Source organism: Rhamphochromis longiceps, linkage group LG1, assembly GCF_057381845.1.
Source record: "Rhamphochromis longiceps isolate RC_006_pf linkage group LG1, R_longiceps_female_GT1.1, whole genome shotgun sequence".
NCBI classification, from domain to species: Eukaryota; Metazoa; Chordata; class Actinopteri; order Cichliformes; family Cichlidae; genus Rhamphochromis; species Rhamphochromis longiceps.
In genome coordinates, this window is record NC_140557.1 from 24,351,408 (window position 1) to 24,473,303 (window position 121,896).

General features: G+C 43.3%; 4 protein-coding genes and 1 long non-coding RNA gene across 14 annotated transcripts; 3 read left to right on the forward strand and 2 right to left on the reverse strand.

Moving 5' to 3' along the window:
- Positions 1–22,591: 22,591 nt before the first annotated feature.
- Positions 22,592–32,271, reverse strand: LOC146678765 (uncharacterized). Its single transcript, XR_014911354.1, has 3 exons — positions 32,059–32,271; positions 23,153–23,377; positions 22,592–23,077 (listed from the first exon to the last, which is right to left on the reverse strand). It is a non-coding gene; the product is annotated as an uncharacterized LOC146678765 (long non-coding RNA).
- Positions 32,272–42,201: 9,930 nt separating this feature from the next.
- cbfa2t3 (CBFA2/RUNX1 partner transcriptional co-repressor 3) lies at positions 42,202–88,833 on the forward strand. 9 transcript variants are annotated; one of them, XM_085402786.1, is made up of 12 exons: positions 42,202–43,092; positions 65,474–65,629; positions 67,618–67,940; positions 68,205–68,294; positions 68,964–69,145; positions 71,347–71,630; positions 72,291–72,376; positions 76,759–77,038; positions 77,551–77,619; positions 78,331–78,384; positions 80,093–80,283; positions 80,428–81,843. In XM_085402786.1, the coding sequence occupies exons 1-12, from the start codon at positions 42,846–42,848 to the stop codon at positions 80,452–80,454; spliced, it is 1,989 nt and encodes a 662-aa protein (XP_085258912.1). In that variant the 5' UTR covers positions 42,202–42,845; the 3' UTR covers positions 80,455–81,843. The 9 variants fall into 9 exon arrangements, with proteins under 9 accessions (XP_085258912.1, XP_085258885.1, XP_085258883.1 ...); XM_085402759.1 differs by lacking the exon at positions 80,428–81,843 and adding an exon at positions 83,302–88,833 and having other exon boundaries at positions 42,206–43,092; positions 76,759–76,894; XM_085402755.1 differs by lacking the exon at positions 80,428–81,843 and adding an exon at positions 83,302–88,833 and having other exon boundaries at positions 42,207–43,092.
- A 4,702-nt stretch (positions 88,834–93,535) lies between these two features.
- Positions 93,536–96,835, forward strand: pabpn1l (PABPN1 like, cytoplasmic). 2 transcript variants are annotated; one of them, XM_085402819.1, is made up of 6 exons: positions 93,536–93,894; positions 94,636–94,756; positions 95,257–95,324; positions 95,405–95,511; positions 95,649–95,736; positions 96,160–96,835. In XM_085402819.1, the coding sequence occupies exons 2-6, from the start codon at positions 94,675–94,677 to the stop codon at positions 96,487–96,489; spliced, it is 675 nt and encodes a 224-aa protein (XP_085258945.1). In that variant the 5' UTR covers positions 93,536–93,894; positions 94,636–94,674; the 3' UTR covers positions 96,490–96,835. The 2 variants fall into 2 exon arrangements, with proteins under 2 accessions (XP_085258945.1, XP_085258937.1); XM_085402811.1 differs by having other exon boundaries at positions 93,538–93,851.
- Positions 96,836–96,847: 12 nt separating this feature from the next.
- trappc2l (trafficking protein particle complex subunit 2L) lies at positions 96,848–98,560 on the reverse strand. The gene is made up of 5 exons (XM_085402829.1): positions 98,420–98,560; positions 97,987–98,159; positions 97,373–97,460; positions 97,081–97,160; positions 96,848–97,003 (listed from the first exon to the last, which is right to left on the reverse strand). Exons 1-5 carry the CDS (start codon positions 98,462–98,464, stop codon positions 96,958–96,960), a joined length of 432 nt encoding a protein of 143 aa, XP_085258955.1. The 5' UTR covers positions 98,465–98,560; the 3' UTR covers positions 96,848–96,957.
- A 368-nt stretch (positions 98,561–98,928) lies between these two features.
- galns (galactosamine (N-acetyl)-6-sulfatase) lies at positions 98,929–121,643 on the forward strand. Its single transcript, XM_085402799.1, has 14 exons — positions 98,929–99,092; positions 99,358–99,481; positions 100,241–100,315; positions 102,924–103,026; positions 103,515–103,658; positions 104,394–104,460; positions 105,584–105,711; positions 105,819–105,958; positions 106,065–106,168; positions 109,694–109,836; positions 110,774–110,876; positions 115,912–116,033; positions 119,892–120,009; positions 120,996–121,643. Exons 1-14 carry the CDS (start codon positions 98,973–98,975, stop codon positions 121,080–121,082), a joined length of 1,578 nt encoding a protein of 525 aa, XP_085258925.1. The 5' UTR covers positions 98,929–98,972; the 3' UTR covers positions 121,083–121,643.
- Positions 121,644–121,896: the final 253 nt, after the last annotated feature.

Below are 121,896 nucleotides of genomic sequence, written 5' to 3' on the forward strand. Positions count from 1 at the left end.
GTTTATGTCAATGCTGAGTGCAAATCAAACAGTGATGGTAAAAAAAAAAAAAAAAAGAAATATTCAATTAATCTTTCTCTGGAGTTGAAGGCTACAGCACTTTTGGACTTATGTGGACACTTTCTAAGAATTGATGCAGGAAATCACAGATATCACCTGTTATAGCTTTTAAAATCATAATAATAATCAGAGATTGGCAGTAACGTGTTACTGTAATCTGATTACTTTTTCAAGTAACGAGTAAAGTAAGGGATTACTATTGCAAAAACGGTAATTAGATTACCGTTACTTTCCCGTAGGAACGCTGCATTACTGTAACTTCTGTCGGTGCTGTGCTTTTTTGGAAATCGAATTTCCCAGAGGAACCCACCCGAGGGATTAATAAAGTTCTATCTAATCTATCTAATCTAATCTAATCTAATCTAATCTAATCTAATCTACTAAAACCATGAGTTTTTTGCAGAATGTCTCATGACAGTGACGTAAGCGAGTGCGACATTCGTGACAACAGCTGTGTGCAGATCAACAATGGATAATATATCGAGTGCGGGAGAGAGTATGAGCGTGCAGCCTTTAAAGCGTGGAAGTACTGACCTTACTTTGAGTTTGATTCCATAAAAAGTGACAAAAACATTAGTGTCCGTTGTGCGTGGGAAGAAAACTTCTTTTTACAGGGAAAAAAAAACCCCTAAACTTCCAAGCAAGCACCGAGTGCGCAACGACGTAATGGGAAATTCACAGAGAAACTCGCGGATTCTTCAACTGACCGCGGCACACCTGCACCAGGGTAAACCTCCGCCTACCCTACTCCTGTTTTACAGGTGAAAATAGAGCAACAGGACCGCTAGTCTTTGACTTTATTTATTTTCTGCTGTGTTTTACTTGCATCTATTTGAAAGAGTGAGTGTAAACACAAAAAATATTTTATTTTATGTGCTGGAATGTGTAGAAAATAGGTTTAAATGTTAAACTAATTTATTCAAGTCAGAGAATGGTGCATATAATTTAATTTTTGCTTGATGCATAAAGTTAAAAGATTAAAACTAATAAAACAAGTTTTAAAAAGAGACTTTTCCATTGGATTACATTTTGTATGATGGGTTATGTAGAAAAAGTAGAATTGGGCTGAAAGATCTATCGCTTTATCACCTATTCAGGTTGTAAATCGTGTTTTTAAAAAGTAACTAAGTAACTAAGTAATTAATTACTTTTGAAAATAAGTAATCAGCAAAGCAACGGGATTACTTTTTGGGGGGAGTAATCAGTAATTAGTTACTGATTACTTTTTTCAAGTAACTTGACCAACACTGATAATAATACAAAAAACGAGAACCTCAACGCATGTCACGGTTTGACTTGACTGGATTTGGGTGTGGTAAGGTACAAGCAGCTAATGTAGCCTCACGACTACTCCAGAGATGACGGGAAGGCTACAAGAGGCTGAAAGATGAGACTGGCTCCAAAAGCCAATCCCCATAGATCCCCATTAATGTGACAGCTGCTTAGTTCTATTATGAGAGCAATAAATCACAAGAGCATGAAATATGAATTAAAAAATAAAAGAACCTGTCAAAAAATAGATGACCCTTTAGATATGCAGTGTGATGTTTCTGTCCTTTGATTTATCTGATTGTAAAACATCATATTCACAACGCTTTTGTCAAATCAAAGGTCTTCCCAGAGTATTTTTGTGAATGTTTTCCAACCATAAAAATGATCAACAGTTGTCATAACAGTTGTGAGGAATGCTTTTTTAATACTATCGTCTAAACAAGGATGATTTTGTTTGATGTGTGCAATGAGTCGGACCTGCTCAAGACGGCAGAGTCTGCGAGTTGGTGGGTGTTTCACTGCAGTCCTAGCAGATGTTAGCATAAAGTGCGTCTGCAGATGTTTTGAAAATATTTCAAAGACATTTGTTTATTAGACGTTTTTATTGGCATTTTATTGTCAATTAAATCAAACACTTAAAAATAAAGACCAGAGGGAACAACAAGAACTAAGAAACTTCTGAAATTAAACTTTCAGTTTTTGTGTAATTAACTATTAAAGATCTGCAGCATAGTTATTATTTTGTGTTGTACTCTTTGGATTATGGATAAATATCTGCACAAAGACAGCCAATTATTAAGCGAACGATAAATAATGACGACAGAGTCACCCGAAGGAGCAGAGCAAATATTAAATAACAACCCTGCAAAAACATCTCTGAGCAGCTAAACAAGACACAGATCATGAAAAGGGGATTTAATGTAATTACAAGTTGCCTTTTATTTGACAACTGTGAGTCATTCTTAACTGGATTCTAGTATATAAATACATCATTAATGAAAATGTAGCCTCACACAGCTTTATTAATACAAATAAAGTTATAACCATTGAAAATATTGTGTGTTAAAAAGGTCCGTATATCTGAGACTACTTGCTGCAGTATGGCTGTCAGATTTTTTCCTCTTGCTCAAGGTCTTCTTGTTTGTTCATGCATTTTGCATTCATGTCTGTATCTGATGGTTTTCTGATGGCTTGTATGAGCTGTTCCCAGTGGACGCACGTGAGCTCGAAGCACGCATATTTCCTTCGTACATGAATGGCGATTGCCGCAGCTCTTCCAATAACTATAATTTACATTAAATTTGAAATTAGTTTTGCAAATTTTTTTCCCTCTCTGTAATTATGACAGCAGTTGGTGCGAAGTCAAGCTGCACACATTAATTTTAAAAGCTTTTTACTTTTAAATCCGTCTGAACTTTATTGCAGTTTTTCTGTTGTTAAGCATACATGAATTTATTGCCCCAGAGGGGGAAAAAAGACACTGACCGTGATGTGCTACAGTGTCAAAAAGCAATGACTGGTCTCTCAACCCATCTGTTCATCCAACAGCAGTCTTTTTCATGCACTTAAAGATTTTTATGGCAGTGTGTTTTTGGCACCAATAGACATTTTGATGCATCTTCTACAATCCAGGTAAGAAAATCCCAGAAAGATCATTCAGTTCATTTAGATTCATCGTTTTCAGTGGAAGAAACGTTTCATCACTCATCCAAGTGACGACAAATCTACGCCATAGCTTATGGTGTGACCCCTTTTATGCCTTAGCCTTTCATGCCATTCAATCATTGCAGGCTGTATCGAACCGACGTGTAGAAACGTTTCATAGGAGGTGCACGTCAGGTTACGTGGAATTTTTTGGTTTAAAGTTAAAAGGTGTTTCCGGTTAAATCATAATTTAATAACGCCCAAGTCTAAATTAGGGATTAACCTGTGGCTTAACCTAACCTAACTTGCATCACCCTAGAAATGCAACTACATGTCACGTCCACATTACTACTGCAGCTGGGCTGGTCAATACCATCCACTCCCCTTGTTAATTTCAAGCAAATTTCAGTTTCAGTGACATAATACAAGGAATAATAATCAATGTAATGAACAATAATCATAGCATCAAGAACTGAAAAATGTCCTGGAAGGCGATTGCTGAAACTTTCGGAATAGAAATGAAGGAATGTGCTAAGAACCTGGAAAAACTAGAGGGACAAATTTGTTTGCCTCCCAAAAAACTGACCACAACCTATTAGGGAAACAATTTTCCAGCCTGTTACTTCTTTCTATTTTTGTGCAAAGCTACCTGAAGCTTGTGCTATATTAACATAGTGATAAAATAATATCAGTAGATATTATTCTCTACTACAAACTGTAGTTTAACGTTTTCTTGAAAAATAATTATACACAGCTTGAATCTGAAGAAAAAGAAGAAAAATTAAAAAAAAAAAATCTCTATTTTCTGTTGTCTACATTTTCGAGGGCGACTTTGCCTCCAAACAGGAAAATGTGTACAGTTGGGGGTTAAAGTGGATTCAGCAGGTGGGGAAACCCTTAAAATTGGTTGTAATGGCTCAGGGTGGGGAAAAGAATCATAAGTCAAAATAATTTCTATTGAGAGCTCCAATAGATTTTCTTAGCGTACAGGCTGTGATCAGCTGACCTGCTGCTCTTTGTGGATTTACACAACTTAATTAAACCAGATGGCAGCAGATGTTTCATGAATTGTCCTGGCCGATTTCCATCCTCTACACTGACAATACACTGTTTCTACTGTCTTTTTTCTAGTAGATAGTTAAAATTTACTGAATGGATCTCAGCATCATCAGCTACAATTCATGAGTCTCAGCTACACTTGATGTAATCTAATTCTGATCATGAAACCACAGCCACTCTGCATGAGTCACGCACACCGTTCTTTACTTTAAATCCATCACAGTACAGCAAACTAACCTGTTTATCTTGCACTAACATGCAACCTTTAAATAACAGTTGGCGTACCTCAGTTTGCTTTGGTGCTTATTTCACAATATGAAAAAACATAATGTTTTATGTACAGACCCAGTGTCTGATTTAAAAACATGAGGACTTACCTGTAAGCTTTAAAATTCCAGTTTATTAAATACCACTGAGCAGTTCTTACCTTTAAATCTAACCTGTCTTCTTCCTCTCCAATTCTGTGTTTCTTATCTTTCTCCATCTCTGAGTGAAGTTAGCTCTCTTTCTTTTCTCTCCCTGTGAAATACAGCAGCTGGACCTTTAGCTAGCAACACACTGTGAGACAAAACGCACACAAACAGTTTGTGTTTGCTGATGTTTGTTGAGCTCACAGAAACGCTGCATTTCAAATAATCTGCTACTTTAAAAAGTCACTCCCTTTATGCTCGCTCCTCTTCAGTAGGGCTAGCTAGATGCAGAAGTACCGCAGCTGCAACTTATGGAGACCTGCAGTCATTCCACTGTTGTGCCAAAAAAACAAAACAAAACCCCACTACTGTCCCACTTTTAACCCCTGACTTCGGCAAACGTCATCTCTATTTATGTGATATTCTCTGGTGATTAATACACGAACCGTGTTACTGTTTAGGCTCAAATCGGTTTGATGTTTGGAGGTGTAATAATACTTTCCTCAAATGCATTAGTGCAAAAGTAATGAGTAAGTAGTCAGAAAATAATACTCAAGTACAGATACCTGAAAACTCTAGTACAGTAACAAAGTATTGTACTTTGTTACTTCCCACCTCTGCACAAGGTCATACACATTTAAATACACATTTAAATACCGGCAACGATAACCACCACTTTTGTAGATTATGTCATAAGCTCTACAAAGATTCATTGCAGATGTTTATCAATCATAATGGTCATATGTACTACACACAGATAATACAATTACAAGATTTTTTTTGGGGGGGGGGGCATCTTCATCATTGAAGGAATGGCTGCAGGCCTGTAGGTGTAAATAGACTGCAGAGTCTGGGACTGATGAGGTAGCTCTTCTGTGTTGTGCCATCCATTTAGCCAGAGGTGCTTTGGTTTCCTCAATGTATAATTCATTGCAATCCTCTTGGCACTTAACATACGACATACACTATATTGCCCTGTTTCTGCCAGGGGACTCTGCTTGTGTTGGGAGGACCAATTTTTGGCATAGCCAATTTTTGTTGTTTGAAAGCCAAATGGGCATGGTGTTTTGAAAATATGCATCTCCGCTGTACTTACACTTAAGCAGCGGTTGTCCGTCCTCCCTTTTGGGTTTATTTGTGCCACTCCAAAAAAATAATTTGTGTCCACTATAAAGGAGAACATCACAGCCTGATACCTGCAGGTCTGACAGCAGCAGGTGTGTCACTCCTTTTGCTACCAGCAGTCACCTCACTGTTCTGACACACAACACAAAACTATCCACAACACTACACACTAACTACACAAGACAACACATTAACTACACACTCCAAACACGCTAAACGTCACAAATCTCTCACATCTCAAAACTTTCTCTCTCTCTTTTTCTGCTGTCTCCCTCTCTCTCTCTCCCCCTCTCTCTCTCTTTTTCTGCTGTCTCTCTCTCTCTCTCTCACTCCTAAGAGGGGGGGGGGGGTTGCTCATAAGCAGAGAGTGATTGCTGCGCTGTCCTTAGACAGTAAACGTGACAAAACGATTGAGGAAAAAACGCCGTGTATATATTGTTTATCATGACTCTGGTTTTACGTGGCCTATCAACACAATTTATAAACTATATCACCTTGTTGCTTTGTCTTTAAGTGGTCATGTGATTAGCTTACCACAACTACTTTATTCTTCCTCAGCCAAACAGCAGCACTCATGTTATTGTTTTGCCCCCTGAGCTCCAGGTGTTGTACCAAAAACAGCTTTAAGCGCGCAGCTGCTTAAAGTAGCGCCCAGATTACTTACAGCTACTTCCGTGCAACTGATATAAGATGCGGTAAGCTGAACACAGCTTCTGTTTGTTGAAAAATAGGACCGTATTTTCTTGTTAGTAACTGCAACGGCGTTGTAACGATAGGAATAGTAATTAGTTAGATTACTCGTTACTGAAAAAAGTAACGCCGTCAGTAACGCCGTTACTTGTAACGCTGTTATTCCCATCACTGCAGAGAACCCAGAATAACCTTTAAGCATGTTGTAACTTTAGTGGGAACTAGACTCTTGCATTTCCTCTGGAGCCTCTGGTAGAAGACGTAGTAGATTCAATCTTTCATAGAAAGCAGTGCAGAGCTGTCAGGTGGGAGATTGGAGTTTAGATCTTGCATGAAACTTGAGGTTAATGTAATCGTTTTGTTGTTTGCACAACCTTTGTGCTAGTTCATAGTTCATAAATGTATGATGTTATATTCATTAAAAGTGTATATATATATAAATTTGTTAGAAATAGAGGTTTAAATGTCAAATATGCCAGTTAAACCCTTTTCATCTCCCAAAATACACTTTTTTTAATAACACAAAGCCATTGGATCTTTCACAATATAATAATACAATACAACAATACAATAATAAACACAATAATATTTACTAATGGATGATCCCTATGCAGTCTGCTATCTGCTTTTCTCCTTATCCCAGTCTCACTGTTTTAAAGGCTTTAAAAATTGCACCTGGTAGGCCTCCAAACCCCTGTGCACTAACAAACCTCCCTGACCAGCAGCAGCCCTGCATGGGTTCATCTCCCTGCTGTGCTGAACATTTGACTATTTACCACAGACAGAAATGTATCTGTGTGGTCATTGTGCTTGTTTCACTGTGTTTATGTGTAAGAGAGACACGAGGAGAATGGCAGAGAGAAAGGGACGAATTAAGAGGCAAGAGCCAGAAAAAGCTGGGGAGCGATTGAAAAAGATGGAAAGAGAGGCGGGATCACGGGGTCAGGATTGAAGTAGTCAAGCTCTCATCTCCACACAGCAGGGGGTCCATGACCAGCAGCCCTGCAATTACATAGCCATTTAGGACAAACACAGAGGGGGGGGGGGGGGGGGCAGCCCCAACCTCTTAAAACTCTCAAACCAGAGGCTTCAGCTTTACAGCACATAGCTTAAAACCAAGAGCCCTCCTCAGAACACATGTTAGAGGACCAGAGAAGGGCTTACATCATGTTTACACTAATGCTTGTAAGTCTGAGAACTTTAGTTTTCACTAATGCAAATCTTTTCTATCACCTAAATCAGACACTGTTGACAGCCATCATAAAAATAGATCAGTTTTGACACACTGGTCTCACATTTTAGTGTGAATATGGAAAATTACTTTATATATAGTGGATGGATCCATTAATGTATTCAGTTTAAATGTATTAAAATTCCATTTTTAACCCCATGCCTGCCTGGTTGTATTAAATCACATCACATCTGCACACAGGTGCATTATCCATCCATCCATCCATCCTCATCGGCTTTGTCCGGGGCCGGGTCGCGGGGGCAGCAGCCTAAGCAAAGAGGCCCAGACCTCCCTCTCCCCAGCCACCTCCTCCAGCTTATCCGGGGGAATACCAAGGCGTTCCCAGGCCAGCCGAGAGATATAATCTCTCCAGCGTGTCCTGGGTCTGCCCCGGGGCCTCCTCCCGGTGGGACATGCCTGGAACACCTCACCCAGGAGGCGCCCAGGGGGCATCCTTGTCAGATGCCCGAACCACCTCAGCTGGCTCCTTTCGATGTGGAGCAGCAGCTGCTCTACTCTGAGCCCCTCCCGGATGGCCGAACTTCTCACCCTATCTCTAAGGGAGAGGCCAGCCACCCTTCGGAGGAAGCTCATTTCTGCCGCTTGTATCCGCGATCTCGTTCTTTCGGTCACTACCCACAGCTCGTGGCCATAGGTGAGGGTAGGGACGTAGATCGACCGGTAAATTGAGAGCTTCGCTTTTACACTCAGCTCCCTCTTCACCACGACGGACCGGTGCAGCGTCCGCATTACTGCAGCTGCAGCCCCAATCCGTCTGTCGATCTCCGGCTCCCTTCTCCCATCACTCGCGAACAAGACCCCGAGATACTTGAACTCCTCCACTTGGGGCAGGAACTCATCCCCGACCCGGAGTGGGCACTCCACCCTTTTCCGGCTGAGAACCATGGCCTCAGATTTGGAGGTGCTGATCCTCATTCCCGCTGCTTCACACTCGGCTGCGAACCGTTCCAGTGCGAGCTGGAGGCCCTCACCCAATGAAGCCAACAGAACCACATCATCTGCAAAAATCTGAGATGAGATTCTGAGGCCACCAAAGCGAAAGCCCTCCGCCACTTGGCTGCGCCTAGAAATCCTGTCCATAAAAATTATGAACAGAACCGGAGACAAAGGGCAGCCCTGGCGGAGCCCATCACCCACCGGGAACGAGTCCGACTTATTGCCGGCAATGCGAACCAAGCTCTTGCAACGGTTGTATAGGGATCGAATGGCCCGTAGCAATGGGCCAGACACCCCATATTCCCGCAACACCTCCCACAGGACACCCCGAGGGACACGGTCGAATGCCTTCTCCAAGTCCACAAAACACATGTAGACTGGTTGGGCAAACTCCCATGCACCCTCAAGTATCCTGGAGAGGATAAAGAGCTGGTCCAGTGTTCCGCGACCAGGACGAAAACCGCATTGTTCCTCCTGTATCCGAGGTTCGACTAACGGATGAACTCTCCTTTCCAGCACCCTGGCATAGACTTTCCCAGGGAGGCTGAGGAGTGTGATCCCCCTGTAGTTGGAACACACCCTCCGGTCCCCTTTCTTAAAGATGGGGACCACCACCCCGGTCTGCCAGTCCACAGGTACTGCCCCTGATCTCCACGCAACATTGCAGAGGCGTGTCAACCAGGACAGCCCTACAACGTCCAGAGCCTTCAGGAACTCGGGGCGGACCTCATCAACACCAGGGGCTCTGCCACCAAGGAGTTGTTTAACTGCCTCAGTGACCTCGCCCCCGGAAATTGGCGGGTCATTCCCCTCATCCCCAGACTCTGCTTCCTCCTCGGAAGACGTGTCAGTGGGATTAAGGAGGTCCTCGAAGTATTCCTTCCACCACCTGACAATTTTCTCAGTCGACGTCAGCAGCGCTCCGCCAGCACTATACACAGTGCAGGTAGAGCACCGCTTTCCCCTCCTGAGACGTCTGACGGTTTGCCAGAATCTCTTCGAGGCAGTCCGAAAGTCTTTTTCCATCGCCTCTCCGAACTCCTCCCACACCCGAGTTTTTGCTTCAGCCACTGCCCGAGCCGCATTCCGCTTGGCCTGTCGATACCTGTCGGCTGCCTCCGGAGTCCCACAGGCTAACCAAGCCCGATAGGACTCCTTCTTCAGCCTAGTGGCTCCCTTCACCTCTGGTGTCCACCATTTGGTTCGGGGATTACCACCACGGCAGGCACCAACCACCTTGTGGCCGCAGCTCAATGCAGCAGCTTCGGCAATGAACATGGTCCATTCGGACTCAATGTCCCCAGTCTCCCTCGGAATGCTGTTGAAGCTCTGCCGGAGGTGTGCGTTGAAGATCTCGCGGACTGGGGCATCTGCACACAGGTGCATTATGATCATATTATATTATGTATATTAAACAGGTGAAGCAGGTGGGCATGCCTTTCATTTACAAAGGAAGGGAACATTATCGGCTTTCTTGAGCCATCCAGGCAGCTTTTATACCTGATGACTGATATCAGTCATTGAAATTCGAAGTTGCCTACTGTTTTCCTTCCATCTGCTTCCATGTTGTGGGGTTTACAGCATGTGTCCCTAAGATCATCACTTCTTTCCTCATTTATTAAAAAAAAAATTTTCCTGTGTTTTTTCTTCCTTTGATACTTTCTGCATCTGTTTCTTCAACGTTTTCCCCTTTTGACCGTATTTTCTTAGCCTTTGTCTTCTGTTTGTCTGCATGTTCGTTATTTGTCACTATCACTTGTCTATTCTTGTTTTGGTTTGTTCAGTTCTTACATTGTGTGCCATTTAATCTTACTTCCAGTCTTTCTTTTTTCTCTTTTTGTCAGGAAAGAATTACTTAGTTTTGTATTCAATCACTCAGTGATCCCTCTGTGTATTCACAGTCCTCTCCTCCTTCTTGTCAGCTTGCTTTCTAACCTCTTTGGCCTATATTTGTGTTTCTTTCCATGATTCTCATCAGTTCCAATTGTGACATATAGTTTTTGCTCCCTTTACTTTATTATTATTATTTTTGGTGAACCTGTCTCTTAGTTGATCTTCTCATTGCACTTTGACTGACAGCTTTTTATTAAGGCCTCAGTCACACTGGCCTAGATACCAGTTGGGAACCCTCTGGAAACGCCTGGTTGATAGCGAAAAATGAATTTTCCCTGGTTGGGTGATGCAAACCAGAAATTAACTATAAGATATTCCTTCACTACTGAAACAAACACGTTTCAAAACAACGAAACAACTTTTAGTTTGAAGGTGAACAGTCTCCATTTTGTAGTTTCATTACAGCTTACCAAATTCTTGTAGTTGTCAAGTTTTTGCAAACATTATAGGTAATACAAACTGTAACTTGCTAGTGCAAAACAGGTTTTCAGTGCACCACTGTACCCCATTGGAATAAATTTCACCTAGCTAAAACAATCTCCTGAAACCACTCACCGAGTGACCAGTGGTCACCAGGTGGGTCACTAAAGCCATTTTTCCACCAGTACCTACTTGACTTGGTTTTTAGGGTTTTCCATTAGGTGGAGGAACCTGGTACCAGGTACATTTTTAGTACTTGCTCAGCCAGGTTTCCAAGCCATCTGAGGTACTCCGCAAGTATGACGTCAATAGACTGCATGCCACTCATTGACCAGTCAGCGGTAACTCCATCACGAAAATCAAAACCACCATTTTTGAAATGGCTGCACAGAAAAACAACACCATGGTCCCCAAGTTTGACTAAAAGACATAGACTGAGGAGAGGGGATACCATCGCCTCGACGTTCCCCATTGTTGTATTGTACAAATGATGTCATAGGACGCTTGCCGGCATTGCTGTAAGAACAATTGCTACTCAATTGTAATGGAAAACAACCAAAATCTGACTCAAATTGAGGCAAAACTGTTCTCTAAGCCTGCCTGACTGGGCCTTTAGGCAGGGATTATACTGTCCACACTATCTGTGCGGGCATCTGTGTGCCTGCCTGTTTTTTGTGACCAATACACCAATTATCAGGCAGCGGATTTGTCACACCAGGCCAGGAAATATTTTTCCTTATTACACATTTAGTTACTTTAGTTGTTATCTGTTGTCCTGCATTTGGGTCCTCATTTTCTTCATGCCCTTCTGGAAACATTTTAGTAATATATTATTTGTTGATGGTATAAAGTTTTACTTATGTGGGAATTTGATCGACCTGATTGAAGTTTGAAGTGTCCGGTTGGCGGTTTTATAGACTGTCTTCTGTGACATAGTCCAATTGTGGGGGCTTGTGCCTTTAGGGTTGCAGTGATGTTTGTTTCTTACACAGACTCATTTGGAGAATACACAGTACAGCCTGTATGACTGTCAAGTTCAGTTTTTGCTTCTCTTTCAAAAAGAGAGATTCAGAATCATCCAAATACTTTATTAATCCTTAAGGAAAGATGTTAAAGATTAACACACTGAATTTTATTTCATCTCAAAATATCTAAATCATCTTTTCTATTTTCCTTTTTTTCTGCTTCCTACTCTACTCATCATCCATTAGATCTTTGTGTGTTCATGTATATGAGAGTGCCACAGCGCAGGTTGATGAAGGAAGGCGATCCTCTACTTCTTCTTCACAGGTGACTGGTCAGAAGGCTCAGTCGTAACCACTCAAACTGAAGATCTATTGATTAAAAGGGTAAGAAAATGAGATTCTGATGGTGAGTAGTGTGGGGAGGGAAGTCTCACAGAAATAAAGCCCAGGTGATAATGTCTGTGGCCTTTTCTGCCCTCTCTGTTTGTCTTGTCTTCTTGATTCCATTGTCTCTAAGCATCTTCTCCAGGCCTCCTGCTGCTTTCACACTCTGTCTGTCTCAGATAAACACCCACTCATTCACACACCAGCCACCCTTTGCATGTCCCTCAAAATTACAGTTACTTTAACAGAAATAAAGCAGCAGGAAAAATGCTGTTCTTTTCTATTATCACCAGATTGCTGTATTTTCATATCATACAATGATTTTAACCTCAAATTCAGTCATTAAAATGAATGCAGAAATGAGCAACTGAAGCTAAATTTCACATATAAATCCTGTGTCATACATGCAGTGGGACTGCTGCATTAAACATTAACCCACATCCAGGAACATTATCAACATTTTGACATTTTGGCTTCTGTTCCTTACATCAGCCACATAACGGTCCTTTTGCAGGAAGAGCATTTCCTACAATCTGTCACTGCATAACACATGAGTTTGCATTAAAGAAAAAATAAAACAGGATGAACTGAAAAAACTGAACCTGTACTATTGCTCTACAATTCCTAAAATTCCTAATTACAGTGCCTCGTAAAAATATTATGAAATATTTAAAAACAATCTCTTCTACCTGATGGGAAAAAAACAACCCACCTATGCATGAAGTTTTGTGGAACAAAGGAAACGCTGACCAAAAAAGAAATTCATTTTTGATCAATTAGTTGGCCGTTTTTATTCTGCTGGAAAGTAGGATACAGTTTAATATTTGTCTTTTATGACATTAAGCACCAATTACTAATAAGAACAATATTCATAGACTTTATTTAATCTTTATTTATTTAACTTATTTAATAAATAAGAAAACTTGTCTACATATAAAGGCATTATGCTATAAAAGGTACAAACACTATATATTTTAAAACACACTGACTTTTTTATGTGTACATAAAGTGCAGTGTTTATTCTGTCAGGTTACTCTGACACAGGCTGTCTGGTATTACCATTCGGGACTCAAGACATGTCAGTTGAGTTGGTTTTTGCATTAAATCAGGACGTTTTGTTTCATTCTTGGTGCTGAGATGTTTTGAACCAACCATGTCCAACTTGGTGGAGACCCAGATGCTGAGGCAGAGAGCACTAGAAGGATTATCTTTGGCATGACATGTTTTGGATCCCAGAGAAGGATAGTGTGCTTATTAAGGGATGATACAGGCGTGGATAAGCCTTTTTTTTCTGGGACATCAGTTTGAAAAGAAGGCAGCAGTGCTCTGAATTATTTTCAGCTGAATCCTTTGGCCTTTTATCTCCTACCCTGTGTCAGTTTGTCTTGCTGAGACTACAGTCCTCAGGTGAAACGATACCTACACACTCCTGGAAACATTTCGTGCTGCGCCGTGCGTAACATGCATTGAAGTTTTTGTGTGTGTGCCTGTCTGTGCGTATGATTGTGTGTTTTGTTTTATGGTCTCCCAGATGATGCTCAGCACACCAATGGATCCTAAAGGAGTCAGCTCTTTGTTACAGACAATTAAACTCAGCACTGGTCTGTCTCCCTTGCCAAAGAAGCAAGCATAGTTGCAAAGACACACACAGACACACACATACAGACACATTGGATAGACATTGTAACCACAGAAGTGAGGTTCAAATACCACTCAACCTCACAGGGGAGACTGGTGACCTTTACCACAGCAGCACATAATGTCCCTTCCCTTCTGTCACTCTATAGCGCTTTCCTTCTCTCTTCTCATCCACATACACCTTATCAGGCTTCCTCATAGCTCCCTCTCCCCTGAGAGCTCTGCACCTCCCTCCATCCCATCACTGACATCCCTTCACCTTCACATCTCTCTTTTATACCTTGAACCTCCCTGACAGCGAGGGCACATTTTCCTTTAGCCATCCACCCATCGTACAGTATCTGTCACCATCATTTTACACCCTCTACACAACTGCTGAGAAAAGAGGCAGAAGCCAAGTGACTAACCATCTTGCTTGCAACAAAGTCAAGAGGACAACATGAGAGAGGAAAAATGAGTTAGCTTTGAAACAACATGATTGTGATGCAAATACATTTTTTGTTGTCTGATCCTTGAATGATAAAGACAACATGGATTACACAAAGTAAGACCTCTCAACACTTGTTATCATCCCTCCACAGCACCCCCATCATCCCAATTAATCTGTAGCTGATGCACAAGACAGCACTTTTGGGTAAACATAGCTGAGACAAGAATAAACAAGACACAGTATATTCAATCTGCTGGTTCACCTCAGTCAAGGAAGATTATGAATGTGGAAAAGGATTTTTGTACTGAAACGTCATTTTAAGATATCTGCTGCAAGAATCAAGATTTGTAGGAGTGACTGTGCCCTAAGACTGAGACACACTGCTTTTGTAGCCGTCACAAAGAGCAGTGTGTCAAAGTGTTGAAGACACGAGTGTGTGATCATGCTACCGTTTGTATGAGTGAGCTATCCAGGGTCCGCCTCAGCCTCAGCATCCCATAATCCCCTCTGTTTTCTTTCTAGGCAAGTTGACATTGACAATACCCAGACACTTATTATTAGCTTTAACCATTGCAAAAACCAAAACAAACAAACAAAAAACACACTTTTACTTAACTGTAAAGACAGAGCAGAAACAACAGTAAATCGGTGGTTATCTGATCCTGACAATTTTGACTTAAACTTTAAAGCAGAATTTGGTGCAATTTGAAGTACCATGGTACTAATACTTCATTACATACATACTTTTGTCCAGTGTATTAACCATTTTCCCACAGCCATCATTTCGGTGTTTACTCGACACTTATCTGTGGCCAAACAGAATATAATTACATTGGTGATTTCAGTGGGTCTTTGTGAGTTGGATGCACAGTACATGCTGCCTTCCATGGGCATCTGAGTTGAAGTTGGACGATACGTGTTAGCATTGGGCTGTTTGTCTTGACCTTCATGCATTAATGATGCTGCGTTTTCTGATGTATGGTGTTCAGGCTATGGAATAAACTACTTGTATGATTTGTCCTGGGTACCATATTTTTCCTTAAACTAGAAGTTTTTCCAAACAGTGGGTAATGATCACTTTGAGAGACAATCTCTTCACCTGCTGCTGTGCCAGACATTTGGCTTTTGTTGTACATCTGTCTTTTAACATAGTGTTACTCATCCAGACTAGTCCAGGAAACATCAAGCTGCGCGGTGCAGGGAACAGTTGTGATTGGCACATCAGGCGGTAATTTAGTGAGTGCTTGATTTGCTTTTGTTTTGGGTTCTGTTGTTGGAGGATGCATTTGCAATATCGCTTGATCTTGTTCATTTAATTGTGGGTAGCTGAAATCGTGATTGAGATTAAAACTCGATTACTTGTGCAGCCCTAGTTCGTACCACACCCTGCTCGTGAGAATCTGAGGAAAGGTGAGGACAGTCGAAGAGAGATGGAAGAGGCTATGAGCAAAACTGCAAAACAGGCTGGGAGAGGATGACAAGGACTCAGAGAGATGGGAAGAGAGACGGGGTGCAATGAGGAGGAAATGGTGGGGAGGAAGGAGGAGGAGTTGATAGTTTGAGGGGTCGAGCACCACCTGGTATTCCTTTACAACCAAGGAAAATGCCTAGAGAAATGATAATAAAATAGAGAGAAGTCGCAGAGCCTTCTGTTGCTGACAGGAGCTGTGTACGTGCCCTGTGAGAGGCATGTGTGAGTGTGTATGTGCATGTGTGTGTGATGAATAATTCATGGCTGTTCATTAAAGAGAGAAAGTGTGAGTGACTGATTGTGTACGGGTGTGTGCGTACATGTGCACCCTTCCTCGCTCTGTGCCACATCGCCTGCCTTGTGGCTGCCATCTGGCTTCACGCCATCAGAGTGCCACCCTCCAAAGCCCTCGCTCTTGCAAACATGGCAGGAGAGGAGGGGTGGAAGGAGGTGGAGGGGTGGAAGGAGGAGGTGGTGGTGGTGGTGGTGGGGGGCTGGTGCTGAAGAAACGAGGGGGTTTGGAGAAGCAGCGTATGTAAGGAGGAGGGATGGGGAAGGAGCCGCAAGTTAACTTCTCCATTTCACTGATATCATGTGACGTCCACAGTCTGGTAAGGAGAGCCGTGCAGTTGGATGTGAACCATAATGACAGTCCGTCACATATGATGCGAAGTGATGCACTGTCAAGTCAGTTAATGTAGACCTCTCCCTTTTCTCCCTTGCTTCATCTTACATAGGCTCCTTTGATAGAAATCTGCTGCTTTGTCTAGAGCTGGTGGAAACATTTATGCCGATTTCTCTTTTATGTGGTACTTTTTAATTACTGTGATAACAGATCATTATAGGGAACTAAACGTCCCCAGGTGGGCAAAAACTGATATTTTTGAGCCTCGGTGTCTCATTATTCTCATTCATGCATATTGATATACATGTTTCAGAAGCTGTATCTTGACACAAGGATTATTGAACTTGCTTTGTAGTCATGCTGACAATTACATCAGCACACACCTGTTTGCAATGTCTTCCTGTCCTAATTTGCTTATTCTATATATATTTTATAGATTTGATCTCTTAGCCACAGAGCTTACGATGTTGCTCAAAAATGTATTTGAAACATTAAAAAATAGTTTTAGACTTCAGGTTTGAGCTATATTACCTTTTTCTAGGTTTGATCATCCTTTCAATCAGCAATAACATTCACTTCCCTTGCTCCCTTGTTCCCTAGAAGCTACTTCCTGAGTGGCCATGATGGGTGATTGAGAATTTGTAAATGAGGTATACTCAGTTTGTGGAGTCAACACCACCACTTAAAGCTGTAAGAAGTATTCTACATGAAGATGGCAGGCGCTTTTGTAGGTGCGTGTGTAGATGTGTGTATTTGTGTGTGTGCACATCCATCTTGAGGGTTCCTTGGGGTCACAGTAATCTGGTACAGCAATCTTGCACTGTAATCATCTCAGTGGTCAGCAGGTGGTCCCGTAGAAGGATGGGGAGCAAGGTTTTTGTGCATTTTCTCTTCTCTTAGCCACCAAAGGCTATTCCGCTCCACACAACTCTATGATCGGTTAACACTGCGCATGCGGTGTACTGTAAGTATGCCATGTATGACTACTACCACAAAATTAAATTTGTGTGCAAAGATAGATAAAGTTCAATATTAACCAGGTTACACTGGACAGAATTATGCAAATCTAAATGTAGGGGAGTATTTTTCCTATCTCATTACTATCTGCAGCGGTCAGGCGGCTGTGTTGACAGTGCCGTCCCCCGTTATAGTGCACTTGACACTTTCCCATGGCGGGTGCACGTGTGGAAGTGCAAGGTGCCAGAAGTGGCACAGGAATGGTTCAGTCAGCTCAGGAAGTACAGCAGGAGGTCGATGTAAGCAGGAACAACAGCCATTGTTGTAGCACAAAGTACGAGAGTGTGTCCTGACTGCATCAGAAAACATATTTCCTGATAGCTGTTTGCCTCCGGGACAAAACCACCTTATTCTCCTGTAATGGAAAGGTGACAGATAACAGAGCAGAGAGGATAATGATATATATTCCACTCTGGGTTCCTTTTTTTTTTTCTATTCCACAGTGGAAGGTCTTAGCTCAATAGCAAAGCTATTTCAGGAGATCCGGGCCTTATCAAGCCACCACACACAGGGATAATGAACTTGTTCAACCCTGGTACATTAAATACATGTGAGTGTGTGGGTGCATATGTGTGTGTTCTGTTTTAACTCAAGAGGACAGAATGTGTGTGGTTACATAGTGATGAAGGGGGCTTGTTTATCTCTACCTGGTACTCTTATCACATCTGCACATGTGACACCTTTCAATAAGCCTCAGTCTGCACCTTTCACTGCGCCCTAAAATGGGGGCCGGAGAGATAAAGAGCGAGTGTATGTATGTGTGTGAAGTAGTTAGAAGAACAGAAATGAGGAAAAAAAGCATTATAGATACTTACATTATGTGGTTCTTAATACTTCTATTCCACTAAGAAAAAAACACTCTCCATTCATAAGACAGTCTCTTGGACAAAAGAGCTCTGGATGATACAGTTACACTTAAATGACTGGATGGTGTGTAGCAGCTAACATACTCACAAACTGCGTGACTTCATTAGAGTACAAGGAAAGTAATTTAAACTGCCTGTGTAACAACTAATGTCTGAACGGATGTTGATGGATGTTATAAGGAAGAAAAAACAATTCTGCTATTATTGTTATTTTGTTATTTGGCCTTTTTTCTTTCTTGCTGGATAACGTCACCTCTCTGGGTCTTGTTTTTTTTTTAATTGCACAGAATTGTTTAATTCAGTGCAATTAAAGCCATCTGGAAAAGGCCAAAACACTCCAGCAACTATTAGATATCTAAAGCACAGGTCAAAATGTGTACTTTATGGAGCTTTACTTAAATAATAGACATGACTGCTTGAGACAGGTGAATAGAGCAGAAGGGGATGGCAAAAAAAAAAAAAAGTAGAGCAGGAAGTTGGAGGCCTAGCTCTACAGAGTGTGAATGGGCAGAGTGTTTGGAGCAGAGAGCTAGGCCTGTTGGCCAGTTTCCAGTGGGGATAGTGGGTGTCCCTGTGCCAGCTGGCAGCCTGTCTCTCCCATCTGTGGAGCCTAGGAGAGTGTGCAGTAATCTCCTGGAGACAGCGGCTCAGCTCAGGCCAGATTTAAAGGGATATGGCCAGCTGGCCAGGCATGGACAGGTCTGTACCACAGAGAGAAAGGAAGGGCAGGAGAAGGCCACAGAGAAGGGGATGAGTAAATGAGCAGTGATGAAGCAGGTCAGGCGTAGTGGGGAGGATGATATGGGAGCTGAGGATTGGTGGTCAGGGAGCAATAAAGAGCACTGGTAAGAATGATTATAGTCCAGCTGCCAGCAAATTATGGAACTGTAATGTAATGTTCATGCCTGTAACCGTAAATACTACAGCGGGCCTGTGCCAGCTGCAGTAATGTGACATGTACCTGTGTCAATCCTGGCTTATGTACTTCACTGCTCTGCTTCCTTTTTCTCACCGCTCTGTGTCACAAAATTAATGACGCTAATTGAAGAGAGGCTTTGTGCTCAGTCCAGAAAAAGAAATAAAACAAGCTGTAGGCCAAGTAGCTCTGCTTAGCTCTTGGTTTACTCGTCTCTGTGATTGTTGCATATGGTAATCAGACCCCAGCTGGCTTGTTGGCTGCGGTTTGGGCCAGCGCTTCAAAATAAAATCAGACTTAGCAAGTGATTTAATCCAGTATTTAACCTTATTTTTGGTGGGAAAATTTCCAGTGGTATGAGATCATTTCACTTAAGAATTTCCATCGTTTTTCTTTTCTCTCTCTAGAAATTCTTAGTGAGCATTCTTTCAAAGTAAAGCTCTACAAGAACTAGTTGAACATTTGTGATTGATCCTGTGTTTTAGGAAAATGCAGGTTTCGTGACTGAACACGAGGCTTGACAACCTGTCAGAGTGGCTTTTTTTTTTACGCCAGTACAGGTGCCAGGTGAGGAAATGCGAAGGATAAGATGAAGACACTGAGTGATTCAAGCATACAGCTGTGGTCTGACTCCGTACACACAAAATCACTGCAGGCAAACATGTCTCAAAACATAAAGACACTCTCACGCACCTATTGCAGCAATCAGAAACTGGTCATACAGGTACATATCAGAACTATATCTGAAAAGGATGTTGTGTACACATGCAAGCACAGGTGTCATCAGCTCGTACACACAGAGACCTGCACACAGGCGTGCGCGCGCACAAACACACACACACACACACACACACACACATGCCTGAGGCAATCTGAGAAGAATAAGCGAAGCCATGCAAATCCCCAGATGTGCAGGAAGACGGGGGGAAGACAGGGAAGAGAGGATTGGGAGAAGTGGAGTGCCTGGAAGGAGGGGAGAGAGAGGGATTCTGATGGTGAGAAGGGAGCGAGGGGGAGAGAGGGAGGGGACGAGGCGAGGAGGGCTGGGTGTTTACTGCTATTTAAAAGGCAGTGGGTGCTGTGTGCAGATTAATAAACAGGAGGTAATAGCAGAAGGACTCTATATTTATTTTTTATCTTAAATGTTGCTTGTTTGTCGGGCTGGATGAATATTGACTGTGAAATTGGGATCAGGGGCGACACATGCCAGCGCTCGGCCTTATCTCTGGGATGCAGGCAGGCCTGGGGCCGTTATCGCTGTGCCACAGTGGTGTGCCGGCACTCCAGCGCTCTCAAAGCCGCCACATTCCCTTTGTATCTGCCTGGAGAAGCCTGTTTACCTTTCACTGGCTTGATATTCCTATTAGAGCCGCTGACTATTTACTCACTGCCTCCTCCTCTCCCTCCACCGGGCATCGCGCTGTCTCTCATCTCCTCCTCTTTCTTTTTCGCTCTCTCTGTTTGGCTATGCCTATCTTTCTCTTTTTTTTTACTGTTTGTCTCTTTGCAGTATACCTTTTTGTCCTGCCTCTTCTTATGACCTTCACCATGACATAAAGTTCTGGACATGGCTTTGCCTGCTAATAAGCAAGCGGCTATGAACTACAGGGACCACTTTTATAAAGATAATATAGACAAAATGAGGCACATTACATGACAACATGCACAACTGGCCCAAACACTTTAAACCATGAAAACATCAGAGTCCAAAGTTGACGTTTGTTTCGTTTAACGGTGACGTTCAAACTGTCTTTGCTGCCATGGTACTCAAGAAAATATGAATAGTCTCATTCTTCCCTTCTACACAAACAGCAGTGATTTGTGTCGCTGTCTGAGCACTGCCATAATGCAAGGGAAAACACCTTCTATAGAGGCACAAGGGACTAAAGCTGCTGCTGCTTTTCTGTTCCTTTTTCTATCTGGCTCGTGCAGACATGCTATTAGTAGAGCTAACAACAATATTAATAAACGTAATAATAATAGGAGGAGCTGTAGATATAAGTGTAGTCCTTTTCTTCTTATCCTCTTCATCCCATAGTGGGACATAATACCACAGCAACTTCCTTTCATTTAACCCTCTTTCCACATAGCCTATCTCCTTTTGCTCTGCCATGACACTTCTCCTCCAGGTAGTGCAGGGTGTGTCTGGCTTTCTTACGCATGTTGTAGTCATAAAAAAATGCCACTTTATATGCCTATCGTGAATTAATATAACTGGATGCTGTGATAGATTTGAACTGCTGCTGATGTAAGAATGAAGCATCTCGTGCACGCAGGATTTCAGAGTTATCTGACCTTGTTATCATTTAAATGAATTAATAGCGTCATTTTGGTTGTCTTTATCCACGCACACACAAAAGTACAAATAACTCAAATTTATTTGTACACCACAAATGGTCCTGCGACAAGTAGAGCAGTTTATCAGTTAAAGGATTGCATCTTTGAGGAGAAGTGTTTTAACAATAAAATCCAACATAAGGCACGGAAGAATTTAAGAGACATCCGAGTTTTAAAAAATGTGTCTGCCAAGAGGCACCAGATGTGGTGAAAGCCCCAAAGGGATGATTCCTTTAAAGAACTCGCCCTACTATCACCAGGCAGCTGTGTGCACCAGCTTTCATTGCATCACAACCTGCAGGCAAGTACAAGTAAAGCTGAGAGGAATTGAGTTTGGCAGCCAATCAGTTACTTAAAGCTCTCAGAGATTTAACTGGCACACCCACCGATGAGTGAAAAATTAAAGAAACTGCAGTGAGGTGATCTGCCGCTGCTGTTTTGATGTGGGGGACATGTTTGGTTTTGGGTCTCAGAAGAAAGGGTCACAGAAATCAGAGCAAAGTTGTTTCATGCTTTAGCCTGTGATAAAACATTCAAATTCTGATGGGAACAACACCCCAATCCATAAAAGATGAGAGGTCACTAACTCGTTTGATGACTATTAAAGTTTTGTGACTCGTGTACTGTTCTCTTTGTGGTCACCAGATCTTCATCCAACTAAACACCAATGGGAGATTTTTGTCACAGTCATCTTCAAAACACAGACTAAGTGAATATTTGTTTCAAGAGGCTTTTTCAATGAATGCAAAGGTGCTCTATAGCTGTTCTTGCAGCACATGATGGACCAGCACCTCACTAATACCTTTTAATGTCCTTTAATCTGTCACTTATCCGTACGTCAAGAACATCGACGAAAGGCTTGAATTAAGTGACATTGAAATATCCACCATTCTCCTCTCTTCTGCTCTGTTATTCTCTCTTCTCCTCTCCAAAGGGAAGGACATTAAGATTATCAGAGTGATGACTGCCTCTTCTACAACTGCAATCTTCATGGCAGTTTTTTGTTTTATCTCTCGCCCGCATGCAGGATATGCTGAGGGGCTTGAGGCGCACTATGCCGCTTGCCATGCCACGAGGTGGGATAAGGAGCAAACAAACACATGGGCAGCACAGAGCAACCCTGATCAGAGTGTCTGCCAGGGTCCTGATAAGCTGACGGGCAGGAGAGTGTCAGGCGCAGTGGCCCGTGGAAATGGAAGGGACTCAAGTGCAGATTCAAAACCGGAGGCCAGGGGTGAGGTGTAACGAAAAGAGATATTTATTTTACAATGCTCAAAGGCTAACAGAAAGTGCAGACTAGAATCAATGAACATAAACTAGATGTCTGAGGCGAGAGAAGATACTGTGATGATAACTAGACGGCAGGGATAACTGAGTGCAGGTACTGGGCAGGGGAAACTGTGGCGGGCCAGGGCACTGAAATAGAGGAGAGAGCAGTCAGGGGAATCCCACAGAGAGCTGCGAGTGAATCTAAGGATAGTACACTGAGCTGTCTTACAAACTTGCAGGTGAGGGTTGCGTGGAGGGGGGAGGCAGGAGAGGTCCAGGTGGGTACTGCATGCAATGCAGGGAGGCAGGCAGGAAAGAATGGCAGCTCCGACACGGAGAGGGATTACCGGCGGCAGCAAACTGGTTTCCAGGAGAGCTTGGTAAGTGGGTTTTCGCGGCTGACGAGAAAAACAGAGATACGGTTAATACATCTGATGAGTCACCAAGGAATGGACGTGAGGCCGAGAACTGACTAAAGTTGGCAGATAATCTGGCGAAGACCAGTTGAGTGCGCCGGTCATAAATACTGCTGGTCCGATTGCCATCAGGTGAGGAACAACAAAGACTCCACCCAGTGGGGAGGAGCTGATGCTGTGGAAAACCACCCAGACCACGACAGAGAGGACAGCAAGAGGTGGAAGGATTGGGTTGTGTTGTGGGGACGTAAGGCTGTTGACAATGGAGAGTACTTTCGGTGTCTGAGTGTAACATATGTGTTAAACACTTGTGAATTTCACCCAAAATACTTTCTTTTTTGGAATAAATATGTCATTTTTTTGCATCTCACTCTCCTATCTGTGTGTTCGGTCTGTGTGCGTTCATGTGCGTGTGTGCGCTGCGTGGTGACGTAGGCGCGTGCATGTGTGCCCCGGTCACAGCCCTTTCAGCATGGCCGGAGGTAAGTCACTGCCACGTTGCTCTCAGTTAATCAAAGTTTGTTCGGATCCCAAGCTTCAGTGTGAATACGACCGTACCGCCGCGTTTTTGTTTATCGTTAAGAGACTCATTTGGGATAAGTTTTGTGGAGGACGAGTTCATTAATACACAATTATAATGAGTTATAGTCGAGAACTCGGCTAATATGCTAGCATGCTAAGCTAGTCCGTATCGCTAGCGGCTTGAGAGTTTACTCGCGTCAGTCTCTCCTTTTGTGTAACAGCATGCACCTTTTCTTTCTTCGTCAGGAGAGGGTTACGGGCAGTCGCGTGACACGCACGGATCGAACATGTATCTCTGTGTTGCAGGTATGGAGATGTTTTTATGTTTTGGAGATGCAGTCTTTCATTTATTGTTCTTATAAGTTGTTTTGATGTTTTTTAGTGACATATTGTTTATTTTGTGCTTTTTGTTTTTTGAGAGTTTAAGTCAATGTTTTGAAATAATTTGTTGTATTTGGTTCGTTACATTAATGTACATTAAGGACACAGCCCTTTCAGCATGGCCGGAGGAGAGGGTTACGGGCAGTCGCGTGACACGCACGGATCGAACATGTATCTCTGTGTTGCAGATGTGCAGTAAAGAGCCAAAGATTCGACACTGTCTCCTGCCTCTTGCTTCAACACCAAAACACAACGCAGAACAGCAGGCGTAACAATTACACGGGTTACATTGGTGCCGTGACCCTTTGGATTCATCAAGCATCGGCGTCGTCTCGATCACCGTGGGGAGCTCTTCGCGATTGCCCTCGTTCCAAGTTGGTTGCTTTTCCTAACTTGTGCGGGACTTTTTGAATGAGCTTGGACATTTAATCTGCTCAATTCTCATCCTGAATAACATTAAGTGCTAGTTAAGAATACTGTGTTTGCTTTTGTTCAGTTGCACTATTTGGAATTTTGTTTCTTGTGATTGTGCTTTATTCATCATTATGGAGCCAGCATCTGGTTCGGAGGCAACTGGTGTTCCTGATGAGGAGGTTTCCTCTAATGTTGGTTTGGGGCGAGGGTGGTTTCTTGGGGATGGGGCTCAGACACCTAAAGTTGGTGTGTCATTTGCTCCCAAGTTTTGTTCCACTCGTCTCCAGGTTCCCCCCTGTGACATTCAGATCCCGCAGACAGCTGGCAGCGCTGAGTTGAGTACACTCATCTCAGACTTGGCCAATCAGATTGGTCAGTCCATCGTAGCCCAGCTGCAAGGTGATAAGGGGAGCAGTATGCCTACTGAAAGCTCTAAGGCTGAGCAGGGACCCCCTGAGCTAAATTTGTCTGGGGTGAAACTGGTCTTGCAATCAGACGTCAAGGAGCCACCAGTTTTCAGGGGTGATGGCAGTGATAAATTTTCCATTCATGAATGGGTCGAGATGATGGAAATGTACTTTGTAAAACGCAACACACCAACAGACCAGCGATCACGTGACATATTGGCTAGGTTGATGGGGAAGGCTAAGGATGTAGTGAGGGTCACCCTACGTCACAACCCCTCTCTTGACCATGTCCAGGTTCCTGAATTGATATTTGACATTCTGAAACAGCACTTTAGCGTATTGACTTACTCCTCTATGCCTATGGCTGACTTCTATAACACCAAACCATTACAACATGAGGGAGTGATGGAATATTGGATAAGGCTAAACAATGCTATTGACGCTGCTGACGAGTGCTTGCGTAGGCAGGGGCGTAATGTTGAGGACCCAGGGCGTGAGGTCTCGATGATGTTCATCAAGTATTGCCCCGACCCCATCCTCTCGAACAGGCTCAGCATCAAAGCAGCTGAGGAGTGGACAACCACTGAGGTTCAAGAACGCATTGATAGCTTCCAGCGTGAACTCAGGGCACGCAGTCAGGGCAGTTCCCACACCTCACAGAGGAGAGAGGTTAGCCACAACTGCTCTGTTGTGCCTCAAGAAGCGATGGCGCCACAGCCTGGTCAGGCCAGTGTCGCCTTGCAGTCTCAGCCTACAGCAGCAGCCTCAAACCTCGCTTGTCAGCTTTCGCCCACAGCAACTTGCTTCACTCCTGTTCTAGCTGATGTTTCGACGACCTATCCTTCTGGGACATCAGTGTCTTCTTGTCCGGTGCCTACGCCTACTCCTCAGTTCCAACAGTCACCAACATACACTGTGACCACTCAACCTAGTCAGCAGTCAGTTGGTTGCGAGCTTGGTTCGACTGACACCCAAGCTTTTGATGTGACTGGCATGCGCGCTCTGATCAGCCTCTTGGATCGCGTGATTGCATGTCAGAATGTGCAGACTGCAGCCCCTGCATCTACACCTTCGCAGCGTCTTACCCGCGGGCCCTTTCTTAAGAAGAATTGTCAGGTCTGTGGCAACACTGGTCATTCCACTCACATGCACTGCAGGAGAGAGAATCTCTGTCTTGCATGTTTTGCTCCTGGTCATTGGAAAAAGGACTGTCACAGTCGTCGTGAGGGACGGGAGGCCGGGGCTGTCGCGAGGCAGGGTTGGCCTTCGGAAAACTGAATCACCCACATTTGGAGAGGGGCAGTGTGGGGGAAGAACCTAATACCCTCAATCATGATGAATCGGATCTCGAAATTCTTTATGTCAACACCTGTTCAACAATGCCAGAGGGGTACCGTGTCGTGGTTCAGGGACCAGCAGTAGTGCCCACATTTAGTGAATTGTTCTACACCCAAGTTGCAGTGAATGACAAGGTTAACTTGAGGGGCATGATGGATTCCGGGTCTATGGCTTGCACTATGAGTGAAGAGGCCGAGAAGTCACTTAGAGAGGCTGGGGCTCTTGTGAGTGGACCGCAGTCGGCCGAACGGATTGTGCTGGTTGGCTGTGGTGGGAAGCAGACCCACCCAAAGTGCGTTTATGACTTGACACTTACTGTCCACGGTGTGAAATGCATTGTACCAGTTTTGGTAGTGTCGGGCCAGCGTGATGAGCTCATCATTGGCTCCAACGTTCTCAAGTACCTGATGCGAGTTATGAAACATTCTGATGACTATTGGAAGCTTGTGTCTGTGGGAAGCAAGCACTCGCTTCTTGACTATGAGCACTTCTTGGACATGATGTCGTGCACCACCAGATGGAGGGGTGAGGAGGTTCCTGACAAAATTGGCACTGTGAAACTGCCTCGTGCTGTGACACTGCTCCCACGGTGTGAACATCTGGTATGGGGCAGGCTACCCAGCAATGTGCCAGTCTCTCCAGGCAGCACGATCATCGTGGAACCGTGCACCTCTGGGTCTGGGCCGAGAGACGTTCTTGTTGGCCGGGTGATCACATCCATGTGGGGTGATCGGTGGGTGCCATTGAAGATGACCAATCTCTCCTCAAAACCACTGACCTTGAAACGCAACTCGAGGGTTGCTGTTGTTTCATCTTGCCTTGCGGTGGAGGACCTTGATTTCCAGCAGGACTCCTGCAAGATGGCGAGTATGGCCCAGGTACCAGCCAGTGGGCCAGCTGCTACTGAGGCCGACTTGAATGACAGGTTGTGCTCCCTAGGTTTGGGTGATCTTGACATTGACTCATGCCATGCCAGCTTACAATCAAAGAGAGAGCTCGTTGAGCTAATTGAGCAGTATGAGGACATCTTCTCTAGACACCCGCTTGACTGTGGCGAAGCTAGACGCTTTGTACATCGGATCCACCTGACTGATGAACGCCCATTCCGTATGCCTTACAGAAGAGTACCCCCTGCTCATTACCAACAACTAAGGCAGGTACTCACTGACATGGAGGAGAAAGGGATTATTCGCAAATCCATCAGCGAGTATGCATCCCCCCTCGTCATGGTCTGGAAAAAGGATGGCGGATTGCGGATTTGTACGGACTTCAGGTGGTTGAATGCGCGGACTCTTAAGGATGCGCATCCACTCCCTCACCAAGCGGATTGCCTTGCCGCGCTTGGGGGCAATGCCTTCTTCAGCACGATGGACTTAACCTCTGGGTTTTACAACATCCCAATGTGTGAGGAGGATAAGAAGTACACCGCTTTCACGACGCCTGTTGGCCTCTACGAATACAACCGGATGCCACAAGGGCTTTGCAATAGCCCAGCTTCATTCATGCGCATGATGCTGAACATCTTTGGTGACCTCAACTTCACCAGTCTGCTCTGCTACTTGGATGACCTCCTGGTCTTTGCTCCCACTGAAGAGGAAGCCCTGTGCCGGCTCCGAGCTGTTTTTCAAAGGTTGAGAGACAACAATCTCAAGTTGGGTCCAAAGAAGTGTCATCTGCTGCGGAAGTCAGTCAGGTTTCTGGGCCATGTCATCGACCAGACCGGAGTGGCTGTGGACCCAGCTAAGGTGGAAGTGGTTTCCAAGATGCCAAGGGAGGCTCTAATGGAGAAGGATGGTTGCACTCCTTCTGTGAAGAGGATTAAGTCCTTTCTAGGAATGGTCTTTTTCTATCAGTGCTTCATCCCTGGTTGCTCAGCCATTGCCAAGCCTCTGTTTGCTCTGACGGCTGGTCAGAAGAGGAAGGGACAGACTAGTCACGCTGGGAGGGGTGCTGGCATGTTCAGAAAGTTGACTGCTGCAGATTGGAGCCCTGCATGTGACAAGGCCTTTCATAAACTGAAGGACGACCTCCTTAACTGTGCCGTGTTGGCTCATCCTGACTTTTCACGACCGTTCATTTTGTCTGTGGATGCTTCTCTGGATGGACTGGGAGCGGTTCTGTCACAATTGCCTATCGACGGGGATAAGGCACGCCCTATTGCTTTCGCGAGCAAGGCGCTAAGCAGGTCACAGCAGAGATACCCAGCCCATCGCCTTGAGTTCATGGCCCTAAAGTGGAGCATCTCTGAAAAGTTCAGCCACTGGTTGATGGGGCACAAGTTCACAGTGTGGACTGACAACAACCCGCTCGTTCATGTATTGACCAAACCCAAGCTGGACGCTTATGAACAAAGGTGGGTGGCCAAGCTGTCATCCTACAACTTTGATTTGAGGTACATCCCAGGTCGAAAGAATGTTGTAGCAGATGCACTTAGTCGTGACCCCTTCACCTATCAACCTATCGGTGGGCGCTTGCTTCAAGAGCCCTACGAGCACTTGGTGCGGAATGCAGAAGGTGCGGCGGCTCATGAGGTGCAGGACGCTTTCAGGTTTGGTGTCCAAAATATTCGGGTTGTCCAACAACCTGTTCCAGCTCTGGCCTCAGAAGATTTCTACAGTTCGTCGGAAGTCACGGCTACCTTGGCTCACCATGATTACTGGGAAACCGCTGCGGAGAATAGAGCTGCCTCCATTCTCCACCTTGTTCAGCAGTTGCAGCCAGTTGGCAATGATGTACTGCCATCACTTACCTTATATGAGCTGGAGGACCACCAACTTCAGGATCCCATCATCTCCGCTGTCCTGCCGCTTGTAGCCCGCAGGAGGCGCCCTTCCAGGCGTGAGAGACATGATATGGATTCCAGGGCACTGGCCCTATTGAAGCACTGGGAGAGGCTCAAGGTTCGAGATGGCATTCTCTACAGGGAGACGAGAGACCCTGTGAGCAAAACAAAGAGACTCCAGTTGGTGTTGCCAGTGAATTTACGGGTGCAGGCCTTGAAAGGTGTCCATGATTTGGCAGGGCACCAGGGTCAAGTTCGCACCCTCCACCTAGCAAGGCAACGTTTTTTCTGGCCCAATATGGAGAGGGATGTGAAGGAGCATGTTCGGTGCTGTGGAAGGTGCATACTTGCCAAGACTCCAGAGCCTGCAGCACGAGCCCCATTAGAGAGCATTAAGACCTCTGTTCCCATGGAGCTCATCTGCATTGACTTTTGGTCAGCAGAGGACAAAAAGAAGCGCTCTGTGGATGTGCTTGTGGCAACTGACCACTTCACGAAAATGGCCTTTGCTTTCCCGTGCAGGAATCAGACTGCCAAGCAGGTTGCCAGAAAGTTGTGGGACTGTGTTTTTTGTGTATATGGTTTCCCTGAGCGTATTCACTCAGACCAAGGTCCCAGCTTTGAGAGTGAACTATTTTCTGAGCTTCTGCAGATTTCGGGCGTTGCCAAGTCTCACACTACAGCTTATCACCCTATGGGGAATGGGGGCACGGAGCGGTTCAACCGCACACTTGGCAACATGCTGCGAGCTCTCCCTCTCAGAGCCAAACAGGAATGGCCGCAGCAGATTCAGACATTGACCTTTGCTTATAATGCAACTGTTCACGAGACTACTGGATATGCCCCATTCTATTTGATGTTCGGCCGTGTCCCACGACTACCGGTTGACGTTATGTTCAAGTCTGTTTTGCATGATCCCATTGTGGTGGACTTTAACGGCTACTCCAAGCTTCTTCTGTCGTACTTGTCTGAGGCTGCCAGGATCGCCCAGGAGCACACCAGCAATGAGCAGGAGCATCAGGCTCGTCAATACAATAAGAAAATCAAAGGTGTGTCTCTGAACGTTGGGGATCGCGTCCTGCTTGCCAATAAAGGCGAGCGGGGCAGGAAGAAACTTGCAGACAAGTGGGAGCCTCAGGTTTACACTGTTGTGGAGAGGCACCCCAGGACCCACATTTACAGGATCAGTGACTCTTCAGGCCAGAGTAAGGTTGTACACAGAAACCTTCTGTTGGACGTGAGTTTCCTTCCTGTCCAGGATTCGTTGGGAAGTCAGTCCTTAGACGTTTTCTCCAGTGAGGGGGATCTCAGTGCTGATGGGGATCTGGAGGACCCTGGCAGTCTAGGGACAGAGTCTACCGCAGCAAGGACTTCTTTGTGGGTCCTTTCGGATTTGAGCCATGGAGTGGATGTGGATTCCGCGGCAGGAGAGCATGCCTCACAGTCCACGGATCGTCAGCATGGTTCATGTGATGGTGCGGATGTGGACAATGCCCCACCTGATTCTCAGACTTGCACAACGGACATTCCAGCAAGCCCTGCTGGTCAGGCCCAGCACTTTGCTCTTCCTACTCCGGTTGACTGTTCCGCTACCTCTGATTCGACACAGTCTGGCACAGATTCTGTTCCAGGTGCCTGTCATGGGGACGCTGTTGTTCCGCAGACTGTTCCTGTTTCTGGTTCAGACATCAATCAGACCTCTGGTCAGCCGTATACTGGGCAGCCATCCAACTTGCCAAGACATGACTCTGACCATGCCAATGTTCGAAGCAGAGTGGTTACCAGAGCAGGTCGGGTGGTAAAGTCAGTCAACAGGCTGATAGAAAACATGGTCCAGAAGCCTATTACATGGGGCCTGTTACCGCCACGGGAGGCTCGGCCTCTGACATAGACTGTTTTTTTTTTGGGTCATCCCATTGTGTATTATGAATGTGTTGTACTTGCTTGAGGCATCATGACACCCACCCTGGGCGTTTTTATGGGACCACGTTTGATGAGGTGTAGGCTGCACCTTTGTGTTCTGAAAGGGTTGGAGGCCTGATCAACCTATCCAACTTCTTTTAATCCATTTATGGATAGTTTTTAACTGAACTATGGGATAAGATCCTTGGGTTACCTGTTCCGGAGGTGATGGTAGTTCAGCGTCGTTGTGCCTCTTGGTACTGCAGTACCATTCAGATGTGTGGTGATTTTGGTGAAATTCAGGGGGGGTGAATGTAACATATGTGTTAAACACTTGTGAATTTCACCCAAAATACTTTCTTTTTTGGAATAAATATGTCATTTTTTTGCATCTCACTCTCCTATCTGTGTGTTCGGTCTGTGTGCGTTCATGTGCGTGTGTGCGCTGCGTGGTGACGTAGGCGCGTGCATGTGTGCCCCGGTCACAGCCCTTTCAGCATGGCCGGAGGTAAGTCACTGCCACGTTGCTCTCAGTTAATCAAAGTTTGTTCGGATCCCAAGCTTCAGTGTGAATACGACCGTACCGCCGCGTTTTTGTTTATCGTTAAGAGACTCATTTGGGATAAGTTTTGTGGAGGACGAGTTCATTAATACACAATTATAATGAGTTATAGTCGAGAACTCGGCTAATATGCTAGCATGCTAAGCTAGTCCGTATCGCTAGCGGCTTGAGAGTTTACTCGCGTCAGTCTCTCCTTTTGTGTAACAGCATGCACCTTTTCTTTCTTCGTCAGGAGAGGGTTACGGGCAGTCGCGTGACACGCACGGATCGAACATGTATCTCTGTGTTGCAGGTATGGAGATGTTTTTATGTTTTGGAGATGCAGTCTTTCATTTATTGTTCTTATAAGTTGTTTTGATGTTTTTTAGTGACATATTGTTTATTTTGTGCTTTTTGTTTTTTGAGAGTTTAAGTCAATGTTTTGAAATAATTTGTTGTATTTGGTTCGTTACATTAATGTACATTAAGGACACAGCCCTTTCAGCATGGCCGGAGGAGAGGGTTACGGGCAGTCGCGTGACACGCACGGATCGAACATGTATCTCTGTGTTGCAGATGTGCAGTAAAGAGCCAAAGATTCGACACTGTCTCCTGCCTCTTGCTTCAACACCAAAACACAACGCAGAACAGCAGGCGTAACAATTACACGGGTTACATGAGCACTAATGTCCGTGACTATCATGCCACGTAGACTTTCTTTTTGGAAAGCGCTGCTGCACAGAGTAAGAAAATACTTCCTGAAGACCAAACTGATCTAAATCTGCAGCAAACAATCCAAACTGTACAACTGTTGTTAAAACATGCAATTATTTAACTTATATTAGCGATATTTATTCAAATATACAGTTAGCCCTGGGACTGGAGTAATCACATTACTGTACAGTGTTACCGAACAGTGCACTCAGAAATGCTGGCTCGTTCTAAGAAAAAAGTGACACAACTCAAGAGTACAGGTCTAAAACCACAAATTGGTCATTCATATTTTTACCCTTATTACGTAATGGGCTGCATGCTTCAAGTTGTGCCCGTTTTACCTTTTGTGGGGTTTAATCCTGTCTAATCCTGTTTAATCACTTTTTGGACACAGAATTTCACAGGACCAGATGATATTACCTTTTTCCCTTCTTTGCAGAATTCAAAATTAAAACAGAGCCTTACGGTTCGAGATTCATAAAGATTAAGTAGTGCACCCTCTTGGGGTATTACAGGATGTGTTTGGTTTGTGTGTATGTGTGTGTTTTGGGTCCTCAACAACCAAAAAAGTGATTTTTTAAGTCTAACTATCTGAACATCTGCCGGCCTTTTTGATGGTTGGTCAATCCATCTGTCTGCTGATTAGTGCACAGCTGTCTGTCTATCCATCTGCCAGTTTTTGGAGCCAAGGTGTAGGGGACATGAGCAACATTAGGGTACCGCCCTGTTATCCTGCAGTTGGAGAGAAGGATGACGTATAGTGGAGTAAATAAAAACACCTGCTTGTCTGCTTTAATAAAAGAAGACTGACAACAAACCCTCTACGCACTCCCAGACACACATTATAATTTGCTGTTACCTGAGAAAACAGTGATTCCACCTTTGGAGATAGCGTGAGGAGCTCAGAGTAAAGATCCTACTCCTTTGCTTTGAAACGAGTCAATTTAGGAGCTTTGGGTATCTGACCAGGATGCCTCATGAGCTTTTCCTATGAGGTGTTTGGGGCATGTACTGCTGGAATGAGACACCCTGCAAAAATAACATCTCTCTGCTTGCTTGGAAAATCCAACTTCTCCAAGTGGATAAGTGTTATCCAGGCAGAGTAAATTTTCAAGGTGCATAGACAACAAAATAAATTCTAAATAATAAAGTGTGAAGAGCTCCAGCAACCTTTGCAGTAAATAGACGAATTTATTTATTGACTGATGCATTTTGGCTCATGGCCTTCTTTAGGGTCAGCATAAAAAACATTCTGGATAATATTTTAAATGGGATCAACATACAAACCATGTAAAACAGCCAGTCATATACATCCACATAGATTTCCACTGGGATATTACTATGTGGTTCTTGAAAATCTCTCTAACGGTGATACAGTAATAAAGTATTTGCATGCGAGCCTATTTCTGTTTTAAATGTTAGATAATCATCTTTATCCATTTCAAAATAAATAAAAATCTCCTAATCATGAAACTAGATTGAAATAATAATCCTCCTTCTTTTCAAATGCAGTATTTCTGACTACATATATTAGAAATTTTACACAGGGCCAGACAGTGTAAGGCTTTTATGGCTTTATTGCTCAGAAACAGTTCCGGTTTGCTTCTATTTATCCTGCTTCCAGTTTCTGTGATGCAAAACAAAATAACTGTTGCTCGACGCTTCATGTTTGCCCCATAGACACGAAGGTGGAGTCAGTCTTCTAACTCTTGGCAAGAAAGCAATGTTTTATAATCTCAAAATGTTCCTTCAAAAACAGAAGACATGCAGTGCTCTCTAACACCATGTTCTCATTATTCATCATCAGTAAATAGATTGCCATGGGTAGGTAATGTGGGTAATGCTATCTCCTATCTCCACTGAAAGGTTTGACAAAAGTAAATATAAAAGGATAAAAGTAAAACACCTTGGACATGTGTTTATTCTGCTACGCTAACCATATGGTGGTGAAGAAGAATAAACAAAGCAAAGAAAGTCTTTGCAAATATTATTTGACCCAACTCCGTTTACAGATCACTGAGCCTTAATTGAAATTGTCAGGCCACACTCACTTCCATGGTACTTATTTCAATACTGAGACAATAACAACATCATGGAGTTCAATGGCTCGCGTTCGTATGTGGCAGTAATATCTGGATCCCTCCTTCTCTCAGTGCAAATCAATGGAGTGAGATGGCCTTTGGCTTCATTTTTCATCTTTAATATTGATTGCTGCTCTACTTTGGAGTGCACTGTCAGTCCAATTACAGAGAATTTAATTGATTTTTCTTCACAAGCTAGGTTAGATTGGATTGGTTTATGTAAAGCAGATCAAACAAAAGTACTCCCTGGACTCACTTCTACTGGTAAAATACAACTCTAATGAGCGGGAGCACCCCGACACTCCACCCCGTACCCCCTCTCCCCTCAACAAAAAAACAACAACAGCTCAGTGTAACAACAGCAGCAGCAATTATTGTAAGAAAACCATTTTGATGATGGCAACAGTGTCACATGACTAATTTTCTACAGTAAAAATGTAATTGCCGAGAATTGTTTTGCTCACTAGAATGGATGGGAGAGGGAGCTGAAACTTGGGCAAAGAGTTGATAATACATACAATTATATGTGATGAATAAAGCAGGTGTCTCTTCATTTGAAAATTCCACAATGACCTTTACAGGAAGCCTCCTCTCATGAAATATACATGACCCTGAACACAATATGTCAAGACAGCTAGACAAGGCTAATTAGCTGCAGGTAAATTCTGAAGGCCTTGCAGACACACACGTGCACGCACACACACATGCAAGCGTGCACACAAACCTTTTTCAGAGTGCTTGGATTTCTGTGCCACATGATGCTGCCTCACAGCTCTGGTAGTGTTGACCTCACTACATTTTTAAATAGTCTTAGTTGCTGGTAGGCTGAAACTACTGTGGTTGGGATCATCCACTTCACCTCCTCCACCTCATGAACTCAGAATTTTTGGATCTTCCGATTAAAGCTAACAGGGTTACAGTCTTATTTTTGCTCTGCTGTGACTGAACCATTAGTGGTTATTATCCAAAAAAATAACCTGAAGTTCAAAGTCCTGACTCCAAAGATGGAAAAGATGGCACAAAACATAAGCTGAAGGTCAAGCCAAAAAGGTCAGGTCCTTTTTTTTACAACCTCCATCACCTCCATCACCATCCCAAGTAATTCAAAATTCTATCACCTTATGATTACTTCTAATTTAAAGAAAATAATATTGTATGCTTTCTTATACACAATTACAAAATCAGTCTTCATTTCCGATAAAAAGGCTCTGCAGCAGCAGCAATGCAATAAACGTCAGTACATCTTTTATTACTGAGAGTTAAATATTTAATTTTTTATCTTTCAAAACTTTTTTTGATGACGGACTAAATCCTCTCCAGAGAAGACCTTTTCAGCTGCTCTTTGCTGGTTCTCTTGTATTCAAGCCAGACAGCAGACATTTTTTTCTTCTGTCGAGACTCATAATTTAGCCCTGTACTTTAATTCATTATCATACTGGAATATTCACCTTGTGCAAAGCTTCTGGAGACTGGGAGTCAATTATCAGCCACTACTCTTGCATATCCACAGGCGTTTACTGTGCCAGTCATTGTCATCACCGAACACCTTTTGCACTCACACAGCTCCAGATCATCAAACTCCCACTTCCCAGGAATATGCATTAATACTGGTAGTCCTCGACAGGGTCAGACCCAGCGTGGTTGATTCCACTTAAATCTGATATGTTTACTGTATTTACAGTATAGGAGCTGCTTCTATGCAATGTCTGAGTGTCGCAGAAACTCAAGCTCAAAGTACTTGAGATAAATTGCCCAAGTAGAGCTCTCTCCATGGTGTAATTTGTGTGGTACTATGGCTCATTAGATACCTCCTGATTACTTCCACAACTGTGTTACCACCGATTTTTAAATGGTTATAGATCTTTGTGTGTCTCAGTGAAGCGTTCAGATATTTCTGCTCCTCTGGCAGTGTTTTTCCTTGTGTGGCCATCATGCTGACAGGCAGGCAAAGTGTATAGATCAAAACTGAGAATGTTCTGGCATTAACAGCTCACTTTATAACTGCAGCCAAGAAACAGGCGTAACAGGAATACTGAAGGTGTGCTTAATTCTGTTTTACTCATCACAGGGGCTTTCTAACTTCTCTATCTGTGAGGTGTTGTCATTGTGTTTTCCAACTTTCAGACCTTTAGTCTTTTTTAATGATTCATGAAAATGCAATTATTGAGAGGTGATACAATGTTGATGTTACAAAGAGGTGTTACTCACTTCTGGTGCCTACTTTAGGCAGTGTGCTTTGACTAAACTCTCCCAGACTTATATGTAAACAAGAAATTTGTGTGATATTTAGCTATGAAGACTCAATATTTGGACTCAGCATGGTTTAAAAAAAAAAAACTGCCACAAAGTGGTACTTAAAAAAAATGGACTCTTTGGTAGGTGTTTGAATACATACAGTAAATGAAGCCTTAATGATAAATAGTTCTTGATTTACGCTTATTTTCAGACTTCAGTAATTACACAAACAAAATGTAGTGTGTTAGTTAACTGGTGGGAGTTAAAAGTGGTACAACTTTCTACATCACCATTCGTGACTGAAGGACTGGCCAGCCTACTATCTCATGGTCTCTTGGCAATATTATTACCTGAACAGTTGAATGTTAAACAGATAAATTCATAAAAAATGATTTATTTATTTAATATCAAACAGAAGATAGAAGTGGAGCATTTTAACAACCTTATTATCTTGGAAAGTCCAGAATGGAAACACTTTCTCTTACAACAATCATATAAATGCTTTACACTCAGAGCCAACACTACACACTTCCCTTTACTTCCCTTTCATTGTCATTTACTGGAAATTATTACGCTAATATTTAATGTATGAGTCTTTAAGCATGAGTTAGTGTGTCTGTTTGTTTGGTTGCCATAGAGCAGTGGAAATGTGTTGTGTTATAGCTGTCTATCGCTTGTCTCCTCACTTAAATCTCCACTTTCACATTCCTGGAGGCTAGTACTGGAGCTCACACCCCTCCTCTTTGCACCTTTGCACAGCCCGTGTGAGTACATGTGTGTGTGTGTGAGTGTGGTGATGGGTGCGTGGGTGAGACGGAGATGGTGCTGTCTTCTATTTCTCCGGGTGCCCCTTGCTGAGCTGTCATCACTCCCTGGCACCGGGTACACTGCACAGCTGCAGGGGAACCACTCTGCGGGGAACCTTCGTTTCCATCTGTCTCCAATTCACAGTGGCACCTATTTAGAGCAGCTCAGCGGCTGAGCCACAAGAAGAGAGAAGGAAGAGACTGAGTTTAGTGGGGTCAAGAGAGTTGGGCATCAATAGATTACATATTTGTGTGTACAGCAATAAAAAAATGTGGTTATATGTAGCTGGGACACAATAGACTTGTTATATATGACTAATTATAGTAACATATTGCACTTTTCAAAAGCAAATTTCCTGATGTAACACATCTGTCAAAAAAAACTGACCAAAGGAAAAAAAAATTAGTTAAACAGGCCGTTGAAGATAATCTAAAACACTGCATGCAGTCCATATCATAATCTATTCAGATCAGCTTTCTTCATATAACGCCAATTCACAACAACAGTCACCTCAAGGTGTCCATATATCAGCATCCACATGTGAGCGCACTTGGTGATGTGCGTCCAGCTGCACATGTGTCTGCTGTGTGTATTCCTGAACTCGTGCCTCTGTGTCTGTGCGAGTATGAGGCCCGGCTTAATTTAGCAGGTGTGCTTTGACAGTTCTTGAATGAGTGCCAAGTCTGCTGTAAGAAGGATAAAAAAAGAGGAGGCGCTCAGTGTGCATCTGTGTGGAGCTCGACTGTGACAGATGGGGACGGTTTAACTTATAGAGTTCTGTTAAGATCTGGAGGTTTTTCTGAAGCTGTCTCTGCCAAACAGGTGTGTATTCTAAAAACACCACCGAGAGAAAAGGCGAACAAGCCTCGACTGACGTATTTGTCTGGTAGTGGTGGTGGTGTTTCCACTGATATGAGGAGGTTGTCGGCGTATACTGTGTTGTTTTCTCTCTTCCTCACACTGGTCCAAGATCATTGTAGTTAGTCTCTTTTGGAAGACACACCAGCCTTGAGTGTTCTCATTCATCCTTTTATCACTGCTTGCAAGTGGAAACAAATTCCCATGAGCTGTGTTTACTGTGGGTTCAGTGGGTATCACTAATGCTGTCAGTTCCGGTACTTTATGAATTTAGATCATCGAAGTATAAACACATGAAGCATTTTATGTTCAAGTTGCTATAAAAGTAGCTTCATAGCAGTGTAACAAACCCAAATTTCTTAGAAGGTTTAATCTTCAGTTAGTGGTGTCAAATTAAAGTTGTGTGTTTCTGCATCTGCGCACAGTCACTCCATTAGAAGAACCTTGTTCGGTCAAAGTGTGATAAGGACGGCTGCAGAGTTGAAAAGTTCAGCCAGTTAGTGGTGGCCAGGTGTCTCACAGGCAGGCGAGCCGCTTCACCATATGGCTGCTTCTCGCCACCAGACGCCAGACGTCCCAACCACTGACTTTCACAAGCTTCACTTTTGTTGCACAAGGTGAAAAGTTGCACTTCGTCTAAACCCTGACCAACATGCTGAAAGACCTCTGTGTGTGTTTGCGTTCTTAAGGCAGGGGAACTGGAGCTGCTGTTGTGACGAGACAATTAATAACCTGGCTAGAAAACAACAATCGCAGTTTTTGTGCGTTTCCTCTGGATTTCTGATACGGCAACAAAGTTAGAGATTATTTTGCTTCTCTCTCTGAATGCTGATTGGAGTTTTAAAGAGGTAATGAAGTCCTGGTGTGTCCTCCTGCTGGGGTTGTATTTGGCGAGGGGTGCCTGCGTGTCGCTGATAGAGGGATCTCTCTGACACGGCTGCTCTGGCCCGCCGCATCTGGGAGCCAGCAGTGGCAGCCGCTGGGGGGAGATAAGGCGAGGCTAGCCGCTCGTCTGTAACTCACGTTTTGCCCCCCTCTGCCCTGTTCTCTTCTCCTCTTCTGCTCCTCCCTTCCAACCATCCTCCCTCGCATCATCCCCCTGACCTTATCTCAGGGGAGAAGGCACCACTGGGTCGCTACTGTGATAGCACCCGCCAGAACCAGACCTGGCCTCTGGTGATTATGGGGGAATCATTATCTCGCTCTCCCCCAAAACTCATTTTATACCTGCCAACATCTGAGGGGAGGGGGGCAGGCAAGAGAGGAAAGGCTTCTCTAACAGGTAACAGAGAAAACTCTGTGTGTGTGTGTGTGTGTGTGTGTGTGTGTGTGTGTGTGTGTGTGTGTGTGTGTGTGTGTGTGTGTGTGTGTGTGTGTGCGTGCGTGTGCGTGTGTGTGTGTGTGTTCACATGTTCACATTGAGGCACACAAAGCAAAAAGCCAAAAATACGTTCAGGAAGACATTTAGTGTTTTTTGACATAGGATAGGATATAAATAGGATAGGATAGGGATTACATTTAACGGATACTCATCTGTTTTCTGCCCATTACTGCTTCATGCTTATGTATATATAATCAAGCATATAGGCACACGAAAGGATTACAATCAAGAAGATTTAACAGTTCAGTCAGAGTTAAGGAACTTAATAATTTAGATGTTGTTTGATGTTAAGTGAATAAAGGTCTTTTTGTAGGTTTTGCGTCTAAATCACTTTCTTTTATTCCACTCGGTCTTATTTGATCCTGTTTATTTCTTCATCTTATTTCTATTTGGATAAAAACTATGAATCACAGCACAAAACAATCCAAAGAGAAATCTCTTTTGTCACACATCAAAACTTCCCTACGAGAGCTAATGTAGGGCTGATTTCTGCTCTTTTTTCAACTTACCCCATCTTCTGGCCCAGTAGCTGTTTGTAATGTGTTTCCAAACATATGATCAGCGTCCCCTCCTCATATGTTCTCCTCATATGTTCTCAGGAGCTGTCATATCCTCCAACAAACATAAGCTTTCATTTTCATTTCACTGACGAGGCTCTTTTATTTAACCCCCCTAAAAATCCATGCCAAAATGCAATCATGTCGTCAGAGAATCAACTCCTAAATGAAATGTAACAGCAGTTTGATTGTTGCTATTATTCAGAATTATATCAGCTTTAAAACAGAGTGCAGATGTTCTGTGTTTGAATACCTGTGACTGGGAAATCACCAATGGTTGTTCTAATAAAAATACATTAAAAAACACCTAAATTTCATCTTCTTCACACACTGTTGGTTTATAGAGAAATCAGGTCTCTCTCTCCCTCTCTCTCTCTCTCTCTCCCTCCCTCTCTCTCTCTCTCTCTCTCTCTCTTTCACACTGTTTGTTCCCCACGCCCAAAGTCAGAGAAAGCAACATGGGTTTCTCTCACTTCCTCTCTGCTGATGACCATCTGTGTGTTAGTTTCAACCAGGCACTTGGCACATCTGTGTACTCACATCCCCTCTCACTTCTCTCATCAGTAAACGACATACACAAACATAAATTGTGTGGAAATGTGTGTGTGTGTGTGTGTAGCAGCAGTGAGGGTTAATGCTGGGACTCTGTGTTATGGTTATTGTTCAATGAGCCCCCAGGTCAGAGGCCAGAGTAGGTAAAAGTCGATGTCTTTGGTTCCTGTGTGTGAGAGCATGTGTCCTGTTTCAGCATGTTCTTTCCCACTGCAGCTGTAGTCCTACTTACTTTCTTTCTACTTTGCAGCAACAGCTTCATGTTGCTCACACGTAGTAGGAATGAATAAAAAAGTTAAAAATATTAGTGACAAAACAATTATCATGTCACGATCTTTAATTTGGCTGATGTCAACGACACCAGAAAGCCATTGAGGAAGTATGAAGTGTATACAGACAGTCAGTAATCACAGAGGACATGAGTTATAAGCTTTTTATTATTTTGGACTAATATGAGGCAGACATATGCATGTGTCTTTTGGATAAAGACACGCCATTTGTCTATCAGTGGGGAAAAAGAACTTCCACAGGGAAACCCTTCATTTATCGAAAAAAAAAAAAAAAGAGAAGTAAAACGTGGATTTGGTCGGTTGGCCTGTCCACTCAATTTCTGGTGAAATGGTTAGTGAAAAAAAGAGAATATTGAAGTTGTTAACTGCATTTTTATATTTCTATTATGACCTATTATGGTGCTATAATGGTAAATATGAGTTTTGACAATTAGTATGCTACTTTAATATTTATATTTAACCTGAAATCAAAGTATTTCTTTATTAATTAATTGAAATAAACACATTTATTACGATTAATATTATCACTGGTCAGGAGAATTGATGGCCAACTTCTAGCTTTTTAGTCCTATGATGTATATTAAAAATAACAAAATAGATAGCTGTGTCCCATAACTACTTTGACTAAATATCTGTCTACCATGAACCAAGCCAGGACTAAAAAGTCCTGAGCATCTACTTTTTAGGAGTTAATAAAAACATGGATTAATATTATAAACTTTTGAGATACATCTCTGTGTGTGTGTTGGTATAAGAGCAGATTATTATAGGAAAGTCAGCTGGTTAATTGATTTGCTGTGTTCCAGTTCTGTGTACAGTTTGATAAACAGTTACTTTGGCTTTTGTTGTATTTCCTGTTGTCCTGTTCTGTAAACTTCCATGAAATATACAAAAACGAAACATCCAAAGTTTTTTAGTGTGTTGTTTTGCAGCGAGGCAGAAGAAAAATCCCGATGATGAAGTAACTGGTTTGAATCAAAACCCAAAAATTAAACAGGGGGAAGAACAACAAGGAAGGATTTTGAACAAGGGAGCACAGACGGCATCATTATAGCCACCGGGCAAGGTGCACAGAAGCAAAGGAGGGCACCTCTGAAGGGAGGATGCAGTAAGGGAAGGAGCGGTTTCTGGCCGACACAGCTGGTTCCTGACAGAGGAAGCCCAGACTGAGGCCCAGGTCCTGCTGCGTGCTGCTGTCTGCAGCTATCACCGCAAGCAGCACTGCTGCCTGGCCTCCCCAGGGGTGTTAGCCTCAAGACAGAAAAAATAACCACACACACAGATAGTGTGACATCCAAGCACTCACTTCTCTTTTGAGCTGTTGTGGCAGGCAGGAGGAGGAGGGTTCAGATGAGAGCACAACCCCTCAGCCAGAGCCACAAGACAAGCTGACCTGCCTTTGACACTCACACACACACTCTTGATTAACTCCCACACACTCTGCTGGGGAGAAGAGAAGAGCGACTGAGAGGATCGGGTGAACCAAGAAGAAGAAAGAAATGGGGATTTACATGCAAGATGTGCCATGTTAAAGGGAACAGCGGTTAAGGACAAAGACTTACTTGTGAAAAAACAGAATACAACTACAATCTATTTCTCTTTCCTGCACGCAGGCAAGAGGCAAAGAAAAAAACACCAGAAGATTCCAGGAATACTTCAACCAGGATAAACTTATTCACTGAAGGAATGAAAGGAATATAAGGAAAGGCTGGCTGTTACTGTCTATTTCAATTTTTGGAGCCTTAAGTGAAGCTAAGTCCGTGTATGTGTACAACAGCTCAGCGGGTCACAGAATGATCCACTGGGCCCTCAAAGGCAAAACTAGAAATTGTAAAGAAACACATGGAAATCCTCAAGTGAAACTGAACGAGAACATTCAGCAGGAAAGCCTTTGGAGGTAATACTAACTTTTAGTGTTAAGTGTGCTGTTGCTGCTTCCACGGTTGAACCTGCAAGCTGCCAGTGTGCGCCAGAGAGTTTCAAAGAGCATGTCCCTCATGCTCCAAGCCTCTCACCTCTCAAATAAACAGGAAAGTCCGAACATGTCTGCTGAGGTCCATTTGGAGCGCCAGAAGAGGGCTGACCTGAGAGCTGTTCCAGCGTTTGCTCCACATGTCCCTACCGTCACACTTATCAGCCACCGCGAGCTGAGGGATAAATTCACTGCCCACATACTCCAGCCTGGAAGCCTCGATCACAACCTGGTGGCCAGCAGCCGTTACAGATATAGCGAAGGTATGAGCTTGTCATCTTACAGGACCTTTTTTATGAAGGTCTTTTGGCATCGTGTTAATCGCGATGAGTGACGGAGGGTCCCGCAGCGGTCTGATCTGCTCATTAAGTTCAAGTGATTGACGTATAATCAGTTTGTGTTGACTTTGTGCTACATGCTATGTGGGGTTATGTGAGGTTTCTTCATCTTGCTATTTGATGACTGAAGCAAAAGGATTCAAGGTTAGAAGGGCATCAAAACATGGCCTTTTTTGGCCTGTTTTATAACAAATAAAACTGGTGTTAAATTGCTCTCTTAACGCTTTGTTTTTTGTCTGCGTGCCCCCCCCCCCCCCCCCCCCCCCCCCCCCCGCTTCCCCCCCATTTCTTCATATTACCAGTCTAGATTGAATAAACTTGTCCTTGTTGTTACCAAGCCCAGTGGAGCACATTTATCCTGTGGGCGCTGGAAAGGAAAAGGAAAGAGGTTTTTAGAGCTTTTGGTGGTTGGGTGGGTGAGCCGGGGGTGTCTTCCTCTGGGCTTCCCCAAGCAGCTAAAAGGAACAGAACCAGATTCTGGAGTTTCACTGTTGAGCTTTAATGGTTTCATAATACACATGAAGGTCAAAAATGGTGAATGACAGATGGACAGGTTTAAGAGAGCAGACAGCTGAGGAATACATGAAAAGACATGTGAGGTTAAAAAAAAAAAGTAAAAAGAGAAAAAAATGTAATTGATTCATAAAGAAGTGAAAACACTGCCTTTAGGTATAAAAATGAAAACCTTCACTTAAATCAGCGAAGGGTTTGAAGAGAGAGATGCATTAAGAATCAGACATTAAAAGCCTAATTTTATAGACTCTAAATATGTAGAAACGGTAAGCCAGTGCGAGGACTAATACCCAACGTGGTGAATTACCTGCAGCGCATACCGTCTCTTGGCAGTAATGAGCTTTGTGAACGTTGCAGCGATAAGGCCTCTATAATTAGGCTTAGTCATAAGCATCCCCCCCTGTAATTCAGTGATAAAAACCCAGTAGAACTCCAGCGTTGGTGCTCCAGCCCATTCATCACACACACACATGCACACATGTGTAGACTGAGAAAAACAAAATGTGCCATTGAGAACTATAAACACAGCTCTTTGTCTCATGTAGTTTACCTGATGTAACTGTGTGTGCGTGCGTGTGTGTGTGTGGTGGTGGGGGGGTACAGTCCGGTAACATGTTCTCACTGTATGGAGAAGCGGGAGTAAAGTATGTGTTCATGCATGTACGTGTGTGTGTGTGTGTGTGTGTGTGTGTGTGTGTGTGTGTGTGAGGGAGAGGTGTTGTGAGCCACAGCATAGGCTTCCTGTGAGGGAGCAGATGTCGCAGAGCTCAGGCACAGCTGCGACAGGCGATAACCGCGGTGGCAAGAATGTGTCGGCATGCTGGCTCTTCTCCCTGGGTCTTATCAGTCGCACACAGCATACAGACTCACACATACACACAGACGCACACTCATATAGACACTGTACAATAAGGAACTGCCACCCAGCGCTCGCACAACCTCGCAGCAGGCCCAGATAGAGCCAGTAAGGCAGTGAGAGAGATGGAGAGAGGAAGAAGAAAAGCAGCAAGGACTAAATCAAGGGTCTTTGATGAAAAAGGTGCAGAGAATCCCTAACAAAGCCTTGGCTCATGTCTGCTGTATCATAGACTTTGTAATTTTGTGCCAACTCTAATCCTCTATAGCTATGAAGAGGCTATTCTTTACAATTTTCTTTGACAAAAACAGGCATCTCACCAGTAATAAGTTTCGTATAAATACATAAGCACATAACTTTGTTGCTTTCTTTGTTATCCGGCTTGCCAAAGACCTGTTTGCACGATTAGTCATCTAACATAGACTCTAAATAAAGCTTTTTAATTACGCTTCATAATAGTCATTTTAAATAGTTAATTAAAACGTTTTACTGTCACTGTCAACACTGAAATACTCATTAATAGAATAATGAGTAATACTAATAACTGTATTATAAATCATGTGTGAGCTGCCACGTGTTTGTTAAGTTGCAGCTGATGTTTATAAAACTTTTTACACGGTAATAAATACTATGTGTACACCCACCGGCTATTTCATTAGTTACACCTGTTCTGCTTCTCTGTAAAGTGTAAATATAATCAGTCAATCATATGGTAGAAACTCAGTGCATCTAGGTTTGTGGAAATGGTCTAGATAACCTGCTGAAGTTCAAACCGAGCATCATAATAGGGAAAAAAATGATTTAAATGACTTGGAACAGGGAATGGTTGTTTCTGCCAGATGGGCTGGTCTGAGGATTTCACAAATTCTTGTTCTCCTGGGATTTAACCTCGGTTTTGAGCCCAGAGAAAGACAACAGTAGTTCAAATAACTACTCGTTACAGCAAAGGCATGCAGAGCATCTCTGCATACCTTGATTCAAATCTTTAAGCAGACACAGAACGCCACAGTGATCAAAACCTGTCATCTGAGAACGGGAAACTGATGCTACAGTTTACACTGACCCCCTTAATATCAAATGACCACTATTAAACTCAGCTTCACAGCTTAAATGAATACTGCTGCTGGCCATGTCTAACCTTTTATGACCACAGTGTGCCCATCTTTTGACGGCTGCTTCCAGCGGGATAATCCACTGGGTTACAAAACTCAAATCATCTCAAACTGGTTTCTTGAACATGAGTTCACTGTACTCAACTGGCCTCCACAGTCACCAGATCTCAGTCCAACAGAGCACTGTTAGGGTGTAGTGGAGCGGGAGACTCATCGTGTATGTCAAGCTGATAAATCTGCAGCAACCGTGTTATGACAATCTGGACCAAAATCTCTGAGGACTGCACGAGGCTACGGGTGACTAGAGGCTTTAATAATAATCTTATTGATTGTCAAAAGCAAACTAGGTATTGACTAAAGCTTAATTAACTATCCATTTACAGTTTTGACTTTAGGATTGGAAAATCAACCACATGTGCTTTTGTTTAGTTTTAAGTCTGTGGATCAGTTTATCTTTTGTCCTCCTTCTTTGTAAATGCTTGGTCTTGCGGTTTCGCCATGTCACTCTTTCTTAGAAGTCCAGCTTACATAATTGTTATCGCATCTAGAACTACGGGACATATTTTGTAATAGTATTTTGAAACTTCATCTACATGAAAAATATACCATCGGCTGTGTGCACTTATCCATTGCTTAATGATTACATCACTGGATTTCCAGCAGAGATATGAGAAAATAAATGTGGAATGGATGATCAAAAATGTTGGAAAAACATGGATGCTGATAGTGATGCAAGAAGAGGTAAAAGTACTGAGTAAACAAGGAGTGGAAAAAAGTGAGATGAGTGTGTGTGTGTGTGTGTGTGTGTGTGTGTGTGTGTGTGTGTGTGTGTGTGTGTGTGTGTGTGTGTGTGTGTGTGTGTGTGTGTGTGTGTGTGTGTGTGAAAGAGAGAGAGAGAGCAGTAGAGCAGTTATCCTCTTTATTTCCTCAGTACCAGCTTTGTGGTTTCTATGAGGAACAGATGTTCACAACTTGATACAGCGCCTCATCCCCCTCTACTCACTATCTCCAGTGCCAGCACCACCAACTGTCTGCTTCCACACAAACACACACACACACACACACACACACACACACACACACACACACACACACACACACACACACATATTGTCTCTTGGGAAACACAGACATACTTAGCACTGACTTTTTCATGTGAACGTATGGGACGCGTTCACCTGCCTGCAGACATTTTACTGGCTGTTGTCCGTCCCCCCTCGCCTCGCTCAGGCTGCATATCCTGCTCTTGAGTCAACACTTGATTTGATCAGATGTCACTTCCTCTTTTGTAAGTTTGCACTTCTCTTGGTCAGATATGACCACGTGTACACATAGCCTAGCACTCTGGTTAAAGAAAACTTCATGCCAGCGTGTAAGTCCTCTGAAGCCATATTTGGTTGTAACACTATGAATGAAACACATCCCTGCGATACTCGTGCCAAATTTCACCATCTGAAATGCAGAATTTAACCAAAGCACATAGAGTGGGTAATTAATCAGCTTCATTGCATATGCTGGAGCATCTACAGTAATGCCGTAATAGATAGTACTCTTATTAGTTGAAGATGACAATACTGGAAATGAAGTACTTGGTCCAAGAGCATGGATTGAATTTACGATTCCCATCATGCCTGGATGATTCAAACAGGCGATACTTTCCTGCTTGATTGCAAACAAAATGTCAGGGGGTCTATGGGTGCAATTTGTAAAAGCAGCATTCCGCCGTGTGTGCTTGAGTGGGTGGGTCAATGATCCGTTACACCACGCCATATTACAGGAAGACTCTCTCTTTCATAATATGATGGAGCAGCTGGAGGACCTGCACACATTTAAGATGCTGGAATACAAAGTGAGAGATAAACATCCCGTTAAGTGCTTTATCAAAGAAAATAGAGTTTAAAGTACACGAGTCATATTCACAAACGATGCATGTGACTCAGAGGAGAGGAGGCTCGGTATGATTCTAATCGTTTCTATCAAACAGCATAACTCGGTGCAGTTAACCCCCCCCCCCCCTGTTCTTTTGATCAAAATGTGCTCTTTCCTCCTTCACGTCTGCCTGGAGCCTACACTGGTGACATTAGTGGTAGCTCCACGAACGTGTGGTCTGTTGAACGCGCACGACAGAGGAAAGGATAGCAGAAGGGAGAAGAGCGCAGGGACACAATGGGTCTAGCGTTCCTTTCAGCCGGCTCAGGGCCTTATCTCCTTTCAACACACTAGCCTGTGACTGCCACTATAGGAAAGGATTTACAATGTGCAAGAGGAGGAAATGCTGCAAAACTCCTCTCTTTCTTTCTTGCTTTTAGTCTGACACACACAAACAGAAATAGTCATTTCCAAAGCAGCACAATGACCGAACTGAGTTCTTCTGTCTCAGTTTGTGCTCAACTACCCAGAAGATGCTGCCAACATAATAGAATCCAGAGCAATGGTTGGAAGGTGGAGGGTGGGGGTGTTTGTGGTGTGACAGGGAGATAGAGAGTGAAAAGGCGGGGAAGACAAAGCTGTTTTTGTCATTAATGCCATCAAAGGGACTTCCAGTCACAGTATTATGCCACAGAGAGTTCATCGAGGCGAGTTCCCACCTTGCGTGAGTGTGTTTCATTGTGCAGTTTATCGGGCTGGCCACATGGAGTGTCAGAGCTAACCCGGTGACCGCTCAACAAAAGGCCAAATTAAGAGGAGTGAGAGGCTGTCGTACAGGGAGGCTGACAGGTTGACTGACGCTGTTCCCGAAGAGAATAGCATCCTGTCAATCTCCGAGCTGTCACCTTGACAGGAATCCTTTCTTTGGATGCAACCCCCATCGCCTACCTTTCTGTCACTCAGGGCCACACAGAGACACACATATCTCTTCCTTTCTCAGTATTCTGCAGAGAGCAAATAAGTCACCAATGGTGCGCACACACACTGCAACATGCATGTATACAGAGCTGCTTTAGGGCCAAAACTCTGAAGTTTAGCGCTAGCTACCCAGTCTGTGGGAGATTCACCCTTGTAATGTCCCATGCATCAGTTTATGTGTGTAATCTTGCGGTGTATTTCTCCTGCTTTTGTTGGTTTGATCACATTTGCAGCAACAGCTTGATCAGATATTGTGGCTTGAAGAAAAAAAAGAACATTGGCACCTGGTGCTGACGTTACCTGAAGTTATTGCCTCTCATCAGCCGTGCAGGGAACTGTTCCAGTCAGAGAGGAACGGGGCTTCCCCCCCTGCGCACTTGCTCACATTATTTAATCAGCAGTGGAGGGCTTTTTCAGAAGTCTCCATACGACGGCAGCATTTGCGTTCAGTGCTGGCGAAGGCTGGTGAGACTGGAGTCAGGGCACAGCAGCTGTCTGTGTGTACTTTACAAGCTGGTTCTGTTTGTTCTGTCGACGCAGAAGGGGTCAGAAGGGTGTCAGCTTTGTCTTCTGTCCCCTTCCATGGCTATGTGTGTCTGTTGGAGGGAGAGAGGGCAGGTGGGTGGGGCAAAGAGACTAACAGACCAGTGTGGACAGGTGGAGGATTCTCACTATAGAGGAGGCAGATGTACTGTACCTGCCTTTTTTGCTGTCGCTCTTTGTGTATCTCTGTCTGCCTATCCAGTGTATTTGTTTACCTATTTAGGACAATGCATTCATATTACTTTATATATTTATGGGTACTTAATATTATTGTTTTCAGATTTAAAAGAAACCTAAAAATAAAACTGCGTTTTCTAAATAAATAAATGAAAAAGTTTGGGATTGCTGATCCGGAGAGCAGAACATCTTCTTGCTTCTGGAAACTTCCGATGGACATTTTTCACCGTTTAAACTGCTGAAATTTTATTGACGTGCTAATGAATTGATTAAAAAAAAAAAGACAGATTAGTCCATTTAAAATAATTGTTATTTTTTTGAATTGTCATTCGTCATCCTCGGACAGATGTTACATCAAATGAGAAGGATTAAAGGCTGAAGCAGTCATCATTCATGAATCCATTGCAAAGTGGGAATACTAATGTTGCCACGTGTGATCGCAGTTGAAACAAGTATATGGGTGGGAAGATATGGGGCACATTTATAGAGCTCTTTTACAAGACGAATCGTCCTGCTATCCTTCTTTACAACAATCCACTGACTTGACTATTAAGGACAACACTTGAACATAAAGGGAAACTGTCACTTTTACGAGACGCGTTGCGTTTATTGGCGTATGGTCACATGCCGACAGACGCATTCTTTTGCATTCATTCAGTTCTCAGAAAGCTTGTGGTTCTCCCCCCCCCAAGTGTTAAAGTAAATATAATCTGCCTTCCTTGTCGTCCCCTCGTCCTGATATGAGGAAACAGCGGCCCCCACGGGCAGACAGCGGGACGGTAAAAGAGTTGTATTTCACTCAGTCTCAGAGCTTTTGGATTCGAGCTGTTTAGCTTCTAAAAAAAACTTCTAAAAAAATATATAGGTAGGAAAGGATAGGCTATATATTACAAACCATACAGCCATATAATGTCATTACGATACATCTTCATCCAGCTTATTATTATTCATTTTTGCCTGCATTTTATTGGAGAACTGCAGATGTGGGTTTTTTTTAGCAAGGTTTTACTGGTTAAATCGCATATTTTTAATAACTTTGGACAAATGCGGGGTTTACAATGTGCAATGTTGGATCTTTTTCAATTTAGAAAGGATTCCTGCACAATAGCTGCCAGCTCTCGCCTATGATGGTACCCGAGAGAGAGAGGGAGAGAGAGAGAGAGGGAGGGAGAGAGAGAGGTTAGGAGCTCCAGATGGTGTTTAAACGCAGACAGAAGGCTACAGCGAGGACAGAGAGAGAGAGGAGGAGGAGGAGAGAGCCGCGGTTACTGCGCACAGTGGCCCCGCCAGCTCCACTCATCAGTGAAGAAGACAAAACAAGTCTGCAAATCCCAAATTGTGAATCCAAAGGAAAATAAACCGTCAGATCTGCTCAGCCGAATGTGATTTTCTTTTTTGGAAGTGAAGCTTTTTTTTTTTTTTTTTTTTTGCGTTCCTCTTTTTTTTTCTTTAAAGACCACAACACTGAAAGACAGCGCGTCGGAGAAGTGCCGTACTGAGAAGCGTGGTGGTGGAGCAGCCTGTCCACGGGCTGTAGGGTGACTGTGTGCTTAAACATTTTTAAAAGAGACAGAAAAAGAAGAAGGTCACTTCGTTTCGTCGGATGTACAAGGAGTCGCTCCTGACACCACGGACTGTGGCTTAACTGTGAAGTTAAAAAAGGAGGGTTTTAAAGTTGTAACAGGAGGAATAATAGACGCACCCTGCCGAACAGAGGATCCGCATCTTTATAATTTCGGGGGGTTTTGCCTGGGAGATGCGATGATTTCTGCAGTAGCGACAGGTTAATAGTTTTGTTCGCTTTAAAAAATATATATATAGATAGATAGATATATTTGGGGTTTTTTGCAGGTGAAACTCGGCTGTGTTTTTCCTTCTTCGATCTGGGATGGTTAAAATGAGCAAGAGTGCGGATTTACATGCCTGGGACAAATTCTGATTTTTGCTTTAAAAGAAAAAAACAAAAACAACAACTCAGACTGCAAAAACCAAAGACATCAATCTGCTTAAAGATCCAAGAGCTCTGGCTTTGATTTTATTTATACGTTTTTCGATATAACTGAGAAGTGAAATACCTCATAATTTATTAAACCTGGAAAGTCAAGACCCCCTACTGAACACCCAAAGGAAAGTTAAACCGTCTGTTTTTTCCTGCTAGACTCTCGCTCTTTCCTCTCAATATTTCAAAGACAGAAAAATAAGGAATAAGACCGCGACAAAGCTTTATTATTATTATTATTATTATTTTCAAATGATGAGGATTGAGATGACATATAAAAATCGGTTTTAGAAACTATTTGGTGTGGATTATCTCCGCTACTGTTACCTCAGCTTGACCTCGACCTTCATAAAGTAAGTACAACCTGCAAAAGTCAGTTTTGAGTGAAACTACGGCAAAACGCCTTTAAAAAAACATGTCTATTATTATTTTTATTGGCATGCATTATTTTTAATTCCCCTTTCGATGTTTTAAATGGAAAAGCTTTAAATACTAAAATATTTCAAGTGTAAACTTTCACATTATTGTAAGCATTCAATGTTTTGTGTGAAGGTGAAGATCAGGATACTGGATAACCTTTGCTTTTGCCTTTTTTTGTCGCTTTGCGTGTTATGATGTCTTTAGATGGTTACTGCTGGGCCACTGTAGGATGTTGCCTTGTAAATATAATTGAATTGAATAACACTGGTAACAAGAGACAGTTACAGGGGCAGGAAAAAGTGACTCTAATAATATTATTGTTGCTATTAATATCAGTAGTGCTATATGAACTTTTCTCTTTTCCTGTACTTTTAATTCTTTAGAGCTGAGATTAGACATAAAAAGACAGAGACACTGAAAGACAGAGCAAGGGGAGGTCATGAGTTGTTCGCCACATGAGTCTGTGCTACACATCAAAGTGATGCTGAGACAAAGTGGTGACACAAAATCTTTGGTCTCTGTGAATTTGGTCTGGATGAAGGCAATGGGTGTGAAGGGATACATTTAGGCATTTACCCTTAACTGAACTGCTCGGTGCCCCAAAACAGTGTAGTGCAAGGTATGGTGTCACGAGTGTTTGTTTATGTTAAGATTTGAACAGCTTTGAGGGATAACCTTTTACGTGTCACTGCGGTGAGACCATTCTGTGGAGGCACTAGAGAAGTGGGTTATAAAGGACTGGACGGCTCATAATAACTCTTGTGAGTGTGGAGACACTCCCAGCGAAGAAAACAAGTCCAGCCAAAGGTTTCTGAGCCCCACTTGAACAGCCTCAGCAGCGCACTCTTCCGCATGCAAGTGCAACAGTAAAACACTCCGGCCATTTTCTCTGCAGGATGTGGCCCCGTGTAATTGGCCCTGGTAAATATCATCTGAATAATTGAACAGTTGATAATAGTCTTGAACAATAGATGGGAGGTTGCAGAGGTGAAACCGCAGTGCAGACACCCTGCCTCACCGCACATTATACTTCCATCACCACCAAGTGAGCATCTCGTCCTCTCTCCTTCCCAGTGCCGGCTGCCCAATCGCTCAGACCAGGAGGGCCTGCTGCCTGCTAGGGCAGATGTCCCCACTTCATCATTAAATAGCTCTCTTAAAAGGCTGGCCATTCATTATGACCCGAGCCTGCAGAGTGTTTGTTCAGTTCCCATCTACTACAGGTGCACGGATAGGATGTCTGCTGTTTTATATATACAGAGGGAAACAACCACAGGTTTTGAGTAATAGGACCACTTTTCCTCAGAAGAAAAGGCATCAAGCAAAACCACAGGCCAGTGTACTTCACTTCCATTCACTTCAAGATGGCTTTCTCTTTTGTTTGTTATACCTCATTAGTTTATCAGTGAGTTACATATCAGGCATTCAACAGCAGAAATGGAGATGATAGAAGCCTTCAGTGTCTAACAGAGAAAAGGCTCTCGCTTATACTTTGACTTGATGCCTCAGCTTATGTGTTTGTTATATGGGTGTGTGGGCTTGTTGAGTATGTGTCTGTGTGCGTTTGTGTGTGTTAATTATTGGGATCTAAATGCAGGCAGTGCAGGTGAAACTGGCTGCCTCCTAATTAATGAGTGGAGCAGATGGCCCTGGGTGGGCGGGAGCTGCAAGCACACAGCGAGCCGGTCAGGTGGTCAGCACAACAGAGACACCTGGGCCATCACAAACAAGACAAGTCAAGCGGCTGACACAGGCCAAAGATATAAAACCTGTGTTTGCGTGTGTTTACATATCTTTCTCTAGTCAACAAACATTTATAGAAACCCTCATGCTGTAGATGTATTAGCTGAAAAATTTCAAACACAGTGTGTTGAAAAGGAAAATTGCTATTCAGCAAAGAGAAGAAGAAATAAACAAGACGAGGCGGTTTGAGAAGATGATCTTTCATTACTTCCTCTCTTTTCTGCAAAGTTTAGTCAGTGGTACAAAAAGAAAAAAAATCGCAATCCCAGTTTTGAAGATGTTTTGATGGGTTTATGTGTGAGTGATTTCCTCATTAAACGGAGGAGCTGTGTGTACTATATCTAATTAATTAAGAAGCAAAACCTTATATGAATAACACACTATTCTTAATCAAACACTATAGCAGCAAAGTTTATGGTGAAAATAAGTTGAAGTAGTTCATATTTGTGTTGTTTGACATATGTACACTCCCCTGATTGTCTTCTTCTTTGTCATACAAGTTGTCGCTCACCAGTTGCTCTGATTAGCTGATTGTAGGAAGTCACATGGCCTTGCCTTTAATTTGAGAAGATTATGCATTAATAGATAAAGAGAAAAAAACACAGCACTTATGGTTTCAGTAACTCTAAAACTGTACAGAAGCCAGTCACTAGTTGTTGGTTCCAGTTGTTGCAGCCCTCAGTGTATATTTGCGTGTGTTCAGACTAACAGGGGAGTTATACTGTACATCTGTGATGTAGAGAAACATCCAGCTTAGTTGACTTTTGCTCTCTGGCAGTTCTTTGCAGAACTGTTGCTCACAGCAGAGGAACAGTGTGCTTATTACACAGTTGAAGTGAGATCAGTGAGAGCGATATGAAAATTTGTGCTTTTTGTGTAAATTTATGAGAGCAAATGATGAGGTGCAGCATCTCTATAGTTTCGGTGCTGTTTATCCTGATGCACACTGGGGTAAACCAGCGTGGTTCTGGATGCCTGCTGCTCAGTCCTCTGTCTTTTGTGTGTGTGTGTGTGTTTTTGGTCGGCCGTTCTCTGGTCTGCTCCACATGTGTTTGACATTACTGTGACAAGGCTGCCCAGCCTCTCTGGGGAGATGGAGAATGTCAGAGACTAGAGTCAAGAAGCGAGCAGCTTCCCAACATCTGATGGAATGAGAAACACACTCGCTGGATGGCTGGCCTGCTGACGCCACAGCGTGGGAGCAGAGCGGTGGGTGGAGGCCAAGTAAAACCCCAATTGTGTGTTTGAAATATCACTCTTTCTCTCTTTTCCTTTTGCTTTCTCCCAAATGTGCACATATCCACTCATATTCTTAAGCGCCACAGCACACACACAGGCATATCTAGTAATAATACTGTTTTCACTGGAATTATCAGGTGTCTTTTCTCCAGCTTTCTCACAGCAGGTGAGATGCTTGAATTACTTTATCTGGAACATTCATGGTTGAAAACTCACCCTTTATAGCTAAGCATTTCTGAAAATTATTTGTTGAATTGACTCTTCAAAAATTCATCAAAATATAAAGCATTCACAAATTGCACCTTCAATTATGCATTTTTCAAACGAGGCGCATTTGTAGCTCACATAAACACCCGGTTGTGAATGCAGGTTCAAACCAGTGTCACCACAGTATGTAGCTGAAATGCTGACAGCTACAGCCAAGAAGAACAACCTTCCTCCTCCTCCCTTCCTTATCTTGTGCCTATTTCACCTCCCGCTATCCCTCCTCACCTTTTTTTACTTCCTCGCCTGGTCACTCACCTCTGACCTTCTTTTGACCCCTTTCTTTTCCTCGTCCCATTCCCACTGCTACATCTTGTCACCTCCCACCCTTTCTACTTCATTGTAGGAAATGTGCTCAGATCAGACTCTGACACAGGATACAGCTGGGCTAATCTACAGTAGCACCGAGCTGTGTTTTAATCACGCCAAGCGAACAGGCCGGCAGAGAAAATGGGAAGTGCAAATCGCCACCGCTACATGATATAATGAATCCCTCCCTTTCCTTCTGCCCCACATCGAGCCCTTTATCACAGGCGTGGGATAAACAAGCGCAAAGGAACACAGACTGAAGTTATTAAGGCCTCCACTCGAAAACACGTCCTCTCTGGACGTCTGGGGAAGTGCTGCAACGGGGCGACCGTGCAGACAGAGATTGGGAAGGAAGGCATGTCTCTCACATTTGCGCTCTCTCTCTCCCCTTACAGTATTTGTGAAATTAAAAATGTCGTTATCTCCTGGAAACAGATCCTGTGCCACACAGATGGTTCCGTCCCTCTTCAAATAGGAGGCTGAGCCACTGAGTGTGTTACCAGCTAGTTGAACAGACCTTAATCTCGACTTCAGCCTTCCTTCCTGTGCATGTCTGTCTCTCCACACACGCACACACAGGAATAGAGAAACTGTGCCCCTTCAGATAAAAGTGTTGCCCGTGTAAAGTTCTAATTTCACTTGGAAATTGATATTTCAACCTTTCAGAAAACAGATATATTTGAAGTGTAGAGAGAGGAAGGTTAGAGATTTCCTTGATATGTCAAAGAGTAGTGGTGACTTTGAGGAGCGGCGCAGTCACGTCTGCAGGGTGTAGAGGTTGTGTTTGATATTTCAATTATTGCTTCCAACAGAAATCAGCCCATCTGTAAGATTTCTGAAAACTATGTTATGTCTTTGTGGAGAAATCTATAAGTTCCTCCAGAGACCTTCAGGTAAAGAAATAAATGTGATATGAGAAAACATAAAGATGCTTTGTAGGACCACAAAGTTTGTGATATGGTGAGCTGGACCTGGTGAAAAGATCTTTTAAAAGTTTAAAGATTATTTTTGAGTCTGTGGCAGAATTTCATCTCATGAAACATAATGTTATGCATTAAATGAACTGATAATCACCTGGTAATGTTTTCACTCATATCACTTTCTCCCCTGAAACTATGATTGATTCCACAGCGTCTCTCTTTTTATGTAACATGAACGAGATGCACTTGTAATAACAGAGAAGAACAAAGCATAAGGAGACATATGAGTGGATAATTTTGTGACATATACAAGACTGAGATTATCTTCCCTGGATTAGGCTTTATTTTTTCCTAAAAAACTGTAACTTAGTAAGCATGCACTAATATAAACTATATAGATTTTGTTTCCTGTCATCTCTCCCTAGGAAGATTATACCAGTGTAAGAGTGCAGATGTTTTGTTTAAATTTACATAAATTTACACAGTTCCCTTACAGTGGCAGTTTTCCCTCCACCTTGACCATCGCATGGCATCAGGTCATCTTAATTTCCCAATTAGCTCACATAATCACCATGTTATTGGCACAGCGGGCGCTCTCCTTCTTTAGCCACTCGCTCTGTTTTTGTGGCGGCGTCCTGTAGTCGGCCTGCGTCCCAGAGGACTTGCTGGTATTTATTTCTGCAGCTTCCAGCGTGAGCTGGCTGTAGGCTAAATGGAGAAACTGTCAAAGCTTCCCTCTAACCTGTCACATAAATGTCTCCCCCCCACCCCGCCTCCGCCTCCTCTGCTGCATTCTTGTTTCTTGTGTGTCTGTGTGTGAAACCTATGGGGTCCTCCAGAATAATACAGAACACCCTCCCCGTGCCTGGCTAATGTCAGGAGCTTTTGTTACTGTGCCCGCGGGGCAAATGAAGAGGTATGAGAGCGCTGGCAGGCTGGAGAGCAGTTCAGGCTACAGACAGTTTTGTCAGCACTGACAGCTCCATAGTGACAGAGCAGACATTTAACACAGAATGAAATGAAATACAAGACATCAAGCAGGAGAATGACTAATCTGCTGTTTGTTTTCCTATCTTAGCTGTAAGTGACAGCTCAGTGTCAGGTTTTTAACGGTGCACAAAGCATAAGAGAGAGGGGAGACACGGGGAGAAAAATAGGCAGCCGTAGTTCACGCGCTCTGTTAACACACACTCACGCAAAGAGTTTATGGCAAAGGATACACAGCGATGCTGCATTTGCTGTGATGTGTGCATGTTGCCAGGGTCAATTCTAAGTCTTTTGTGCTCCATAAATCAGCAGGCAGCAGCAGTGACGTAAGAACAAACAGAACTGCTCTCTGCTGCAGCTGGCTGGAAAGAGGGAGATACAGGAGAGAGGAATACAGAGAGGGAAAGAGAGCGCAGGACAGCAGCTGTCAGGCCTCCATCGCACACCTGTCACACAGGAAGTGAGCGCTGGCCACTGTTTCCTGGATACACCTCCTCAAACACTGCTCCTGGAAGAAATGGAAGGGGGGACATCTGCTGTGAGGGAGAGGCACGAAGGCGGCCTCTCTGATACGGTAACACATGGATGAAGAGTAAATGCCAACCACTGTAGCAGCAGGAGAAAACAGATACAGAATTCCTCCCCCGCTGCTCCGACTGTTTTCATATCAGCTGCCTTGTAGTCATATTTGCATGTGAATGTGTGTGTCCAGTTTGCACAGTTTAGAGGATGTTTGTGTTATTGCAGAGCTCTGTGACAGACGGGTCACTGTGGAGACTCCAGCCCAACTCTCCCACAAATACACTAAGCCTGCATGCCCGAAATTTAACAGTGGGACATTCCCACGCTAGCCCCTCTCACCCGCCCCTCCAGCACCAACCCACCCCAGCCCTTCGCTCTCTCTCTTTCTCTCTCTCTCTCCTGTGACCATCATGAACTAATCCAGATGTGGTGTGGCTGCTCACAGATGTCCACATAACTCTTTGTACAAGGTGCTGCTCCTTTCTTCCTTCAGATTCTTCTCTTTCTCTGCATCTCAGCTTGCCCCAGCCTTTCACATCACCCAGATCATGGTCTCAGCCTCTGATCCGAACAGGAAGTGACATCACAGTGCTGATAATAAGGCACTTGCAGCTATTTTTCTCCCGTTTCACTTCTCCTCCTAGGCTCTAGAGTAGTTCTGTTGTGGCTGTTGTTGGTAGAATATTTCCTCTTTGTTTGTCAGGCTTGTCAGGCTGGGTCCTCAGGAGGCCCCCTTGCCCTATTCCCAGGCTGCCCTTCACGCTGCCTGTATGCAATTAACAGAGTAATTAAAAGCCTGATGAGCTAATTGGTGCTGGGTGAGCCTGCAGGTGTTTGGATCGGGGAAGTGCGCTCACCGTGAACATACTCTTTTCAAATATGTTTTGTCTTTTGGTTTTATTCCCATTGAAGTGAAATATGAAGCTGATATTGGTCGGCCATTAAAGAAATCGGTACTAGATGCTCAAGATGATCGATAAGGCGGTAACGTGATTTCTCAATAGAATTTATTTACTGAATCCTGTTACCTAAAACAAAATCAGATGCCTAGGTAGATGCTGTGTTTACGCTTCCACTTTACTGTGATACCAATCTTGACTCCATACATTCCACAAAAAATGTTTTCTGCTTCAGCAAAACTGGATTTTACACGAGTGCACTCGTTGCAAGGATGAATTATGTCACTTTTGAGGAAGCCCAATAACTGGGCTCATCAGAAAGTGAAGACAACAGAAAGTCTTATCCGATGATGTTGGCTGCCTGGGGCTGAGCTCTCCGCTGGCAAAATTAGGTGCATGGCTGACAGGATGAGGGGAATAAATGATGTAGATGAGCAAAAACAAACAACAGTTTTCATGCACGGCAGAAGCTACATGTAGATTTTTCTGCTTTTGTTTGTCTGCCTGCCTGCTTTGCTGGTCCATTCCTAGATGTACATGCACAGTCACTTCCTCATATCTGTGACTCTGTCTTGTCTCCCACTTCCTCCCCCACATCTCTGCTCTCAGTCCTTCTCTCTTTCTCTCTCTCTCTCTCTCTCTCTCTCTCTCTCTCTCTCTCTCTCTCTCTCTTTCTATAACCCCATCCCCTCCCCTCTCTGTGGCAGCTGTGCTGGTGATGGCTGTGTGCCCATGGTGCAAGCTGGCTGTGGGGTCCCAGGTGGCTCACATGACAGTTATTGATGTTCAGGTGTTCAGCTCCTCTCACACAGGGACCCTGGAGCCACACAAGCACGCACACAGGCAAACCCACACACATTTGCACACATGCAGAAGCACAAAACACATGCGTGCACTCCGATGCTGTTTACATACCTACACAGAACGCATGCGTGTAGTCATGTACTTGCATAATTATCCATAAAAACCTGTGTATTTCCCTGTTGCTTCTGAGGAAGTGTAAGCAATACAATAACAAGTACAACTGAGAATTTGTGCCTGCAGCTTCTGGCATGTAAGGAGAGAAATTTTTATGGTTTTTTGGTGATCTTATATGTGGGACCATTTTCTCTCTCTGTGTGTGTGTGTGTGTGTGTGTGTGTGTGTGTGTGTGTGTGTGTGTGTGTGTGTGTGTGTGTGTGTGTGTGTGTGTGTGTGTGGTGGGATAGCCAGTGTCAGTACCAGTGCCCAGTGCAGTCCTAACACACTCCAGATGTGTCTGGCTAGCCAGGGAGTTGTTCTTGGCACAGCCTGTCTCGGCCAAATGTCACAAATACTTTCCTTTATTTAGGAATGGCTCTGAGTTAGTGGCTGGAGAAAAGAAGGAGGTGAGGATGGGCGGGTGGTGAGGGAATGAAGAACAGGGCAAAGGGAGGACAGGTAGATTTAAAAAAAAAAAAAAAAAAGCTCAGGGTGGGGGAGAGGTTCGGGGGGGGGGGGGGACTAAAAGAGGAGATGTAGAAGGACAGAAGATAGAGAGGGAGGAGTGAGGGAAGCGGGAGTGAGGCAGAAACAGTCTAGCATCTGGATTTTATTAGCAGCCGTTGGGAAAATCTGAAAAGGAAGTTTTTTCTCTGCGAGCACGTCGGCAGCAGTGATATGCTGCACATAACCACTTCACTGCCGACGAGAGGAGCCAGGCCCTCCCAAAGGAGAACAGATGGTCGCTAGAACTTCAATACAATTACATCAACAGCTTTCACAGATATAAGCAGTGTATGACAGCATCCCTGCAGCTTTGAGAGGCAGAAATACGGCTTTTCTAACCTTAGCACCTCTGGTCCTGGATAAATTGTCTTTGATCTGTCCTCACCTTCTGCTTGTCCTGTAGTTATTCTTACGCTTCCCTCCCCAGTTTGATCATTTAAAAGAAAATGGAGATGTTTTCGACTTTGAAAAGCTAGGGAATTGTCAATGATCTGCTTGTTGTAATCTGATCAAAGACAGCCCGGCTGTTGTCAGTGCTTGAAGACAACCAGTCCTCCCCCATCCTCCCTTCCTTATTCCCCTGTTTGTTATTGGTCACCGTGTTTATTGTGCCATATGCTGCACATGTGTAATATCACAGCGATTCTTAAGTAACAAAGGGCAAAATGTCCATGTTTGTGTCCACAGCATGAGCATACGTATTTTGAAAACTTGTAAGCACGTGTGAAACCATCTGTGCATCTGTTTATAGTGTGTGTGTGTGTTTGAGAGTGTTCTTGAGCAACTGTAATCTGAACCGTAGGAGTGAGGACATTGCTATGAAGTTACCTTCAACAGGCAGCTTCAGAGTTAAGACTTAAGGTTAGAAATTGGTTTAGATTAGGCTTAGTGCGATGGGGACAGGGAATACACTACTTTAACGTGAGCCCTCATAAAGATAGATGTACAAGCGCGTTTGTGTGCGCACACACTGCACCGGCCTGCCTCCCACCCTGTCATTAGTGAGGGCTTTAAAGCCTCTGAACTCTAAATCAGCTCAAGATGAAGCGGAGTCTGGGATCTGTCTGCAGGAGCAGCCTCGGTGCAGACTCACAAATATTTATGCACTCACGCACACACATTCCTATCTTACCTGTGGCGCGGTGCACCCTGATAACAAGGTAAATGTCAAAATGGAGAAGCAGGCACACAGACAGAAACAAATACATTGACTTGCTCTAGGTTTTGGGAAGATGACATTAATTGTGTGCTAATGATGTTCACACTCCTTTTTATTTGAATGATATTTGTGCTGGTACTATAATAATGGATTGTACTGTAGGTGCTGTAGCCCTTAGTCCCAGGTCCAAAAAGCAAGGCCTGCAATCCCCAGTGTTTTGATTCTAAGGCCTGGTGGGGGTCTGGGGGCCAGGGGCTTAGGCTCTGTTTGTGTGGACTCCAGCGGCGTGATAGGGAACAGATGTGGAAAGCCAGGCGGCTGGGCAGCCAGCCAGAGCAGCTGGGAGAAATTAAAAACAACAGCATTCCTGGAGACTAGGGGAATTACAGTGGGAGGGAGGGAGCGAGAGACAGAGAGAGAATTTTAGGGCTATGTGGTCACTGACAAGAGTCTCTGTGGAGTATGAGAGACTGAATAGACAGGGGGGATTTAAGGGGACTGTTCTGCAGTGGTTAGCTAAAGCTAATAAGTTTCAGCCGCATTTCCAGTGGAAGAACAAATGCCTAGATACACATACAGTCAACACGTGGGCATATGCATACGTAAAATGAGACCACGCTGCACAACCAGCATCTGAATGACCTTCTAATATCTTATCATTACATGGTGGTCGTCATATCTCTATCTGCGCTCGTCTTAAGGAACTAAAATGAAAACATGTGTCTCCGAATCTATAATGAGACCCTCAAATGACTTAGACAAACCACTGCACTGTGCACATGCCCGCGTACAGTATGTTATCTGTGGTTTTGTGTGTCTTGCAGTGAATTGTTTTTCATCTCGTTTCATCATGGCACAAGGAGAGAACAGGAGACAGAGAACATTTTTAGACTGAGGACTGTTTCTTTGGTGAGCAATCTTTTAGCCCTGATTACGTCAAATATAGAGAGATACAGCTGTTCAGAGAGTCTGAGAAACAGAGGCAAACAGCCTCAGAGAGGAAGGTAACGGTTGTATCGTGCAGTCTAATTTTCAGCACAATATTCAGAGATATTTTGGACCAAAAAAAAAGATGTATTTGTCCCTAAAGTGGCCTTCTTAGTAGACTCAGATGTGTGCAAGTGAGGGAGAAATAGCATAGTCCAAACCTGAATCTTAACCACAGGTCCACTTCACCTGCCATGCCCAGCTCTCTTTTTATACTTCTTTTGGTATAAATATTTTGTCCTTCAACACGAAGCACAATTGGAGCACAGATGGCCACAGATGGGGATGCAGACCTTGCAGACTTCCTAATGTATTAAAAGTAAAATCCAGAGCATGGTGTGTACGTGTGCGCCCTGTCTCTGTAGCTGGTCAGATTAAACAGCTGTCTATAATCCCACGGTGGGAGCAGACAGACTGAATGGTCCCCTTATCCTCGTCCTCTCCTCCTCGCCTCTCATCTCCTCTCCTCTCCTCTCAAAAACTAACCGTACACACTAGAAAAGATCTTGTACAGAGAGTGACATAATAAATTTGCTCAAAGACGAGGTTTACTGAAACATATGGCTGCATCTATAAAGGAATAAGACCACCAATTCAACAGCATGTAATGTGTTTTTACATGTTTAGTGCTGTATAGAGGAGCATCTATTTATACAAACCAGCCTCGTTTGCCTCTATCCACAACCTTGTGTGTTTATGTTTAGAGCGTCTGGCATCGGGCAAACAGCAGAGTGCCCCTCGTGTTCTTGAGGATCAGTGTGTCAATGGCTCTCACACTGCACACTCCAGTGTGGCACTCTTTAAATACAGACACCAGCTGTTGAACGGAGCTCTCAGAAATAGGCTAACACCAAGGACCGAGGCCGACTGAGGCAGGAGTTGTGTGTAGGAAAACATTTTGCAGGAGTGAAATGAAAAACACATTATGTGGTAGTGATTTGATATATTAGCTGATTACTATACTCCAGCTACACACCAGGGTAAAGGTACAAAAAGCCCAGTGAGTGTTAAACATTATGCCTCAGTAGCGATGCTGGTAGAGGTTTTATTAGCTCTTTTTGATTAGCAGAAATGCATTACCAAACATTATCTCTAACTGGTTATGTTTGGCTCAGGATGACATTAATTTATAAATCAAAAATACGCATTTGTAATGGCGTTCGCCACACGTTTCTTACATCAACAACATCCTCAAAGCACACAGACAAGATTCAAACATAGACAAACAAGGAAAAAGCAGCACGCAATGTCAGAGAGACAAAGGAGAAACTTCCAGACTCTCTTAAAAATTCAAAATGTGTGTGTTTTTACGGCAGGGGAAAGTTCGTAAACTTAGACAGTGAATCATACGCCTAATCATTTGTCCATTCTTGTGAAACTGGCAAAGTGATGTGTAATTTTTTCCTTTGTTTGAAAAAATATTGTCTCGGCATGTTGCTGTAACATGGTGCAGGCTCCTCTGTGCCTCTAGTGCATTTTACCAGCCAAGACAAGCAGCAGATATGTGTGAACACACTGTTTAAACAGATTTCATCTTGCGCTATTTTGTGTCATGTTTAATGATGGTAAAATCCGATATTTCAAAACCATCTGCTAAGGTAAAAGCCCCCAGACTACCTTAAAGAAGCTGACTGTGAGTTATTGAGTCAAGGGACACTTTATTGACTTTGCAAAAATGCTGTCTGTGGCAAATAATTATTTGTCTCCTCCTCTAAATTTGGCAAATATCTTCCAACCTTTGGTCGTTGTCTTCTCAGAGATACTTATTGTCACAAATAAGTTAGTCTCACTTACTGTGCTTGCATTATAATGCAGTTCACATCCATGATGTGCACATGAATGTGACATCAGCTCTGATATTGGCAGCAGGGATGCTTTAAACCAGTGGTATTATTTAACCAGATCATAAATGTGGTCTGATATTGTATTTTGGATGGTAACAGTAGAAAACAAAATACATCAACTGAGCCAAGAAAATTAAGGAAAGAGAGGAAAAGAAAGGTTTCTGTTGGCCCCTAAGTTGGTTTGCTTATACTGTTCTGCCAACTATATGAAGAGCTATGAAAGCTACTGTGCTCACTTGTTTGGGTTCTCTGTGTTAGTGAGGAAGGACAGAATTATTATTACTTTTTTTTTTAATCCAGTGATGACAAGACAGATGAAAATAAGAAAAAGAGAGAAGCTGAGGGATGGGGTAGGAAGCATTGAATGCCACATAAAGTCTACAGTGTGCTGCTTTGCCAGAGTAGAGAAGATGGGCCTCTGTCTTAGGCTTTGTTCATGAATAGATGGGTTTACTTGAGTAATAGAGTTTTAGTACTCAACCGTATGCATAAACTGAGTGTTAATAGTGATTTTATTGTTTCTTATGACATGGTGCGCATTCATTGCACTTTGCCAGTCACACACATCATTATAAAATATCTTCTCAAGCTAAAAAAGTCATCACACTCTCAGCTCAAGTTTACATTGCAGAAGGATCCAGCAGCTGCACTGACAGTCAGACAGAAAGACAACGCTCTATAGATAGCTAGATAAATAGATACATCAACTTAGTGTTTGCAGTTTTTCACATGGCCGTGTTTTTGTGTAAGATTTTTTGTACTACGTGAGGCCCTTTGCCACTAGTGTACAACGTAGCGCATCTGTCCACGCACATGCGTGTGGCCATGTCACATAAACCACGTGTTGTGTTTTCTTCTCATGTCCGTTGATGTACCATCCATTCCCTTCACACTCCAGAGCTTGGCCTTGCCTTGTTTGGTCCTGGCAGGCTGTCTGGCAGAGGACAGTGAAGCCTCTGGTAGCAGGACAGAGCCCCGCTGAAAGCCAGTCCACAGTGATGGACAGCAGCAGATCCAGCTGCACTTGTCACTGGCTATCAAGCCGGCTGTCTGAACTGGGGAACGAGAAGGGACAGGCGGGGGGAAGTGTGTGGGTGTTGGAGGTTACAGTGGAGGGGGTCTGATTGGGATGTCACAGCTACATGGATTGTGCATGGGTGAAGGAGAGAGAGCAAGAGGGAAGCGAAAGGGGGCTCTCAGTCAGCAGCAGCTGAGCTAGTGAGCAGGTGTTTTATGTCTCCCAGGCCCATGAATTTCCATCGGGAAAGACAAAAGAAGTTTGGATTCATTTCCACTTGCTGCATTGATTTGTTTTTGTTCTGTATATGTGGGGCTTCTGGCTTAAGAAAACATCTAATGGCTCCCAGGTGAAGATGTCAGTGCTCTCTTTTAAACCACCAGTCTCCACTTTGAAGTTTTAGGTATACATTTTTTTTGTTTTTGTAAAGCTGGAGTTCGTTCTTGACAAACTGTGTCTGTCTTCTCCTTTCATATTGTAGGTAGCAGAGTGCAGAAGGTTGGAACAATGCCAGATTCACCTGCGGATGTGAAAACCCAGCCCAGGTCCACCCCACCCACCATGCCTCCTCCACCCCCGGCTGTCAGCCAATCAACCAATCGCAATGCTTCGTTCACCCCTACCACCAGTAAATCAAGTAAGGATCCTTTCTATCTATTCCATCCTATTTTTAAGTAGGAAAAACAACACGTCCACTTTATACTTTAACATCTTTAGTCCGTGATTTATTTACTATGAGCGTCATCTAGAGTCCAAACTTTTTGGAATAAATTAATCATAACCCACTGAGCGCTTACACGCTGTGAGACGGGTGTAAGAAAAACACTGACTGGTGTGCTGCTTTGGTGACTTTTGAATGGAGTCGCTCTAAACCTTTATCTCATAGTAAACAGGATGTGGCTGTATGCGCTGGTGTCCAAGGCATTGTAAATGCTTCTTTACAGCATAGATTAGGTAGTTGGTATTGGGGTAAAAGCTACTTTACACCAAACTGGACCAGTTTGTGGTTTAGCTGTTAATATAGATGTCATATTTTAATCACAATGTCTATGATTTGTTGTGACTTTAGCCTTATTGTGTCTTTGCTAGGACTTAAAACTCTTCCTTCCTTCCCCTAAATTTGCCATGAAAACGAAAGTAGGGCTATTCCAGTAAGAATAAGAAAAATTCATTCGTTAAGACCTACCACATCCCGATCAGACTCTTCACAAATCCATACATTTTTGCAATACCTTAGCAGCCGTCTGCGATGAACTTCGCAGCCATTTGTTCTGCTTTTGTCATGTGTCACTCTATACGCTTGTGTAAAGGAAGAGAAATTCCAAATATGTGTTTCTTCACTGCTCTGATGAACAAGTGTTGAAGTCACTTGTGCGTCAGGTGTGTTTCCCTGCAGGCGTCCGTGTGTGCTTGTGTCTTTTGGAGTGCATAACGCCCTTGCTGGTGGGACAAGTGTCTTTGAGTGTCTATGTAAGTGTATGGCATTGTGTATGCGTGTGTGCCTATGTTGTTTACCAGCTGGTCAGGCGGCAGTCGGTTCAGGGTACATCGGCCAGGATGGTGTTTCAGTGTGTAGAGTGCTTTCTTCCCTATATAGCAATGGCAGACTATGTTGTTTCACCTGTTGTGGCGGGTGGTCAGGAGTGTAGATCTCTCCTTGCACCTCTCCCTCGCTCTCTAAAACCAGAACACAAGTGCAGCCTATTAGAATCACATGGGTTAGTCCATATGTGTTCAGGCCCTCGTTCTATGGATTAGAGCAACAAGCATGCCTGAGAGGAACCAAAGCAGCTACACACCAGTGGACATTGGAACTGCCTATAGTCTTTGCTTTATCAAAATATGATGGAAAAGTATCATACCCGACAGTAGCTCACTACAGAGCCCTAAAAATACACACTGAAAAGATTACGCAGCTGGTTGGATGCTGTGCTCACTGTAAGTGCTGTCATATGCTGTTATCGTGAAGTTTAAGCTATATACAGCTTTAGAAATTTTAGAAATCAGGTATTCCAGCAAACACGCAGCATTCATACCCAGACGCAAATATATTTATTTAGATTTGGTGAGACACGGGACTGACCGGAGAAGAGCATTTCAGGGGAGAGGTCATACGTGTTTTTGTTTTTCTCTGTTTGTTTGTGCCTGCATTAAGAAAAATACGCGAGTGAGTATAAATGTGTATGAATGCTGTGCCTATTCTGAACCTCAAAGCTGCAAATGTACTTTCAGCTGGTGGACATGTGCGGGCCCAGATTTAGCTACACACCTGCTACTGGAATAAAAGTAACACAGGCCATAGGACTATTTTTGGCATCTCTTTAACAAGTTCCTCATATAGTTGTGTCCTAGTGAGTGAGTGAGTGAGAAGCGGGGCGAAATAGACGGATACAGAGGCAGATGGATGGGTCGGGGTGGGAGTCAAATGGTACCACTTGTGAGACAGCTGAAGTTGCTGCAAACACACACTCACGGCATCTAGCAGAAAATTGCATCACTACAGTTGTCATTTACTGGAGGCGTGGTATCGACTTTAAACCTGTTGTGTGCTTTATTTAATTCATCTCAGCCAAACACTCTTCTGTCAGCAGGATTTAAAAGCTTCTGCCCTTGTCATGCCCCTAGATCTGTCAGATGCCCCTCGGGCCCCTCCGAAACTACTGACCCAGTTCACGCCGCCTCCTCCTCCTGTCTGTTTATCTGCAGTGCTGAATGGGAGCAGCCACTCTCCTACATCGCTAAACGGTGCTCCATCCACTCCTAACGGCTTCAGCAACGGGCCGGCCATGTCCTCGACAGCCTCGTTGTCCAACCAGCAGCTCCCGCCGGCCTGCGGTGCCCGGCAGCTCTGCAAACTGAAGCGCTTCCTGACCACGCTGCAGCAATTTGGCAACGACATATCGCCTGAGATTGGAGAGAGAGTGCGCAGCCTCGTCCTGGGACTGGTGGTAAGTTGTGATTATGCTCGTGTAGAATTTGCCTGATGAATCTTTTCAGTAAAAACATTTTGTATAAATATCTGAAGCTACATTAAGCTCTTACGTGGAACTTATTGTGTTATTTACTCATTGAGAATCAAGAATGTGTGCACAGAATACAAACAGATATAAGCACGTGGAGAAGACAATAAGGAAATGGCATGTGTTGGAATGATTGTGCGAGTGATCTATAAAGCATTAAAAGCACTTTTTTCTTCTTGTTGTCTTGGATAGAATTCCACTCTCACCATTGAAGAATTTCACTCTAAACTTCACGAGGCCACCAACTTCCCTCTGAGGCCGTTCGTCATTCCTTTCTTAAAGGTAAATGTCTGCACATTTCAACAAATCAAGCCTGATGTCCTCTAGGTAAATGCACAAACTTTACTTCTCACTGTGGTCAGCGCTCAGGACAGCATTTCAGTGAAAGTATTCAAAGAGCAGTAAAAAGGGGAATCTATATGTGTACAGTGTGTACATGCGGTAGACATCATACTGTACATAAACAGTGGTAAGACGTGCATGGTAATGTCTGACAAAAAGGGTGAGTGTGAGTTTGTGTGTGTGAGTGTCAGACCTCCTGGCGTGCGATGATCCTCCACATCTGGGACATCGCAGCAATAGCTGTGTTATATCAACCAGACAGGTCTGAGAGAGCTATTTGACAGCACTGTTGCACACACATTCACACGTACACACACAGATAAAAGACACACAACAGCACACCCCGGAGAAAGAGAGGGAGACACATGGTAGAGGAATGTGTCAAGGGACCTGTCTTATCTCATCCTGTCTCTTCATCTATCACTTTCTTTTTCCTCACCCTAATCTGGCATTATTTCACTCTCACCCCATCTATCTGTGATTCCACCGTGAATTTCTAGCTCTTTTCCTGTCCACTCAACAATCTATGTTCCTACAGGTTCAGTAAATCTACAGCATGTCCTTCCTATATCAACTTACATACTGTCTTCCCTCTTTTTTCCACTGAAGGCAAACCTGCCCTTGCTGCAGAGAGAACTGCTTCACTGTGCCAGGTTGGCCAAGCAGACCCCAGCTCAGTATCTGGCCCAACACGAGCAGCTACTCCTGGACGCAAACGCCAACTCACCACTCGACTCCTCCGAGATAATGCTGGAGATGAATGAGCATGGCAAGAGAAGGACCCCTGACAGGTAACATCTCTCTGTTTAAAAACAAGAAAGCACGACTTCAGAAATGAACATGCAGAGTCTTACACAGACTGTTGTAAATGAATTATTTTAGGGTATTTCAGAATGCCAAGCGACAAGGGGAGGCTATAAATCCTCTGTGCGGGAGGCGGAAGTCTGGACAGCCCTGATGCCAGACTGCCTCTGCCAGCTGTCTGGGAGGGAGGAGAGAGATAAATGCAGCATAGGAAAAGAAAAAAGAGAGACTGAGAGGCGAAAGAAAACGAGATCCAAAGGGGAGCGCAGGGAGCGAAGTACAGTACATGTCCTGAACATTATCCAAAGACAGACAGGAGGTCTAACAGAGCTATTGTCCCACATTTCTCCCCGGCACTCTGATTTATTCGCTCAGCTAAGAGGATAACACACGAGAGAATTAACTGACGTTTCCCTTTTTCATTTCTTCCTTCTTCTCTTACTGGCACTGCCCTTATTTTGCATTTGACTTCTTCACCCCGCTCTCTCGCTCCCCTTCTTACATCGCCTGACCTGCGGGCTCCCGGCCGCTGTCCATATGTCAGAGACGTGTCCAGATGGCGATGTGCTGGCCACAATGCTGAGCACATCCTAGGCAGGGTGTGGGGAGACAGGTGGTGGCTATGGTTTTGAATGGGACTAGAGGTTGGAGCTGGACATGCAATCCCACTGTAATCCCCACACATCCTCTTCACAACCTCTGGCTTATACGCAGCAGGCAGGACTCAGAGGACAGGAGGTGGGGGTGTACAGCTGGGCCAAGGCCTACGTCATGCCAGCTATACCTCTGATTTGCTAGACAGTACAACCAGGGATGTGTACGATTATAGCTGACATGCACAATAATATAGACACGGATAACTGAAAACGAGTACGCACACACATAAACACACACCATCATCATCAGTGTTGCATTTATTCGCCTTTGATCCCCAGGATAATAAAGAGTGATTTCCATCTGAATGCCTAGCTATTGCCATCCAGCTAAACAGATTAATATCAACACTCCCATTTAAACTGTCCAGATGGCTTGAAAACACAACCTCTCGCACACACACACACTTAAAGTACACAGACACAAATGAGTGTCACTAAACATCTGCCAAACACACAGCATTCAGCCCATATTGCCCCTTAAGCCCAAGAGCAGGGTGGGAGAAATACTTGCAATCTAAGAGTAGGCTGAGGGATATTCAGATTAAGAGCTTGAGATGCAGGGTGTATGCTTGGACTTGGTTTTGTTTGGTACATATGGCGTACAGCTGTGCAAAAGCTTTGCAGAGGCACTGACTTACCGCAGTTGAACAACAAGCACCTCTCAGCAGGGATACGCAAGATGTGTGCGTGAGGATGTATGTGCGCTGGCATACACCATATGGTAGTTGCTCAACTTTAAAAAAAGACAGATTTGTGTTCCTTCCTGAAGCCTCTTCAAACAGGTTTAACTTGCAATACTGGAGTCTTCATTTAATAATTATCCATCAGACTCTGCTGTTACCATTTGATATTTAACCGTACACCAAATACAAAGACACATTAGAAGACAGACAACAGATAGCTATCATAAAAGGAATCACATCTACATGTTTAGAGCTAGTCTTTTCTCCTAAAAGGAGATTCTGGCTTTCACTTTATTTTGCTCTCCTGAACTCTGACATAATACATTGGCATTGGATATCAATGCTTGCAAAGCCATCCCACAGTTTCCATATTAGTCACTGTGGTCTGGCAAGGCCAAGGATGGAATAACAAGAGAAGCATGTAGTCTGTATAGAGGTTGATTTTATTCTTGCAGACATGCCAAAGTGAGATGATATATATATATATATATATATATATATATATATATATATATATATATATATATATATAGAGAGAGATAGATAGATAGATAGATAGATAGATAGATAGATAGATAGATAGATAGATAGATATGAGATGAATAATAATGAGTTTTGTGTATTTTTAAGCATTATGACACTTGAGATAACATTGGAAAAAAGTTTTAAAGGCTTAAAGCTCTCTAAACTTAACTTTAAATAGGATACATTTGCAATTACTTTACCACTGATGACATCCAAAAAAGGAAAAAAGCAAAATAATTTGTGGCTATGCCGCTAAATCACCGTTTCCAGGCCATCTGAGCTCAGAAACACTGAATTAATCCACCACCCTGTCCTCTTTCACAGGACCAAAGACAGCTCTGAGAGAGATGGGTTGCACCCGGAGCACCTGGCTAAGAGGCCCTGCACCATCAGCCCCAGCCAACGCTTCAGCCCCAGCACAGGTCTTCCTGCTCACCCTCCTCTCAATGGACTCCCCACACACCCTCCCAATGGCATCCCCCACCCGCCAAACCCCCAAGTGGGACCCCAGCACTATCGTTTAGAAGACATGGCTCTGGCACACCAATACAGAGATGCTTACAGGCATAACGAACACCGCGAAGTCCGTGACAGGCACCGGCAGACAGGTAGAACAGCTGCAAAGCATTCATTTGGTTAGATAAGTCAGTAATACCACAGTGACACTACACACAGTTTCACGGTCAAGACCGAGCGAGCTTCAGTGTATATAAATGGGGTGTATGTAGAGAACAAAGGCCACCTGTCAGTCCAGTGTGATAATCCTTGTGGCACTGTGTCTATAAAAAGACCACAGCCATACATGCCCATGTGGTCACCTGCAGCAACCATACATGCCTTCCTTCTGGTTCTTATACAAACAATCTCACTGATTAGATATGAGCGTGTGTTTTATTATAAACAATGTATAGACAATGTTAGAGCGTGTTTCAGTGACTCTTCTAATTTGATTTGTGCTAAATTTGTATAATGCAGCGTCTTTATATGCTTTATTATGGGACTTACATTAAAATGCATACAGCAGGAGTTGTACAGGAAATATAAAAAATCAAAAAACAAGAAAATTAAAGCAGTGCGCTCAGCTAATGGACAAAGCTAACAACTGCTGCCTTACTGACATAGCTAGTAAGGCCTAAGAAATAAGTCAGGGAGTTTATTTCATTATGTCGACACAGTTATTTAAAAAAAATGAGTTGATGATGTGTGAAGTCTACATGACAATAATGTGGCACAAACTTCTTTGTGTTTGTGGGTTTCTTTTTTTATAGCAGTCCACGGAGCTCGCCAAGAGGAAGTGATTGATCACCGTCTTACAGATCGAGAGTGGGCAGAGGAATGGAAGCACCTCGATAATGTACGAATCTGCAAAGCAGCTGTGTTTAATGACAACCACCTTTTTACTTCCATCCATCCATCCATCTTCATCCGCTTTGTCCGGGGCCGGGTCGCGGGGGCAGCAGCCTAAGCAAAGAGGCCCAGACCTCCCTCTCCCCAGCCACCTCCTCCAGCTTATCCGGGGGAATACCAAGGCGTTCCCAGGCCAGCCGAGAGATATAATCTCTCCAGCGTGTCCTGGGTCTGCCCCGGGGCCTCCTCCCGGTGGGACATGCCTGGAACACCTCACCCAGGAGGCGCCCAGGGGGCATCCTTGTCAGATGCCCGAACCACCTCAGCTGGCTCCTTTCGATGTGGAGCAGCAGCTGCTCTACTCTGAGCCCCTCCCGGATGGCCGAACTTCTCACCCTATCTCTAAGGGAGAGGCCAGCCACCCTTCGGAGGAAGCTCATTTCTGCCGCTTGTATCCGCGATCTCGTTCTTTCGGTCACTACCCACAGCTCGTGGCCATAGGTGAGGGTAGGGACGTAGATCGACCGGTAAATTGAGAGCTTCGCTTTTACACTCAGCTCCCTCTTCACCACGACGGACCGGTGCAGCGTCCGCATTACTGCAGCTGCAGCCCCAATCCGTCTGTCGATCTCCGGCTCCCTTCTCCCATCACTCGCGAACAAGACCCCGAGATACTTGAACTCCTCCACTTGTGGCAGGAACTCATCCCCGACCCGGAGTGGGCACTCCACCCTTTTCCGGCTGAGAACCATGGCCTCAGATTTGGAGGTGCTGATCCTCATTCCCGCTGCTTCACACTCGGCTGCGAACCGTTCCAGTGCGAGCTGGAGGCCTTCACCCGATGAAGCCAACAGAACCACATCATCTGCAAAAATCAGAGATGAGATTCTGAGGCCACCAAAGCGAAAGCCCTCCGCCACTTGGCTGCACCTAGAAATCCTGTCCATAAAAATTATGAACAGAACCGGAGACAAAGGGCAGCCCTGGCGAAGCCCATCACCCACCGGGAACGAGTCCGACTTATTGCCGGCAATGCGAACCAAGCTCTTGCAACGGTTGTATAGGGATCGAATGGCCCGTAGCAATGGGCCAGACACCCCATATTCCCGCAACACCTCCCACAGGACACCCCGAGGGACACGGTCGAATGCCTTCTCCAAGTCCACAAAACACATGTAGACTGGTTGGGCAAACTCCCATGCACCCTCAAGTATCCTGGAGAGGATAAAGAGCTGGTCCAGTGTTCCGCGACCAGGACGAAAACCGCATTGTTCCTCCTGTATCCGAGGTTCGACTAACGGACGAACTCTCCTTTCCAGCACCCTGGCATAGACTTTCCCAGGGAGGCTGAGGAGTGTGATCCCCCTGTAGTTGGAACACACCCTCCGGTCCCCTTTCTTAAAGATGGGGACCACCACCCCGGTCTGCCAGTCCACAGGTACTGCCCCTGATCTCCACGCAACATTGCAGAGGCGTGTCAACCAGGACAGCCCTACAACGTCCAGAGCCTTCAGGAACTCGGGGCGGACCTCATCAACACCAGGGGCTCTGCCACCAAGGAGTTGTTTAACTGCCTCAGTGACCTCGCCCCCGGAAATTGGCGGGTCATTCCCCTCATCCCCAGACTCTGCTTCCTCCTCGGAAGACGTGTCAGTGGGATTAAGGAGGTCCTCGAAGTATTCCTTCCACCGCCTGACAATTTTCTCAGTCGACGTCAGCAGCGCTCCGCCAGCACTATACACAGTGCAGGTAGAGCACCGCTTTCCCCTCCTGAGACGACTGACGGTTTGCCAGAATCTCTTCGAGGCAGTCCGAAAGTCTTTTTCCATGGCCTCTCCGAACTCCTCCCACACCCGAGTTTTTGCTTCAGCCACTGCCCGAGCCGCATTCCGCTTGGCCTGTCGATACCTGTCGGCTGCCTCCGGAGTCCCACAGGCTAACCAAGCCCGATAGGACTCCTTCTTCAGCCTGGTGGCTCCCTTCACCTCTGGTGTCCACCATTTGGTTCGGGGATTACCACCACGGCAGGCACCCACCACCTTGCGGCCGCAGCTCAATGCAGCAGCTTCGGCAATGGAGACTCTGAACATGGTCCATTCGGACTCAATGTCCCCAGTCTCCCTCGGAATGCTGTCGAAGCTCTGCCGGAGGTGTGCGTTGAAGATCTCGCGGACTGGGGCCTCTGCTAGACGTTCCCAGCACACCCTCACTACGCGTTTAGGTGCACCAGGTCTGTCCAGCGTCCTCCCCCGCCACCTGATCCAACTCACCACCAGGTGGTGATCAGTTGACAGCTCAGCCCCTCTCTTTACCCGAGTGTCCAGAACATATGGTCGCAGGTCTGCTGATACGATTACAAAATCGATCATCGACCTACGGCCTAGAGCGTCCTGGTGCCACGTGCACTTATGGACACTCTTATGTTCGAACAGGGTGTTCGTTATGGCCAAACTGTGGTTAGCACAGAAGTCCAATAACAGAGCACCGCTCGGGTTCAGATCAGGGAGGCCGTTCCTCCCAATCACGCCCCTCCAGGTCTCGCTGTCGTTACCCACGTGAGCATTGAAGTCTCCCAGCAGGACAACAGAGTCTCCAGGTGGAGCACCCTCCAGCACCCTCCCCAGGGACTCTAAGAAGGCTGGGTACTCTGAACTGCCACTTGGCGCATAAGCGCAGATGACAGTCAGGACCCGTTCCCCGACCCTAAGGCGCAGGGAACAAACCCTCTCGTCCACCGGGAAAAACCCCAACGTACCGACAGCAAGCCGAGGGGATATTAGGATACCCACCCCAGCCCGCCGCCTCTCACCAGAGGCAACTCCAGACTGAGACAGAGTCCAGCCCCTCTCCGGGAGACTGGTTCCAGAGCCCAAGCCATGTGTAGAGGTGAGCCCGACTATATCTAGCCGGTACCTCTCAACCTCACGCACTAACTCAGGCTCCTTCCCCACCAGAGAGGTGACATTCCATGTCCCTATTGCCAGTCTTGGCAGCCGGGGGTCAGTCCGCCAGGGCCTCCGCTCCTGGCCGCCACCCAGCACACAATGCACCCGACCCCTATGGCGCCTCCTGCGGGTGGTGGGCCTGCGGGAGGATGGGCCCATGTCTCCTCTTCGGGCCCGGCCACCAGACGCTCGCCCTCGGGCACCCTCCCCGGGCCTGGCTCCAGGGCGGGGCCCCGGTAACCCTATCCCGGGCAGGATAAACTGTTCCCTCGGTGTCCTTTTCATAAGGGTCTTATGAATCGCTCTTTGTCTGGTCCCTCACCCAGGGCCAATTTGCCATGGGAGACCCTACCAGGGGGCAAAAGTCCCCAGACAACATAGCCCCTGGGATCCCTGGGACACACAAACCCCTCCACCACGATAAGGTAGCGATTCATTCAAAATCAAACAATGGGGGGGGGGAGTTTGTTTTAGTGCAATTGACGGCATGCAGATGACAGGGACAGGAGCTGCTGACAGACAGTTGACCTTACGAGGTCTGCGACAGTGCGGTGAATTAACAACAGACACACACCTATCTGGATTCCTAGCACTCAACTCTATGAGAAACCATGTAGGCTAGAGACACATACATGCACACACAATGCAAGAGTGAGAAACACAGAGAGAGAGAGAAACAGGGCCCCAGATGGAGCTCAGGACCCAGCAGAGAGCAGCTCCAGCTGGGGTGAGCAGCTGAGACAAGAGCTGCAGTCATGGAGAGAAACCGGCCAGGCCTGGACCCCTGCCAAATTAGAAACACTTCACTGAAATAAATATAGCTAACTCAGAGGGGAGGGAGGTGGTGGAGAGGCAGGGGAAAGAAGTCAGAGATGGAGAGAGGGAAAGACGAATGGGAATAATGATATAGATTGAATGTCAACCATGCTAAACCCATTTAGCAGATCTTTCTATGTCTGGAAAGTCAGGGCACTTTGGAAAACAGTTACACTGGTTACAATAAAGGGGGAGGTGGAGGGGGAAGGAAATCTGTTGAGCTGGCAAGGAGCAGAGCAGAAGGGTAGAAGGAATCGGTTCAACACTGTCATCAGCAGCCCAGCTGTTAAATTATCATCGTTGCGTCATCGTAATGCTGTCAGACGTTCACCAACAAGCACGGAATTCATGAACAAATAGGTCGAGACACTAACACACACTGCTCGCAAGCACACGTCTGGTTTTGGGACAGGAAAAGTGGCTCGAAAAGTGGCTCTTAAGTTTTGGAGAGGTTTTGTTCTCATGAGCTATTAGGAAAAACAATCCATTTAAAAATGTGGTCCCTTTCAAAACCTTTCATTTGAAACTTCCCTCCCATTAGTTTACTTTTTTTCTGGGGCGGAGGGGACCAGTAAACGTCTCCTCTTGTTCATTAATCACTTTAAGTAAATATCATTTGCCTTTGCAGCTCCTCAACTGCATCATGGACATGGTAGAGAAGACAAGGCGCTCTTTGACAGTGCTGCGCCGCTGCCAGGAGGCCGACCGGGAGGAGATGAATCACTGGATCCGGCGCTACAGTGACGTGGAGGAGATGAAAAAAGGTGGGAGCAACGGACAGCACTGCCTTCCTCCTCCTCCTCTTCCTCCTCCTCACCACAACTCCTCCTCCAACACAGCTAGCAGCAGCGAGTCACTGCCCGTAGGAACTTCCTCGGCTGCTGAAAGGCAGACAGGCAGACAGACAGGTAGACAAACACACGCAGGGTATGTTTGGCAAAGCAAAACACTCACGGCAAGGTAGGGCTTACTTAAAATGCTGGAAACGCCGTAATATATCAATTTAGACACAGAGAGTTAGTCAGATGATGATATTTACAGCAGATTTACAAATTTTAGCTCAAACTGTGAGGCATACAAAACATCTCCTTGCAATATCCTGGATCTTTAACCAGCTGATTGCACCCTTATGTCGACAGCATGCTCATTCGTAATTAAGATTTGTATTCACGTCTAGCTCCCATATTCCACTTCCTTCCCACAAATAGTTGGAGAAAGTCTATGGCAGCCTGTTTACTGTACTGATGTTGCCACATATATATATACACACATTTTACCTTTTTATACCTTTTTATCGATTCCAAAAATAGAACTGGAAACTGTAGGGCAGTCATGGATGGATGTGTGTTCGAGCAGATCAACAGTTTGTCTCCATGTGCATGCAATCGACACTGAGTGTGAGCCTGCGTGTGTGTTTCAGAGATCCATCGAGACTTCTTACACAGGCCTCCCTCAGGATACCTCCCGGAAGAAATCTGGAGGAAAGCTGGTAAGAGTCAAGCATCTTCCTTCTTCTTCTTCTTTCTATTGTCTCCGTGATTGACCTCACACAGACTAACAAAACACACACACAAACACTGTCGTCATTCTTCACGGCCCTCACCCCGGCTGCAGACAGACAGAGCAGAGGCCTTACAGCTGTAGGTCCATCAGGCCAGAGGATTGGACGTCCTCTGTGTCATTAGGATAAATGCCCTCCATCTGTCACCACCATGAAAGGCCACTGCAGTTAAAGCTGCAGTGAAAATGCAGTCAGTGGGCCTACGGTAGGCCGCGGCAGCACAGCACAGCACAAGGTGGAGTTTTAACTGGTCTCCATCATCGGGAGCACTTGAATTTTTATCCCACTTTTTCCACTCACATTTCATACACAGACCTTTGACTGAAGGGAATAAGAAACAAACTGCTGAGATATAGAGACAGAAGAAGAAGAAATCCAAAAAAAGCTTTATTTTTGGCTAATTTTGCCAAAAGGAAGCAGGTGGGAGCGTTGCACCGCATGGGACCTGCATGTTAGATAGAGCCTGTCCCGGGAGCGGTCTGGTTCAGCCCTTGTTCCACCTCAGTCCCAGCACCATTATTCTGCACTCATACTCCAATACTCTGCGGAGGAATAGATGCTGCTGCTGTCTGCAAAATACTGTGCTGCATTTTCACCGGCAGCAAAAGGCTCTTTTAATTGCAGTTGTTTTTCATACAGGTACTACAAGCATCCCGCTCTCCCCAGCACTAAAGCACCTCCAAAACAAGCAGGGTGAGTAACATATCTCACTCCCAGCATCTCACCTCCAATGTTTGTGTGCGTGTATGTGCATAAGTGTCAGCTCTATCTCAGCACCCTGGTAGTCTGTGCTGATGTAGCTGCGGCACCTCTCGCTTTTTTTTATTAAAACCAGACACGTGTTCTCTGGTCTGGTTCACATTGAGAGACTGCATTGCTTTTGAAAAATAAGATCTGAAGTGTGAAAAAGCAGACAGAAATAACACATCTCAGGGACTTGCCAAATCCCTGCAGAATTAAAACGTTAATATTGCCGCCCCCGTGTTTTCCATTAAGTGCTAATTGCCCCAGCATCTGCTATGCAGTCTCCTTGATAAGAATTAATTAAATTTGCAAACTAATCTTAGTGGTGCATGCATTAGGCCAGATAATTGAGAAGCTTGGAATAATGCAGATAGTGTTTGCAAGGTAGAGAAGAAAGAAGAGGAGGAGAAGGAGGGGTGTAGGGAGGGGGGGGGGGGGGGGGGGGGGGAGTAGGAATAAAATGAAGGTAGTGAGGGAATGACAGGATGTGGGACAGGACAGACACGTGTACCTTAAGTGTAACTATATGTGTACAGTGTTGACAGAATGCAAACTTTTTTTTAGCACAAGAGCGCTGAATTCACACAAGCTCACATAGAGCTCCATGCACACGCTGCCATGCGCATGTACACAGCAGCAAAGTGTGGATAAGGCTCCCCCTCACTCCCTATCTTTCTGCACAGTAGTTTGAAACAACTGGAGTGGAGCGGCAAGGAAAAGTGACAGTTATTTATGAGTTCCCCTTCAAACAAACATTGACTGGAGGAAATGTTGAGCAGGGGAGAGAACTGCGTCGTCTAACCCGCCTAGCAATCCACTTTAGGGTGTCATTTGTGTCTTTATGCGTGTGCGCACGTTGCTATAATTGGGTCATGTGGGTTATCTGGAGAAATATTATTCAATGTATGAAAATATTGCTGTCTTTGCTGGTAGAAAATATGTTAGAGGAATTCACATCTTGTCATCGCAACATACCACATTAGCATTTGAATGCTAAACAGTGTGTTTTTGGCAAACTATTTCCGAGGCGAATGAAGTCCTACGGGAAAACATGTTGTGCGCTGCGAGGCCAGTAATGAAAGACCACAAAACGTAATCACTTCTGCTTCTTACTGAGAAGGAACTACAGGAAGTTTCTATTTTCGACTGCCATCTGGAAAGGAGTCTACCCACCTGCCTGTTATAAAAACAAAGCCTCCTTACTCATATGGTGGACTCCTGCTGGAAAAACAAAAGACCATGTGATGAAGCCTACATTGTAGGAAGTCAGCCGGTGGAGATATGTGTGCCGGCTGCGGGGGGAAATTATTCGCCCTTTACTGTAAACTCTTGTCAGTTTCTGGTAAAACTGTTCTTGTGATAGGATGACAATTCATTCAGGGTGCTTGATGAACAACCGAGTTGGTGACATCTGCTGTTGTCAGCTCTGAAAATGATTGTGACCAGACGTGTTTGAATAAATGATTGAAGTCTGGTTTCTTTTCTTTTTTTCACACTTCTCCTGGCATAAAGTTTTAAATCTTGGATGATGTACATCTGTTTGCTGCGTTACAACAAGACGGCAGCTTAAAGAGCCTTAATAAAGGATGACAGACAGAGCAGGCTGGATGGGACGATGGCCATAAGCACTAACACTCTCTCTCTTTCTCTCTCTCAGAGGAGGCAGTGAATGAGGTGAAGCGACAGGCGATGTCGGAGCTGCAGAAAGCAGTGTCAGACGCTGAGAGGAAGGCTCATGAGATGATTTCTGCCGAGCGCTCCAAAATGGAGAGGGCACTGGCTGAAGCCAAGAGGCAAGCCTCTGAGGATGCATTAACAGTCATCAACCAGCAGGAAGACTCCAGTGAAGTGAGTATCACAGACCCCCTACCGACATATTGCCTCATCCTTCTCTCATTGGAACTTTAAATTCCTTAATCAGTCATCAGGCCCTTTGTTTTAAGGCTTTCTTGATCCATTACCCTTTGCTCCCCTTACCTGTCACGTCCGCAGTGGCAGACGAGTGGAGGTTGGACGTAGGACCCAAGATGCAAGCACTGACTTTGATGAGAGTGAGCTTTATTGTGACGGAGATAGAACAAACAGCAAAGGAGGTGGCAAGTGCTGAACCTAAGATTAACTAAACTGGGAAAAACTAACACAAGCAGACCTGAAATGGCGCTGCAGGGAGACTCAGGGAACCAACATAGGGTGATGCAGGGAAATAACTGCAACAGGCAGGAGAACACACAGGGCTTAAATACACACAGCAATAATCAAGAGATGAGAGACAGGAGGGGAACACACCTGGGAGAAATCAGAGCTGACGAGACAGGGGAAACGTAAACTGAACACACTCACATACACAGAGAACCAGACAAGACACTGAACTTAACAGACAGACTCACGGGCATACAGTGTGACACCATGGACAGAGAGGGAACACGGAGAAGTGGGAGCAGGCAGGCATAGAACAAAACCCTAACAAATGGCAAACCTTAACAAAAGATATAACAGAATAAACAAGAACACAGAATAATATAAAAAAACACAAAACACTGAGTCGACAGACTCAGGACCATGACATCACCTTGCATTGTGTAATCCATGCAGCTGGCTTCTCTCGGTTTGGTGCAGCAGCAGCATGTTGTCATCATTACTGCAGAAGCAGTCCAGTTGTCTGTGTAAATAAAAGCAGACAGACCCAGATGGTTGGAGCAGAGTGCCAGGCTGAGGCCATTAGTGAGCAGTTGACCACCACCTGCTGGTAACACAAACCAGTGGCCTTGGACCAAGAATTAAATCCATAACATTGAATCCCCATGCAAAGAGGAGCAGACAAATTGTGGATGACACACACAAACTGGCTTGTAAATGCCACTTAGTTTAGGTTTTAACATGTACAATGTGAGAAATTGTTTTAAAAATACAGTATTCTGAACTGTAATGCATTGTTTTTGATGAATAAAGTTAAAAAAAAATGCAAAAGCTGATGCCTTTGAAGAACATACCTACTGTGCAGTCTTGTGGTATAATATAGTTGTTGTTTTATTTTCATATCACCCGAATGACACACTGTGTTACATCGTAACGATACTGTAATATTTTTGGGAAAAATAACCTGCATAGTCAAGTAGTCAAGTATTTATTTATTGTCATTGTCAAAGAACAATGAAATTGCGTTTGGGGCTTCCGTACAACCCGTAAAAAACAAAACAAAAAAAAAAACAAATACCCCTTAAAACCCAAGTGTAAATATTTAACCCAGTGTGACTTCAGTGCAATGAGACAATCCTTAGCAACAACATGAGAACAAGACAGGTAATGTTCATAGGACATTCAGACAAAGACCTGAGAAACATGACAAAATGCAACAATGCAACCCGTTCAATATTATTGTACTGTGAGATATGATGGTTGTCTATTTAAGAAAGAGGGGGGGGGCAGGGGGGGGGAAGAGAATAAAGATATAATGCACCAATGCAGACCAGTTCAGTGCTATTAAGAAGTTGGATATGGTTATTGTCCGTGAGAGGGGGGCAGAGAGGGGAGGGGGGCAGAATTCAGGAGCCTCACAGCCTGTGGATACAGGCTGTTGGCCAGTCTGGATGTTCTGGCCTGTATAGACCTGTACCTTCTCCCTGAGGGCAGCAGGTGGAAAAGGTGGCGCGCAGGGTGATGTTGGTCCCGCAGGATACTGTGCACCCTCCTCAGACAGCGAGTGGGGAAGATATTACTGATCTCTGGCAGAATTGTTCCAATAATTCTGCCAGCTTCTTTCACCACCCGCTGGAGTGCTTGCTGGTCGGCCTTGGTGCAGCTGGGTAACCACACTAGAAATCCATACGTCAGAACGCTGCTGTTGGCATAGTTGTAGAAGTTCAACATCAGAGGTCTGGGAATGTGTGCGCTCCGCAGTCTCCTCAGGTAGTAGAGGCGCTGTTGGGCCTTCCGTGCAACTAAGGTGATATGGTTGCCCCAGGACAGGTCCTCAGTCACAGTTACCCCCAAGAATTTAAAACTGCTCACCCTCTCCACCGCCTCACTACCAATGAAGAGAGGCAGATGGTTGTTATGACCCTTCCTCTGGAAATCTACAATGATCTCCTTGGTCTTTTTGGTGTTTAAGACCAAGTTATTGTCGTGGCACCATGACTCTAGTTGTTGCACCTCTGTCCTGTAGTTTGTCTCATCGTTGTTGGATATAAGTCCGAGCACTGTGGTGTCATCGGCAAACTTAACAATGAGATTGGACGCGCAGGAGGAAATACAGTCATGGGTGAAGAGAGTGTATAGCAGAGGGCTCAGAACACACCCCTGAGGGGCACCGGTGTTGACCACAAGGGTGGAAGAGGTGTTCTTACCCACTCTGACACTCTGTCTACGGTTAGTGAGGAAGTCCACAATCCAGTTGCACAGAGAGGAGTTGAGTCCCAGTTGGTGGAGTTTGGGACGGAGTTTATATGGCCGGATGGTATTAAAAGCCGAGCTGTAGTCTACAAAGAGGAGCCGTGCATAGGTGTTCCAGTGTTCCAAGTGCTTCAATAATGTGTGCAGCACTATGGCGATCGCATCCTCAGTTGACCGGTTCTCCCTGTATGCAAACTGGTGCGGGTCCAGAGATGGTGGAAAAGCAGCTCTGATGTGTTTAATGACCAGTCTCTCCAGGCATTTGGCGGGAATGGGGGTGAGTGCCACAGGTCTGAAATCGTTCAGACATGTGACATTTGACTGTTTTTATATTAAGGTAATGCAGTGGAGAAATAACATATTTCCTGCTGGCAAATCTAGACTCTTGTTGCAGCGTTAGGAAGTGTAAACTCTGCTTGGTTGAGTACAAAATAGACTTATTTTTATCGACCCACTCTCTCCCTACTGTCTCAACAGAGCTGCTGGAATTGTGGGAGGAAAGCCAGCGAGACGTGCAGCGGCTGCAACACAGCTCGCTACTGTGGCTCCTTCTGCCAACACAAAGACTGGGAGAAGCACCACCACGTCTGTGGTCAAGGCCTTCAGGGGCTGCCAGGGGGCAGCAGTGTCCCTCTAGGAACCCCCTCCTCCAGCTCCTCCGCCTCCTCCAGCGCGCCCCCAACTCACTCCGAGCGCACTCCTCCAGGACCCCTGTCACTCGCAGCCCAGAGCAGTATTGCGGGAGGGGCCGGCAGCGGCAGCGGAAGTGTTTCTGCCAGCCCCAAAGAGAGTAGTTCCAGCAGTGCCTCTCGCTCCACAACTCCAGCCACCCCCGCACTACTGGATGCCACCTCTCGCTGACGTCTGAACTTCGTCCCCTCCCTGCATACCGAAGTGACAGCGCTCACACTCCACACAAAACCAAACTGAGGAATCTTCATCGCAAACTGCTCCAGTCCCCTCCTTTACCTCTTATTTCCCTCATATCCCGATCTGTAACATCTTCTCTTTAACCTGATGATGGACTTGTTTCCTCACCTTCCTCCAGAATACTTTCTCTTTTACAGCCACAGATACAAAGATTGTGGTCTGGGGTTCAATGTAGTGTAAAGCATGACGAGTGCAGTGTCTCCTTTCTCTGTTGAAGAAACATATCAGATGTGTTTGCTGAGAACATGAGCTTTGACTTGAAGATTTGCCCTCAGTAACGTAAGCATGGTAAATAATGTCCACTATAAGGGCTGTGAGGAGGCAGCATCAATGGGGGATGACTAGGCCGATTAGCACCTGGATAGGATTTCCCTTTAATTTAGCACCAATGAGATGAGCCCTGAGATGTGCACTAACAGTCCAAACAGTTCCCAGATGTGGGACTTTTTCTAGTATCCTATTGGAGAAAGGCAAGGAGCATAATACCTTTTTTGTTATTTTTGAGGGAAGGGGTAAAAGTTGGGATGCGATTAATTCCTCAGAAACACAACTTAGTATTTATTAAAAGTTCTTTTCTGGCTTTAAGGGAAAACAAAGAGAAGTCCAAATATTCTAAATAAAGAATAATAACGATTATGCTGATGTTGATTATGATAACAGTAATGATATGAAAAAAATAACTTAATTTTGAACTGCTAACTACCTTGCTAGCGAGCCAAGAAAATCTACACCGGACTCACCTCTCTGCACCATTATGAACCCAAATGATTTCAAAGATGAAAAATAACATGATCCAAACCTTTGTATTACACTGCCAAAGTGAGTAAGTAAGCGATAAAGAGAAGCACTCATCTTGTAACCAAACACAAAGCAACATCACCTCCTCAGCAGATAAGCCAGCCCTGAGACGACCGGGCTGCAGAGGAGCTGCAAAACGGGACCCAGAGACAGCAAACTGTGACCTGCTTTGATGTGCAGCTGCCTCCTGCAGTCTGGGTAAAAGTACAGCGATTCCTCAGAGACGGCCCAGACTAGTGAATATGGACAATGCTCTGAACTTACCTACAAGAAAGACTTAATGAAATAGATGGAAACCCTGCAACAGTGTGTTTTTGTTTAAATGGTAGAGAGGACAAAGAGGAAGGAAAAAAGCTACACAGCCTCAAAGGAGACGATGGTGTGTACATGGCAAAGGAGCTGCCGAAACAGAAAAAAAAAACCTCAACACAAGCTTGAAAACATTGTCCAAGATGGCATTACAAACTATGGAGATACGTGGAAGGATTGTTTGTAAGTTTTTGTTGTTTTTTGTTTTGTTTTTAATTTACGCTCCACAGCGAGGAGATCTTTGAAGGAATTACCTTTACATTCACTCCCTCCTTTTCCAAAGCATGATAAACACAAGACAGAGCCTAAAAAAGGGCGGTGTAGACTTTGTTCTCCTTTCTCTTTCTACCTCCCCTCACCCCTCTCCTCCCTTCCATGTTCTTCCCCAACTACTTGACTCACATGTGCCCTACCCCTCCGCTGGCTTTGGACAGAGAGCCACAAAGCAAGCCCCACGGGTAGGGCTGAACCCGCTTGTAGATATCGTTCCTCTCTTCATTTTTCAATAATGTCTCTTGTTGCTGATGTCCACACGTGCTGCCCTTGTGTATATCCGGAAAGACGGACTTTTGTTTTTGTTTTGCTACCTTTCACTTTCCTCCTTTGAGTTCGGGTTGAGCAGTGAAGACAGAGCAAGGACGCTTTTGTTTATGAGAGGAAGGCCTGCATTGTACTTATTGTTTGATTTGTTGAATCTATATCAATGAGATGGAAACCCCTCTTGTAGAATATTTTGTATTGCTCGCATTGTAAGACAGTGAGAGGACGGAGGTGCAATATGAAGAGAATTCAGCTACTGAATGGAACCTCAGCAACTGCCCATAGGGTGTCATATAATATAGATACATATAAATATATTTAAAGTAACATCAGTAACTTAATGTGAATGTACATAGTATTTAAAGAGGTCCAAAAATGTGTTTGCCAAATAACAGAAACCTTTAAAGTTTAATGTCCAGATTTTTTTTCACAGTACATTTGTTTTTAAAATTGATCAAATTTCTTTTCTCTCATACAAGTTAAACACTTTTTCAATTTTCACTCAAATCAAAGTGTCATGTGACTCCGAGTGGAGGAAACTGTTGGCAACAGTGGCAAAACAGCTCTGCATCCTGCAGTAGGTGACTCAACAGTGTGTATTAATAGAAAGGCTCAGTGGTAACTCAATTAGTTTGTTTTTTTCTTCTCATTTACACCAATTTTTGGAAATGTCATACTTGACACATCACGTCAAGCACTCAGTTTCTTACCAGCCGTTTAGCTCCAGCGCCCCTGTAGTGATCCTCTCTCTCTTGGTCCTCATCAGTCTGCGTGCATGTGGTTAACAGTGTTTGTTTCTCCCATGGTGCAGGATTAAGCGATACGCCAGTGTTAAGCTACAGTACATGACAAATCTAATTTGATACCCAATCTTTAAAATGTTGTTCTTTACTCCTCGCTGCTTATTGTTCATTTGTAAAGAAACAATTTGAGTATAAGCTGCTGACCTGGGGGTGGGGGTGGGGTGGGGGGCAGGTCTTTAGTTTCAGGCCAAGAGAGTAGCACGACTTCTTTCGCGCTGTTTTTTCTTTTCCAGGCTTTCCCACACGCCTCAGCAATAAGGTTAACACGAGAATACTAAACAGTCAAAAAGCCTTGAAAAAAATGTGTGTGCATATTTTATATTGATTATTGTATAGCTTACATGCTTGGCGTCCTTTGCTTGGACCAAATGGGGAAAAAAGAGTAACTTTGTTTTTGCAGTTGGGGCATGGGAAAACAAAAACTCTTTGTTACTTTTTAGTTTTTGTTGGATTGATTTTTTTTTTGACTATCTGAGACCATATTTCAAATGACATAAGCTGCAAGGTACCCCTTCATTCGTGTGTAGCATTTATGTATGTGTGTTAGAATTACCATGTTAAGGCGCTGACCTCAGCCTATTTTCTTTTTCTGTGACTTGTTCCTTTTACCCTGATGTCGAATTCCTCCACTACTACCACAAACCACTGCTCACAACCCTCCCTTCACACTAGCTACCTCCTGTGACCATACAGCTAACCACCAGGAGAGGTTAACCTGGACTTTGAAAAGCTGGGTTGAGAGCAGACATGGACACACACACACATGCCCGCTCAAAAGTCGTCATAAAAGGAAATAGCGTTGTAGAGAACTGTCTTTACTCATAATGTTTAAATCTATTTATTCCTCTCAGACCCTAGTGTCTCTCTTTTTCTTTTCTTTTTTAAAACACATCCCACTAAAAAGCTGATACTGCTAGAATTTAGTAACAGGCACACATGCAGTCAGACCTCCGTATTACCAAACCGATCAGAGAATTGACCATGACATGCCATTTGTTGTCCAAAACCAATAAAAGCACAGACCAAAGTACTCCTGTATTGCCATAGTAGGTTCTGAAATGGTGTGAATCAGCAGACCAGAAGTAATAAAGGTTAGAGCTCAGCTACACCAGTTAACCAAAGTGTCTGAAATACACACGCTCAGAGCCCAGGAGTGAAGACCGCCCTCAATGAACCGGCTGAGTTTCAGAAGTGTAGAATTATTATTCAAGCAATCAAAGCGCTTGTTGTCTACATACTGAAAAGTGCTTCTGTAAAAATAATAGAAGCCTCTCCTTTCAAACAGCCTACTGATTGCGTGTTCTTACAGTCACAAAGCCTTGCAGAGATAAAAATGAATGCATGGTGTGTGTGCGTGTGTGTGCATATGGTTGTGTGTGTGTGTTTTTGTAAGTCTTTTTTTCTTTATGTCTCTGTACAAACTACTTGAAACCTTCAGAGCTTTAATGAAACATCCCAGGCCGTGTACAGTGGCACATTGATTCACAGTATGTAGCAGCAGCTTTTTGCAGTACAGTGACACGTTTTTCTATAACATCCACATCCACGCAACATTGTGGCGGCAGTTCCGTTCATCTTTCGAGCGCGCTGCTCGTGTGTGTGCCTCCATGTCTGTGAGTAAGCCCTCAGATAAACGAAACAAAGCCAAACCCAACAGACCATTATAAATGACCAAAACACAACCAAAAGCTACAACCATCTCAGTTCAATTTCGCTTTGGTTCTAATTTTTGTGTTATGTCCCAGCAGTAGAGAACGTCAGCTGTGATTGATTGCGTGAGATATGAGACTGCAGTTCGAATCTGCACAGGAAAGAGCAAAATTGTCCTTCACTCCTCCTGGGTTCAGTGGACAGTAGGATACAGAAGATCAGCTGGGGTAATGAAACAAATGCAATTAGTGCATTAGTGCTGTGGTGTCATTTACTTTTCTCTGTGAAGATATTATATATGGCAAACACATAAGGGCTCTGCTGTTGTGAATACCATCCAAGGGTCTCCAAACACTTTGCATTGGCCATGTGTCTTATTTGTTTAACTATGTACATGATATGGGCAAAACACATGTTTAGAGAAGACAGATATTAGCAGGTTGGTGTTTGTTCCTCCCAACTCCAACCAGAGAAGCTTCAAAGCTCATCAGATGTGACGCTGACTTGTCCTTCCTGTGAAACAGGCTCCAATATATAGCTACAGTAGAAAGCTAAGGTGGCAAACAGTGGATACAGAACTTGTTTTCCCAAAAGCCATGGCTCAGGATGGTCTTGTTTTTATCTTTACATAAACTGAATAAAGGTTTATGGTTTTTTATGTGTAGGGAAGCATTCTATACTGTAATGTGCAATACATTATTACAGAAAAACATGTTTCTGTAGGAAAGGATGGCGCTTTGAAGATCTTTTCCCTTTTGTTTAATTTCCCTCTTCAAACGGTCCTGTTGCCATTTTTAGATGAAGTAAACTGTGCCAGAAGAATTCAATTCTTATTTGTATTTATTTCTTGCATGCTTTCCTCCCTGTTGCTAATACCGCTCTTTAACTGTTCGCTCTGTTGGATGTGTGAAGCTGTAAAACATTCTAATTCAGGTTATTGTCTGTGTTGAACAATGTAACTGTGTAATTAAAACATGAAATGAAGTATTCATTGCTGTTCTCTCTTGTCTTTTTCAAATGTGGGAATATTCTAAGATTACATGCCCAGAAAATGAAATTGATCCATTGTTATTAAATAATTATTAACACAGTGTCATCATCCCAAATGTTGACATATCACCAAAAAATCTAGACATACCATGAAGATTATGTAAGTATATTACAACAGTGACACACAAAAACATTACTAAACAACTCTGGTCTCATGTTAAAATCACCTCTTCTACTAATTCTTCTTCTTTCGGCTGCATCACTCCATCTCCATCTTTACACCTGCCTCCATTGACCCTATTCATAGCATTTCCCCCTGTCACACCAACCCTCTCCATGTCCTCCTTCACTGCATCCATGAATCTCCTCTGTGGTCTTTTCCTCCTGCCTGGCAGCTCCATCTTCAACATCCTTTGTCTGGTCTTCCTGTTTATTATTTCATCTGCACATGTCCAAATCATCTCAGCCTTGCCTCTCTAACTCTCTCCAGACTGCTCAACCTGAGCTGTCCCTTTCCACCCCACCAGCTGTTTTTTTTAGGTCTTTTGTGCACTGTCCGTTGGTTTGGATTTTATACTAAAGTAAATGTAATAGTCTGAGTAAATCTTATTATACGTTTAACCTCTTCTGAATCACCTGCTAGGTTTTTTAAAAAAAATCAATTTCTTCCCTTCTTATAATGAGGCACACGGTGGACTGGTCTGTCAACAAATCTAATATTTGCCCAGGTTCAACAACACAAGAGACCAATCAAATTGTAGTGATGTCATAGTTTTGTAACGTGGAAACACCATAACACCACATACGAAACATAAGCCTAATCCGATAGAATCATACTATAGCCCAGTAACCCTAAACCCATTCATGATCACATCCCAACCCCCATCCATAACCTTGACCTTAACTGACCCCGTTTTTGGATATTTTTTTTTCCCTCAGTGGGCATCGGCAGGTTTTTTCCAAGTTGCAAAGCTATGACACCTTAACAAAGTGATTGGTCAGATGCAATGTTGATCCTGGACTTGCCTCCCTACATCTAAACCGCTGAACTTTATTTTACATTTTTTAAGGTTATCCAAACCTTCCCAGGGCTCCTGTAGAAATGACATTAATGACACTCCATGTGTGAGTTTTTTCTTCCCTCCATCACCCCCAACCGGTCACGGCATATGGCCACCCCTCCCTGAGCCTGGTTCTTCCTATCTTGCATAAATCGGCTGTTGATCTTCTTTACTCATTTCAGTTATTATCAAGCAAAATAGTTGCATGTTTAATCATCTGGGAATTTACCCAGATTTATTTATTTATTTAGACAGAGATCCTGACCCCTCCAATGTTCAGCACAAAGTTGAGCGGATGTTTCTTCCTCATACATTGGTGTTTCTTTTTGAGACACTTCAGGACAACAATGTGATATTGTTGTTATTAGAGACACCAATAGAAACTACAGTTAGGTCCACAGTTACACATTTTTTCCCTGTATTTTTGCTTCTGTATAGCACCACAGTCAAGATATGGTTTAAGTGCACATTTTCAGTTTTATTTTTCAAGGGGTTTTGCAAGAAATATTGCATTATCTGTTTAGGAATGACAGCTTTTTTTTATACACAGTCCCACATTTTCAAATTGTTAAAAGTAACTGGCTGGCAGGCTGTTTCACTGGTGAAGTCTGTTCCCTTGTTAATTTATGAGAAATTAAGCAAAAACAAAATTTGGAGTTAATACCAAGTGTTGAACCTATTTGGTAACTTCCCATATGGAAAAGAAATAGTAAAAACATATATGATTTACTCATGAAAGTGGCCACTTTCATGAGTAAATCATATATAAATCATATAAGGCTTACATGATTTACTCATGAAAGTGGCCACTTTCTCATTACTTTCATATATTTTTTTAGTAAGTATACAAAACATACAAGTTTCATTATATAATTTTTCAAGGGATCTTATATGTGTTTTCACTCTTGTATGCTTTTCATACAAGTTTCATACAAGACAGATAAAAATTTTATAAGATTTATATATATCTTTTCTATATGGGTTGTCATGGGAATTTTCCATGTGAGATGTTGTTGCAAGTGAAGGAAGCCATCAAGCTGAAAAATAGACAGAGAGATATGAAAAACATTAGTGGCCAAAGGTGGGCAACTTTATTGTCTGGTACAGTCTTTAAAAGGTGCACTACTTAGCACTGCTTAGACGCCTGGGAGACCACAGAGTATAACCAAAGCAAATGATCGCAATATTCTGTCAAGAACACTCTCAAGGAGGCAGGTGTATCATTGTCAAGGTCTACAAACAAGAAGTGCCATTATGAATGGAAATACAGAGGGTTTATACTAAGGTCCAAACCACTGAAGAACAGGAGGGTCAGAAAACATCTAACAGAGCCTGAACATTTCTGGAGAGATGCAACCAAGATGAACTTGTAAAAGAACGATAAAAACAGAAAAGTATGGAGAAGGAGAGAAACAGCTCATGATCCGATGACATTACCTGTCCAATATGGTTATGGTAATGTTATGGCATGAGTATGTGTGGCTGCCAGTGGAACTAGCAGCAATAGTTTTTACTGATGATGTGACTCCTGATAGAAGTAGCAGGATTAATTGTAAAGTGTACAGGGCTATACTCTCAGCTCAGATTCAGTCCAGTGCTGCAAAATTGATTGGACAGCACTTCACGGTGCAAATGATAATGACTAGAATCATATTGCAAAAGCAACCCAAGAATTTCACAAGGTAAATAAATATGATATTCTTCAATGACAAGTCAGTTGCCAAATATTAAACAAGTAGAGTATGCTTTGCAATTACTGAAGACAAAACTGAATGCAGAAAAACCCGCAAACAAGCAGCAACTATGTATCTGCAGTAAAGGCTTTAGAGAGCATTTCAAGGGAGGAAACACAGCATTTGGTGATGTCCATAAATTCTAGACTTCAGGCAAACGCTGTTTGCGAAGGATTTTCATCCATGTATTGAAAACAAACCTTATATTTAAAACTAGGTCAGTTTTTATAATTACATTTGGATGGCAGATTATGTATAAAAATTGCTGTAATTCCTTTACTTTTGTGAAAACCTTTGAATTAAATCTAAAAGTCTTCACTTCAATCACATCTTGATTTCTTGATTTAAAATCCACTTTAGTGGTGTACAGAAAACTGTCAAACCTACCTAACTGTATATAAAAGATGTGACATAACCCATAGGTTTGGGGGCACAGTTTTGATGCCTCTAACGGTCATCACCACATCTAAAAATATTTGGACTTATATGTTATCAGCTAACACTAACTAGCTTAGTAAGGGTCACCTGAGCTGATTGTACCCAGTCCAGATAATACTCCACCAAATGCAGTGGAGTATTTTGAAGCTTTTTTGAAGCTTTCTAGAAGTAGCTCTCTGTTCTGTAAAATGTTATTATTTTTATTATTTTTTAATCTGTCCTGTCCTGCAGTTTTAGCAAGCAGACATAAATGCATTGTTATGCCAAATACATTTGCTTTGCCAAGAGAGGCACTATAGAGTCTCTAAAGGCTCATCTTTAAAGTCTTTTTCTTTTCATTCTTTGTTTTCTTATTCGCGTTATTTGTATAGTTATACAGTGGTGGAGCAGATAGGGAGTGAGGGTGTGATTTGAAGCAATGCGAAGTATGGAACAAAACTGGATTGGAGATGTGATTCACAGACACAAACCTGGAGTGTTCCTGGGGTTGGACTTTATATTATCACGTAGGTATACCTGCTAATCAGTGAAAACTTATGAATAAAAGATTGTTAGAACTTCACTCACTGAAAAAAAACAAACCCTGAGGACAGATTTCAGACTTCTGAAACAGATAGGTTATAAATAACATTTAAAAGAGGAAAGCTTTGTCGGTTAGCACTCTTGCCTCACAGCAAAAAGGTCCCAGGTTTGAATCCACTATGTGGATGGGTGCTTTCTGTGTGGCGTTTACATGAGCTCCCCGATTCTCTCTGGGTACTCTCACAGTCCAAAGACATGCAGTTCTTCAGGCTTAGTTAACTGGTTTTTCCCTGGTGTGAATCTGAGTCTGAGTTGTTGTCTGTCTGTCTGTCTGTCGGACCTGTCCAGGGTGCACCCCGTCTCTCAAACTATGGCAGCTGGGATAGGCTCCAGCCCCCCTGTGACCCTGAATTGGATAAGCTTAAGAGGATGGATGGAAAGCTTCGACAGATAATCACAGTTATAATAATCCAAAAGCCACCAACAACAGAGAGAGGTCAGGAGGTTCACTTCAGACCAGTAACTAAAATGAACTAAAATTATAGTTATAAGACAGATATAGAGACACCCAAGTGTTGCTCAAAGGGCCCCCCGTACATAAAGTTGAATTGGGTGGTTTATACATACAGTTATTATCAGGGAAAAATAAACTACAGAGAGCTTTATTTTTTAAAACCAAGCAATAAACATGCCCATTTCTGCTAAAACAAATGTAAAATGGGAGTCTAGCGGCCTGTGTAGCTCATTATTAGAAACTTCTAGTGATTTCAAATGTATAAAATAAATCTAATTTTACAATGAAGAATGGGATGCGCAAATATCATTTTACAGGCTTTTTGTAGTTATAGTTTTACTAGTTCACTCGTGTGGGTAAACTGTGGTGAGGTATGCGTGTGTGTGTAGTGTAGGGGGCAGCCATGGCCCCCACGTACAGTAGGTACGCCACTGAGAGGAAGAGCCTCCACACAAAAGAAAAACCGCGCTCACGTGCGCTCGTCTGTCAATCAGTCCCGCGCGCCATGCGCCTCACTCACAGGTGATATCTATTAGGTTACCTCAAATTGTGCAGTCGCGTTTGTTTGCGGACCGTCCACCGGGTTCCTCCCTGTCAGGGATATTTTTCTGTGGCGGTTTTGGCAAGCTGCAGTCAGCTTTGCAGATGCTATGTGTGAGCAGTAAGCATGGCGGAAAATCATCTGGAGTACGGCTACCTCGAGGGCGAGTCCATCGGAGAGCTATTCACAGAGGACCCGGTGAGCATGGGCTATTATTGTGCTGGCGGTGGGCAAAAAGCAGGTTTGACACGGCTTATTTGTTTGCTTGTGTGCTATATGTCGACGCGGTGCAATAAACCAAGCTCGTCACGCTAGGCAAACGAGCGCAAACGCAGTGTCGTATTGTATATCCCCGACAAACGTTGTGTGATAAGAGCACCACTGAGCCACATCTAAGATGCAGAGTGAAAAGCTGGGCCACTCGGCGCATTGTAGGTCCGGGTTAAGTGCGGTTATAGCTACGTTTTGTGCTGCACTTCAGGCGTGATTAGATTACGTTGCTGCCCAGAAATATCAGGACAGCTCAATTTGAACATGTTTGTTTTTTTTCAGGGAGATTAGTTCATGTATATGTAAATATGCCATAGATATTGGGAACATAGGAGGGACAAAAAAAAAAATCAGTATCTTTGTATCACAAGTCAGACAACAAGCTTACTTTCAGATCAGTGAATCTGGGAAGGTTCCCAACTAAAGTTAACCCAGTAGGAATAAGCAATGCCCTCTAGCCTCCAGAAGATGCCAATGTACCTTTTGACAAAATCTGTCCGGCCTCTAACCTCAAACTGCAAATGAACATAAAAAAAAAAATGTCTAATTTTGTTTTAATGTCGCTGTTGGCGAGCACTAATTGTACTACTACCCATAAGATTCAAATGTTTCTGCATCTGTTTAAAAGTTTTTTGTTTAATTTGCTATCATTGCTGAGCGTCTTACTTTAGTCCAAAGTTTCTTCAAGTTTACTTTTTTGGTTGTGTCACAGGAGCTGCTGGCCATCAAGGCCAGGGTGCAGGAGCTGGAGATGGAAGAAGAATCGGAAAGACTGAAGGAGGAGAGGTGTGATGCAGTGGACATGCAGCTCCTGACCAGCAGCCCTCAGTCTGGTGAGACAGCTTGCATCTCATCTGTGGAGCGGTGCTTTATTGTACCACATTGTATAGCTGCATAGCTAAATGCATGCAAGAAGCCTCAACAGTGTATTTTTAGCCAGGTGTGTGTAGCATTACAGCCTCCAGGCAGGTGAGATAACCACATTCTTCTCCATCTGGCCAACACCTGGGACGCTTCACAGTGGTTGCGAGTGTTGTGCCTCATCACTGCCCAATGAGACGAAGCAGTGAGCCCCAGAGAACCAGAAGTGTCCTCCTCGCTGCCTGTGGCTATTTTCTGCCTCTGTGCGTCTCCCTCCCCCCCATCCTCCTCTTTGGTTCCTGCTCTGAGCAGAGATGCAGTCAGAGAAGAGCCAGACTGAGATGTGTATTGTCAAAGAGATAATATTGGTGAATGTAATCATTGTTAGTTTCACCTAGCATGACTCATGTAGACTGCACGTTCCCTGTGTTGCATGTGCAAAAGCAGTGGACAAAGTCTGTTTCCTCCACAGGACCTTTCTACAACATGACTCCCGAGGAGAGGATAGACGCAGACAACAGGTCTATCTATGTTGGAAATGTAAGGAACATTTATTTCTACACTTGGATATTTTTGGGGGGGTGTCACAGTTTTGGTCTAATACACTGAATAAATCTCAGGTAGACTATGGAGCCACTGCAGATGAGTTGGAGATCCACTTCAATGGCTGTGGTCCTGTCAACAGAGTAACCATTCTGTGTGACAGGTTCTCCGGCCATCCTAAGGGGTGGGTTCAGTCTGTATTTATATATCTATATTTTTTTTTATTTTTTGCAGCCTAACATTGTTTGATCATAGCATACACCTACATGAAGGTTGGCTCCATATCTAATTGGTGCTTTTTATCTTTTCTGATCTTCACAGCTTTGCTTACATTGAGTTCTCCGATCGAGATTCTGTACAGAGTGCCATTGGACTGCATGAGACTCTGTTCAGAGGAAGAGTCTTAAAGGTGAGGGAGTACTATGCTTTTTTTTTTTTTTTTTTTTTTTTTTTTTTGTCCCCCCCCCCGGAATACGTGCAGATTTCAGGTGCACAATAATGCCAGTCAAATCTCAGTACATTTGTTGTACATGCACAGCTTGCAGCACCATAAGAGGGAGAAGATCTCAGGTGGCATCAGATTCTACCAAAATAACCTTCTTGCTTGGGAAGAAACAAATTTGTACTGTTCTTGGTTGGAACAAAGTTACAGTTGTTTTGCTTAGCACAAAGGAATAGACTGGGAAAATTATATTTTGCCGTGTGTACTGGACATAACCCCACTTCCTGTTTGGAAGTGAAAATAGAACACCAAAGGGTCTTGGGTGTGTTCAGTGTTTGTCTTTTTAACCAAATTAGTCCTAACCAGTAAAGAGCCTCCTTTGTCTTGCAGGTAATGCCCAAGAGGACTAACATGCCAGGCATCAGCACCACTGATAGAGGAGGGCACAGAGGCGCCCACTCCAGAGGCAGAGGTCGTGGCTACCGTCCACCCCGATACCATAACAGCTCTCGAGGCAGGTTCCGTTACCAGTCGAACAGGCCACAACATCAAACACCCCACCCTTACTACGGAGGAGCCCCAGTGGGGAAAAGACAGTGGGGACACATGGACTACCATGAGCAGACATCTAAACGTTACCCATGTCTGCTGCTTATCACGCCACCATCAGAGGAGTTAGGGGCAGGGTCGAGTGGACAGCACTACCCCCAGCAGCGCTAGGTCTACCCGCAGCATAAAGTTGGAGGATAGAAGTGACACAAGTCATTTTAAACATTCTTCCATCCATTATCAAGTTGGTAATTATGAGAGGTGCATAAATGACCACAGTGATGAAGGTGAGATGTGCATAATTCAGAGATGTCGCTTTATTAGCTTATGTTGCTGTGAATGCATGGGACAATCCTCGAAATGTTATGCAGTTGCATCTGTTTTTACAAATTGATGAATGTTTTGTGTTGCTGCCTGCAATGTAATCTACAAATTTTCCCCTTATGTATAACTTAAGTTCTTTGCTATGTATGTGAATAAATAAAAATGATCTGGTGTTCCACTTGTAGTAAAATAACACACAGTGATGTCTAACAGTTCAGTTTTATTACAGTTGTATTTCATAATTAAAGAAACAAGTAAATAAAATAAAGGGTGTGTATGTACAGTGGAGGATCAGCAGACTGGGTAAAAGATTCATCAGGCAGTTTGTACCATCATTCCAGAAACAATCCCATCGAAGGCCCTGGAGGATGATCGATTATTGGTTAAACATCACTGTATAAATGGGGGACATCAAATGCAACATCAGCGTATACTCACTTGGATTGAATGGTGTCTCCAGGATTGTGGAACGGGTTACACATAACGTCAGTAAACGAGTTGTGCAACTTCCTGAACATCTGAAAATGAAACCAGCGTCCGTTGTACAGAAATGTTCCAATTAAGTCCCAAAAAGTTGATTATGTTCATCTCGACAAGACGTAATCAAGTATTGTGTTCTAGTTGTGTACAGTGCATCCTAAACTTTGAAATGTAAGGTTAATTGTCATCAGGATTCTATTTAATCCAGCTCTGTTTGAAAATGTGTAGATGCTTAGCAAACTCAACTTACACTTCTTATTTCATTATCCCGCAAAGATGTATTTGATGAGTCAACAACAATTACAAATTTCACCTTGGAGTTGGTCACATACCCATATCTATTTTACAAGTCAAGGATACTGTTTTCTTCAGGAAACATTGAGACCAAACATTCCAGCTAAGACAACTTCTGCTTTTGTAGAATGATAAGAGAAGAATCTGGAAGTCTGGTTTATAAGGATTTCAGCATGGATCCACCCATTATTTGCCACACAGTCATCTGAAATGGTTTTGGTGGAAAAGTGTTTAAAGATGATTACAAGAAAGGTTGTCTAAGGGTTCAGGCTCTGATGAAGAATAAACGTGGTCATACAAAATACTGACTTATTAATAGCTTGTTAGGATTTTCCCAGCAAAATATAAAGAAATGGGCGTGGCCAAATACTTCTGTACACTATTTTGAAGAGTAATGGTTTATTTATATTTTATGTAATAAGATAATTAGTCTAAGGTGAGATCATACTCTCACCTTATGTGTCATTTCACATCTTTCACGTTTCTATCCTTAGTGAAAGAAACGTGATGTAAGTACACGGATAGCTCCCACCAAAACAAACAGTAAAATTACTTAAAAGTAAAGGATACACTTTATAGTCTTCTGTTGGGTAAAGCAGACCCAGGTACAGCTCTCTCTGGTCTCCCAAGGCTTTGCCCACAGCTGAGATCTTTTCCTCCACCACATCCAGAGAGGTGTGTACTGTGTAGTGAAACTTCAGCTCATTTTGAGTGGGAACACTGCGGATATATAGCGGGTAATTCTGCCAAAAACACATACAAATGTAGAGAAGAACAAGAAAAAAAAACATTAAAGGCATCGTCTTTGTAGCACTTGCTCGGGAAAGATTCAGAAAACTGTAACAGCAGGTAATCTAGCTAATGCTAGGCGATAGCCATGTTGGTGCATTTAAACTTGCGTTCAGACAAAGCTAACATGTGCTTAGATACGTCTATCAATATAAGGTTAACCTATGGCCAAAACACGGAAATAAAACCTGTGATATATAACAACAATCATTACCTCTTTTGCGATCACAGCTATGCACACCGCCATGTTAGTGTTCATCTTGTGAGCTGTCTGATGCGGTCACGTGATACGTTGCATTCAGTTATAACCCGTAAAGCAGGAGTAGAAAGCAGCCCCCCATTGAATGCCAGTTTTTCCTGTATGATGTATATACCGTGTGCTTAAATAGTTGACTTATAATCTTTATATAGTAATATTTCCATTTGTAAGCTAAATTATATTTATGAGATTAGTTTTTTGTTATTTATCCGAATATTTTGAAATTTAATTTCGTGACAGTCAGATTTATCAGCAGTCATTGAATGCAGCATACTCCAAAAAGCAATTTTTTTGTTTATTTAATAACACAATATAAAGCTACCGTAGTCATATATAAGAGAAATTAAACTAGAAAAAGATGAAGCGATTTCAGTGAACTGTAAATAAATCCTAGCAAACATCTTAAGAGTGGCTGTTTCCTGTATGCGCAAATATTGCGCTGAAAACTTGCACGAAGACAAACAAAACACTTCCTTGTAGCGGAGGCTCATATGACTTCTGCACAGCCATGGGAAGAATGGTTGCTCTAACTCTGATAACTTTTTTTGGAGCAATAATATGTTGTTCCTGGACAAAAAACCTACCAAACGCTCCAACTCCAAACCTTATCATCATGCTCATGGATGACGTGAGTTTTTCTCTTCTTCTTTCTTCTATTGGTTTGTATGTTTAGTTACAATTTTACCTCAGATTGCAGTACTGTAAGAGACAGGCTGAGCTGCATATTTCTCGTTAAACCTGTGAGGTTTTATTCGGGTCGTTCTGTGCTGGCTGCAGCTGCTATTCAAGTAACTTATTCACCTTTACTTCGTGTAAACAGCAGGCTGTAAACTCTAATCTAAATGTGACTGCATATGTATGGAGTGAGTAATAAACTTACCTCTACTGTTCAGATGGGCTGGGGGGACTTGGGGGTGTTTGGCCAGCCTTCTAAAGAAACCCCTAATCTGGATGCCATGGCAGCTGAAGGGATGCTCCTACCAAACTTCTACACTGCCAACCCTCTCTGCTCCCCCTGTAAGTCAGCAGATGATGTAACACTGACATAAACCGGCATTTCTTGTTTTAGTGGATAATATAATTTCTTTCCTTCCAGTCTTCCTCCCTTTAACCCCCAACCAGTCATGCCAGATGGCTGCGCTTCCCTGAGCCTGATTCTGCTGGAGGTTTCTTCCTGTTAGAAGGGAGTTTTTCCTTCCCACTGTCACCAAGTACTTACAATAAAAATCACCTTGAGGTGATTGTGATTTGGGTCTATATAAATACAACTGAACTGAATTGATCAGTTGTGCATTTTTAACATTTTGAAAGACCAATTGATTTACAGATTGAAAGTATGCATGTATCACAGAACATTTATTTTTTAAATATTATAAAATATGTTGTGCAAAACAGAGTATACAGAAATCATAAATGTTACTGCAACATCACCAGTTTGGTAATTTTAATGACAATGCGCTTGCATTTCTCAAGAAACGTTTTTTCAAATGTCCACACACTGAGCATTGTTAATATTAACTAAAAGAGGACGTCAGTAGTTGCACAAAACAAATTCGCAATAAACTAATGTACACATCACGCTGGAGGCACCATTTTATAATGGCAACTGTATTTGTTTATTGCATTTAAGAGTTTATCCAAAATACTAGCTAGACAGTAAACCATTTATAATCTCAATGTGGGCCATTTCCATTGGAGCACATTTCACTCTATCTGTGTGTCAGAAAAGTAAAATGCATACTCAACTTGTCTAATGACATCATTATTTTTCCACAGCTCGAGCTGCACTTCTCACCGGGAGGCTGCCCATCAGAAATGGTTTCTACACTACTAATGCCCGTGCCAGAAACGGTAATGTCTTTGTACAGGGTTCATAAGCACTGTGCAATATTATGGATTTTCATTTTTAGCAGTGTCAAAGTCTGGATAAGTGTGTAAAATAAATGAGCATGAAAACTTGTCTCGATCATGCAAGCAACATTTTTTTTTTCTTATCTGTGTTTAGAGCAGGAAGCCAACATGTCCAAAATGTTTGCAACTGTGTGGCAGAGGCCATGACAGAGCAAGCTTGATGTGATTAAGCAAGCCATAAATGTGGTAAAAGACTGAATGCACATTGTTACTCACCAGTACCTCACACACGGTTAAAAAAAGGCTCTGCTGCTAATGCCTTATAACTATTATATATGTTTGCGTCCAGATAAGATGAAAGAAAAAAGCCTCAGTATTGGTATATTTACATAGCATAACAAATAAACACATAATAGGTTTGTCTGATGTGTAGACTGTAAATAAAACATGGTCTCTGAATATTAAAAAACTTTAAACTAGGGCTGCATCTTTTGATAGTTTGAATTGATTATTGACTGTTCCATGGATTCATCAGGTAATAAGATGATAACTAGTTTTGTCTTATTAATGAGAAATAACAAATATTCCAAAAAATTCAGTGTATTTACACGCTATATTAAAATAAAATAATTTTTAAAGAAAATATTTTATTAAATACCCGATGAGAAAACTTTGTACCTGCTACATCCACTGCCATTTTTCTTCACAACGAAAAATCAGCAGTAAGCCTCCAGAATTTGTATTAAAATATGCAGATGAACTGTTAACTTAGCCTGATACCAGACTGTTTAAATTATACAGCTTCCTGTTGGCTGACAGCAGCCGTCCTATTTTCCATGCAGTGATACCTGCAGCAGACAGGGGTGAGTCTAAAGGGGGGCATCAGGTGACCTAGACCATATTAATTACAAAACTTTTGTGACATTTTTCAGATTGATAGTGAAATAATATTAAATATTGTGTTAATTAATATTAATACATTAATATTTATATAATACATTAAAATTATACCATCATGCACCATATTAACATCTGTTAAGAGAAGCACAAAAAACTAGCCTCCAGCCCCTCCAATTTATTATTGCTCATTAACAAAGCAAAAGTATTTCTTATCCAATTACTTGATTAATCGATACAATAATCAATAGATTACTCGATTACTAAAATAAAATGATAGCTTCAGTTCTAATCACAAATACTCTAATAACAAAAAAGGTACACACACAACCTCAACTGAAACTTTGGTCTGCCTTCTTGGACAGCTTTCTTACATTAGTAGGAGGTAAAAAGATTTCAGATAGTATTGTATTTTCTGGATGCGATAGATAAGGTGTGTGTTCAAGTGTATGTGTATTTGTGCATGTGTGTGTCTGCATGTTTAAGTGGTGAATGACTGAGCATGTGGTGGTTGCAATGAAGAAAAGCGAACATATCAACATTCTCAGAACTAAGACTTGACCTGCACTTTGATGCAACGTTTCCTGCTGCTGAAAACAGATGTTCCGAAGATGTTAATAATTAATGTTAATAATTGAAGTTAATTATAGCCTAAAGTCCCACTTACATCAGTTACATCACCTGGTTTTTCAGTCAGAGCCACGGAGCCACCCCAATGCCCACTGCATTAGTTTAAATAGCCAATAGCTTGGAGGCTTCAAATCAGGAGTCCAAAAATGGACAGATGTCATAGGGGGTAGAGCCATCTTTTAAATACAGTCCGATATGAAACTATTATTAATAATAAAAAAAGGCTTACTTTGTAGTGAGTTTCTTAGTTACAATATAAAATAGACTAAAAGATATGCGACGGGTGGGGTTGTTAATATAATATTTTAGTTTTTAAGCATAGATCATACAGTAAGACAGCACTTGTACTTCACTTCCTCTTGCTGTTCGTCCTTGTTGCTCACTGGTTTAGTTCTGCAGCTTGGTGTTAAACCCAGACAAGCTCACTGCAGCCACCCTATCTTGAGCTGCAGTCCTTAGATAATTATTTCACAACATAACAGCATGTTTGGACAAAATGTAATAATAATGAGACAAAGAGGAAGAAGAAATAATTTATTCATCCCAAAAGAAAAACAACAACTCAATAAAATAAATAGAAACAAAGTCGAGGGCGAAAAGTATACAAAAGAAATAGCTTATTTACACAGATATTAACAAAAACCTGAAGTAATTAAATAATAATGAAGTAATAATTATTAACTAACAATAATAATTAAGTCATTATTTCAAAATCTACAATAAAAAGCTTCTATCTAAAATGGACACAGGCATTGTGGGATGAGACTTTCCACATTTATGTGCCAGTGGAGCCCAAATATGCTAAAGAAAGTGCTCCGGGACATTTTTCTAAATGTCTTATACCCATGTTGGGACTTGGGTTGTAGAACCATTTAGTTACATATATTGAAAGGTAGTTGTTTTGTTTTGTTTTTGTCTAAAAAGTCTCCCTAGAAGTTTGGAAAGTGGAATAGTGAGTGCATTTGCATTGTGCAAATAATTTCTTGCTGATTTCTCACTGCATTATCTATACTGTGCAGTTTACAGTATAGTTGCAGCAAAGGAAAGTTCAGTACCTTAAATTTGGATCTATTTTTTGCAGCATACACACCACAGGACATAGTAGGAGGTATATCCAAGGATGAGATTTTGTTACCCCAGCTGCTGAAGACAAAGGGCTATGTCAGCAAGATAGTTGGGAAATGGTGAGCTCTTTATCTTTTCTCAGGTTTTAAAGTCTCTGAAGGTTTAGAGAGCAGTGATCAGTTGTGGAAGGAGTGCTGGTGGAAGTATATGGTGCAGTATATTTGCAAATATACAAAAAAGAGTGTTTATTTTCTTATTTCTTCTTCTTTTCTTTAAGTAAGATTACATAGACTTTCTGTGCAGCTAAGATGAGAACAAAGTCTTCCTGATGCCACCATCATATTTTGTTAGTCATTAAAGCAGATGCACAGTGTCAAGTTTTAAGCCTCTAAAATGTGAAAATTTGTCTACATAGTATACTGTGAAGAACTGTAAGTATTTGCATCCAAACAGAAAAAAAACTGCATTCAGCCTTTAGAAAAAAAATATCAGGGCAAGAATATCTGACTTTATAGCTAGGGCTTAAGAGTAAATATACAAAAACATATGGGTTGATCTTCAGCTACACTGATCTTAGTGTGTGAATGCACTTTATTTGTCGCTATAGGCACCTGGGCCACAGACCACAGTATCTTCCTCTGAAGAACGGTTTTGATGAATGGTTCGGTTCACCAAACTGCCACTTTGGCCCTTATAACGACCAGTCGATACCAAACATCCCTGTCTACAACAACTCTGAGATGCTCGGCAGGTAATATCACACACAAACACACAGCAAGGCTGAAAATCTATATACAAATCTCCTTCCCCATGACTCAGTGGAATAGTTTGGCTGTCTGCTCCTCAGGATGAGTTGAGTGTCTCTCCCCCCCGCCCTTCTTCCTTCTTTGTACCAGCTGTGCTTGTGTATTCCATTTTCCGCCCATTTGTTTTCCCCAAAACAGCCATATGTGTATTCAGGGTCATTGGAACTGGCAGCCGGGCGTGTTTTTCGCTTAGCCATGGGTTTAATCAGCACTGCATACCTGGGCCCTGGACAGAAGCACACACACACGTAGGCACATATACAGGGAGACACACACATGCCCTCAAGAGACGGCAGGTTGCGTTGGCTGTGTGCGAGGACACCTGGAGGAAGTGAAGCGTAAGAAAGAGATGCCTGTCACTGCTTCTCTGTTTGCTGCGCCACGCTTCAGCAGCGCCTCATAACAGTTCCCTCTGCTCAGCTTCGCTGACACTTCCCAAATATGGCTTTCACCAAAATTTCCTGCAAACACCCTCAACAGGAGGGAAATTTACTTCCTTTCTCCTAATCACATAGTCCACAGTAGTTTCAGTCAGTTTGGAGGCAGACTGATGACACAATCAGGTTACTGCTAAATCTTTTTTTAACACAGACGATAAATAGGCCAGCTTGACCTTAGCTATTATTCAGATGGGACGAAGGTGTTGTCTATGAAATGTATACATTTGTTATTTTTTTCAGATTCTATGAGGACTTTAAGATTGACAGAGAGACTGGAGAGTCAAACCTCACACAGATCTACCTGATGGTAAGCAAAGGATCACCTGTTGTTGCTGTCTCAGTGTGACATACTCATACCAGGTACATCACATTTTGATGCAATGTTTTGTAAAGCAGTTGACAGAACGGTCCTGCCTGTGTTAAACTAGCAACTTGTTAACCCACCTTTTGTCTTCTGGGAGCCTATCCCAGCTCTCATAGGGCGGGGACAAAATGTTACTGCCTGCCAGAATACAGAATTTTACCTTTGCTCACCCAAATATGAAAAAATTAAAAACATATAATTGAAAATAAATAATGAATGCAGGTAAAGCCTAATTCTGGCCTTTAATAATTACTGTAATTTAACCAGAGGAAGTGCACTGATTATCTCTGCTGCGGCAGTCCTTCCCATTCAGTTTGGAACATGATCAAAACCATCATGCAGAGACACACTGCATGTTGGAAGGGTGTGTCATCACTGGAAGAGGGCGGTCCTGTGAAAGGCAGCATGTCTTAAAACTTGGTGAACATTAAGCAAAAATCAGATTTCTTTTTGTAACTGTTAAGTTTTGTTTGGATAACTGGCAAATTTGCAGTCATCTACTGTAAAATATTTATCTGTGTGCAAAACGATTGTCTCTTTTTGTAATAAAGAACAATTGATGCAAATGTAGTTAGCAAAGCGTTTTAGATTAATTGTAACCATCCTTTTCCTGGGTTACAAGCTCAGTTTTCAGTGTTTCAGTGTTAATAAACTGCTAAAACTACAATACAGTATTGTGCCTACATGACAGTTAGAATGTGTGTTTTTGTTGAAACTGTTGAAACTGTTTTGCATTGTATCAAGAGATGTTCCTCAGTTTGCTTTTATTGATTTCAACAGGCTAGACAACACGTTGGAGACTCCTTAGTACAACAATACCTAAGAAGGCTGATGAGTCTCTATCTAAAACAGTTTAAACAAAAACTGAACTCCATGCTCTCTGCTTGGAGGCGGTTTTATTGAAGGCTTGTCTGACGCACTGCTTTACTTGAAAACACTGTTTGAGTGTTTAGTGAGTGAGAAAGAGAATTCTTCTTACCTTAACTGCAATGCTGTGAAAGAGGCTGCAGTAAGTCTCCTGGCTTTTGTATTCCCAGTGTAATGACGTATTCTTCCACCTCTGCAGGAAGGTCTTGACTTCATACTTCGTCAAACTAAAGCTCAGCAGCCCTTCTTCCTCTACTGGGCAGTCGATGCCACTCACGCACCCGTCTATGCCTCCAAACGCTTCTTAGGGAAGAGCCAGCGAGGCCGGTACATTTTATCCTGCTGACTCTCCTATTGACGCAAAGACAATGTCATGCAAGTGGTTATAAATGATTGTATCAAGGTGAAAAACGTGATCTGCCTTTGTGCTGCAGCTATGGCGATGCGGTGATGGAGCTGGACTACAGCATCGGTCAGATTTTGAAGTGGCTGCGAACTCTTGGTATTGACAATAATACCTTTGTCTTCTTCACCTCAGACAACGGTGCAGCTGTTATGTCTGGCCCCAATGAAAGTAGGCAATTATTTCATAAAGAAAGTGCTTTTTTTTATCTAATTCTGACTCGCTTTTGTGTCCCGTGTGATTGATGCAGGTGTTTTTGTGGTTTTTGACTCCTCAGGTGGCAGCAACGGACCCTTCCTCTGTGGGAAGGAGACCACCTTTGAGGGAGGCATGAGGGAGCCTGCCATTGCTTGGTGGCCTGGGCACATCAAAGAAGGCTCAGTAAGAAAGCCCCAGTCATTAGAGCTTTTACCAAATAAAGCATGAAAAACCCCACAATAAAATACAACACGTGCTCTCGAGAGGCTAGTCTAATCTTAGTCCAGGCACCCAGAGGACAGCTTATTATTCTATGCTTTGTTGTTCCCTGACTTTCTGCCAATCAGATTGTACCAGGAGCTGAAAATGTGAAGCAAGTTATGTATAAAGGAATTATTTTACTCGTTCTCTCTTTCAAACAATCATTGTAGCTTTTTGTTTATGTATCAATTAGCTATTTACACATACACAATTTGATCCACTGGCGTCAATTAATCCCGACTGTGTCCAGCTTCTGTCAAACAGAGCCGAACTCCAGAAAGCCAGACTGTGATTTTGGCCACAAAGCAAGTGGGAGCCTTTTTCTACTGTTTCCTAAAATATTTCTGGAATTAATGCCCCAAACCCCCCTCCTCACATTCCCCAATTTAACCCCCCACCCACACTGTGATCCCCTAAGCCTGTGCGTTCTGCAAATGACTTTTAATTGTATTAGGGGCAGCTGTGACACGGGGCTGTGACGCAGAGGGATTTTGTGGAGGAGCAAGCGGAGGCTGCAGTCTGCAGTAAGCCTTGCCCCTGGCTCATCTCACAGGGTTGTGCTGGGGCCTGATAGCACAGCAGAGTAGCGAGGGAGAGGGGGATTGGGAGCGTCTTAAGCGGCTAATCTGTTTGTGTGTTTGCTGAGGTTGGATTGAGCCGTAATGAGGACTTCAGTATCTGAATATGCCAGGCGCTCAGGATAAAGGAACGGGAGGGGGTGGGGGGGTTGGAGGGAAAGAGGCAAGGAAGAAGTAAAAGAGGTGGCTGGTGTAGAAAAGAGAAAAGGGGGAAGAGTGCTAAAGATTGCAGCACTGCCACACTGCCAGGATGGTTTTAGCGTTTGTAAGGCTTTGCCTGCACCTGTGCCATGTTATAATTGACCAGTGTGCCTCTATATGCACATGCAAGGGTGCAGAACATGTCGGTGTAATTTATGTTAGCTCCCACACAACTATATGTGCACGTTTGTTTGAATGAGAGAGAGCTTTCTAACCTTAAAACACCTGTGTGTGTGTGTGTGTGTGTAGTTGTAATGACTTGACTCGAGTTTTAGTAGAAAGGGGACTGTAGATCCTGAAATATCCAGGGATGTGATGACAAGGCTATTGTGCTGGAGTTTCTGTGCTCTATAGCTCTGGATTTATCACTTTGTGTCACTTGGGAGGAAGGATAACAGATACAAGATTGTCCCCCTGTCTTTATTTTGTAGTCTTTTCAAATCTCTGTTGATGGGTGCTTTGAAAAGTCTGTAAACCCTCTGAACAAAATTCTGGAGACAAATTACCAAGCTGGCAAGCTTTTCTTAAATGGGGGGATTTATTAGGTTTATTGTAGTGACCCAACACAGAACACAGGAGAAAGTTTTTGGAGCATTTGGGAATTGGAGACAAAAATACTATTTCAACAGTTAGCATTGTGTCTGCTGTCATCTTGGTTTATTTATTTATTATTATTTATAAAGAACATGCGATACCAGAATTTTAATTTAGTTTAATTTATTTTTATTGATAGAGCGCCAAATCACAACAACAGTTACCTTAAGGTGACCACATTAAAAACTCCAGATGGCACAAACATTAAAACAGTCAAGAGATCCAGTTCAGTGAGTTGAACTGGTGGAGGTTAAACCCAGCAGATAGACAGCAGACTGGTTGGCTGTAGATAGAGCATAGCTTTAGGCCTTGATACAGTTCAAACAGGCGAGTTCAGACACATCCTGCATACAGTTATCAGCCTGTTCACATATTAAATTTTGCTAGAAAGTTAGAGATGTTAATATGGCAGTCCACGGGGATTGACTCGGAACCGCAGGTTTTGTAGGGTTTTTCCATTGGCTTCATTTACATGAGCTTGGTATTTCCATGCCTATTAATAGAAAATAAAGCCTGTTATCAGTGAATGAATATGAGTGATGACTCAATTAAACTGACACGAGTCTGAGTGCAGGTGAATGTTTTTGATTAGTCATTCACTTACTGTATATTTTGGAGGATGGAAGGAGCAGATCTGAGATGAGGGCGCACGGGTGCTCTGAAGCATTCTCCTTGTGCCTGAGGGCAGGTGAGGGGCTGCATGGTGGCTACAGGAACAGAGATTGGGAGGTGGGTGGGCTGACAGTGCCACAACATCGTTGAGCATCGCAATCCCCTTCGGTGGGTTATCAGGCTGCAGACACACTGGCAGAGTGGCAGAGATGGGGATAGAAGCACTGCCTCCTCAGATAAATACTGCTTACAATGGAGAAAGCAGGAGAATGTGACATTAATAGGGAGCAAAGAGTGGGACAAAAGAGAAAAGAACAAAGGGTGATTTGAAAAAAAAACCCCAGCTTAGACTGCAAAAGAGAGCAGAGCTAATAAGGGAGGAAATAAAAGATGGCAACTCGTGAGATAAACTCTGTCAGACCAGTCCGAGTTTTAAACTTTCAGTTTTTGGAGACGCAAGTTATTCCCAACTAAATGTCAGTGCTGCTTCTCCTCTTGTCCTTTTGTCCTGTCTTCTTTAACGGTCTGTGTGTGTCTGTATTAGAGGGACTTAAAAAAGAAAAAGAAAAATGAAATAAAGGACCAAATCTCTCCATGTTTGTGTACGCGCGCACGAAAGAGAGAAAGAGCGTCTGGATGTGCAGATAGATCATGGAGTGCATTGCAGAGCCCTTTCTGTGGCTAGTTCTGTGGATACAGAAGAAAAGGGGAATTCATTTCAGTGCTTAGGAGCTTGTGTGTACGCCTGTATGTGTGCTGGCTGCCGATAGGAGCACAGCGGCACATGGCGGTGCAGCTGCAGAGGGCTGATAGCGCTATCTGATTGTGAGCGTGCCGTCTCCCTCTAAGGCTCGCTCAGGAGAGAATGGAACGGAAGATCAAGGATGACAGCGAAAAAATGGCATTTTATCTCAAAATAGTTCAAAGTTTATAAATAAAATAACGCTTTTCACTGGGACTGGGAGAAGGAGATAAAACGCCAGCTCGCTCTAGCTTCAGCCACCTTCTTGCCAATGTCTTGTCCTCTCTCTACTTCCTCTCCTTTCCTCTTTTTTTTTTTTTGCTCCTCCTTTTTTCCCCCTTTTTTCCCTCCCAAAACTAATTTAGAAAGAGAAGCATTTTGGAGTTGTAATAATAAACCTGCATGCAGAGGTTAGAGTGGAGGCTGTTGAAATGCATCTCTTTTCCTGCGTGTGTACACACAACCACACATGGAACGAATGCTTGTCATGACTGTGCATTGTTAGCATGTTGCCACAGCTCATTCTTGATTTCAAGGACTTCAGTCATCAAGGAGGACATTTCAGAACCCGTGAAAGATGTGAACAAGCGATCAAAAGACAAAACTCTAGTAGTGTGTTTCTCTGTGGATGGTCCTCAAACAAACATGCTTTTCTGTGTGTGTGTGTGTGTGGAACATCTTATTTTACTAGACCTGTTTATTTTCTTCTCTTGTCTATAGGTGAACTTCCAGTTGGCCAATGTCATGGACCTGTTCACCACTAGTCTGGTTCTCGCTGGCATCAACCCTCCTGATGATCGAATCCTAGACGGACTGGACCTAACACCTGTTTTGCTCAACTGCTCCCAGCCACTCAAAAACAGGTGAGCACACACACACACACACACACACACACACACACACACACACACACACACACACACACACACACACACACTTTTGTTCTTCCTTAACACCTCAAGAAAATATCCCCTACAACATTACACCAACACCAGTCTAAATTGTTGGATAAATCAATGCTTTCTTTTTATTTATGCCAAATTCTGACCCTTGCATCTGAATGTTGCACCAGAAATTGAGACTCACAAGACCAGGCAGCGTATTTGAAATCTTCTATTGTTCAGTTTCCTTTTTTTAGCAGACCATCTGCTTCAAGGTCTGTTGCAGATTTAGTGATAACAAGTGGTTATTTGAATTACTTATGTTTCAATTCTGAGATGGTTGTGTTGGAAAATCCCAGTTGATCAGCAGGTTCTGATCTACTGGTGACCATCTGACCCCAACAACCATGCCAAATATATAGTCACTTAAATCACCTTTCTTCCCCATTCTGATCCCCGGTTTGAACTTGAACAGGTCGTCTTGCCCACGTCTACGTGCCTAAAGACACTGAATTGCTGCCATGTGATTGGCTGATTAGCAGGTGCGCCTAATAAAGTGGCTGACGAGTGTAATTGCCTCTACAATGAATCTTAATGTCTTTTTGCTATATGCTATGAAAATGTTGACATTTGAGGGCTTCATACATATGCATAAAAACACTGTACAAAGGTTCATGTGTCCATCAGGATGATATTTTTTGAAAACTGTGTGGCTCCCACAACTTTTGCTTTCTTTGCCATTATTCACTCCTTTTCTAGTGACAGACTCTTAATTTTGACCAAAAACGGACATTCACAACAGTCTGAGTGATTTTTAGGGAGTTTACGTTCCTCCACATTTTCTAAGGCAATTTGATGTTAATATATGCAAGTTGAAGTAAATCTGAGCTTTATTTCTGCCTCTTCTCGCCATCTTCAGGCCAATATTTTATTACCGTGGGAATGAACTGATGGCTGTGAGGCTTGGAGAATACAAGGCACATTACTGGACCTGGAGCAACTCATGGGAGGAGTTTAGACAGGTGAGATTCCCTCTGAACAGTTCAACTCTGTTCCTCAGTTCTTCATTTGCACTGCCACATCCTCCTCCTTTGTCTCTCCTAATCGCACTCAAACACACAAACACTTTGGCTGTTGCTGGTGTTATCTTGAGAGCGGCTCATCAGTTGACTGCTGTGTACATCAGTGTAATGAATATTAATGAAGAGCCCCCACATAAGCGAATGTACATCATTCATCAACCAGATGACTTGTTTGTTCAAACTCCAGTGGAAATACACCCCCCCCCCCCCCCCCCCCCCCAAATTTACATATCGTCATTACCTGCTTGTTCTTTTGGCATCATAGCGCTCAGGCATAATTACATCAACTCAGTGCGGATTAAAAATATCAATAGAAATGTGAAATCTGGCACCTGAGAAGCTAAAGTATAGTGCGTTTTCTTTTTCTTTTTCTTTTTTCCCTGGCTACCCCGGGCCCATCTATAAAAACATGTCCTTCTGTCCTCCCTCCATGGCTATGCCTTTCCTGTGATCCAGTTTGTTTTATGCCCCATCGGTTGCTTAAATTGCTCTCTCCTTCAGGGCCGCTGAATCAATAGTAGCCTCCTTTATCAACTCATGTGAACTGAAGTGGAACTTCACAAATAATGGCGTCTGATTGCCTGTGAGTTGCCTATCGATTGGTATGTGTGTGTGTGTGTGCACATGGGAGAGAGAAAAGACAGAATGAAAAAAAAAACATGCACATACATGTTCGGGCTTCTTTGTACAGACGTGCGTGTCTAGTCTGTTTCGCTGACTGACGGTTGAGCTCCTACAAGACAAATCTCCGATGTCATTATGAACTCCTAAACTGTTTCTTCTTGTGTTGCCCACATTCACTTTTCATACATCTGCTTTAAAGGTAATGCTCTACTTTCTTTGGAATTGATCATTCCTACTAAACTCATGTTAAAGATAACCCACCCCATATACACTGAGGATTAACCCGTCTCATGATAGTGATACACAATGAGATCCACTCCTCACTGAAATGAAACGTGTATTGCTGCTTTGCAAGTAATGTGCTGCAGTACAATTTGGCTTTTTTTGTGCTCCTTGCTGAAAAATAAACAAGGAAGGAAGATGTGTGTCTCTAAAGAAGAATGAAATTACAGGTTAATGGCTGGGAGACGTGTTGCTCTGTCCTGGCTGAGTCTGTGCTGCTCAGCCATGAGGAAAATGAGAAATTTCACAGGCTTAAATGCCTCTCATCAAATTCTTTTGAGGCAACGTATTGATGTTAATATTGTGAAACATAGTTTCTCGTGACTGTGTCTCCCTTTTATCTGGATTGCTGAGTAACCTATGCAACTGTGAGTAGCCTTGCTGAATGCTTCATATGGCAAAAACTGAAAAAGGAAGTTTTTTTGAGACAAGTGTACTGGGAATACCTCTTTCTTGGCATCACTGAAACTGAAGAAATTGACAAGAATTAGGCTGTGCCATAGCTGATGTACTTTAAACTTGAATTATAAGTTTTAGAATTTGTTTTTTTTACATTAACACACTTTAATGCACACTGGTGAAAAAAACACAATCAGTCTTTAATTTAGTAAAAGTACTAATTCATAAATGAAAGAATGAAAGCACATATGATGGTGTCCAAATATTTCCAACAATGTTCAAAAAAGAACCTGTCACATCATTTTACACTCTCTGGTTACTCTAACACCTGTAAACACTTGTTAATAATGGTGACAATAAGCTTAAAGTAATTCAAATATTCACTAAGTTAGTCTGAGCATCGGATATAACATTAGCTCAAGTAACAGCTTAAGCAGTCAACTCATCTGATGCTAGGTTAGCAGTTAATGTTACTGCAGCTAATGCTACTTGTTGCCTTTTGATCTATATTAAATAAAAGATTTATTAGAATAAAAAATAGTGTGAATGAAACTGTAATAAACTCAGCTCAAGTCACATCATTTCATCAGAAATGTTGAAAAAGACAATAACTCCCGTGATTCCTCATAGCATCATGTTATTGTATTGACTGACAAACCCCAGGCAGCAGAAATTATTGTTCATTCAAGTAAAAGCACAAATAAATTATCATACTTGGAGCTTCCCTCCAGTCAGTAACGTGTTTTGGTTGGAGTTGTTTCTTTTAGATGTTTTGCCTTCATTCTGCAGAATGAGAACAGTAAAGCACACCCTCTTTAAATTCAAAGGTTTTACAAATCAGGACATAATAAAAATAATCTGGTCCTTAGCAAGTCTTAAAGCAAGGCAACCACATATGAAAAATAACACATAGCATATTACACTTTTGCCAGTTTGCACGTCTTGAGCATTCTGGTGAGTGTTAACACAATGCCAAGGAGGAAAGATATCAGCAATAGAGAAGCAATTATTGCTGCCAATCAATCTGGGAAGGGTTAAAAGGACATTTCCAAACAATTTGAAGTCCATCAATCTGCACTGAGAAAGATTATTCACAGGTGGAAAACATTTAAGACAGCTGCCAATCTTCCCAGCAGTGGACGTCCCAGCAGATTCACCCCAAGGTCAGGCCATGCAATGCTCAAAGACCAAAAAATCTGCAACCTACATCTGAGACTCTACAGGTCTTAGTTAGCATCTTAAATGTTCATAACAGTACAATTACAAAAAGGCTGAACAAGTATGGTTTGTTTGGAAAGCCTGCCGTGGAGAGAAAGTCTCTTCTCTGTAAAAAGAACATGGGAACACAGCTTAGATGTTAAACCTGAACAAACCACAAGATGTTTAGAATAATGTCAATTAAACAGACAGCGCCAAAGTGGAGATGTTTACCCATAATGCACTGCACCACATTTGGTGAAAACCAATCACGCCATTACCATTACAAATACCTCATACCAACTGTCAAGCACGGTGGTGGAGGGGGTGAGGATTTGGGTTTGTTTTGCAGCCACTGGACCTGGACACCTTGCAGTCACTCCTCTGTATACCGAAGTATGTCAAATGTGCATGCATCGTAATGGCCCAGACAAAATTCAAACCTCAGTAAAATGTATAAATTCACATATATGAATTTTAATAAATCAATAAATGAATGGCTGCAAACTTCAGTGAATGGAAGCAACCTTGTAAATAAGAGTGGACCAAAATTCCTCCACAACAATGTGAAAGCAAAATGTTATTGAGAAGGTGTAAAACCACCTATAGCAGCAAAACTAAGCTGCTTCTTGCAAGAGGATGGATTTCCTTTAAACAGGGATTGTATTAATTTTGTGACAGTAAAACTAGGATTTTCTTGTAGTCCAATCATTTATTTACATGAATCCAGCATAGAAATTCTCCTGTTGTGTTAGTTGAAGCTCTCTTAATCACTCACAACTGATATACATGCAAAAATGTCCTGTTTTAGCTCAGTTTCGATGCTTGTTAAGATAGAGCAAATGCAAATACTCCAGTCAACTTAAAGTTAAGTTGTTTAATATCACCAACTACAATGGCCATAACACAGATCTGAGGGTTCATGAGAGGTTTGATTGGTATGAAGGAAATTATTTTTTTTTTTTTAACAGTTTTTAAATGTTTTTTTTGTCAAATACATTTTACTATCTTTACCTGTTTCTGTTCTTTAAATTGCTGTTCAGATTAGTCAAATATTCAGTATGTGAAAGAAAGAATATATTTAAACATTGTCCAGTCTACATAAAACATTCCAGCCAAATCAAATACTTTTTCCTCATTCCCATCCCCAAAATCCACGCTCCCACCCATGGATGCTCCTGCACCTTATCTTGTAATGACAACCACGGTGCTCCAGTTTAAAAGCAGCCTTGCTGTATCCATAGCATTAATGTCATGTGAGATATGGAGTTCTTGCTCTAATATCTTGGCTACAAGAGAAAAAGTCAGACAGATACACACAGCAGGCCTTTCTTGCTGCTCCTCTGGGATGTTTTTTTTTGCCCCTCTGATTCTTTTCTGCATTTCTAAGCAGTTGACTTTAAAAGGCAGGACAAGTCTGGATCAGTGGAAGCTCTGCAGGGCGGGGGGTATCTATCTTCACTCTCACTCTTTCTCTCTCTTCTATATGTATTTTGAGGTGCTCCGTTGAGTGATCTCAGAGGGGGGGCAGCAACAGTGTCTTACAGATGAATGCTTTTTCAATATTAGTTGTGCTCATCAAAAAAAAAAACAAAAGTGTGAGTTTGTTTGTGCGTGCGTGTGCTTATGTGTGTATTAAAGGAGGAGGCAGATCTCCAGGGGGTTCTGGAGGAGTGAGTGTGACTCAATCAGGCTGCGATCACTGCCAGGCTCCTGAGAAATAGAGTCAGGGAGCAGGAGCGAAGGCGTGGAGAGATGAAGAGGAGGCAGCAAAATTTCTCTGTTTTGCGAGAAAGCCTTCACGGTGTACCAACAGGAGCACAAATAACACAGCAGATTGGAAGACAATATGCATATAACCCATACTACAATGAGATTAAGCATTCAGCTCTTGGCAGCAGGTGGCTGCAAGCCTAAACCTAAACACTCACATCTCTCCTGCCGAGCTTAGTGCAGTGTTTTTTGTTTTTTTAATTGGACATGATGAAGCGCATAAAAACATCTTTAACCATCAAACTTAAAGACAAATTGTAATCACATTACTGAGATCCATATTTTCACGATGTCTTAAGTGTCATTTATGTGGTGCAAAACGAGCCAAAGCAAATATTCTATTTCTTCTATTTCTTCAGATATTATGTTTCATGTTTAATTGAGGATAGTATTTCAGGCAGGTCTGCTTTTTGTGTCATAGATTAGTCTTCTACAAGAATAAGCACAGACGGCAGCGGCCGTGCTGCTGCCACACGAGTATCGATTTGTGTTTGGTGAACTGATGCTTCAGCAGGCATATAAACTGGAAAATATAGACAGAAGAAAGGTTCCACTGCTTTAAAATGTTGATTTTAAAACAAATGGAATCAATTGTAGAATACTTATTCTGGGGTAGATTAAAGTACAGGCAGTCTAGGTGAAGGACTTTACCTGTAGCTCAGATCAGTGTGTTTAATAACACGTGTCATATGTTTTACAGGGCATAAACTTCTGTCCGGGTGAAGAGGTGCCAAATGTGACTACTCACGAGCAGAAGGAGCACACACTCCAGCCACTCATTTTCCACCTGGGGCGGGATCCTGGAGAAAAGTTCCCTCTCAGGTCAGTACCTTAAAAAAGTTCAAATTTGCTTTTAGCTGATCTCCAGGAAACGGACAGAGAGGATCAGGGGTGAGGTGTGGAGAAGAGGGGAGTCAAGCAGGCTAACAGGGAAAAAGCTGTGGGGGAAAAAAGGGAAGAAAGCAGGGATAAGAATAAGAAGGTTGTTTGCCCGTGGTACTGAATGTGTGCAAGATCAATGAAGATTTAGCAGCATGAAAAAAAGAAAAAGGCGGCGGATTGATCCACTCAGCCAGAGCACGCCTGATTACACCCTTCTCTTTGTGATTGCAAACAGCTCCTTAAAGATCACTATCGGGCCCTCAACCCTTTGGTACATCGCTGCAGGTTAAAATTGCAAGATAAATTGTTCAGGTCTAAATTGAGAGCTAGTTCTGTTTAATGTGTTTTGTGTGGGTCTGCCTCCTCTCCAAGGAGAGTTAAGAATCACGGAGACAGGATGCAAACGGCCGAGGTTGAACTATTACTAAATAAGGGTGAAAAGATGAATGAGCACCGTCTTCTGCTCTGCCTGGACAGCGCGAGATGTTCAATGTGACCATGTAGACTTTTTTTTAAATGACAGAGTGACTAATACATTAAGATAATCTCAAAATGCTTTCAGGAGAGAATTTTCTGTGGCTCCTCTTGTCATAAACCCTCTTAGACTGACCTTTCTTTTCTGCCTTCTGCAGCTTAGCCGTTCATACTTTTTTTGCTCTAGCCTCATCTCCTCATTTGCTTCCTGCTTGTGCTCCTCTCTGTTCTGGAGCGAGATTGGATGATAAAACATTAATGCTGTTTTTCGTTTGCCCACCTTTTAGCCTTGCTATTCACTCGGAGGAATAAAAAAAAAAAGGCAGAAACCAATCAATATGCAGCCATGTGTTGTGCTGAGTGCTAGATGTGCACACACACACACATCCACACAAACCAAAACTGCCCATTTATTTTATTCTTTTACTTCTGCACAGAGGGGTTAGTGAGTTTGTCTCCAAGGTCACGCCCCCGCCAACGCCAAGCTGCCTGACCTCTTCACTGTTCACGCGCCGTTCTTCTTCGATCCGTTTTAATCTTCACTATAAATTCTCTTTCTTCGCCAAACTTGTTTTCCCTTCTCGCACCTTCTCCCTCCACCTACTGCTATGCATCTCATCTCACTTGTCGCCTCTCAGCTGCTGTCCCTCTGCATCCGCCGGGACTGTGCTCCTCCATCCACACGTGTGTGTGTGTGTGTGTGTGTGTGTGTGTGTGTGTGTGTGTGTGTGTGTGTGTGTGTGTGTGTGTGTGTGTGTGTGTGTTTGTCTGAACATGTGCATGCTTGTGTTTTGTCCGTGTGCTCTCAGGTCCCCCAGCTGGACCGGCTGCCTGGCCATCATTAATCTTAGTCAGCACCTAAAGAGCCACTTAAGATGATGTAGGGCCTGTCTGTGCACATACCTTCACTACTGTCGCAGGCTGTGATGTAGCAAAGAGCGCACACATGTACACGGTTTCTGTTCCTGCACAGTTTCATGTCATTATGGAGATTTTTGAATTATTTCCTTTTTTTTTAAGTTCTAGTTGTTTCCATTTTGCTTTGTGAGAGCAAAAAAAACGCCTTGCTGCTATTGTAAATGAATGTGGGCCTGGGGAGGATGACAGGGTCTGTGTTGGTGGTCCTTCTGTCCAGGATGAAACACAGACCCATCCAGGTTTGCATCAGCCTAACTCGATGATGGCTACGCTGGACTCTCAAAGCCTCTCTCTGCCTCCCACATTACCCTTCGTCCCTGTGACCTAGTGCCCTGAGATTAACACATCCTACTTCCTCACCACCTACCTCGGCTTTTGTCCCCAGAGCCCCCGGGTCATGTGTGGTGTAAGCCCCAGCCCTAACACTGCAGGCAGCCTTGCTCAAGTCTGGCCTCATCTGCTGCCTGCCACCATGCTCTTCTGTCCCCAATCAATAGTCCCTCACTGAAGTGCTCAATTTCCACCGGGGTGGAGAAGATGGTGGAGGGGAGGGGCAGGCAGGACAGATGTATCTGATTGTCTCCTCAATTCCCCCACCTTCTGCTACTGTGTGGTTGTTTGTGTGTATGTGTTCCAGCAATAGTGTTATGAATCAGTAATCAGAGCGGTGACACACCTGAGCTATGCCCCCATCCCCCTTGGGTGCCATACATTATAAATCAAAAGACTCCATTTGCATACAGCCTGCTTATTATTCCAGATTTTGCCTCTACACTAGTAAGCTAAGGGTTATAATCATGATAATGAGCTGTGCTGACTGTGGGCTTTTCATTATTTGTTTGCAGAGGGGGTATAAACAAATGATATTATTAGCTTTTGATTTAGAGCTTCTGCACTGTAAGATTTTTGGCGCATAGACAAAACAATGGAAAACTTTGCGTCTCGTGCAACTTTCTCGCGCTTTGCTTTACTTTGCTTTGCACACTTGCACGGAGAAATTGAATACTTACAGCAGCCTGATAAATCTCCCTTACATTTACTTCTGTTAAGCTGCTTCATCACTTATCGCAAAATGAATCGCAACAATCAGGAGCCGGCACAGATAGGAGGGGAATGAAATATCCCTCTTGCTGATCGAGATCGAGCAAAAAGCAGAATTTGTGATTTCAGATAGCTGAAGCAATTTAATCTGAATGCTGGATGTTTAACGCAGCGGAGCAATCTGGTTTTTCCCTATCAGCTAGGGTCACAATGCATAGATAGTTAGCTTATGACAAACGCAGCGCACAAGGAGAGAGACTAATTGCAGCGAGCGCTACCAGTCAAGTAATTGCAGGAGGAAGTAAAGAGTGAGTATCAAGGAAAGGAGCAGGTGCTGGTTGATGGAGGAAGCCTTGCTGCCCTGTGGGAGATCTAAGAGGGAGGGTAGGTGTGAGCTGGACAGGGCCTGGGGTTATTACTCTAATTGACACTTCACCTCACACACATGCACATGTTCCCCAGGGGCCAATCAGAGCATTGCGTTTGCAGTGGAGGGAGGATGGAAGGCTGGCACAGGTGCTGCCTGCGAGTGTATCAGGGGTGTAATTGCACTGCTGATATTTGTCTATCCCTGTGTCACGCCACCAGACGCTCACTCCCCCAACACACACACACAGAGCCCATTAACCCTACAGGTCCTATTGAGAGCAGCGTTCCTTTGAAAGCCTTCAGGGCCCCTGTGTTTTACACTCTGAATATAATAATGCACAGAGGTGCCCAGGCTCACTGGTGTCCAACAACAGTAATTGAGAGACAGGGGATGTGATGGGGGTTACATAGTTCATCCTGCTGAGCGTGCCTTCCCAAAGGGTACAAGAGTGGACAGCCTGTGTGTGTGTTTAGGTTTCTGTTTTTGTCATCGAAAGCTGCGGCTCGTCTCCCCACCAATATAATGAGTAACGCTCGTGGGCTGCAGTCATGTTTTGTCACTAGATACATGAACAGAAAGGCAGAAAAATGGGTGATCTTTATTCCGTGTGTTTCAAACACAAAAGCAGCCTTGCCTTTCTCATTTGTACTAATATATGTCCAGAACATAAAACAACTGGTTCCATTCAGGATTAACTGTTCAGATTGCTGTTAAAGAAAATTTGGTATTAAATATATTAAAATCTGATTTTATTCTTTGTAACATTACTACAAGATGATGTCATCAATTAGTCAAATATACTTTGCATCTCTGTTGACAATCATTCAATTTAAAGCACAAAATTTTCTCACATGTTAGTTTTTATCATGTTTCCTTGTCATGCATCAATATACATGAATCATTTTTGGAGTTTTGGAGCTTTGGTTAACTAAAATGATAATCATTCACTTGAAAGTGCTCTGCCGATAATACCCAGCTGTTTATTGTGTTGGCAGTGTTCTTTCTAAGGAGTACCAGGACGCTCTGAGCAGGATATCTGCAGTTGTGCAGCAGCATAAAGACACTCTGGCGCCCGGCATTCCCCAGCTCAACATGTGTGACAGTGCAGTGATGGTGAGACACAATATAACTAAATATATCTCTTACAGTCATGTTTAAGATCAGTTGTCATGTTGTAAATCCGACTACTAGATCAGGTGCTCTTCTCAGCTGTATACATCAGATAAATTCATATGTAAGTGACAATGATAAACCCTTTAAGGGCCAGAAAGAATTAAAAGTCTATGGGAGAACAAGCTAAAATAGAGAAGGCTCCTGGCCTTGCTTTGAATCAATCGTAGCTTTTATTTTGTTGTTTGTGTGCTAACTTTACATATCAGTGTGTACCGATTTGATGACATCCTCCCCTTCTGTCTGGAACTTTCTCTTTCAGTGTTATTGTAACGGTATTATTTAAAAAGCAGCCTGGCTTTGTCTCCCCAAGCGCCCACCTTATTTGTGGCATGGCACTGCCCCCTGGTGGTCATTCAAATAAACATGCTACATTGCGTCCAATTCCTGTCTTTGATAGAAGTGTGATAATTTAAATGCTTAAAAGCCTGAATTTTTGCATCTTTTTATTCTGCATTTTTCATAAGGAAAAGTACATTTTTTTATCTTTTTAACATGGTTTTGTCATGAGGACTTACTTTTAGAGTAATGGTGCACAAGAAAATGTGCACAACCTAGTAGGTAATACGACCGCTCAAGGTCAAACTGGTAAATTTGAAGTAAGAAGACATTAAAATTTCATGGCACCACTTCAGTATTTGAAAAATACACTTTATGCATGGTATGTATTGGGAAAGAATAATCAGTTTTTCAATCAGTTAAGTTTTTTGATGAAAAATGTTACACAGGGATAATATGAATTCATAGTTTAACATTTAAAAAATGTTAAACTATGACACAGGACAGGAAACAAATATTATCTGCTGCTTTCAGCCTAGTGAAGATCAGTTACGACTTTAAAAAGCAGCAATGCATTGTACTGCAGAGCAATCATATATTTGATACTTTCATTTTGCTGTACTTACTGTGTGGACCTCTCTGTTTTATAGAACTGGGCCCCCGCTGGCTGTGAGAAGTTGGGAAAGTGTCTGAAACCGCCCGAGTCTAACCCCTGGAAGTGCGACTGGCCACACTGAGAGCAAAAGTACTGGATGCCAACATGAGGAACTAAAACCTGAAGATGTGCCAAGCCATAGAATAGGACACAGCCTCTGTGTGTAAAGGAATGTATTTTTAAACTCTTTGTGTTTTTGTACAATGTTTGAAGAAAAGAGCATTCGGTCAAATCAGGGAAACGTGTTTGCAAACTATGATTGCAGTTATTTTTACATCTGTGTGTTTTAATCTGCCAATTCTATTTCAACTTGCTATGGAATGGATAAAACAGATTTTATTGGTGTAGATCAAGGATGCCAAACTCATTTTACATTGTGAGCCACATACATCCCACTTTAATTTGAAGTGGGCCATACCAGTGAAACTTCCCTTTCTGTCTTTAATTACACATTTAATCCTTGAGATATCTTAATATGAGCAATAGAAGTGCAATTTCAGCTGCATTTATCAGGTTTTTTTCTACGTGGTAAAGAAATGCTGCTCAAGTTAATGAAACAAGTCTGTCAGCACTCTTACACTGTAAGAAATAAATTGTATGGGCTTAAATTGTGAGAAATAAAGATGTAAAATTGGGTGTAAAAAGAAAAGGTGTATTTATGTGTACAGTGCATAGGTTTAGTGGATACACAGGGTATCTTGTGAATCCACTGTAAAACACACACACACACAAAGAAATTCCTATACTATATTTTCATTATTTCATTTTTTATGTATGTTTAACTTATGTGTCAGGTCATCATCAGTCAAAATAAAGCTGTAACACCTATAAACATATAGTTAAAAGGGCAACAATTGCACCTTCCTTCACATTTTTAAATGCTTTTCAGTTAGGCC

What these genes read in the sequence shown, in the direction of transcription:
- galns (XM_085402799.1), top strand. Translation starts at nt 98,973, where the DNA reads ATGGGAAGAATGGTTGCTCTAACTCTGATAACTTTTTTTGGAGCAATA. An exon ending in AACTCTGAGATGCTCGGCAG is followed by an intron (nt 103,659 to 104,393) that starts GTAATATCACAC and finishes TATTTTTTTCAG; the next exon opens with ATTCTATGAGGACTTTAAGA. An exon ending in TATGTCTGGCCCCAATGAAA is followed by an intron (nt 105,959 to 106,064) that starts GTAGGCAATTAT and finishes TTGACTCCTCAG; the next exon opens with GTGGCAGCAACGGACCCTTC.
- pabpn1l (XM_085402811.1), top strand. Translation starts at nt 93,780, where the DNA reads ATGGCGGAAAATCATCTGGAGTACGGCTACCTCGAGGGCGAGTCCATC. An exon ending in AGCTATTCACAGAGGACCCG is followed by an intron (nt 93,852 to 94,635) that starts GTGAGCATGGGC and finishes GTTGTGTCACAG; the next exon opens with GAGCTGCTGGCCATCAAGGC. An exon ending in GGTCTATCTATGTTGGAAAT is followed by an intron (nt 95,325 to 95,404) that starts GTAAGGAACATT and finishes AATAAATCTCAG; the next exon opens with GTAGACTATGGAGCCACTGC.
- trappc2l (XM_085402829.1), bottom strand. Translation starts at nt 98,464, where the DNA reads ATGAACACTAACATGGCGGTGTGCATAGCTGTGATCGCAAAAGAG. An exon ending in GGGATAATGAAATAAGAAGT is followed by an intron (nt 97,161 to 97,372) that starts GTAAGTTGAGTT and finishes TTTCATTTTCAG; the next exon opens with ATGTTCAGGAAGTTGCACAA. An exon ending in GGAGACACCATTCAATCCAA is followed by an intron (nt 97,004 to 97,080) that starts GTGAGTATACGC and finishes ATCATCCTCCAG; the next exon opens with GGCCTTCGATGGGATTGTTT.
- cbfa2t3 (XM_085402755.1), top strand. Translation starts at nt 42,846, where the DNA reads ATGTCCCTCATGCTCCAAGCCTCTCACCTCTCAAATAAACAGGAAAGT. An exon ending in GCCTCGTCCTGGGACTGGTG is followed by an intron (nt 67,941 to 68,204) that starts GTAAGTTGTGAT and finishes TGTCTTGGATAG; the next exon opens with AATTCCACTCTCACCATTGA. An exon ending in AGCAGGAAGACTCCAGTGAA is followed by an intron (nt 80,284 to 83,301) that starts GTGAGTATCACA and finishes CTGTCTCAACAG; the next exon opens with AGCTGCTGGAATTGTGGGAG.